The sequence below is a fragment of the Salvia hispanica genome, chromosome 1 (assembly GCF_023119035.1).
Source record: "Salvia hispanica cultivar TCC Black 2014 chromosome 1, UniMelb_Shisp_WGS_1.0, whole genome shotgun sequence".
NCBI classification, from domain to species: domain Eukaryota; kingdom Viridiplantae; phylum Streptophyta; class Magnoliopsida; order Lamiales; family Lamiaceae; genus Salvia; species Salvia hispanica.
In genome coordinates, this window is record NC_062965.1 from 24,687,031 (window position 1) to 24,824,652 (window position 137,622).

General features: G+C 37.3%; 23 protein-coding genes, 1 long non-coding RNA gene and 2 other non-coding genes across 34 annotated transcripts in view; 12 read left to right on the top strand and 14 right to left on the bottom strand.

Annotated features, from left to right (window-relative positions):
• Positions 1-6,521: 6,521 nt before the first annotated feature.
• On the bottom strand, positions 6,522-9,570 carry LOC125206284 (pentatricopeptide repeat-containing protein At2g16880). Its single transcript, XM_048105561.1, has 2 exons — positions 7,133-9,570; positions 6,522-6,921 (listed from the first exon to the last, which is right to left on the bottom strand). Exon 1 carries the CDS (start codon positions 9,537-9,539, stop codon positions 7,182-7,184), a length of 2,358 nt encoding a protein of 785 aa, XP_047961518.1. The 5' UTR covers positions 9,540-9,570; the 3' UTR covers positions 6,522-6,921; positions 7,133-7,181.
• A 941-nt stretch (positions 9,571-10,511) lies between these two features.
• Positions 10,512-13,402, top strand: LOC125206316 (zinc finger HIT domain-containing protein 2). The gene is made up of 5 exons (XM_048105591.1): positions 10,512-10,721; positions 11,589-11,661; positions 11,814-11,967; positions 12,260-12,310; positions 12,389-13,402. Exons 1-5 carry the CDS (start codon positions 10,639-10,641, stop codon positions 13,267-13,269), a joined length of 1,242 nt encoding a protein of 413 aa, XP_047961548.1. The 5' UTR covers positions 10,512-10,638; the 3' UTR covers positions 13,270-13,402.
• An 849-nt stretch (positions 13,403-14,251) lies between these two features.
• LOC125191598 lies at positions 14,252-14,836 on the bottom strand. Its single transcript, XM_048088991.1, has one exon. The coding sequence runs from the start codon at positions 14,834-14,836 to the stop codon at positions 14,252-14,254; it is 585 nt and encodes a 194-aa protein (XP_047944948.1).
• A 1,566-nt stretch (positions 14,837-16,402) lies between these two features.
• LOC125206308 (plant UBX domain-containing protein 10) lies at positions 16,403-20,379 on the top strand. Its single transcript, XM_048105583.1, has 4 exons — positions 16,403-17,355; positions 18,922-19,092; positions 19,217-19,420; positions 19,850-20,379. The coding sequence occupies exons 1-4, from the start codon at positions 16,576-16,578 to the stop codon at positions 20,075-20,077; spliced, it is 1,383 nt and encodes a 460-aa protein (XP_047961540.1). The 5' UTR covers positions 16,403-16,575; the 3' UTR covers positions 20,078-20,379.
• Positions 20,380-20,475: 96 nt separating this feature from the next.
• Positions 20,476-22,224, bottom strand: LOC125206355 (protein LEAD-SENSITIVE 1-like). Of its 2 annotated transcripts, none has more exons than XM_048105624.1 (2): positions 22,195-22,224; positions 20,476-22,115 (listed from the first exon to the last, which is right to left on the bottom strand). In XM_048105624.1, exon 2 carries the CDS (start codon positions 21,142-21,144, stop codon positions 20,698-20,700), a length of 447 nt encoding a protein of 148 aa, XP_047961581.1. In that variant the 5' UTR covers positions 21,145-22,115; positions 22,195-22,224; the 3' UTR covers positions 20,476-20,697. The 2 variants fall into 2 exon arrangements, with proteins under 2 accessions (XP_047961581.1, XP_047961587.1); XM_048105630.1 differs by having other exon boundaries at positions 20,476-22,081; positions 22,195-22,214.
• A 243-nt stretch (positions 22,225-22,467) lies between these two features.
• On the bottom strand, positions 22,468-22,541 carry TRNAV-AAC. Its single transcript has one exon. It is a non-coding gene; the product is annotated as a tRNA-Val (tRNA).
• Positions 22,542-22,610: 69 nt separating this feature from the next.
• On the top strand, positions 22,611-25,773 carry LOC125206341 (peptidyl-prolyl cis-trans isomerase FKBP20-1). Of its 2 annotated transcripts, none has more exons than XM_048105611.1 (6): positions 22,611-22,743; positions 23,701-23,829; positions 24,881-25,014; positions 25,100-25,179; positions 25,319-25,408; positions 25,503-25,773. In XM_048105611.1, the coding sequence occupies exons 2-6, from the start codon at positions 23,721-23,723 to the stop codon at positions 25,645-25,647; spliced, it is 558 nt and encodes a 185-aa protein (XP_047961568.1). In that variant the 5' UTR covers positions 22,611-22,743; positions 23,701-23,720; the 3' UTR covers positions 25,648-25,773. The 2 variants fall into 2 exon arrangements, with proteins under 2 accessions (XP_047961568.1, XP_047961574.1); XM_048105617.1 differs by having other exon boundaries at positions 22,628-22,743; positions 23,698-23,829.
• Positions 25,774-25,812: 39 nt separating this feature from the next.
• On the bottom strand, positions 25,813-28,950 carry LOC125206326 (E3 ubiquitin-protein ligase SDIR1). 2 transcript variants are annotated; one of them, XM_048105603.1, is made up of 9 exons: positions 28,781-28,950; positions 27,975-28,103; positions 27,835-27,889; positions 27,704-27,756; positions 27,378-27,606; positions 27,122-27,233; positions 26,570-26,615; positions 26,241-26,366; positions 25,813-26,147 (listed from the first exon to the last, which is right to left on the bottom strand). In XM_048105603.1, the coding sequence occupies exons 2-9, from the start codon at positions 28,050-28,052 to the stop codon at positions 26,022-26,024; spliced, it is 825 nt and encodes a 274-aa protein (XP_047961560.1). In that variant the 5' UTR covers positions 28,053-28,103; positions 28,781-28,950; the 3' UTR covers positions 25,813-26,021. The 2 variants fall into 2 exon arrangements, with proteins under 2 accessions (XP_047961560.1, XP_047961554.1); XM_048105597.1 differs by having other exon boundaries at positions 27,975-28,106; positions 28,781-28,949.
• A 557-nt stretch (positions 28,951-29,507) lies between these two features.
• Positions 29,508-32,697, bottom strand: LOC125206292 (pentatricopeptide repeat-containing protein At4g19890). Of its 2 annotated transcripts, none has more exons than XM_048105569.1 (4): positions 30,465-32,697; positions 30,289-30,383; positions 29,954-30,187; positions 29,508-29,799 (listed from the first exon to the last, which is right to left on the bottom strand). In XM_048105569.1, the coding sequence occupies exons 1-2, from the start codon at positions 32,568-32,570 to the stop codon at positions 30,372-30,374; spliced, it is 2,118 nt and encodes a 705-aa protein (XP_047961526.1). In that variant the 5' UTR covers positions 32,571-32,697; the 3' UTR covers positions 29,508-29,799; positions 29,954-30,187; positions 30,289-30,371. The 2 variants fall into 2 exon arrangements, with proteins under 2 accessions (XP_047961526.1, XP_047961532.1); XM_048105575.1 differs by having other exon boundaries at positions 29,508-29,802.
• A 2,899-nt stretch (positions 32,698-35,596) lies between these two features.
• On the top strand, positions 35,597-37,204 carry LOC125214439 (aspartic proteinase PCS1-like). The gene has a single exon (XM_048115465.1). The coding sequence runs from the start codon at positions 35,697-35,699 to the stop codon at positions 36,960-36,962; it is 1,266 nt and encodes a 421-aa protein (XP_047971422.1). The 5' UTR covers positions 35,597-35,696; the 3' UTR covers positions 36,963-37,204.
• Positions 37,205-42,415: 5,211 nt separating this feature from the next.
• On the bottom strand, positions 42,416-44,139 carry LOC125201417 (probable E3 ubiquitin-protein ligase RHC2A). The gene has a single exon (XM_048099510.1). It carries the CDS (start codon positions 43,947-43,949, stop codon positions 42,774-42,776), a length of 1,176 nt encoding a protein of 391 aa, XP_047955467.1. The 5' UTR covers positions 43,950-44,139; the 3' UTR covers positions 42,416-42,773.
• A 13,985-nt stretch (positions 44,140-58,124) lies between these two features.
• LOC125191607 (putative glycosyltransferase 7) lies at positions 58,125-59,706 on the bottom strand. Its single transcript, XM_048089003.1, has 2 exons — positions 59,305-59,706; positions 58,125-58,913 (listed from the first exon to the last, which is right to left on the bottom strand). The coding sequence occupies exons 1-2, from the start codon at positions 59,704-59,706 to the stop codon at positions 58,125-58,127; spliced, it is 1,191 nt and encodes a 396-aa protein (XP_047944960.1).
• A 981-nt stretch (positions 59,707-60,687) lies between these two features.
• On the bottom strand, positions 60,688-62,438 carry LOC125191617 (putative glycosyltransferase 7). The gene is made up of 2 exons (XM_048089013.1): positions 61,932-62,438; positions 60,688-61,338 (listed from the first exon to the last, which is right to left on the bottom strand). Exons 1-2 carry the CDS (start codon positions 62,436-62,438, stop codon positions 60,688-60,690), a joined length of 1,158 nt encoding a protein of 385 aa, XP_047944970.1.
• A 1,722-nt stretch (positions 62,439-64,160) lies between these two features.
• On the top strand, positions 64,161-66,311 carry LOC125216627 (glycerol-3-phosphate acyltransferase 5-like). The gene is made up of 2 exons (XM_048118384.1): positions 64,161-64,857; positions 65,146-66,311. Exons 1-2 carry the CDS (start codon positions 64,300-64,302, stop codon positions 66,070-66,072), a joined length of 1,485 nt encoding a protein of 494 aa, XP_047974341.1. The 5' UTR covers positions 64,161-64,299; the 3' UTR covers positions 66,073-66,311.
• A 405-nt stretch (positions 66,312-66,716) lies between these two features.
• TRNAV-UAC lies at positions 66,717-66,789 on the top strand. Its single transcript has one exon. It is a non-coding gene; the product is annotated as a tRNA-Val (tRNA).
• Positions 66,790-68,226: 1,437 nt separating this feature from the next.
• On the top strand, positions 68,227-69,336 carry LOC125201670 (thaumatin-like protein). The gene is made up of 2 exons (XM_048099878.1): positions 68,227-68,396; positions 68,467-69,336. Exons 1-2 carry the CDS (start codon positions 68,336-68,338, stop codon positions 69,144-69,146), a joined length of 741 nt encoding a protein of 246 aa, XP_047955835.1. The 5' UTR covers positions 68,227-68,335; the 3' UTR covers positions 69,147-69,336.
• A 1,479-nt stretch (positions 69,337-70,815) lies between these two features.
• Positions 70,816-72,375, bottom strand: LOC125222047 (protein ELC-like). The gene has a single exon (XM_048124487.1). It carries the CDS (start codon positions 72,225-72,227, stop codon positions 71,097-71,099), a length of 1,131 nt encoding a protein of 376 aa, XP_047980444.1. The 5' UTR covers positions 72,228-72,375; the 3' UTR covers positions 70,816-71,096.
• A 693-nt stretch (positions 72,376-73,068) lies between these two features.
• On the top strand, positions 73,069-76,422 carry LOC125202386. The gene is made up of 5 exons (XM_048100776.1): positions 73,069-73,208; positions 73,573-75,382; positions 75,459-75,660; positions 75,738-75,940; positions 76,017-76,422. The coding sequence occupies exons 2-5, from the start codon at positions 73,576-73,578 to the stop codon at positions 76,094-76,096; spliced, it is 2,292 nt and encodes a 763-aa protein (XP_047956733.1). The 5' UTR covers positions 73,069-73,208; positions 73,573-73,575; the 3' UTR covers positions 76,097-76,422.
• Positions 76,423-76,635: 213 nt separating this feature from the next.
• On the bottom strand, positions 76,636-80,972 carry LOC125221679 (DNA replication licensing factor MCM6). Of its 2 annotated transcripts, XM_048123891.1 has the most exons (14): positions 80,412-80,971; positions 79,698-79,891; positions 79,402-79,591; positions 79,254-79,328; positions 78,851-79,080; positions 78,642-78,756; positions 78,489-78,563; positions 78,226-78,366; positions 77,917-78,120; positions 77,614-77,831; positions 77,394-77,500; positions 77,181-77,312; positions 76,952-77,082; positions 76,636-76,871 (listed from the first exon to the last, which is right to left on the bottom strand). In XM_048123891.1, the coding sequence occupies exons 1-14, from the start codon at positions 80,931-80,933 to the stop codon at positions 76,743-76,745; spliced, it is 2,463 nt and encodes an 820-aa protein (XP_047979848.1). In that variant the 5' UTR covers positions 80,934-80,971; the 3' UTR covers positions 76,636-76,742. The 2 variants fall into 2 exon arrangements, with proteins under 2 accessions (XP_047979848.1, XP_047979842.1); XM_048123885.1 differs by having other exon boundaries at positions 77,181-77,500; positions 80,412-80,972.
• Positions 80,973-82,692: 1,720 nt separating this feature from the next.
• Positions 82,693-85,065, bottom strand: LOC125221692 (L-type lectin-domain containing receptor kinase S.4-like). The gene has a single exon (XM_048123904.1). It carries the CDS (start codon positions 84,853-84,855, stop codon positions 82,783-82,785), a length of 2,073 nt encoding a protein of 690 aa, XP_047979861.1. The 5' UTR covers positions 84,856-85,065; the 3' UTR covers positions 82,693-82,782.
• A 2,156-nt stretch (positions 85,066-87,221) lies between these two features.
• On the top strand, positions 87,222-93,374 carry LOC125202714 (probable phosphoribosylformylglycinamidine synthase, chloroplastic/mitochondrial). Its single transcript, XM_048101160.1, has 6 exons — positions 87,222-87,398; positions 87,919-88,029; positions 88,152-88,209; positions 88,307-92,492; positions 92,581-92,650; positions 93,221-93,374. Exons 3-4 carry the CDS (start codon positions 88,168-88,170, stop codon positions 92,489-92,491), a joined length of 4,227 nt encoding a protein of 1,408 aa, XP_047957117.1. The 5' UTR covers positions 87,222-87,398; positions 87,919-88,029; positions 88,152-88,167; the 3' UTR covers position 92,492; positions 92,581-92,650; positions 93,221-93,374.
• A 1,202-nt stretch (positions 93,375-94,576) lies between these two features.
• Positions 94,577-99,313, top strand: LOC125200992 (probable methyltransferase PMT11). The gene is made up of 9 exons (XM_048098849.1): positions 94,577-95,493; positions 95,812-95,961; positions 96,055-96,325; positions 96,779-96,889; positions 97,097-97,256; positions 97,842-98,099; positions 98,245-98,367; positions 98,514-98,591; positions 98,762-99,313. The coding sequence occupies exons 1-9, from the start codon at positions 94,807-94,809 to the stop codon at positions 98,967-98,969; spliced, it is 2,046 nt and encodes a 681-aa protein (XP_047954806.1). The 5' UTR covers positions 94,577-94,806; the 3' UTR covers positions 98,970-99,313.
• Positions 99,314-109,228: 9,915 nt separating this feature from the next.
• Positions 109,229-111,119, bottom strand: LOC125200850 (protein phosphatase 2C 37). Its single transcript, XM_048098649.1, has 4 exons — positions 110,507-111,119; positions 110,102-110,425; positions 109,915-110,020; positions 109,229-109,823 (listed from the first exon to the last, which is right to left on the bottom strand). The coding sequence occupies exons 1-4, from the start codon at positions 110,969-110,971 to the stop codon at positions 109,489-109,491; spliced, it is 1,230 nt and encodes a 409-aa protein (XP_047954606.1). The 5' UTR covers positions 110,972-111,119; the 3' UTR covers positions 109,229-109,488.
• Positions 111,120-114,150: 3,031 nt separating this feature from the next.
• Positions 114,151-118,203, top strand: LOC125213132. Its single transcript, XM_048113506.1, has 3 exons — positions 114,151-115,122; positions 116,961-117,506; positions 117,873-118,203. Exons 1-3 carry the CDS (start codon positions 114,313-114,315, stop codon positions 117,972-117,974), a joined length of 1,458 nt encoding a protein of 485 aa, XP_047969463.1. The 5' UTR covers positions 114,151-114,312; the 3' UTR covers positions 117,975-118,203.
• Positions 118,204-128,379: 10,176 nt separating this feature from the next.
• Positions 128,380-132,723, top strand: LOC125201609 (ultraviolet-B receptor UVR8). 4 transcript variants are annotated; one of them, XM_048099787.1, is made up of 11 exons: positions 128,380-128,745; positions 129,145-129,218; positions 129,310-129,394; positions 129,723-129,836; positions 129,911-130,135; positions 130,216-130,458; positions 130,599-130,642; positions 131,318-131,500; positions 131,669-131,759; positions 132,141-132,184; positions 132,270-132,723. In XM_048099787.1, exons 1-11 carry the CDS (start codon positions 128,550-128,552, stop codon positions 132,390-132,392), a joined length of 1,422 nt encoding a protein of 473 aa, XP_047955744.1. In that variant the 5' UTR covers positions 128,380-128,549; the 3' UTR covers positions 132,393-132,723. The 4 variants fall into 4 exon arrangements, with proteins under 4 accessions (XP_047955744.1, XP_047955745.1, XP_047955746.1 ...); XM_048099788.1 differs by having other exon boundaries at positions 130,222-130,458; XM_048099789.1 differs by having other exon boundaries at positions 129,926-130,135.
• Positions 132,724-137,305: 4,582 nt separating this feature from the next.
• The window catches only part of LOC125201895, a 958-nt gene continuing 641 nt past the window's right edge, over positions 137,306-137,622 (bottom strand). Inside the window, exon 2 of the long non-coding RNA XR_007172996.1 lies at positions 137,306-137,622. This exon is cut by the window's right edge and continues 126 nt beyond it. This is a non-coding gene — a long non-coding RNA (uncharacterized LOC125201895).

A 137,622-nucleotide genomic window follows, 5' to 3' on the forward strand; every position in this document is an offset into this window, starting at 1 on the left:
TTCGAACTAACTCGCCATATTTCGTTGAAAACTTCGAAGATTAAATTTTTTGAAACATAAATATGATTGAACTGGCGATCGTTGCGCATACTAAAAATGCTATTATCAATGTCGGAAAATAGAAGATATATGTTAATATCACTACCTATTAATGTTGGAAATTGAACACTAACTCTTGAAGCATCATATGATAGGCGATTAGCTTCAAAAATTAAATTTAATATGTGGATTATAATATTCCCATAGGCTCTTTGGATGCTCAAAGGGCAATCACGTTGGAGAATTCAATATTTACTTTTCTATATAATTTTAATTTTGTTTAAGGCGGTTATGAAATACGACATTATAGATTTACGGCCGAATTTAATGTTGTGTTGACCATGAATTTCGATTATTGAATTGATTTTTTCAACTAATAATTATACGAACGATTAAACTGAAAACATGTGTGGATTGTTGGATAAGAAAATGTAGATAATGCAAATCTTATTTGTTCAAATGGATATTATATCTTTGATCAACTAATATTCGCAGCTGATTTATGAAATTTATTCAACTAATGAGGATAACGTGCTTTATTTTCTCTTAGCTAGTTTGAAATGATTTTTTTTTTGACAAACTTAACTGCAAACTTGGAATTGAACAATAAAACCCACTTATATCTAGTGTTAATTGTTGTCCCGTTACTTTATTTTAAATACAATATTTGTTTACGTTTATTAGAAAGAATATAAGCCTAAGCGGCAACAATATAATAAAAGGATACTTTTTTTTATAAATTATGATAATAACAATTACAATCATAATAATAATAATAATATTTTGCTCTACAACTGCTGATTTTTTTATTTTGGGTATTTACATATTTATTCGCAAATTTACCTCTCTAATGAATTAGATTTCATTTTGTACTAATAAGTAATAATATCTTCAACCAATTTCTGTTTATCAGCACATTTTTTTAACAATTTTGCATTAACATCCGTTGATATTCATTATTTTAATAGTGGACGAACAATAAATTTACAAATTATTCGGCCTTATTATGGGTTGCCACAAATCGATTTTCCGCATGTTTTAACAATCCTCTATTTTTCTTGCATTTGTCTTTCCACCATTTGATACAATTTTCTTATTTTATTCATTTAATAACGGATTCGTACATTTTTATTATAGCCAGTTATACTATAGCCAAATAACTTTTTTCATATTTTCAACATTTTTTCTCGATTTCCCTATATTTTACCAAAAATCGGTGATTAACTATAGGTTTGTAGTTCACAAATGTTGAAAACGAAATAAAAATGGCAAAATCGACAAGTAGTTATGTTAATTCATTAATTAGTTATTCGAAAATCGGAGTCATCCATTCAATTCCGATTCAAATCTACGGTTCCGATTTAACAATATAGCTCCTATTCTGTCAAAATTATCTATTGTGTATTAAAATTCATATGCTCGATAAATATGACTATTTTTAATGGACGGCGAAATTATAAAAGTGATTGGACAATGGGTAATATGAGTTTGGGCAAGAAAAACTCCTGAAAATTGGATTGGAATAACGAGTATAGGTGGTAAAAAGGGGCACGATTTCCAATGTAATTAAATTTGTATGTTACGCAAATGACCTTTCTGTCCTGATTCTCTCAGGTTTTGACCTAACGGGACCACTTTGACCTCTGATAAAGTCCCCACTCTGCCAGTGTCATTTTCGGAATCTTACCTTTTCTTTTTTCTTTTCCCATTTCTTTTTAACTCTTTTTCCAGGTTTTGCTAGCTCACCACGATGTGACAACTTAAATATTTGTTCATCATTATTTTATTCAAAATATCTGGATTACAGTCTTTGATAAAGAATGTTACCAACCTTACAATTAACCTAGATTTCACTTTCAAATATTTTTTAGCTAAACTCGTGAGTGGTGGAGATTGGAAAAGGTTAATTGTAAGAGTAGTTTTTTAGCCTTTTCATTCTGTAGTCATTAGTTTTAATTTAATTTCAAACATAGCTTGAATTATTAAAAGTTAACAAGGAAAAATATGCCAAAAATATTCAAGTTTGATCGAATTCTGGTCGATCCCATGATTTATAAAATGGTCAATTATATTATAATTTTGACATTTTTCATAATTATTTCATGGTTGTATATACATTAATTACGTGATTGGTGTTGCTTAAATAGACTAACTTTTTGTCCACATAACATATTCCATTTGCAACATCATATATAATTTCTCCGCAATAATTGGACAGATAATAAAAATGTCAAAGTTATGATATAATCAGTCATTCTTAAAGTTGCGAGTCAGACCAGATATTGAGCACACTTTATGGTTTTCTAATAATATGCGAAAGTTTTTATTATGTCCAACAATATAATTAGTGCATGTTTGGTAGGGTTGATAACTCATCTAGGGATGTAATTTTATGAACAAAAATATTTTTATTAACAAAAATGACATTTTTGTTCATAAAATTTCATCCCTAGATGAGTTATCACCCCTACCAAACATGGCCTTAGTGTTAATCGGTGGCTGGTGTGGGTGTAATTTTATGTAGGATTAATAGTGTTTATCTTAAAATTTTAGGGTATTTGTGAAGATGTCACAATGTTCAATATTTTCATGTCCTCAACTTAAATCGTGTATTCCACAAAATATCTAGTTATATAAAAGTTCCACCTCAAATATTGAAGTGGTGTCGGTTTAGCAAAAAATAATAGGAATGTTTTGTATCCAACTTTCATTTATGATTTATCCCTTAAAGGTGAGAACAATTTCAGTAATAAGTTAAAATCGAAGATATTTTTTGGAATATGCTAAAAGTTAAGGATTTGGTGGGAGTATTAATTTTTTTACTCTAAGATCTAGGAGTGGTAAAAAAAACTACTCCATAGCAACTATAAATATATTTACTATTCGGGCCCAAACAATTGCTCTAGTAAATAAGATGGTACTATCAAATTTTGATTCATCAAAAAGGATGATGAATGTGACAACATTAAAGGTTTATTTTATTGACAAAGTGGTAAATAAATCGTGACACACACATATATATCTCAAAGTTGGTTTGAGCATATATTGGATAATAAATCGACGATTTATTTGCACAAAAAATTCTTGAAGCTATTAGTTGAAGGCTTGATTATTACTTTTATATAAAACAATTAGATATTTTACGAGATAATTGTATTTTAAATCACAAAATTTCGGCTTAGACTTTTAAAACATTATAAGTAAGTATCCAAATATATGGAGTATTTAATATTCACAACACTCTTCTACTAGAACACGCAATTCCATTTATAATCTTGGGAAAATGTACATAGAGAGTGAATTGGCTTATCAAAATATATATTTAAAAATTGATGAAAGTATGACTTAACTATTTGATAAAGTACACTTTGTGATGACCTAGAAATTAAAATAATATATGTAAATAGAAGATAGTATTTGCTAGTGTAGCACACACTAGTTATAGAGGGAGTGATGAACTTATGATATAGGGCTATGAACTTAGCCACTTATAAGGTCTAAATCTATATTATTAAAATCAATATAGTAATGTAAGTTTGAGCAATATTTGAGGAAAACAAAAAATACTCGTTTAGTGTGAATATTAGAACTCTTTTAATATTAATCTATATTTATATTATTAAAAATCAATATAGTAATGCAAGTTTGAGCCATATTTGAGGAAAACAAAAATACCTAGTTTAGTGTGAATAGCACTCTTTTAATGATACGTGGAGTGAACAAAGTAAGTTTGGGCATGTGATATTTTAAGTTAAGTTTAATAGCTCATTATTTATATAATTTTTTTTAAAAAATAGAGACATAGAAGACGATTTAAAGAACATTACACTTGTTATCCATATGAAAATTCGAAAACTAGATAGAGATGCGATTATTGTGAGAAGGAAAGATAGTGAAAAGAAGAAAAAAAAAAGACAAATTTTAGTGGCTTCCTCTTTTTCTTTGGCGCTTGTTCCAACTTCTAGGCTCCAAGTAATCGGCAACTAGCATCCACTGCCTCTTCACAAGCTCTTCCATCCTAATTATTTATCGTAATCCACATCAAAATTCTAGATCTATTATTGTGAATGATGATTGAGGATATACTTATTTTATAATCAGTCAAGTGGTGTAAAAAAATCAATTATGCATGTGAAACATGCAAGGTGGCGTTCACACATGACCAACCACATATTTGTTCAAGTTGTGCATTAATGGTAGGAGACTTCTCAATTAATGAAAACTAGAAATTATCCTTTAAAATTGAAAATAGATAAAAGACACAAAAGTTTCACACATACATACAATGGGTATAGTTTCTTTTTTCTAAATAATTGCCAAGATCAAGAAATGAAATGAAAATTCATAGTACTCCAAATACAATGAACATTTTGCTCTTAATTGCACAATTTATATGCATGCATGCCTTAATGGAGTTTTTCAACCTTCATGGATCGACTGATGGCATAGTTGGTGTTCTGGATCCGCCATTATACATTCGCACATGTTTTTCCTTGAACTTCACCAAAATAGTTGTTTTCATTCTTACTACATTTCAATCTGAAATTATCTCCAATCAAAGTTCCTAGACGTAGAGTAAAAAATAATTTACAAGACATGAAATTTTTGCTGACAAATTATTAAGGTTATGATAGAGGAGGTGATGATGTCAAATTGTCAATCATGTCAACTCTTATCACCGGGGGGCCTAAAACTATAGCACATGTCCAAAATTTGATTGATTTAAATTAAAGTTTGAAATCCATATCAAGAACTAAGATAAGATTTATCATGTTTTTAGAGCTACACTCTTATTGGGAGCTGGACCTACCAACCCAAATTAAAGTTTTATGTTATTAATTCCTAATTTGCAACATTGTTTTACTAGAAAAGGTTGGTCTAACCAATTAGAAATTCACATTTCAAAAGAAAAACAAAAGTGACATATAAAAGGTAGCTACTAATAATTAAGAAATCATATTTTATTCTCAATACTTGGTAAACGACCTCTATTTGGAAAATTAATTGATGACATGATGGTTAGGCATATCAAATTAATTACATGTTCAAAATATGAAAAGTGTCATTAAAATAAGCATATTAATCTCCATGGATAAGGTAGGTAGAACTTTTCTTATTTCTCAAAATATTCCCCTTCTCCCCCAAAAAAATAGTCATTTCTTTTTATTACTTGATTTATCTATCTAAATTCATCACTTTCCATTCATAGCCATAAGCCAAGACTATTCCAGACGATGAGGTGCGTCTCAGTTAGTTGAACGCTTCTTCTCCATCTAGTAGGACGGGGTTCGAGTCAATGTGAGGGTAGTACGGAACTATTATAAATCCTTAAAGAAAAAGGTCGTGATTAAGTCTACGTGACATTTTCTAATATTAAATATAGTACATTGTACCTACCCAATTGAACAACATTCATAAAACTCAATGTGTTCGAATCCATTGAATCGAACTCCGTTGCCACGTTGGCGTTTGGTCAACGGTCACATCGCAAGGTCAAGTGCGTAAGAAACATGATGATAATCCATCACATTCAGTCATGGGATAAGGTAAAACCAAACGGGCCTGCAACGTATGGGCCCGTTTTCACATGCTAACGGGCCCTCGCATCATTTCACCTAATCAGACGAAATGTCGCTTTCTTATATACAACCCACGCTTGAAACTAATTATATTTCAATTGTTTTGACTTAGGAAATCATTTTTTAAGGATTGCTTATTGGAAATGAATTATTGCAATAATTATTTAGTCGCTTTTCGCAATTATTGTGAGGAAAGAAAAGTGGAGTTGTGCATTATTATACTTTTATTTTAGGATAATTTGATGGGCCCGGGTTACATTAAAGCACGAATTGTGGTAATTAAAGGTGGGGCACCATTATATTTGAGTTTAATGAGACAAATATTTGTAATATTAAATTTTAATGGATTAAGAATTCAAGAAGCCCGATATAGATTCAAGGTCTGCCAAGGCCCGAGCTAAAATTCACGTTGAGCCTATATAACTTATCGTACCAAAAATGTATTATTGAGATCGTATTTGGTATTTTTTTTGTTTCTTTTGTACACCTATACTATTTGTTTGTGCCTCCTAATTAAAATTGAATATATGTATATAATCCAATTTCTCAATAAAAAAAATTCAGTTGTATCCAGGTTTTTTTATTAATTTGATTCGGTGTTTGAACATGTATAATAAATACGAGTATAATTTAATTTTGAATAATTCTGCCAAGTTATATAAAAATAAAAAGTCGTTGGTTCCTACAAATGTAATAGTAATACTATAATCTTTAGTACTTATATATAAGCGATCTCATCATTGACTCAAAGAAAATATTACTGCTATTTTTCTTGCACTTAAAATTGATCTAATAATCTATATAAACATATATAACAAACTTTATACTGATCTCAATTCTCAAACATGCATTGAATAGCCAACAAACATTCAAAAGACAATGGATTTTGGGACAGATGAAAAATAAAGCCCAACAAAAAATAATAATAAACACATATGTTAGTATGTTACAACATCTTAAGGAATGTATTATTGTGAGGGAAAATATAATTGGGAAAACCTTTTTCTACCTTTTAAATTCTTCTTCCCCATTTTTCACGTTTCATACTTCCTGCAGCAGCATCACAGTTCCACTTTTTTCCCGGTGACGGTCATGCAACCGAGGCAAAAAATATCCGGTGCGCTAAACCTCTTCTTATCCTTCTTTACCCCGAGAGGCCGGAGTTTCCCCCAACCCCCTGAATCAGCCTTAAGTTGGAGGAAGGTGGGAAGGCGTTGATCCTGATGGGCATTGCTGCTCTAATTATCGCGTGCTGCTAGATTCCACCCCATCGGCTAACTCACTGACACAAGCTTCAGTTTGCCTATCGAAATTTTCCAGTGGCAGAAAAAATCAGATTGAGTAGCTCATGTGTCAAATGAATTGGCTAAAAAGCACTCAAATTATCTAAAGCTACAGACATTTAACAATATCTAAAGCTCTTCAAAATCATAACTTTATGAGTCAATTCCAAAATGCAGCAAAGGAGAAACTGATGAAAGAAAAAGCTATGAGAAGGGAGCTATATGCAGCACCTGATAAGGCATTGCTCGCCACGATTAACCAAGGAAGTGAAGCAACATATTATGAATCTGGCTTCAAGATCCTCTTTCTCCTCTTGATGAGCCCATTCATCAAAGAAATATATGAGAATTTATTCAGAGTGACACCCTTCTCGTTCTGTTCCAAAAATATACTCATTGCATCTTTGTATCTTCCTTCAGCGCATAGCTCGTCAATCTGTTGTGAATAAGCTATGGAACTCGAATCTGCTTCACCTGAAGCTTCTCCACGTACCACCACCTTTTGTTCGTCATCGCCCTGGTTTGATAAAACCACTACTTTATATCTCTCTGACATTTCTCTCAACAGTTCTTGAGCTTCTTCGATTTTTCCAGCATCATTAAGAGCACCAACAATGGCGTTGAGAGTATAGCTATCCGGTCCCAGTTTCTTTTCTTCCATTTGGGGAACAAGATTCAAAGCATCATCAAGTCGCCCGCCCTTGCATAAGGCTGCGATTAATGTATTGTAGGTAACAGCATCGAGGCTTTTCCCTTTCTCAATCCATGTATTGAAGAGCTTGATAGCTTTCTCGAGCATCCCTTCCTTGCATAGACCCCGAAGAAGAATGTTGCAAGTGTACATATCGGGCTTAAATGATTTGTTTTCAACCATGTTATTGTGAAATTGAAACGCTTGCTCCACGTTTCCCTCCCAACAGTAGCCATGTATGATAGTGTTGTACGTCGTTTCATCAGGGACAAGTCCGTTCTCCAATAGCTCGTTGAGTTTCTCTATTGCGAGTTTCGTCTTTCCCACCTTGCAAAGCCCCCCAATCACCGAATTATAGGTGATGGTGCTAGGAAGTATACCCTTTTCCTTCATTTCATCCCAGACCTGAATAGCTCTCTCTGCATTTTCTTCCTTGAAGTATCCGACTATAAGAGTGCCATAGCTCACTTCATCTACAATATAACCTCTCTTGTTTGCAGCACTCAGCAACTCATATGCATCATGAAGCTTCCTCTCCCGGCATAGATTATGTAAAGCTGTGTTAAGGGTCACCGTGTCCATCTTCAAACCTTTCCCACTCATCCTACTCATCATCTTAAAAGCTTCTGCCAGATCACCGGACTTGCAAAATCCGCTAATCAAAGTATTATACGTGACACAGTCCGGTGAAAATCCGGCCTCTTCCATCTGATCAACCATCTCCCTAGCCTCCTTCATCCGACCTTCCTTACAATACCACTTGATCATGATATTATGCGTCACCTCATTCGGCTGCACTCCCTTCTCCTTCATTTCATCCAACAGTTTCAGCGCCATCGGACTGTTCTTCTCTTCAAAACACACATTAATCAGCGTGTTGTAAGTGATCACATCGGGCATAAGTTTCAACCCTTCCATCTCGTCCCTGAGCCTAAACGCCTCGCCTATCTTCTTAGAGCTGCACAGCCCGTTGATCAGAGTGTTGTACGTCCAAACATCGGGGAGAAGATTATCCCGAGACATCAGTTCAACGATTTGGGTTGCATCCTTCAACCACCCCATCTTGCAGTATCCATAAACCAAGATGTTATACGTTCTCCTATTCGGGAAAAGCCCGTTGCCCTTCATTTCCAGCAACAAATCGCGCATATCGTGTAGTCTCCCCTTCTTAGACAATGCATCTAGAACAGTGTTATAGCTAGCATTATCTGGCTTAACCCTAAAATCAGGCTCCATTTTCTTCAACAATTGAATTGCATCGTTAAATTTATACTCGGAACAGTAGCCATTGATCAAAATGTTGAAAGTAACAACACTAGGAAAAACCCCCAATTTCACAGCATCATCAAAAATCTCTTTACAGAAATGGGTAGAGCGAGAGGAGAGATCCTTCTTTACCAGCGAGTCGAGCAATGTGTTGAGCGTGTGCAAATTAGGGCGGAGCTTGAGGCGCTTCATCTTTTTGAAGAGTTGCGCGGCGAGGTGGGGCCAGCCGGAGCGGCAGTAGGCGAAGATGCAGGTGTTGAGGAGGGTGGCGGAGGGCGGGCGGAGGGGGCGGGAGGGGTGGAGGAGGTGGCGGTGGAGGGGGTGGTGGGGGTGCTCGGAGAGAATTTGGGATTGGAGGAGGGTTTTGGCGTCGGCGAATTTGTGGTGGGAAATTAGAGAGGAGAGGAGGGAGAGGAGAGGGGGGAGGGGGAGGGGGGTGAGGGGGGCGGCGGATTGGGCCCAATTGAAGAAGGAGAGGAGGGCGGAGGGGTGGCGGTGGAGGGCGGAGGAGGAGAGGATGGAGTGGAAGATGTCGGGGGTTAGGTGGGGGAGGTAGGGGGTTAGGGCGACGTTGAGGGTGGATGTTGCGGGATTGACGGTTTTGAGGAAGGTGGTGATCGTGGAGATTAGCTCTGTGTGAGTTAGTAGCGGCGGCGGCGGTGGTTCTGCGGTGGTGGACATTGTTTTGGTTGGGTTTAGATTTTTGAAAGTGGAGGAGTTGTTTGGTTAAATAACTTTTTTCATTTTTATCAATAATCTTCCTACCTTCAACTATCAATATTCAATACTCTTTATTCTTTAATGATGTATATAAACACAAATTTTATTATGAAATGAATACAAAAATAGAAGGGATACTGTCATGAATTTTGTCTACATTTGAAAATTTTCAGAAATTTAAAATTAATCTAAAATATTATAAATTTTATTGTTTGTTATTTTTCAACTCAATCAAAATAAGATATTTTTGATAAAAAAAAAAAACTTATTTTATGTTAGACAATTGTTAAATGTTTTCGATATTTTAAATCACGTTTTAAGTTCGTGACAAGTATGATAGAAAGCTCGGAAAGCCACGTAAAGTTAATAGTGCCAAGTAGAATGAAAAATGCACGCAAATTAGTCGGATATGATGATTAATCTGCCATAGATCATAACAAACAAAATGTAAAATTTATGATATTTTAGACTAATTTAAGTTCGTGAGTAATACTAAAATATAACCGAAATTTATAATTTTAGGGGAAAATATCCTAAAATAGAAATAAAAGTTTAAACATAATTAAAATATTATAAGTAAAGATGGATATATTTCTCTAAATAATACCTTATGCATTGCCATATGGGCATTTTATTAAACAATGAATTCACATTTAACTTTCGGCTAATATTTGTAGCTGATTTTAGAGTCGAAAGGATGAAAAATAAGAAAAAGTAACGAGGGTAGTGATTTTTAGACGTAATGTACTAATTTGCAACACTAATCAAACTTTTTGTATGATATTTGTTAACTTAAAACATTTTTTACTCAATTGAAACATTGGTGAAACATTTCGTATGTACCGTGTAATTACCCCGCTTCGTCCACCAAACGCAGCCTTATATAAATAATCAATTACACACTCCATCTAAATTATAGAGCACATTCCCGGGGTTTCTAGTACTTGCGAAAACTCAAAAACTCCAGCGTATTTCTCCGGCCGTCGGCATATCCGCCGCCGTAGCATCGAGCTCGGGAATCTCAGTACGTAGATTTCGCATAAGTTTTCAGGTTTCTGAGATGTCGTCGGACGCTGTGGTAACGTCAGAGGCAACTTCTGGATCTTCGAATTTCAACTCTAACTCCCGCATAATCTGCCGTGTGTGAGTTCATCTGATTGCCTACCTGTTGAATTCAGTTTTTATTTAGATTTATTCTGCCAATTTGTTGGTTTTTCTGTCTACTGTCACCTACGCCTACATTTTTATCTGATTTTTTAGGTTTAATTTGCTCAAGCGTGGTTGATATGCTATCGCTGTAGAACTGTATGGTGTTAGTGTACCTCAATTTGATTGGAAATGAAAACCGGAACAAATTGAGATATTGGAAATGGTGAAAGTTAACTCGTTTGTGTGTAATTGCTACCACTTAAAATTGTATGTCTCTAGTCTCTTGTTATATGCAGTTTCAAGAAAACTGAGTAGATGTGCACTTAGTTTGTATATTTGGCTACTGATATAACTTGGTAAAACTGACATGATAGTTATGACATACGAATCAATCATCTTTCGTGTTCGTCGTTGCATAGCAGTGTTGCAATTTGCAATTAGTGTAGTGTATCATAAAAAAACAGAGCTAAAAGCATGTAGCTGATGGCGGCAAGTCATGTGAGTGTCGTCACCAATGCTTTAACAGGCATTGAGTTCCTGCATAACCATTCTTTGATTGGAACCCATTTTTTCCTTACCTTTAGTTCTTTTTGTTTGTTTTCTTATTGAAACTGATATCACTAGTCCAAGTGGGATATGCCACATTGGCTTTGTATGCTCTATAGATGACTTCATAGAGAAACTATGCAAGTTTACTTCACTTGTTTTATTTTTTACCACTTTTAAAACAACTGTTTTGTGGAGTATATTGTAGTAATAAAGCCCTTAGCCGTATATAGTACTCCATTTGTCTAGCTCTGAATTTCTCATTGTCCTAGTGATGGTTTTTAAAGTTACTTTGGATGACGTGTATTTTTGCAGATGTGAAAAGCAATTTTCTCAGTATACATGTCCACGGTGCAATATTCGTTATTGTTCTCTGCCTTGTTACAAGGTACTACTACTTATTCTATAAGATTCATAATAATATTTGTAGCTGATTTATTGGGATTCTGCAACTTTATGAGTATTAGATTTCTTAATGATTCTTCCATCCCTCACCTTTTCTAGTGAGGTTTAACATGTGTTTGTATGTTGTATCCTCAGTCGCATAGTCTACGCTGTACTGAGTCTTTTATGAGAGAGAATGTAATGGGAGGACTGCAACAAATGAAACCTGACGAGGAAAGCAAAGCTAGAATGTTGGATATACTTAAGCGACTCCATGAGGAAGAAGAGACAGATGGCTTCCATGAAGAAGGTATGTTGATCTTGTGCGGTTTATTATATTTCAGCATAATTCTGCAAATAAATTTTGTCTGAGATTGAAATCATGAGCATCGATGAACGTCTTATGTTTACCACTTAACTGAAGTTATCAATCTAAATACTTTTTTTTATCATTCTGAATCTCTGATTATCTAGTGCTGAAATGTTTCACATTGGTGCTGCATCCTTTATGTTGATAACCTTCTACATTCGATTATTTGAACTTAGTTAATCTACAGACCTGACAATATCTCTAATTGTTTGCACAATTTCATTTGTATCAGAGTTAAATCCATCCTCCTTGTCAGAAGAGACCATTCAGAAGATTATTTCTGGTATGTGTACACAATTCAAGGTTTCTCAGCAAAGATGTCAAACCCAAGTTGAGCCGATACTAATGTTTGTTCGTGCAGGTGGTACGCTAAGTTTAAATGATCTCTCTCTCGACGAAAGGAAACGCTTTGAGAGGGCTATTGCCTCGGGAGAGCTCAGTAAATTGATTGAACCATGGGAGCCATGGTGGTCAAGGCCTTCTGCCCAGTACATATCGCTTAGTTCAAATGGAACACAACTAGTTCAACCGATCATGAAAGAGGAATCGGGGGAGCATGATAACGAGGAAGGCAGCGATGAACTGGAGGATTTCCCACCAGGACCCGAGACTCCTCTCCCATCAGTCAGTAAACTGACTGCATCTGAACCTTCACCCCTGTTAGCTATCCACCTCATCGACATCATATATTCGTATTGCTTCACCCTCCGTCTCTACAACGGAGACTGGAAAGCAGATCCCCTGGAATCAGCAACAGTGGTGCTGAGCGTATCTTCTGTTTTGGATCAAAGCAAGCAACCCGAAACCGTATCTGAAGTGTTATCTCATTGCCTGGAAAAAACATGCTCCACAGCATACAAGCACATGGGGGGCTTACAATTTGGGCTGAGGCTTATAGACGATGTGATTCATCTCCTTCATCTCGGACGCAATGCTTTAATCTGCTTACTATGCGATATGCAGAGGCTAATCCAGGCTGCGGAGAGAGAGCTCAAGTCGGAGAAACTGCTCAAAACGAGGAAGGCCGAACTGAAGGCCAAGCTCAAGTCTGCTGACAGGAAGATCTACTTCATCACGTGTTGGGTGAACGAGCAGCCATCGGAAGCATGGACTTCATTGACAGCCCTACTGAACACGGAGAAGTCGTCTGCCATGGAATACGCGCAGAGCAAGAGAAGTGCTCCAAGAATGGAGGAGATCACAGAAAGAGGAGGTAGGCCTTTCATTAAGGAGGTCCTCTGAGCTGTTTCTCTCTTTAAATGAATATTTACACCACTATATTGTATGGAATTAATTTACTAGTATTAGACTAAGTTAACCCTGATCACATTAATTTAATCTTGATTATAAGAATATATTAGGAATCTTAATTTTACATATATTTGGATTGATGAAGAAATAGTCCCACTTTGAAGAGTAGACCATCTTTGATGAACAATTGTTTCTAGAAAGGAACACTTTTATTGAGCGTACTTTTACACACTTCTATGAAACGGACAAAGTACACTACTCCATTAAATATAGATATTTTGTTATCCTTTTGGGACTAGAGCCCCCCATTATTCTCATTTCCCAAGAGAATCAATCATTTTTTATTTTTTAGTATTTTTTATTTTCTTGCTACTGAAAAAGAAGTCCACCCTAATGATTCCAATTTTAACAGGAATAATCAATCATTTTTGAAGTCCACCCTAGTGATGTCAATTTCAATCGGGATCGTCGATCCGAAATGGTTAACCATTGTTTTGTATCGAACTATAATTGACATTGAAGTTTAGACGATTAAGTTTCATTTCCAAAAATAATGAAACCGTAAATTGCCGGTCCTTGGATGCCTTTACCCCATCCCAAATCCAGGCATTAAGTCCCCTCTACGTCATCATTCCTCTAAATTTAAGTCTCATGCTACAACTTCTCTAATCCTGCAAGTCATAACTCGGATCACAACTATTAAATTGCACTATTCACAACTCTAACATATTTTACTCGTAAAATATAATACGTTGAACAATTATAAAACCGGAAAAATTCATGTTCAGTCGAGAAAAAAGAAAATTACAAATCCTAGAAAAAAGAACTACTTTTTCTTCATTTGTGCGCGAAGGTATTTGATCATCTCACGGTGCAACTCGAGCTCGTACTCCGACATTGTCAAGGTATCCCTCGATGTCAACTCCGTCAGCTGGCCCATCCGCGACGTAATACTCATAACCGACATAGAGTCTTATATCTTATCCAGGGAAGGATTGGGCGGCGGCGGCATAACGGAGTGGCTCGCAGTTGCCTTTCCCTTTGCTTTCCTCTTTGCCGCCTTTGTGCCCATCGAACGGCTTTGAGTACCATGAGATGACAGGAAGAAGTCGTCGTCTGTCACGTTGAGGTCGATTGGTGGAGCTCCTTCGCTCGAAGAGTAGTGTCCGGCGGCGGATACTTTGGTTCTCTTCACCGCCGCTTCTGCCCCACCGGTGTACTTCGGGCTCTTCTCGACAAGCTTCCAAACATCGAAGTACTTGAAGTGCTTCTTCCCGTCAGCGAAGAAATCTGCCTTGTCCTTATCCACAAGGTCCATCTCGCTCTGCCCGCTCGGCCACATCCGGACTACGTTAGTCCACTTCCCATTCCACTTGTTCATCTCCACCTGGACCCGACCCCAATGCTTGCGTAGCTTCACGTAGGTATGCTCGAACGAGCCTTTAGGTCGACCGGCATTGTACTTCTCTGCAATCCGCTGCCAGAACATTTTGCCGCTTTGCTGGTTGCCAACCACAACGTCCTCAGAGACGTCGATGAAGTTCTTGGCCAGCCACATTGTCTCTTGCGGACTATACTTCTTCGGCACATCCTCATCCGCAACCTTGCCCTTGCCCCTCCCTTAAGCGAGCTCCATATCACTGATCTCGTACTCATCAATGCTAACTGGTGATTCCATGTTCATGTTGGTAGGCAACCCCGGACTAGGCGTTGCATTTGGGTCGGGCGTCGGCGGCACTTGCCAGTTGTGGGCGTTGACGAAATCGCCCATCTGTCGTTGGTCGTTGTTAAACCAATCCATAGAAGCTGGAAATGTTGGAATACAAGAGGATTGAAATTGAGTTTGTGTGGAAGTATATTAGAATGGACCACAACAAGTGTATAAATAGGCAAGCAAAATTAAAAAAAAATCGAGGAGACTTGCAGCCCGACCCGAATGCATCTAACGTCGGGCCGGGACTCACACGTTGCGGCACGACCGCCGCTAACCCTAAGTCGGGCCGGACCCCGGGAGCGGCCCAGGGATGCAACTACGTCCTCCGGACAGTCCCAGGCCGTGACGCGCCTCCGCCTAACGCTGCCCTCAGGCCGGGACTCGCACGTTGCGGCCCGGCCCACCTGCGTTGGGGATGCTCTTAGTCAGGGCTTGAGTCCTATTGACTTTATTTTTGAAATTTAATCTTTTCATAAATTTATCCATATTTTTATTAAATTGTCATGGAAATTCATTATTAATTATATAAATTTTAATTTATTTTCAATAAAATGTCATATATTATTCACTTTTATACTTTGCTCGGCAAGGACAAGGTTAGCGTACAAGGGCTTAAAAAGCCCATAAAAATAAATACTTTTCATTTTCATTCGTCATATAAAAGCAGTCAAAATTCATTGACGTCAACTTTTCTCTCATGAGATGGTGTCATTCTTCACTGATAATACTCCAATCACATTTTATTTTATACTTTATAATTACGCCTTAAAAATATTTGTGCAGTCTCCAAAGTGTCTTGACAAATTAGTACTACTCCCTTCGTACCTTCATAATTGAAGCGAAATTTTTCGGCGCGAAGTTTAAAAAAGAGATGTTGAGTGTGTTAAATAAATATATAAAAAAGTAAGAGAGGAAAAAAAAGTAGAGAGACAAAGTAGAAAGTGAATAAAATAGAGAAAATAAAGTAAGAGAGAGTAAAGTAAGAAAAAGAAAAAAAGTTACTCCCTCCGTTCCACAAAGATTGTCTCACTTTGACTGCGCACGAGTTTTAAAAAATGTAATGAAAAATGAGTTGAAAAAGTTAGTGGAATGTGGATCTACTTTTATATAGTATTAATTTTATAATAAAATGTGAGTAAGAAATGAGTTAAGTGAAATATGAAGTCTATTACCAAAAATAATAAAAGTGAAATGAGACAAATTTTGTGGGACGGGAATAAAAAAAAAAGAAAATCAGATGGAGGGAGTACCATACAAAATCGAATTCGAAGAAAATCGAAAAAATCGTCAATTTTGACCGGAACCGAAGACAATTCCCTTCTCTAATCCAACACGGCGATGGCAGTCCGGTAATTTCCACAGTAATCACCGACACAACCGTCATTTAACCATCCCCCTCTCTCCCCGTCGCCCATAATCAAAACCCCTCTTCACTCCCCTCCTTCTACACATTTCATCAAACAGTTTCTTCCAAATTCTTCGATCCCAAATCTCAAAAATCCCCTCTTCCACTTCACCCAATCACTTCACTCTCTCCCACTCCTGGAACCAATCGCACTCACAGACGCCGTCACTTCGCAGAAATGGGAGACGTGGCTGATAAATTGGCGTATTTCCAAGCAATCACGGGTTTAGAAGACGCCGATTTGTGCACCGAGATTCTCTCCGCTCACAATTGGGACCTCGAATCGGCCATCTCCTCAATCACCGCCCCCGACGGCAGCCGCCCCTCCTCCACCGACGCCTCCGCCGCCCCTACCACCGCTAATCCGGATGATCGGGATGGAGGTCTTGTTCTGGCCCCCAACGGCGGTAATCAGCCCCCTGGTTTAGCTTGGAAAGTCGTCACGCTTCCCTTCTCCATCATCTCCGGTAGCCTAGGGTTAATTTCTGGTGCGATTGGGTTCGGTCTGTGGGCGGCGGGAGGGGTTTTGTCCTACTCTCTCGGGATGGTTGGGCTGGGTGGTACGTCGCGCGGTGGAACGACGCCGTTGGTGACAATTTCGCCGGCGGTTTCTGAGGCGATGGATTTTGTGGCTAGCTTTGAGCTGGATTTTGGGAGGGTGAGGCCGCATTTTGTGACTGAGGGTTTCATGGACGCGCTGCAGAGGTCTCGCCATGAGTATAAGCTGTTGTTTGTTTACTTGCACTCGCCGGAGCATCCCGATACGCCGGCGTTTTGTGAAGGCACTCTGTGCAATGAGATGCTGGCGGCGTTTTTGAATGAGAATTTTGTGTCGTGGGGTGGGAGTGTGAAGGCCAGTGAAGGGTTTAAGATGAGTAATAGTCTGAAGGCGTCGAGATACCCTTTCTGTGCTGTGGTTATGGCTGCTACTAACCAGAGGATTGCATTGCTGCAGCAGGTAGATGATTTGAGCTTTTTCCTAGCACTCTCTTATGTTGAATTGTGTTTATAGGTGATTGTCTCTACTTGAAAGTTGATCTTTTCATGATTGTCTCTCTTATAGTAAAGAAATGTGTCTGTGATTTCTGTTTTTCTGAGTACTTGAATGGGAAAACAGACATTAGCTGGATTTGATTGGGCAAAATTTAGGACGTTTGTGTTTAGTGCTCTTTAAAATGCAACATGTCACCTGATGACATGAAGGGAAACCCCATCCCTCTCCTTTTTCATCTTTGGCAAGAGTTGCTAACCTCTGACCTCTTTTGGATCTTGTGTTACATGAAGCTGGTTAAGTTATCCACCAATTGTTACTCATATGTGTTCCCTTGGGTTATACAAGTACATGCTCTATTTTTAAGGTTTTTTTTTCTCTTCATGAAGATGATATGAGATATGCTAATATATTTGAAAGGCCAAGATTTAAACTCAATATTACACATTAGTGATGCTTCTTATGAGGTATCCGATGAAGGGATGATAGAGGTTAGGAAAGGGGAATGGTTAAGAGGGGAGTGTTTCAGCTTTGACCTCTGGCACATGAGATGCTGTCTTGCTTTTTGGTTGATTTGGAAAGGGAAGCTCTCAAGTGTGGTTGTGGATGGGGTTTGTTGTGGAAACTCTACTACTAATTTACAGCCCCTGTACGCTTCCTATCCTTTTTCTTGGCGGACTTTTCGGAGGTGGCATATCTGCACATAGTTTACAGGCTTTCAGCCCAAATTATTTCTTCTAACTGTTTTTACATAAACACTCCCAAGTTATTTTTATTTATACCCCAACATTCATATTGAGAGTCTTTCAACTCGTAGCACTGCTATCGTTTGCTCTTTTTAGGTTGTTACGAAATCACTGATGAGGCAGCACGTGTGATCTTTTGATGCATTTTATGAGGTGAAATGTTTTGTCACCGCAACTTTTTCTCTACTTGGAGATCTAGTATGGCGACATTCATATATGTTCATGTATCTTGCACTTGACCAAACAATCATCTAGACTTCTTCATTGTCTCTATATGTGTGCAATCCTCTGAGGAATTTATAACTGAGTGATACTTAATGATATAAAGTGAGATGCTTGTTTTAGGCTATCATTATATGTAAACACAAATGCAAAATGTTTTTCTATACACACTATTTGGATATGCTCTATATACACATTGGGATGGAAAATGTTCTGTACACCTTGATACAGAATATAATCCATCATTTAAATATGCATGCCTGCTATCCCTGGAGAGTTATCTTCCTAAGTGAAACTTAAGTATATACACTGGGATGTTTGTTCTGAAACATCTTTTTAGTTGTCTGGATATCTGTGTAAAGGTTATGTTGTGGGAAAATGAACAAACTAAATCGTGGGAAAAGGTGCACCAAACACTTCATTCTGTTCTCTAATTTTATTGATTTTCTAACTTGGTAGTCACTGCGCTGGTTATGACTTTATGACCTTCCCATTGACCACATTTTTGTCTCTTCTGGTCATTGCATAAGCTGGGTCTCATGTAATATTTTATTCACCTGTGCAGGTTGAGGGACCAAAATCCCCTGAAGAATTGTTAACAATATTGCAGAGGGTGCTTGAAGAAAGCGCTCCTGTGCTTGTCTCAGCAAGGGTAGAAGCTGAAGAAAGAAGAACCAATATTCGTCTTAGAGAGGAACAGGATGCTGCTTATCAGGCAGCACTTGAGGCCGATCAAGTATGCTTTTTCCTATAATTTTGTTGTTTTGTTTAAAAATAATGTATATTCTTTTTGTCTGTTGTTTATATCGTATGTCTAGTAGGACTATCACTTAATTATTTTTGTTAATGTTCTTTTCTAGGCCCGTGAGCGTCAGAGGAAAGAAGAGGAGGAGCGACTGGAACGTGAAGCTGCTGAAGCTGAGAGGAAAAGGAAGGAAGAGGAGGAGGCTCGTGAAAGAGCAGCACGAGAAGCTGCTGAGAGAGAAGCCGAATTAGCTAAGATGCGCGAGGCAAAAGCTTTAGCACTGGGTCCAGAACCTGAGAAAGGACCTGATGTTACTCAAGTAAGACTCATATTTTGTATTCTTTCCATTAAATTGGTAATTTAGTTGGTCTTCTGTTGTTTGGATTTGATTATGGGCACACCATCTGACGGGATGACACGAAACTTTCCCGTTTTTTACTTGCATCAATATCTGTTCTTAAGTTAATCATCCACTTTGTTCAATGTTTATCTCCAGAAGGGTATTGAAACAAATGTGCAAATAGTTATGGACTTATGATTGGTCTAGTATAGCCTCCAGTATATGACAATAGTATCTGCACCCTTCATACCAATGGAAAAATTGAAAGAAATGATTTTGCGGGAATCATATCTAATGGCGTATAGTTGGCCTTGTTTCGCTGAATATTTTACTATGTTCAGTTTCTATGGTCTAAATGTTATGTATTATACTTCATGACATCGTATTCAATTATCTTCAACGTATCAGGTGTTGGTGCGTTTTCCATCTGGAGATCGCAAGGGGAGGAGGTTTCACTGCACAGCAACAATACAATCTTTATACGACTATGTCGACTCCTTAGGGTGCTTGGATGTCAACGGCTACACCCTGGTCTCCAACTTCCCCCGCACTGTTTATGGCGAAGACAAGCTATCTTCGTCACTGAAAGAAGCAGGATTGCATCCGCAGGCCAGCCTCTTCGTGGAGATCAAATAACTATCCATGGATGATGAACCCACATTGACTGGCATTTGGATGATACATTTTTGTGGCTGTGACTATATTGGCATTCACATGGGAAAAACTGGATCAAATAAGTGTCCAGTCGTCGTATATAGTGTTTTCAAAAAATAGATGCTGCAGTTTCTTTCATAAGTTGTTAGGTCAGTTTATGAGATTCTCAGACATTGAAAATTCATTTTGGCTGATATGTGTATCTTCATGTATTCAAGGATTTGTATCTGCAGCACTTACCTTTACCCTTTTATTGTTCAGTTTTATCGGTGATTTGAAAACTAGTCTGAGCTATTTTGATTTCTTTGAAAGTACTCTCTCCGTTAGCCAAGAAAATTCTGTTCGTTTGCGAATAAAAGTCTCACGTCACTCACTCATCATCAAGCAAAACAATTCCAATTGAAATCTGAAAATAGTTGGAGACTCTCATCTCATACAGCTCTGTGCTTGCAAAATATTGAAAACTAAACAGTTGCTTAATGGAAGACAACATCAAAAAGAAAACAACCATCCTGACATGTTTGTGATTACCCCATCAGCAGTGTATCCTCCTACCTGTTTAGTTTGATCGTCAGCATTGTCAGCGACAAAAGCACGTGCATCTACCTCAACGGGAGTTCACTAGGAACAAGATCCTCTACCCATACCTTGGTAACATCATCCCGAACACCAAGATCAAGAGCATACTGACTATAAATGTATTGCGCTGCAGGCATTGCAACACGAGCAACCGGGTTTGAAACAAGCAGCTTGAGCGGCAAATAGATCATTGCAGCCACAGGAATACCAACAAAGGAATAGACTTCGCCACTGGCACCAGAGCTTTTCTTACCACAAACACGAACTCCAGTTTTACAATACATCGCAAAATCCTCACAGTTATTTAATAACCAATCATACTTCCTGAATCCCTTCCGCAGCAAATGCTTAGCTCTGTGAATCACATCTTCTGGAGGATCAGATTTAGCAATTGAGCATGTCCCAGATCGAACCTTAGCCATTAACACTACCGGGCTAACTCCATACTCAAAAGCGATACAAAGATCCATTTCCCAAGAAGCAATTCAAGCATGACATAACCACTCCACTTTCAAGTTTGTGGGAGGCGCAATCTGAATCCAAACAGAGTGCTGTATAAGTCAGCCGGTGATGAGACACAAAAGGAAGATGAGCCACCAGGACTCAAATTCTCTTGTTGAGTGAAGTGCACCACTTTGTCATCGCCAATATAGATGCCTGACAGTTAGAGGTAACACAACAATGTCAAATAAGCACAGGGTCAAAATGGATTAATAAATTGAAGCTTTTTATTGGTAGCAAATGCTAGAATGAGTGGTGACAAGTAGGAAGTATTGAACAATGTAGATATGAAGCAATGTTAAATAGAAACAGTGACACAACTAAGGTGAAAATGGATGGTATTTTGTTATCAAACACTAGTTGAGACACTAAAATTTGTCACGGCATCATTTCGATGAGAGATAGGAAGACAAAGATATTGGTACACAGACGAAACAAGATCACATGGACAAACGTAGGACAGAAACAGATACCAAAATGCACAAACCAAATTCTTGTTCAAAATTGTGACAATGCTGAGAAATTGAAGAAAGATTTCATAGCAAATTAAACTCCATTAAGGAACAGAAAATGCACAACACCATCAAAAAAACACATACTACAAGCCTCGTATCTATTCAACTCCAATTTGAAAAAAAAAATGCTATTAATCCAATCATCATTGCTTAAACCTTTATTTTGTGAATTAATCCAATCACCATTCATATGAACATTATGGTTTAAAAAAAAATAGAAACAGAAAATAAGAAATCAAACAACATGAAGAGAAATAAGAAAAGTAGTCGAGAAAAGAAAGCGTGATGAGAGTATGCGAAAATAGGAGTCCTCCAGGAGTAGATATGGTCTCCTGCCTTCAAATCGCTTCGTTCAACTCTCTGCGACACAAACCCCATCCTCTCTCCCTCTCTACATTTTTGACAAAATTAGATTGCTCATTTTTCTAAGGGAAAAAAAACAAATCAAAAACTCAAAACATTATCACAATAAAAATCATGTAAATGAAATTTGAACAATTTTACATTGATGCGTTGGCGAAGATGATCACTTGAAAGACTGAAGCGCATAATACACGCTAAACCTAAGATTATACTTATTTAATCTTCTTAATTAATATCATAAGCATCACATTTAATACTACCATAATTACTGCCTTTAATTCAGTACATTTTCCAAAACAAATTGAAATTAATTTTAACGGCTTCCTATAAATAATCCAATGCAAATTAAAAATTTCCACTGATTATATTGAATACTGATTTCGTAAATTCAAAAATAAAGTAATTCAAAACATATGGCTTCGCCCGGGTTCGAACCGGAGACCTTCAGTGTGTTAGACTGACGTGATAACCAACTACACCACGAAACCATTTGTGTTTTTATGTTTCAATATTAATATAGATGTACATAATAAAAGAGTAGAAAGGAATAAAAGGAGCATCAAACCAGAGCTAGTTTGATTCAAAGCGAAAGATAGAGCAGAGAAGAATCTTTATGGCCGAAACCCTCATCTGCATATCTGCTGTCGCCGTCTTCCGCTCTCTCCCTTCAGCTTATTACCCTTCAATCAGGTGCGTATTTGTTTGTATACACTCGATTTTCGTATTGATTGTTTTGATTGGAAGAGTAGTTAGAGTTAGTGATTGGTTGAATAAGGCGGTTATTCAGTTATATACTAATCTCTTTAAATAGCTATTGTACTCTTCTTGCTCAATTTTTCGATTTCTGAATTGGGTAGAACAAGGATTAGGGTTTTTGTTGTTTGATATCTTGACGTTTTCTGTGAAGGTTGAATAGGTAAAGGTTTTATTTTCGTTTTAGTTCCATTGTTATTTGTGCCAATACGATATCTCAGATAATTTGTGTTCTTGTTCACTTTTTTGACTTTTTTGAGATTAAATTCTGGTCATTGTTGAACCCTAGAGATTGGAAATAATAGATGCACTCAGATTAATAATAGTAGTTAGAATCAAGAACTGCAAGAAGGTTTTCTTTTATCTTTGATTAATGGAAAACCAATTCATTTCTTTCTTGTCTGCAGTCTGCTTGTTGGATTACACGTTTTGAAAATTAGAACATTTCACTTAACTATCACTCCCATTAGGTCTTAAACTCCAGGTAGACTATCTGTAAGTTGGGTGTCTTGGCTATCGTCTTTTTTCGTTGGGCTTTGATACCAGGAAATGTCAGAGTATAATAGAGAGATAAACTATATAAGTATCACACAATCTTAAACAGTGCCAAAACCAAAAACATATAGTCTGTTCTGTATCTTTCATGTTGAAAAATAGACTGTAAGTCTGTAACGCATTGTTGTCATTTTTGTGCAAAAGTCGAGGCAAATTGCTTACAAGCATTATATCTTCTTTTGAGCATGTTAAGTGGTCTGATTTCTCTCTGATTTTCGTCATGCTCAACTGAATTATAACCTTGGAAGTTCGGATTGTTTATGATGCTCTTCATGCAGAACAATATTCACTTATATGTCATTTTTAAAGCTTAATCCCATGAATATTGTGTTCCAGCAGCAAGTTGAGTGATCGGAATCATGGGTGACACAATTGATTTGACCGGGGATGGAGGAGTCCTGAAGACAATAGTACGCCAAGCAAAAGCTGATGCGCTCGGTCCATCAGAGAGTATTCCGCTTGTCGATGGTATGTTTTAACAGCCACTCACTTTTTACTTTATCATGTCATGTAAATTTACAATGTAAGAACTAACTGTAAAAATAGGACAGTGAGTAGTTTAATGGGGCGATTAAGGGATTCACAATTTGATGTTCAAGAGTAGCAATTTGTACATTTAAATTCAACAAGTGTCAGTTTCTTTAGTGTATATTATTGAACAGTCTTAATATTGTTTTGGAAAATTTGTGTTGCTTTGACACAGCTGTGTTATTAAAAAAAAAATTCAAGTACATGAAAATAAAAGGCAACAACTGTAACTGATCTTGATGGCTATAAGTGGCGGATTGCTAATTATTTTCTGCAATGAATTACTTGAGCTTTAACATCAGGTTCAACTATGTTTACCAGATAAGCACCCCGGTGTTTCTCGTTGTCAAGTTGTTTCTAATAAACAGTTGTCTTGCTGATGACTTAGTTTTCTTGTCGTTTTGGATGGATCAGATTCTTTGGTGCTTATTTTTTCCATGCTCAGTTGCTGACTTGTTTCAGCCTTTCAGTGAAATAAATTCATAAAATTAGGAAATTCATTCTGAGTCCTAATACGCATCAATCTCTCGTAGAGTCCTAATACGACGTAGACTAATCAGAAATTCAGAATTAGTTTGTACCCGCTACCCAGTATTCAAAAGTTTGATAATTGGATGTCTAGAATGTATTATTTTGTGCACCGCTTTCGCTTAATTCTAAGTTAGGTTTCCCCTCACCATTGCCCTTTTCGTTGGTGGACTCATGTTTCTATTCTAGACATCTAGCAATTTTTATGTTTCTGCACCTTAGAGAATATACTCCCTCCGTCCCATAATAGATGGCACACTTGGGGATTGCCATGAGATTTTAGGTGATGTTTTGTGTGTTATAGGTGGAGAGAGAAAATAGTATATTTATATTGATGTGAGAGGGAACTTTTTCCAAAAAAAGAAATGTGACATCTTTTGTGGGACAAACTAAAAAAGAAAGTGTGACATCTATTATGGGACGGAGGGAGTACTTTATTAACTTTGCCCTTTTTTTGCGACAGTTCATTATGAAGGCACCCTAGCTGAAACTGGTGAAGTTTTTGACACTACGCATGAAGACAATACTATCTTCACGTTTGAAGTGGGCAGTGGAAGTGTGATTAAAGCTTGGGATGTTGTGCTCAAAACCATGAAGGTAAACTATTCTTTTTATACAGCTAATACTTCAGTACTACTACATAATACGTCCTTAATTCTCGTTCCTTTATGTTGCGTTGCAGGTTGGGGAAGTCGCTAGGATTACATGTAAGCCAGAGTATGCCTATGGCAGTGCCGGTTCCCCACCTGAGATCCCCCCAGAGTAAAATCCTGTTCTTTTCTAGCCTGATATTTGTCTGATGAGCACAACTTATGCAGTTAATGTCACTGATCAATATTAAAAAATGATGGGGACTGTTTTGCTTTATGATGAGAGCATCTATTTGGGTTTCCTGCTGCAGTGCGACTCTTATTTTCGAGGTGGAGCTGGTCGCCTGCAAACCTCGCAAGGGTAGTCTAAGCAGCGCCTCCGATGAGAGGGCAAGGCTGGAGTAAGTCTATCGAATCCACACATTTATTAGTGAATATGCTTCAATTCAGCCACTGCCACATAAAGTCTCTGAGATATAATGTGTGTTTGTTTAGTGAGCTGAAGAAGCAACGGGAAGCAGCCGCTGCAGTAAAGGAGGAAGAGAAGAAGAAAAGGGAGGAAGCGAAAGCTGCCGCAGCTGCTAGGGTTCAAGCCAAACTCGACGCCAAGAAAGGCAAAGGGAAAGGCAAAGGCAAGTAAAAGAAGATATTGTGTGGAGATGGTTGTAATAAAGCTCAAGTAGCTGCACTATATAGACTACCCTCTTCATAATTTCTTCCACAATGGTGAAAACAAGTTTATCTCTATAAATACTGCTTCTATGAACATTTTTGCCAAGTTTGTACGTGTCAAAAAAATTACTACTATTAAATAAGGCAATATTTTAATATATAGCAAATTCAATGTTTACAGCACTACATCTAAATTGCTATTTATCAGCCCTAATCAACTTATGCACCATGAAGGAGAGTGACTCAACTTCACAGTAGGTAATACATAATGCATATACTATAAATATACATATACTGGTGGTATGTATAAATCAGTTATAACAAATATGATATGTTTGTAGCTTAGACCATGTCCGAAGCATCGATTTCTCCTTGAGCGATCTCCGACCATTGTGACCCAGCTCTATACTTGCAGACAGGGCACGTCCCTTGCTGCCTCAGCCATGGATCTATGCAGTTGACATGGAACTGCAAGGAAACACATAAGATCGAATAAGAGACAGAATAATACTAGCGTGTAAATGTATCGAACGTATAAAGGCAAAGGCGCGGAACAGAAACCTGATGCAAGCATGGCAAGCTGCGAATGAGCTCTCCGGCAGTGACTTGCTCCAAGCAAACACTACAAGTCAGATCATCATCAGAGGTCTTTAATCCCACTTGTGGATTTGGAAGATCTTGCTTCTTCTGCAAATAGCATTAAACATTAGTGAGGCTAGCAATATATGGTGAAATCATTACATGTAACTGATATGAAGCATTTGTGTCTAAATTCAAGCATAACCACCAAGATAGATCAAATATACACGAACCAATGCAAGGTGCTTCAGAAAATTGGTTATAGTTTCAGTTTTTTGTTTTTCAAGAGACTGTAGAAATTGATAAAGTACCTCAACTGAGGCTGAAGAAGAACCCTGCTGCGCCGATGAGTTCACACTGTAAGCAAAGAATACGAAGATCCATTTAGAGAGAATCTTGACAAGATACGAGATACCAGTCAAAAAGTAATGCAGAAAATCTCCAAAATTGTCTCTTTTTTCTGTTTATAGCCAACGGAACACACATGCCAAAGTGAAACTAAACAAGTTGCCATGTATGCATGAGACTGTAACAGGTCAGAAAGTAACAGCATGCCATGTATGCATGAGAAAGATGCCATCATGTACACAAGAAGTAAAATTATGAACTTTCAGAGACTAGATGTCATAATAGCTGGTTTTTAAATATGAATCCTAAATGCTCCACATCTAAACATAACATAACTCCGACTGTGACAGAATCTTTCCATTTTGATTTGTTGGTGAGTAATTTAATTAAGCATGCCAAATAAGGATAGAGCAGTGAGAGACCATTTTCAAGGACAATATGGAATGAAATACCAGTTGGAGCTACTCTTATTATGCATAATGTACAAATTCAGAGAGCTTTACACCAATACTCACCCCTGTGGGCCGGAAACCTTATACTTGTGGACAGGAAGAGCATTGATCTCTTCGTCAGTCATAGAAGCGGTAGGGACATTGTCAGAATCAAGTGCTCGCAAAGTTTCATAATCTGCAGAGCACCAAATGCCACATGAAATTCCATGCATAGAATCCTCAATTTATGCTTACCCTACTGGGTTGGAATCAATACAGTAAATAACATTTAAAAAAAAAAACAGATATTATGCCAAATTTGAGAATAATGTATGCATACCTAGGTCGTCAAATTCCCTGTCGAGCAGTGCTAGCTGGAGTCTGAGACCTTGCAACCTTCCCCTGGTAGCAAGAGCTATAGATGGTGGCATATGGAGTCTTAATTCTGTGTGGCCAAGAAGACCGCTAGCTGCGACAGCATGCGCTTGTGCCTGGGCTTGAAGTTGCTGACATGTTGCATACATCCTTAAAGTGGTTGCCATCAGAAACACCCCAAGCACCAGCCAGAGCTTTCCAATACATCGAAAATTAGAGGTCAATCATATAAACGAATTTCACAACTGACAGAACTCTATGAAAACTTTTCAACATCCAAATAATACAAACCAGAAAATTGGGAGACATTTGGTGCGAGTTCAGAATCATAAACAACAAAAGCACTGTTAAAAACACATTCCAGTTAGTAAACTGACTATAAGAGAGAAATATAGAACTAAAGGACCATCAAATAATGTTACCTGTGACAAGAAAAGCTAAGGAGTTGGTATTGACTGGTCGAGTACCATGAACACGCTGATCACCAGCAATAAGATCACATATGTTAAGAGAGATGAGAATAATCACAAGAATAGATATTAGCAAAAGGTTAGAGATTCACCACTGCACGCCGTTCAGGAATAAGTCCCGGAAACCCAGTTTCTATATCTCCTCTACTACCTCTGAAAACAAAACTCATGGTTTCGAAAAAGTTCAACACTGAATGAACTATTTACAGATGCACCTGGAACTGCTGCCAATAGATTATATACAGTGAGAAACAATCCCAAATAGGAAAAGATAGTTGGTCTAACAGAACTAAATTCTAAAGATGGTTCTGATTTTAACTTTTGATTCAACATTTAGTTCCCTCCCATTCAATACCAACTGAAAGAAATACATAATCTAAATCTCTCATATCTTTAAGAATGCCTAGATTTTCAAAATCCATGGTGTAATATGAACCACAACTTTTTGAAGATCAGAAGTGATCGATCCATCATATTGGGTAAGTGTGCATTCTCATTATATGATTCCACATCAGATTATCAATTGGTGATACTTATAGTGCAGGGAAAAAAAAGGCAGTTCCGCTGAAAAAGGGAAAATTCCAAATCTTGCCATTTTTGACAAAATTTTGGTGTTGAATGAAGGAAAACTCAATGCAATTCCCTACATTCGTGAAAACCCCAAAATTCGATAGAAAGCACTCCACTTACCTATTCAAAAAAGCATATCTTCAACAAATCGGTTCAGATCAAAATTCGAACAGGAAAACCGAAAGCATTCACACAAAGAGCTAACATAGATTAATATCTGAGACAAATTTTCGAAAATGCAAATCGGAGAATACATGTGAGCAGGCATATCCTTCACCAAAAAAAAAAGCTTTGATTATGAAAAAGGTAAGAGCGAAATCTCACTTACAGTGATTGTTGTGTGGTTGGATCAGAGCGCAAACAATCTATCAAACAAAATTGATTTGGTTGAAGTAATAATTGGTTAATCTCAGCTGAGTCGAGCGAGTTAAACGAAAAGAGAGGAGCGAGTGGACTCGGGCGTTGGAGCTCTTTGAATATCGACGCATAAAATGATAAAATAAAAAAGAAAATAAAAGCCCAACGCTGAACTAAAATCAGAAATTTTTTACTACTATCATTTAATGTTCTTGTCACTTTCAATTTTCGAATATCACTTTTTATCTTTATGAATTTCACTTTTTCTTCTATCTTGTTTTTACTTTTAATCGGTTGGTTTGACTTCTTATATTTTATTTATGTTTGACGATTTTATAGTACTACTATTTTAAGATTATTGCAGTCGTTACATTATCCAGAAAAAACTTGCTAAAAATGATTTTCAAATGGCTTTTGTTTTGGGTGGATATTTTAAGTAGTAGTACTACTCACTCTGTCCAAAGAAAAATGACCCCTTTCTTGGATGGCACGGGATTTTATGCAACTTTATTTTGTGTGGTAAGTGGACAGAGTAAAGTAATTAGAGAGATAGAATAAAGTAGAGATACATGGATTTCTATTTTAAACAATGAGTCATCTTGATTGGAACAAACCAAAAAGGAAAGCATCTTCAATGGGAAGGAGGGAGTAGTATTTTTGAATTTATGTTTGTATTATCTTAAAAAATTGCTTCAATAGGAAGGAGGGAGTAGTATTTTTGAATTTATGTTTGTATTATCTTAAAAAATTGCAACCAAAATAGCTAGACAATCCAAATGGATCGGCTCAAACTCAAGTGGAGTGTCAATAAAATAAAATTACAACATCTATATGAAAATTACAAATCACTATGTCTAAATAGCTAAACAATTAATTTTGTTTCTAAAAGAGGATCACTAATAGTTCCTCGTTTATCCTCGTAGACGCGATAACTCCAACCCTCGAGCTTCCTATAATTGGTTAACTTCTTGCAACTGCTGCCACTTGATCCTGCTAAAATTGGATCACACATCAACAAAAGCACTCCGAAAGAGAAACACAAAAGCTAACAAACACAAACGCAGCAGCACACAAAAGACTAACATACAAATACGAAGATCGTTTCTTGCATCAACAGCCGGAATAAAATCACAACAAAACTTACATAGGCAAGCAGCGCGAGGATTGATGAGCTCAACCTCGTTGGCAACGAGAAGAATTGGCGCAACCTCAACCAGAGATGAGGGCACCGGTACGCCTCATTGGTCATCATCGAGCCCCCCTAAACATAACCTGCAGTCTGCTTCCGCAGTATCTGCCTGTTGATTGTTTGAAATGGCGCATGCTGCCTTGACTTGTTGTGACGAGAATCATATCATCGTACTTGTCAACGAGACACCTAAGAAAAAACGAATAACTAATCTCTTATCAACACCACCTATGATCCATATTAAACAGCCAATTGATACCTCAAAACTCATGATTGCTTAATGATCATACCTTTCTGCTGCGAGCATTTCAAATGCACCGAGATCATGAGGTGCTGCTCTAACTTGTCGTAAGCAAATCACATCCTCATTGTGTTACCCAGCCACCTGAAACGAATTTAATAACTATTAGTATCTTGTTAACATATTCTTGGATTTACAAGATGATGTTAAGTTATGGAAGCTGACCTTTTCTTTTGTCATCTTCGTAGACATATCAGAAACGAGTGCATAGTTATTACTCTTGTAGCATGCAGTCATGAACGCTGCAAGCGTCACACGATCCACACTCTTGGTTGCATCTAACAATTTATCAAAAAACTGGGCCGCAGCGTCTACTTTCTGCTCACTACAAAGCTTCCTGACTAATGTTCTAACAGTGCGAACCCACAGTTTTCGTTCTAATCTGTCTAACAAAGCCATTGCTGTCGAAGATTCACCCTTTTTGCACAGCTCATAAGCTATTGTCACTCGAGTAACTTCACATGGCGAAAAACCTTTGTCAACCATTTCACGAAAAAGTGTTCTAGCCTCATTCAGCATGGATTCTTTGCAAAGGCCACCTATCAGAGCACCATAAGTAAAACTATCGGGCGCACAGCCATGTTCACTCATCTCATTGAAGACTTTCATTGCCATTTCAACGTTTCCATCTCGACAATACCCAGAAACAATACATGTATACGTATGTGTGGTTGGGTTGAGTCCCACTTTCGCAGCATCACTGAGAATTCTTTCACATTCTCCCATTTTCCTTTGCCTTGAAAGTAACGAGATCAACGATGTGTAAGTATGCATATCAACACCGATCCCCTTTTTGAACATCACATTAAAAATCGCGAAAGCTCGTCTAACATCATCATCCTGCTTGCAGCTAGCAGATATCAGAATGGTGTATGTAAATTTATCAGCACAAACCTCATTCCGATAGCAAACTTTTAGCAAGTTATACGCTTCCATAATCCTTCCTTTCTTACAGAGGCAGTTCATAACAGCATTGTACGTGCAAGCATTAGGAGCCAAGCCATCTTTCTCCATCGCGTCCATCAATTCATATGCTCTGTCGAACTCCCCAGCCTTAGCATGGCCGTCAATAAGGGTAGTGTAGGTATTCACATTCGGAGACAGTCCTTGTTCCTTCATCTTCTCCAGCAACATCTCCGCGCGTTGCAGCTTCTCCTCCTTGCAGTATCCATCAATCATGGCAGTATACGTGTACACGTTGGGCTTGTAATTGTCGCTCCTAACAAGTTTCAAGAAAAGCCTAAATGCCTTATCCGTCCAACCTTTCTTGCAAAGGCCATCGATCAATGATGTATGAGTATACACATTCGGCTTCAACCCTCTCCTCGCCATCTCCTCCAGCAGTTCGAACGCTTGTTTAACACTTCCCCTGCTGCTCAACCCGTTAATCAAACAAGAAAAATGGACCACATTCGGCTTCAGCCCGATCTCAACCATCTTGTTGAACACCCACAACGCTCGGTTCACACGACCATTTGCACATAGCATATTGAGAATCAAACTACAAGTAGCCTTATCCACAAGAAAGCCTCTGCTCAACATCTCACTCAACCATCTCTCAGCATCCGAAACCCTCCCAGCTCGACAACAAGCAACAACCATCGACTCGAAACTATAAGAATCCGGAATGACACCTCTCTCACACATTTCATCGAACACATTCTGCGCAATCTCAAAATAGCCCATCCCGTTCACCACGCTCAACGCGCAATTCAGAGTGTGGGAGCTCAAAACCAATCCATGGCTACGCAGCTCGAGAACCATGTCGATTGATTCCTTCAACATTCCCACCTCCGCGAAATTCCACAGCATACAACGCAAAACCTCATGGGTCCGCTCAAAGTTTCCATTTTTAATCAAGCAGCTTGCCGCAACAATGTAAAACCGCATACAATGCTTGAATTTCGCAAACCCGATTGCCCAATAGAAGAAACTCAGCGCCACCATCGATCCGGCCTCATCAGCCAATGAAGCGATTACAGTAATTGCCTGCTCCGCCGTCAAGGAATCAGCATCTATTGGTAAATTTAGTAGAGGGCGCGTTGAATCGAAATGAGTGGATTTTTTCTGCTGATTATAGTATGAATCGCAAACCCAAAAGCAGACTCGTTTAATAACGGTGTGCGGTGAGGCTGCCGGGTTGTGATCAGCTATGGCCTCGTGACAAATGGGTCTCACGGTAGAGAGAGGAACGATGCCATTGAGGAGTGTTGTGGGTGCTGCATTTCGGCGACAGATTTGACTCAGACGAATAAACACAGGGGAAACCATGAAATACGGCCGAATTTAACTCAGCTCAGAAGTTCACGACGGCAGCCACAGCGGTGGCGACGGCGACGGCTTTTTACTGTTTCGCCGGGAAATTTGAGAAAAGGAATTAGAGAGAGAGAGAGAGAGATGTGACATTATTGGGCCAAATTTGATGTTGGCTTTGTGTAATTTAGTGGGCCTTTTAATGGGCTTTTTTGCAATGCTAACTTTGTGTTTAGTGAATTTTTTTTGATAATAAAGACTAAAAATTACTCCAGTTGATTTGATAAATACTCCTTCCGTTCCATAGTAATATAGTTATTTTGCTATTTTAGTACATTCCATAATAATAGAGTCATTTCTCTTTTTAGTAAAAGTCAACACATTTTTCCACATCTACTTTATTCTCTCTTCATCTCTCAACCTTTTTCATTTTCTACTTTATTCTCCATTTACTTAACTCATCTAACACTACTATGGAACGGAGGGAGTAGTACTCATCTGTTTCATAGTAATGGAGTCATTTTGTTATTTTAGTACGTTCCATAGTAATAGAGTCATTTCCCTTTATAGTAAAAGTCAACACATTTTCCACACTTATTTTACTCTCTTTTACTTTTTTTTTTCTTCATCTCTCTACATTTTTCATTTTAATGTTATTCTCTCTTTACTTAACTCACCTAACATATTTTTCCTAATTTTCGTGCTAAAAAGAAACGTCTTCATTACTATGGAACGGAGGGAGTAGTAGTATTCCTTTTGAAAGAAGAAAAAATTAATTAATGCGATAAAAAAAAACCTATTTAACTGTATTATTAGGATTTATTCGGTTTCCACTGTTTAAGATTAATGATTATGTTTATTTTTATTTTTGTTCGATTACCCTCTGTATAATAAACTTATTGTATTTCTGGTTAACTTTACAATGTCGAGATTATATGGTGTTCACCATTATCCATCTCACCCTAGTCCATAGTCCACATGACTAATTAATCTTAAATAAAATCTATTTTAATTTGTCCCATATTATATACTAGTATTATCTCGTCTAAAATCGAATGTCACCTTAATAGACCAATGACAACAACTCCTATATGCAGGCGCTTACTAATATGCGGATCTTCCCCCTCGTCAGCTCCTTTCCCACGCCACTTCTCACTAGCGGTGTTCCCCTCCCTTCCTCTTTCGCCTCCTCCTTCCTCTTCTCACTAGCGGTGTTCCATCTCCCACTTTTGCACCACCGCCATCGCCGCATTGGAATCGGGCGCTCACGGGTGTGTTCCTCTAAATTGATACAACAACTACCACGGTCCACGAATGTGACACTTAAATTTTTTTATAAGAACTGATAGATACAATACAGAAATATTAAAATAGTTATATACGACAGTCAAAAAGTACTGTAACACTATTCGTGCCACATACTCCATTTCTTTTACTCCCAATGAACGCGCTCTCACGGAAGCGCAAATGAGCGGCGCAAATAATTAGATGAACAAAATAATAATTAAGTATTGTGTTCATGTTCAATTTTAATCAAGTTTGGACCATTTATAGCAAATGACCCGTTTATAATACGACTTACATGTGTCTTAATCTCTGCACTCATATTTCATTACTCCATTAATTAACTAGCTAAGAAGTCAAGACATAGATTTCACTGACAGCTAAATATACATCCAATTTACTTAATAAACCAAAACTAATCAAAACTTTACAATTGACCCTAATCCGATTATTATAAACACAATAGTTTATCCTTTCATGATGGCTTGACCTATGAATCTAGGAGTAGACCTAATTAACATAAAATTACAAAAAATAACTTAGAAGGATAAAATTAGAAAGTTCCTAACCTCTCAATTATTACACCAACTTCAATTAAATATAAGAGCAAATGATAATAAGTAGTTAGGCAGAGATTGTTTAATAAAGAAACAAAACATAATTGTCTGATTTGCTGCTTACAAAGACATAAAGTCTCATTTTTCAACACCTAATTTCCTTCTGTTCACATATTTAAATTTACAATGCAGTTTTCGAGAAATTGATGTTTTATAAATATTTTTTGTTTGAATGCAGAACTGTAAACCACTCTGCAAAATGCAAATTCAACCATTGTTGTCTTTTTCTGTTGTTGGGCTGACAACCTTTATCTAATTTGGTTGTTCCTCAACTTGAAAAATACGTGTTGTATTTTTCCTTCTAATTATCCAATGTAGATTTTGCAATTTTTATATTGGATTTGTAGTTTAAATTGAAAAATCAACCCAAAAAAATAAAATTTGGTTAAAATTAAAAAGTCGACCACGATTGTTAAAATAGCTCTGGTTTACAAGTAAACAATTTTATGAAAACTCCAACAGAATATGAAAGTACAAATTAAATGCACATTCATTTGTGCTGAAAATTTTGTATGAAAACTATTACTATCATATTTAAAAGCTTTCAATCAAAAGTTTTTTTCCCTAAACTTTTAGCATATTTAAAATATTTCCAACTATTAATTTTATAAAAAACTCTATCACTCAAAATACATTTTATTGTACCATACAAATTAGCTATTTTTCACTTGATTCCTCTACATGAATGCTTATGTTGCACGGGTGTGACGGCTGTCTTTGGATAAATTACAATATAAGAATAAACATTAAAATTATGATCTACCCAACCTCCTTTTTTCTGAATTTTCTTCAATAAGTATATGATTGGTTTCATTAGGTGACCGAAACTTAAATTACAATACGCACGCCCTTGACTCACATATATTCTCTTTCACCAAACATACAAACTACATTGATATTAAATTTGGTTTTTATAATGGTCACCAATCCTACGTGGCTAATTTCGCTTCAATTCTTCGAGATTAAGGTTCACGTCATCGAATGTCGATGTCAGGTTGTCGATAAATTTTCTATTCGTATCTGACATCGACAAAGCGACAAAGACCATCTTCATTATGTCCGACCCCACGAATTCTATTTATTAGATTTGTCTATATCTATTACTACAAGTAGGACACTTTATAAACTTCAAAGCCCCAACCATAGTCCCACTCCAACATCTTCTCATTCACATACACACGTACACACTTCCTCGAACATTTCAAACCTTAGATTATTCACACAATCTCACACACACACAAAGATGAATCTCCTCACAATATCAACACAAATAATAGTAGCAATCATCTTCTTCATGCATTCAACCCAATCCCTCTCCTCCCAATCCCTCATCCTCCCCCTCAAAGCCAAGCTAATCCCCTCAAACAAGCTCTCCTTCCACCACAACATCTCCCTCACCGTCTCCCTCACCGTTGGCTCGCCGCCTCAGGCGGCGACCATGGTCCTCGACACTGGCAGCGAGCTCTCCTGGCTCCGCTGCCAGAAGACCCCCGCCGCCGCCCCCTCCTTCTCCCCCTCCCTCTCCTCCTCCTACCGCCCCACCCCTTGCTCCTCCTCCACCTGCACCACCCGCACCCGCGACTTCCCCATCCCGGCCTCCTGCGACGCCCGCCACCTCTGCCACGTGGCCGTCTCCTACGCCGACGCCTCCTCCGCCGAGGGCAACTTAGCCGCAGAGGTTTTCCACCTGGACCGGTCAAATTCATTTGATAACATCACATTCGGCTGCATGGACACCGGTTCATCTTCCAACCCGGAGGACTTAAAAACCACCGGTCTGGTCGGATTGAACCGGGGCGGTTTATCCTTCATAAGCCAGACCGGTTTTCGCAAATTTTCTTATTGCATATCCGGCAAAGACTCCAGCGGCGTGTTGCTCTTCGGCGATGCGGATTTCCCCTGGCTGTCGCCGCTGAACTACACGCCGCTAGTGGAAATGCCGGCGGCGACGCGGCTCCCGTACTTCGACCGGACTGCGTACACGGTCCGGTTAGAAGGGGTCCGGGTCGGGAACCGGTTGCTCCCGGTTCAGAAGACCATATACGAACCGGACCACACGGGAGCCGGTCAGACCATGGTCGACTCGGGCACCCAATTCACATTCCTACTCGGGCCGGTTTACGACGCCTTAAAAGCCGAATTCCTTCGACAGACGAAGGGGATTCTCCGACCACTGGACGAGCCAGAATTCGTGTTTCAGGGTGCGATGGACGCGTGCTTCAGGGGGAGGGCGGCGCCGGCGATGCTGCCGGCGGTGGCGCTGATGTTTAGAGGGGTGGAGATGAGCGTGAGAGGGGAGAAGCTGCTTTACCGGGTCGCAGGTATGACCCGGGGAAGTGATGGGGTTTATTGCTTGACGTTTGGGAATTCGGATCTTTTGGGGGTGGAGGCCTACATTGTAGGGCACCATCACCAGCAAAATATGTGGATGGAATTCGACTTGTCCAAGTCCCGGGTCGGGCTCGCGGACTTTAGCTGCGATTTGGCCGCGCAAAAGTTGGGGTTGTAATTTACGGGCGGACGCCGATTTTTTTTTTAGTGTAATTTTTTTTAATCGAAGATGTATAGTGATTTCAGATTTCTCTCGAGATAGTGAAATTTTGCTCGATAAAAGTGCTCGTTAAGTATGAAAGATACTACTAGCACAGTGTTGCTTGGTGAGCTGACGAAAGTGTTTGCCAATATGGATAGGTGAATTGTGAATTGTGTTTTGTGACATGAGTATGAATAATAATAATTGTCGTTTTTTCACGTTGAAAGGTTTAGAAAAAGTTGGGATTGTGTCACCTTTATTAGGTTGAGTTAAATTGGAATTATTGAAAAATTTTAATTTGATTCATGTAAGGTCAAACGGCGGCTTTATTGTAAAGTTGATTCATTTTGGTGAATTCAGCACCATGTTTTCTTAAACTTGGTCCCCTTTATATTTATTGGGTGTTATATTCGGCTTTATATATGCTTACAATAATAATGTTATGTTATTTACAATAGTAGTATATAAAAGTAATTCATACTACAAATTAAACAATAAGAAAATCAGCCTATAAAAAAAGTAAATATAAGTATTTAAAATCACAAAAAAAAAAGCCATGCATTGACACGAAAAAAAAAAAAAGCAATGAAACATCACGCGTCTTGTTGTTATCGTCCATCGTCATCCTCATCCACCACCAAAGAGATACTCCACAAATAACAAGAAACCGAAAAACTTGCAATAATAAACATAAATAAGATCATAGCTAAATTTGTGGCATAGTACCATTTTTGAGAATTTAAAAGTGTCATAATGTATGTTGCATCGTATTTTCTTTAATTTGGTCTACTTCTTCATATTTGTTGGGTGTTGCATTTTGGCTTTAGCTATGCTTAAGGTAGTGATGTTATGCATTCCTTCATTATAATAAGAGTATATAAGAGTAAGGTTAAAGCATAGTATATGTGTCAGTATGAATATAAAATTTAGATCGGGATGTGGGAAGTAAGATTTTCCACTCCATATTTATCTGCCTCAATTTTAAAATATGTAGTATATAGGTAGTTTTGATTTGTACCAATAATATTTAAATCAACACTAGCATTAATTAACTTGACGTTTCGATCAATTCTATGCTAATTGCATTGATTTAGTTAATATAAACACTATGTTTAAGGCCAGAATCTACTCGCAATATATTCAATCATTTCCGTTAAAACTCGTATCTCATTCACTGACATACAAAAGTAAATAATGTCAAATGACTAGCACCTCTACCAAGCTTACTTTCTCTTACAGTAATTTTTAAGTTTATCTAAGTGTTATACGAAGAACAGTGAATAAAATAAATGAGAAGAAATAAATTATTTTTTGTGGAAAAAAAAATGACTTTCACACCTCAGCTACAATTACACTCTATTATTATTACTATATATTATTATTGTTGTTATTATTACGCTATTTGTCTCATTTAAAATGTCAACATTTCTTTATTAGTTTATCTCGTTCAAGATGCTTATTTTTTTATATTTAAAAATAAATCTTTTTTCTATATTAAAATATTTAATTGCTTTTTTTTCTTTATTTATACCACGTTTTCATCTAATAATTTCTAAAATTTTGTATCAGTTAAGACGGTGAACATTTTAATTGAGACGATGTGATTATTACAGGTCGAATTTATCAAAGTTGAAGATGGTGTGAAGGTGAAAGGCAGCGATGGGACAAAAGCATAGGGTTGATGAAGTTGATGAGAACAAAAGAAGATTGGGAAATGTGAATAATGTATATATTGTCCTTTGGTTGTGTTTTATCTATGAAACTGTCAGTCTATATTCCACTAGTTGAATCCAGTTGGTATTTTCTTGATTAATTATTTCAAGATTAGGAGTACTACTACTAAAGTGTAGTTGACAAATCAATTTTTAATTTCAACATGTTTACTTCATCAGACAATTTTATGGTGCCATTGCTGCCGACCATACATAACTTTATTTCTATAAATGTATTTTCCTTGTATATCAACCATCCAATTATTGTGACATAGTGTGGAGTCTCGACAATTTGATTTGGGAAAATGCGTCTTATTAATTAAATTGTATTTCATCGTCATATTTATAATGAAAATGCGTTTTACTAATTAAATTGTATTTCACCGTCATGTTTATAACTACCGTCTTCTTTCTTACTATGCACGAATTGATGATTATTTTATAATATAATCTTTATTTATTTAAATTTCAAAGATACACTTAGAAATTTGTTAAAAATTATACTTCATCCTTATAGTAATATGTGAACCATTTTTCAATCGGTATGTCCGTCGTTATAAATCTCATTTGTTTTTTACATAGCTAGTAAATGTGTTTTATATTCTATTATTTTTTTCACTCAAATTTCAATTATAAAAATTATAAAAATTGCATAGCTAGTAAAAACTCTTATCGAGTCACAATGGAACCTAGCACACTAGTATATTATAAAACAAAGAGAAAGAGTATTTTTCTGTAAATTCGATACTTTTGCTTGTATAGTACATATAGCTCTGCTTAGTTATAGTAATAAGAAAAACATTAATTATACATTTCTCAAAATTCATTCTATTTCTTTAAATCTAATTTTTATACTATTGTGAAATGCAATTAAATTGGTAAAATGTTTTCTGTACATTCTAAAAATAGAACTCATTGGACCTATCAAGACGTAATTCAGCCCATCCAACACGCTTGTATAATTGGCATTACATGCCAAATTTCTCTCTTCAGAGAAAGAGATAAGTAGGAAAAATAATGGATTGCATGACTTTTTAGCATGTAAAATCTAGTCAATATAGGTGTGTAGTTGTGTCCCATGAATCATTGTCGTAAAGTTTAAATTATAATAATGTAATGTAAAGTAAATCCGAATTTATTAATTTTAAATTTCACCGACGTCTAATGTAATATTATTGTATTTTGACTTGAATATGTGACATATTGACCATCCGAAGAATCGAATTCGGTCCCAAATTTTTGGGAAAAGGAAAAGAAAATGATAATCCTAAATAATTGGAAATTAGATTATTTTTTTTAATAAATATTTGGGCCAATTTTTGAATGAGCCTTGTTTTGAATTAATTGGATTCGGATATAATTGAGATTTTATACCCACCATCAATAAATAAGTAAAAGTAATATCCATTTATTAATATATGTAACCGAACAAATTCTTCACTATCAACGAGACCACGTTTCAAAATCATAATTACATTTCTCACAAAAAAATAAATTTCTCTCTGTCTCTATTTAAGAGGGGAGGGAGCCACGTGTACGACCACATTTTTGTAATTTTCAATATGAAAATCTAAAAATTCAAGAACTCGACAGCCACCTTGTGATTCACAACTTTGCTAGAATACAAAGGAAACTTTGGTTTTTCTTGGCTTTTATTATGGCATTGTTCATATCTAACACATTCTCACTTCTTTCCAAGATTTCCTCCACACAACACAAAGGTTCCGATCCTACAACATTTATTGAATTTCAACATTTATTGAATTTATTTTAGTGGACTTGGTCTTTTCAAAAATTTAAATTTGTATATTTGTGAAACTAGGTTGAATGGTATCACATAGATTGGTCTATATGATTATTAATTCCATCCAACAAAGATGTCCCACTTTTTGAATGAGAAGTGATTTTATGGGCTGTTTTTAATATGTTAAATGAAATGAGAAAATGTCATAATATAAGGCTAAAAAGATAATTCAAAATTTATTCCTTTTATATTAAGTAAAGACAGAAAATGTAACTGAATAAATATAAATAGAAAAAATATAACTAAAGTAACAAAAAAGAGGGAGGAAAAATACTTGAATGTATTAATGTTTTGCCTTTAAAAAATGAGTGTGATATCTTCTTTAAGATACACCAAAAAAAAATGGGAGCAAAGATGTACCACTTCTTGGATGACATGACTTTAAGAGATGTATTTAATATCTTAAGTTAAGATAAAAATGTTATTGACTGCATTATTGGATACGAAAAAATAATTAAAATAATAATAAAGGGGGAGAAAAAATAAATAAATGGGAACGTGACATCCTTGTCCCAACTAAGGTTTATGTGATTAACGAGATTTACCTATGAAGGTAGAAATTCTATAATACCCAAGTTAGATGTAATATGCTGAATGTGAATTCTTCATCAAATTCAGCAAAAATGTGCAGTTACAAGTTCTCACTGAATCTTCTCAATGACCCAAATTATTTTTATCTTCATAAATGCTCACAGAATTTCAAAAGGATTCAAACTATCTGAGAGTTGAGAATGCAGAATTGGGTAAAATATATCAAGAGAAGAGAACTCTTCTTCTGAGAGAGAGAGAGGAACAAATCAAACCCATTAAAAAAGAATAACACTATACCCTACTCAACTAACCATGTATCATCAAATTCATCATGCATCACTGGTGACATCAATCAGTTAGGTATGCATATAAAAAATTTGGCAACTGTATATTCATGAACTGAAAGCAATCAACATATAATAGTAGTATAATACAGAGGCATATCAACAGAGTATTTGAGCAAACAGCAGGCTGCAAAGAGACCCAGAGATGTCTTCCTAAAAAGGTTCAAGACTTCTACTTCAACATCAAAAGATTAAACGAAATCGCACCAAGGGATATAAGCAAAGTAAGATGAGCTAGTCATGTGTTGTGACTGAGGCTGATGGACTAACTAACCAGAGAGGTAAGACAGGCCGAAGAGAGAGTCTATAAATCGGATAAGATTCATTCCGACTCTGATTTTCGTCTGAGCTGAAACTATCTTCTAAGAAGTTAGAAGCAAGGATCAGAAACTTAACAGACCTGTAACAAGACATTGATCATTCACATAGGAACTCGAAAAGAGTTCCCACCTTCGACCATAACATCAGAAGACCATTGCAACTGGGAACGGATGAGTCCAATACAAATCCCTTCAAATAAGGCCCGTGATCGACTATCATATTCTAGGTGCAGTAACATAAGCAGTAACCAAACTTGGATGATCAAATAGGTAGTGTTTCTTCTCCTATGTATAAGATGGTTATAGAAACAGACAGATAAAATAAAATGCAAGTCTTTTAAATAGCACACCATAAACTGAAGAAGATGATTTTAGAAACAGATGAATCAAATTTGAATGTATACATACTCACATAGCACTCCAAAAGGCAAAAACTGAAGACCATTATGACAGATGTATCAAGCAGAGGTCAATGAATAACATCATGCCGAATACATTACCTTCAAGAACAGCAGGAAACATTCAAACAGCACACAACAATGGTAAATTCACAACATAGGCAGATCGCAGAAAAACGCAGTATGATCCCAGCATTCATCAACTTCATTGAACTTGAAACATCAGTTACCAATTACCAATACTTAACATGTTTTACATCAAGATATCAAAGAGACCATAGCATAATTCAAGAATGTGCTACTGCAATGACACAAGCACAAAAGAAAAAAGTTCCACTTTCATTGAGGTTTGTAAGCGAACTTAGATATTTTAATTCACAAAATCTCAAATAAAATAGCATTACCAAAGTAACTACATATTGTGCAAATGCTACAAAGTGAGGCAAAATAAAAAAAGGATTCTTGAATTTAGAAAGCAATTTGATACATTGAATGGATACTAATCCTCTCCCCATTTCAAAGAAGCCAATTCAATCACGAGAGGCCTTTGGATCATGGAGGGTTTATTACCTTTCCACAATCCTTCACCACATTCTAGTTCAACATTTGGAAAACTCACCATCTTCAATCCATCCAAAACTCACCATCTTCAATCCATCCAAAACTCACCATCTCCTTTCACATCCATTCATTAGTTTCAGAACCCCATCCTCTACGCAACCTCGACCTCGTAGAACTAAATACTGATGACACCGAGCCACTGCCGCTCCTCCTACTCATCCTAGAGTCGGAGCTGGCAGTAGAAGTCGAAGATCCACCTCTGCCAAAACACGCAAACAAACGATTCAAGACTCTCCTCAATCCACTCCTCTCCCTCGAAATACTACCTCTAGAACCCCACGAAATCCTCCTCGGTGCCCCATTGTTATTGAAGGCCCCATCCATCTCCGTGTAAACCACCGGCAACTCCCTCTCTCCCCCTCCCCTCCCGCCCGAAAACCTTCCCACCGCAAACCCGCCACCGGGCAGTCTCCATATCGTCAAGCCAACCGTCTCATCATCATTCCCAACCTCATTCGCTCGGTTCCCTTCACCCACATCCTGACCAACACCAGCACCAACACTCTCACTGTCAGTCGGCAGCTCATGTCTGCACACGGGGCACGAATTTCTCAGCGACAGCCACGGCATAATACAATCTTGATGATACAAATGCTTGCAGGGCATCTCGCGAGCCTCACCCCCAACCTCAAAAGCCTCTTTACAGACAGCGCAATACGACTCAATATCCACATGATCGTCGGAGATATCAATCGTCGGCATAGACTCGATGGCAGCCTTCGACGCCGGCGGATTGCTGTCGATTCTCCCAATCCCATTAGTCTCAATTTGAGCCAATTGATCCAGCAACCTATCGAAACCAGAACCCAGCAAGAACTCCGACATACTAGCTGGCAGCGGCCGTAGACCCGATCCCGCACCATCGTCGTAGAACAATTCAAATCCTGCTCCGGCAGCTCCGGCGGCAGCTCCGCCGCCGCCCTCATTCGGTCCGCGAAGAACAATAACTGGATTAAACGGCGAGCGATCGCCCCCATTCCTGCGGCTCCGTCTCAGCCTCGGGCTAGACCCTGTGGCGGATCCGGACCCCGAGCCGGGGCCCGAATCAGGCGTCCGCATCATGTACATCGCCGCAGCGGGGAAGCGGCGGCGGCGGGAGTCGGAGAGCGAGGATCTGTTCGGAGCCTCAATTTCTTCGACGAATCCACTGCTGCAATCGGGACAGCTGACGGAGCCCTGGGTCCAAACCCTCACGAAGCGGTTGCATCTGTAGCACCAGTAGGTTGAAGACATCGATTTGCGCAGAAAACGCAAATTAATCAGAAAGAAAGAATCCGGTTTCAGATCTGAAAGATTGGACTCTTTCTCTCTCAAGAAATCAGTAAGCGAGAGAAAACATTGGGAGGGAGGAGAGAGGGAGAGAGAAAGGGGCGAGCTTGAGGTTAAACCAGAAACGAAATGGATTTGGGGGAGACGAATTGGGGATTACTATATGAGGGGGGCAGTCTACGGTAAATAAAGTGGTGAGGGAGGGGTATATGTGGTATTTTATGTCGGGATGCTGGCTTTTGATCAACGCTTTAAATGCGGACACGTGTCGGGTTGTGGAAATTATGCTTAATAATTGGGGTTGTGTTTTGGTGATGCTTTCATGTTTGATGCCTTCAAGATAGAGTGTTTCTATTCTATGCAAAAAATAAGTTCGTCTTTTAATAACTAAATTTGGACTTTCTTTAATAAGGGAAAAACTACTAAGTTTATAACTTAATGAATAAAAAGAATTTGTGTTCGGTGTGAAGAGAGAAAGCTATATTTGAAATATTAGAGAATTCACCCCAAGGGGAGCGCCGATGTGGATGCCCGTGGACGGTCGGTGCTGGGCGCTGTGACTCTGGGAGGGCCGCGGAAGTGAGGATCCGCCCGTTGCGCACTTCCTCATGCGACATTGGAGGCGGGTCTACTGTGAATGCTCATAGAATACGCACAGTTAGATCATAGTATTATGTTTGGGCATGTACTCCTCCCGTCCCATTAGAAATGAAACTTTAGTTTTTTGGCATGAGATTTTATATAAAGCTAATGAGAAGTGAATAAAGTACTAAGAGAGATAAAAAAAAATAGAGATAATATTATTTTTATTTTAGAAATGTTTCAATTTTAATAGGATAACCCAAAAAAGAAAACATTTTATTTTTAATGTGGGACAGAGGGAGTATATCATATTGTGAACTAAAAGTTTAAACAAATAATAACTTCATGCAACTGTTTACTAAGAACAAAAATCTTTCTTCTAATAATCAGGTTTATCACAATAATTCTACTTTTGAATTAGGTTTTTATTCAGAATAATAACATTTATTTATACATAATTTTTTTTAAAATAAGAACAATAACTTTAGGCAAAGTAAATAATATTGATTTTGCATAACACATTTGAAATATCTATCAGGTCCAATTACAAAGAAATATTGTGTTCTTTAATAGAGAAATGCATTATTATTGGTCATAAATATTAGTCATAAATAATGCTCCCTCTAAACTCATGTACCTTTCGTTGTTGCTGGTTCATTACATTCTTACCAGAACTCGACCTAAAACGTTGGGTAATTATTTGGTTAGATGAGTTTGAAGCTATGAATTTATTATGTCGCATTCTTTATCAACCAATTTGGAAACCATGATTCATGAATATTGGAAGTTCAAGTATAATGTATATGGACTTCAGGGACTATTTTAGCATTTTGTTTACTTGGATGGGCAAAGTGTTTTTATTTCATATACCTAATTGCTAGTGGACTTCGTTGTGTTGTTGTAACGTTACGAAATCATATTTTTATAAACTCTTAATGTTATATAGAGTTGCACAACAAGTGATAGACTCATCGTATAATGTGGTTAAGGAACAAACTAAGCAAATGTTGTACTCCCTCCGTCCCACTTTAGCAGTCCCGTTGACTTTTCTGCCCTCTTTTTGTAAAAATGATAGAAAATAGTTAAAGTGGAGAAATGATAAAGTAAGAAAGACAATAATGTAGATAAGACTCTTCTCTATATTATTCTCTCTCTTAATTTACCATTTCTCATCTTTAACTATTTTTCATCATTTTTACAAAAAGATGACAGAAAAGTCAATGGGACTGCTAAAGCGGGCCAGAGGGAGTATAAGCTCTTAATGTTGCATAGAGTACCACAAGTGATAGACTCATTGTACAATGTGGTTAAGGAACGGACCAAGTAGACAGACGATGATGGGCAAGTGAAGCTTTGTAAAGCATTAACTGGAACTGGATTAATATCGAGAATTTTGATTGTTGGTTAAACAATAACCGACCATATTTATTCTAATAATCAATCTTATTCGTCTTGATTATCGATTAACTGAAAACTAGCTAATTGATTTATAACCCATAAAAAAGCAACTCTTATTAAATCTTCTAAGTCACAAACTGAGACACATAAAAAATAAATAGATTATAGAAATATGTAAATATCAGAAAATACATACTAGAGAATAGATATGGAAGATGCTACTTAGGCCAATAAAGTCAATCTTTTAGCTGGAGTTACAAGATGAATCAACTTTTCGTTACCTGATTTTATATGGTGCACATTTCATTGAAAAAACTGAAAACTGAAAAAATTTATGAATTTATAAAAATTTGAAGTGACATCCAACTCAAAAGAATAGAATGAAATATATATATATACAAACATTTAAAGCAACTAACTATAGAAAAAATGATATAGCTAATAAAGTTTGGGAATTTTATTTCAACATTGATAGTCCTTCAAAAGGAAAGTTATAGGTTAGGTCTTTATTTTATAAACAAAGTTGAGTACTGAGTGGTCTCTGAATCAAAGGGCACAAAAGTATGGTTACTAAAACTATGGTCCTAATTTTTCCTAGCAATTTCACATGATTTTGTGGTGTTTGTTTCTACTTTTTGTACCCATCTTTGCTACCCTAAAAATCTAGCCTTTTTATGTGGTTTTAGTAGATATACATACACTATATTGGGGTATGGAAGTTAGATATATCTTGACATTCGAGTCCATATTATAAACTTTTTAAATGAAAACTAGTGGCTTTAAGGATATTTATGGGCGTTAGATGTTTATATTAATTCGAAATTTTGTACTCCTGTTAAGACTAATTTCGATTAAAAATTTCTTGCTAATGCAGCAATAGAGGCTGGAAGAGACGGTTGGCCTATACGACTATATCGTCAGGGGAGGCTAATTTTCCTTTAATATCTGCCAAAAACATCATCATCTTCGCACGAGCATAATTGTTTTTTTGAGAAAATGCCAAATGATATTATTCAATTTAAATTACTCTTTATAAAATATTAATTGTCACAAGAGTTAAACTAATTTCAAATTTCAAAATTTTCGAATAAAACTAATTACGTAATAATGATTTAAAATTTTATAGTTAGCATAGATTTACTAAAATATTCTTAAAAATATTCAGAATTGTAGATATTTCCTTTTGGTAGGTGATTTAGGCTTAACTACCTAGCCAAATAATGTGTAGAAGTTGTTATGAAACGAGAATAAATACAAACAATTAAAAATATTAATTTTTAGGAAGTCAAACCACCATCAAACTGTACAAGAGTATATGATTAAAATTTGATTAACGTGTCATAAGGGATTAAGGATCTTGATTCTGCGAATTATTTATATATAGAACAAATAAGAATTGTGACAGTCTACCTAATTATTAATTAATTTTAGTTGGGAAAATCTGTGGACTGTGGCTGCTTAAAGAGGTCGTTAGTTTGATAACTTTGATTACCGTTCGTAATTAATGATTAGATTACTGATTAGTATGAAAGCATCGACTAACTAGTCACGGATCTCATTTGGCGAATTAATGTAATTTAAATTTGTTATATTATTAGTTTAGGAAATTTCAATTTAGGTTGCTAAAGTAGTAGTAGTACTAGATTCTATCTTTATTTTTATTTACTTGAACTTAATTATATCAAATAAAATCCAAGTCAAATGTCAAAATTAAATAACTTCGAAATGAACATAGTGAGATGTATAGGATTTGAACGTCGTCAGCCTGCGGTGTATTTTCCACTTGCCTTCTATGACGCTTTAAATGCAAATATTCAAAAATCTGGAAATTTAGTCTAACTATGATCTACTATAATGTAATTTTGAAAATCAGTCAAAAAATTATGAAATTTGAATTTATTCACAATCATCTCAAGGTAAAAAAAATCAAGCCACCTAAATATAATGTATTGTCGATATTTCAACTAAAATAGTATCGTTTTTTATCAATAGACAACACAGTTTAACTCATCGATAATGACATACATCTATAATTTTTCAAGCAATTTTTCCTATTGCATATAGTATGTCTAATTAAAAAATGAAACCGTTTTTAACCATTATATTACTTTTGGTACCTCAGTCCACTATATCACTCCATTTGGTTTCTTTATTTATATTATAAGAACCAACTTAAACTAACAAACATAAGATTATCGAAGTTGATTAGATTATATTATCTTAATTACATATTAAAGCATAATATATGTAGCCCACAAGAATGGAACATTTTGGACAGCCTTTACTAAACAGTATAACAAAGTTTTGGGAATTGGTAGAAGCTTTTGAGCTGTAACGTATTTTATGTTAAGAGAAAAGCTAAATTAAAAGAGAATCAATTAATTAATCAACGGAGAAAAGCTAAATTTAAAGAGAATCAATTGATTAATCAACGCTTCAAATTAAATACGTTTTCTCTCATAAACAGACAAATTAAACAGAATGATTTTGAGTTGTAATTTATTCGATTTGCGTTTTATTTTTCAGAATTTGTTTAATCTCATATATCACGTGAATCAATATGAACTTTAAAATATCATGGAAAAGAAATAAAAATCAGTCATTCCAAAAGTTATGATCTGGCACTGTTACATGAAAAATTTTTGTATTATTTATTACTTTAAGATAAATTTTTTTATCAATTGTATGTTCAAAGGCAACAATTAATTAATATAGTATATCAATTATCAAGAATGACGAGAGTCCAAATAATAACAAAATTGGCACAATTAAAAAACACATTAAAATATCAATACAAAAGGTAATTAAAAAACAAATTAAAGAGCAAATTGATAAATAAATCATAAATCAAGGAAAATGGTTAAATTCTGGTTTATTCCACACATTTGAAATAGTACTAAATTGTAAACCCGGAGTTTTAAAATTTTGCAATGATCTCATTCGTCTCTTTTTTCAAGAAATACACAATGACATGGTAGTTGATTTTAAACAATTGGAATCATTGTGGCTATGTTATGAGTGTTAATTTCATTTCTTAATGTGATAGCACATCTTTATAGTGGGTGGCGTGTTTTAAATCGTGTATTTTGTTAAGAAAGAGATGGATAAGACATTGCAGAACTATTTTCACAAATGAAGAACCAACTAATAATAACGTTTGAATAAGTCATCATAAAAATATGATAACTATAAAAGCAATAAACAAAAATCCTGGAACGATAAGATAGTAATTTTATTATGGCAAAAGAATCATTCAAGTTAATTGTAAATTACAAATTTATTTTAATTATTTTTATATAGAAAGCAATAGTGATATCTTATATAAAAGGAATGCTGTAGTGGCAACTTTGGACCATACTTTATTTGATAGAAAATGACTAAAGTGGGAAAACGAAGTAGTAGTGGTTGACTAATTATTTTGTTCTTTTTCATGAATTGAATAATCAGATAGCTTGCTTGGAACATTGACCAACCTTCCTAGACTTGGCATGATGTATAGGAGAATGAATACAAGGAAAATATTGGGCATTGCTTTCTTCACAATATGAATAAGGTTTTTTACTTTTGGGTCCACATATGAAAAATAGATTTTTGCTAAAAGTATATATCTATGAATTGATATATTAATTTATTGCAATTTAATTGTAAACTTCTTTAAAGTCGGATCTAAAATTATCAATTTTAATGTTGCAATGAATAATTACAGCGATTTGGAGATTCGAAGTTCTAGCAATTACTAGCAGGGAAGCGGCAACAATTAAACATGCTTATCTATACATATATAAAAGGGGAGTTTTGAGGGAAATTTAAGTAAATGAGAGATGTTTTTTAGGGTAATTTAGGTAGCTGAGAATTGTTAATGCCATTAATACACGACTCTATCAATATTGTGACAATAATGTTACAAAGACTGAACCTCAAATGACTCTCCACTAATACACGACTCCATCAATAATTAAGAAATTAAGATAGTAATAGTAACGATTAAAATTTAATTAGGATAATTAAACACTATTAATGCATTTAATATCCAGAATTTATGCAAAGTTTATTACGAGATGCGTGGGTTACTTGGAATACAATGTGCCGAATTGCTATCATTTAATTTTCCTATTTAAGAAATTTTTGTCTATGATCTTTCATTATGAAACTAAACATTAGATAAATTTCATTAGTTTTGATGATATTTACAAAGATATCATTTTTATATATTAATTTTAAATGAAATGTGAGTGGAATTAGTTAGTGGAAGGTGAGACTATATTACCATTTATGGTAAAAGTGAACCGAGACTCTTATTCGCGGACGAACTAAAATGGAAAAACGAGACTCTTATTCGCGGACGAAGGGAGTAATTTATAAAAATGATATTGTATTCAAAGAGTCATATTCCGACCGAGAAGAATGCCAAAGAACACTAAATTTCTATAAATTGGACCATTTGGAGCAGTGAAATTCACTCACTCACCATGTTTCACATAGGTTTACCAGGATAGAAACTCTCCATTTCGTAGGAACTATGAATATTGGTATTTGGTATCTAAAAATTCACTCACTCACTACTTTATTTTTCATAGATAGGCGTCTGATGTTCCAGTTGCTCGAGTTCTTGCAAGAGGAAGGGTCGAAGGCGAAGAGTGAGCTTCTCAACCACACGAATTCTCTACCGAAATGAAGATATTCTTAAGGGTGTGTATTATTTTTTGTGTGTTTGTAGAATATATCCGGCAGACAAAATACAAAGAGAGCAACGGTTTTCACCAACAAAGAATAATAAAGAGAAGAGAAGGGCTGCTTATTTAATGTTGAAGGTGGTTCCGAGAGCTAAATTATAGGGATATTTTCCTTTTTGAAATTAAAATTTTATATATGTAATGTATAGGACGGTTTTAGAGCTAGATTATAGATTTATAGGGATATTTTCTTTTAAAATAACAAATTGTATACACATATAATATTGGAAACGGTTTTTTATGACAAGATACTTTTATTTATTTATTTTATATATTTCTTATTCCACATACATTTCTTATTGGAAGTAATACTATGCAGTATTTTAGGGAATAGAAGCATTTTCGGCCAAACCTAGCAATTAATGCATTTATAGTGTCGGCATGATTGTTGGAACAAATTTATTTATTATATATACATTTTTCAATCAAGGCATAACATATGAAGCCGTGTAATCTTATTGGAATTAATTGACTATATTTTTCGTAAGATCATAGAGTTCAATTGACTCTATTATTATTTTATTTTGAATTACGGGTAATTTACATAAGAAAGTTTTTTAAATCCGGAAAATATCCATGCCCTTGAATTTATCATGTCACACTAATAATATTGTCATTTTGTAATTTATTCTTAAAACATATTATTATATACCCAAACTTTGGATGACTCAATCTCAGTAATTAATAACTAATCCGAAATTTTAAAATTTTAAATATGATAATTAAGTTGTTAGAAATTATAATCAGACTTAAATGTTAAATGTCTTGTGTTATATTTAATAGAGATAAATCATTTGCTATCTATCCAACTATGAAATTCAAATATGTATTCTTTAAAATTTAATCACAAATTATAAAATCGTATTAATGAATTCATTTAATAATTAGAAATTATAGTACTAATTTAAAAGGATAAAATACAAAATAAGCATGTGTCTAATAATAAATTAACTTATAATATTAAATTAATCAAGATTTTGAAAAGAACGCGGAGTTAGAAGTTTTAAATGGTGATAATATTTTTAAACATATAATATTATACTACTCTCTCCGTTCTATAGTAGTGGAATTATTTTGTCATTTTGGTACATTCTATAGTAATGGATTCGTTTCCTTTTTTAGTAAAAAGTCAACCCATTTCTAAAATTAACAATTTTCATGTAATGATATTGTTTATAATTTTAGTTAATTAAATTACATTCTTAAATTAATATTTTTTAATTATTTTAGCTCGTGCATAGCACGGGTGTAATACTAGTTGTATAATAAAACATTAAATTTAACATGATTAATGTATAAGATTTTGTCTCTTTATTAGTTTGAAACATATAGTTAAATATCTCAAAATTACCTAATAATACTAAATATATTTGAAGGTATAGGTGTACCCCTTATTTTCAGCTGGATCTACTAAGGTTATTATTAGTATGTTCTCATTCATGACATTTTAGCATTATTTTTAGTATAATTAATAAATTATCGAATATATATAGTACTTATTAGTTTAATTCTTTATTATTGGGTGCATTAACAATTTTAGTGAAAATTTAGTAAAATAGATATACACGGAATCGGTTTCAAATAAAAGAGTCGGCCCAATAATGTGAAGAAATAGAAAAGATTCAGCCCAACAAATTCTATGATTCGGCCCGAAAACTAACAACATACATAATATAAAAATCTTGTGCAAGTCGAATGTAGTGAATAATTTATCTGAGCACAGTAATATACAGTGGCGGAGCCGGACAATGGGGTCCAAACTAATTTTAAAATTTATTGACTGTGTTCAATTCTAACGACACGAAAATAGTTCGAATGTGGGCAATATAAAAAGCCACGCGTAAAAAATAGATAATGAGAAAATAATTGGCGAATTAATTTTTTAGAGAAAATAATTAGAGACCATCTTTGATGGTAAAATAGGTATATTCCCATTCATAGAACAAGTTCCAGCCAAAAGGAAGTCAAAGAATAGGCCAAGAGGGACACTGGAGACCAAGCCTATCCCATCAGTTAACAAGGAAGCAATGAGAGAATGTCTCCTGAATCAGGTATCAATATTTTTCAACTCACATTCCTATCAGACATTTGTAATGTCATCATTTAGCCATTCATTCATTTGTACATACATAATGCACATATTATTCCAGCAATCAAGGCTAAATGGCCAGCCAATGCAAGCAAGGAGATATATATCCAACAAGACAATGCCAAACCTCACCTAAACTCCTCTGACTCACAATTTGAGGCTCTTGCAAGTTCAGATGGATTTAAATTCCATCTAATTAGCCAACCAGCAAACTCCCCAGACACAAATGTATTGGACCTTGGCTTTTTTAGGGCCATACAATCACTATAAGATGATAAAGTAGCCACCAATATAGATCAATTATTGGGTAATGTTTGGAGTTCTTTTGAGGAACTCACACCACAAACTCTGAACAATGTTTTCTTAACATTGCAAAGTTGTTTTAGCAAGATCCTAGAAGTGCATGGGGGCAACAACTACAACATACCCCACTTAAACAAAGAAAGGCTGAGAAGGACAGTGGGGCTTCCTACATCACTTGAAGTTGAAGAAAATCTGGTATGGGAAAGTTTGGAGTATCTACTACTCCCTGAGAATGATGTGGGTGTCTCATATTGTTGCGAAATGAGCTCTACGCGATCGAGAACAAGAAATGAAACGACGCTCTAGGAGTTACGTGGTTCGATCAATCGATCTACGTCCACGGAGAAAATTGGGGAAATCTTATTGATTCACTGTGATGTGCGTGAGGCAGTGTGTGTGTACACTCAAGGATCAAGAACGCTCAATCTAATCTCAAGTCGAGCTAACTCTCTCAATCAATCTGTGAACTAACTAACTAGTTTCTCACTTATGGTAAAGCTTTATATCTCAACTCACTAAGAAGTGGTTACACACTCAACAAACTAACTGAATCAAGAACAAAAAGAAAAATGCAACGGCACCCAACGGCTAGTTGCCCAGCAGCTTTAATTCAAACTTCTCGAAGTAGTTGAACCATCTCAAGTTGCTCGAACGACCTTGCTCTTGACTTCATAGCTCGATTATTGATCACATGGGCATATGTATCAACAATCTCCACCTTGACCACGTGAACCATAATCTCCCCTGTTTCTCATTACCCAGATTCATTCAGCAAGAAACCATCCCCACTAACTCCAAGCAATATTGAAACTTGGATAGTGGCAGTGGCTTTGTAAGCATGTCAGCTGCATTGTGGTCAGTTGAGACCTTGACCACTTGAACTCTCCTGCTTTGTATCTCATCCCGGATAAAATGCATTCTTACATCAATATGTTTTGTCCTCTTGTGGAAAACCTGATTCTTTGCCAAACAAATGGCGCTATTGCTGTCGCACTTGATACTCACAGTCCTTTGTTCCACACCAAAGTCTTGCAGAATCCCCTTCAGCCACATTCCCTCCTTCACAGCTTCAGTTAACGCTATATACTCAGCCTCGGTCGTTGATAATGCTACAACTGGTTGGAGGTTCGATTTCCAGCAAACAGCAGTTCCATACAAGTTAAAAACATAGCCCGTTTGAGACTTTCTATTGTCTCTATTTGATGCATAATCAGAGTCGCAGAAACCTTCCAACACATCTCCATCAGAAAATTCTCTTCCCTTGAACCTTAGCCCAAGTTCAGCTGACCCAACCAAATACCTGAGAATCCACTTGAGAGCACTCCAGTGATCTCTGCCATGATCAGCCATATATCTACTTGCCACACTAATTGCTTGGGCTACATCGGGTCTTGTACATATCATAGTGTACATAATACTCCCAACAATATTCGCATATAGGACCATGCTCATTTCTTTTCTCTCCTGATCATCTTTTGGTCTCTGATCGCAGCTCAATTTGAAGTGTGCTGCTAACGGCACTGACACGGGCTTTGATTTTTGCATCTGAAATCTTGAGAGGACCTTTTTGATGTAGTCTGACTGCATCAGTCTAAGCACTCTATCTCTTCTGTTTCTAACTATGTCCATGCCTAAGATTCTCTTTGCTGCTCCCAAATCTTTCATTTCAAATTTTTGCTTGAGTTCATCTTTCACAGCACCAAACTTCTCTCTTATCAGCTCCTGCAACTAGCATATCATCTACATAGAGTAGAAGATAAGCAACAACAACGCCTTCCCTCCTTTTGATGTACACACAGTGATCATATGTTGATCTCTGAAAACCACAACTGATCATATGCTCATCAAATTTTAAGTACCACTGTCTGCTACTCTGTTTCAAACCGTACAGACTTTTCTTTAGTAAACACACCATCCCTTCACCTCCTTTCTGTACAAATCCTTCGGGTTGTACCATGTAAATGGTCTCTTTTAAATCACCATGTAAGAAGGCCGTTTTAACATCTAGTTGTTCTAACTCCCAATCATGATGAGCAACGAGGGCCAACAAGATTCTGATCGATGTGTGTTTCACAACCGGAGAGAAAATTTCATTATAGTCTACACCCTACTCTTGTGTAAACCCTTTAGCTACTAATCTAGCTTTGAATCTGATTGTTTCCTTTTCTCCCACCTCCACCTTCTTTTTAAAAATCCATTTGCAACTCACAAGTTTCTGGTTCTTGGGATCTTTGACTAGGATCCATGTGCCATTCTTCAACAGTGATTGTATCTCCTCATTCATTGCTGTGAGCCATTTTTTCCATTCACTGCACTTCATTGCCTCCTTATATGTGGATGGCTCTGCACACTCAAGTGCTTCTGCCACACATAGTGCAAAAAATGACATATCATAGTCATTGAACCTAGCTGGAAGTCTTCTTGGCCTGGGCCTGAGAGTCCTGTGATTGCTCTGATGATCAGCTCCACCTTCAACTGAGTGATCTCCTGCAGTACCTTCTTGATCTATTTCGCTCTCTTCATTCTGAGCTTCAGCTTCAGCTTCAGATTGGAGCATGATCTTTGTGTAGTCATTTTGATCAGCTGCTTCTAGTTCAGCTTTGCCAGCCAAGTAAGGCATGTTACTTTCATCAAAATCAACATCTCTGCTAATCAAGACTCTCTGATTCCCTTCATCAGTGCACCAAAGTCTATAACCTTTTACTCCATCCTGATATCCCAACAATATACACTTAGCTGCCCTTGGTTCAAGCTTTCCCAACTTTATATGTGCATAAGACCTGCAGCCAAAAACCTTGTATCTGCTATAGTTATCAAGTTTCCCATACCACCTATAGTTTGGAGTATCGCCAGAAATAGCAGAAGATGGGCAGCTATTGATCAACACAGCTGCTGTTGACACGGCCTCTCCCCAGAACCTCTTTGGCATTCCAGCTGTGAAGAGTAAGCATCTCACCCTTTCCAATAGAGTCCGGTTCATTCTCTCAGCAACCCCATTTTGTTGGGGGTTGCTTGGGACAGTCTCGTGCCTTTTAATCCCTTTCATTTCACAGAAATCCATAAAATCCTTAGATAGGAATTCCATCCCATTGTCAGTTCTTAAGCACTTCAAAGTAGTGCCTTTTTTAGATTCTCTCTCAGTGTGCCATTTCTTGAAGGTTTCACAGGCTTGTGATTTCTCTTTCAAAACTGATACCCAAACTTTTCTAGAGAAATCATCAATAATTGACATGAAGTATTTACCTCCTCCAATAGAAGTAGTCTGTGAAGGTCCCCAGAGGTCGCTGTGAGCATATTCCATGGGTGATCTGGAACTGTGTATGCCTGCTGTGAATGGTTTCTTCCTGCTCTTCCCAAGAATGCACTGCTCACATATTTTCAGTTTCCCACCAGCTCCAATCTTAATAGTTTTCTTGGATTGCAACTCCTTCATAGCATTTTCCCCAGGATGACCAAGCCTTTTATGCCATAACATTCCATCATCACCTTGAACTGAGCAAGATGTTCCAGTGACTGTTTCTGCCATTAAGTAATACAAACTATTTATCCTCTCAGCCTTCATGATGACCCTAGTCTCCTTCAAAACCTCAAGATACCCATTCTTGGAACAAAAGCTGTATCCCTTTGACTCCAAAACACCTAGGGAGATCAAATTTCTCTTGATCTTGGGAATAAATGTTAGGGGTTACGGGTTCACAATCGATCTACGTCCACGGAGAAAATTGGGAAATCTTTTTGATTCAGGATTTAGCGGGGGTGTGACACTAGGGTCAAGAACGCCAATCTAATCTCAAGTCGAGCAATCTCTCAATCAATCTATGAACTAACTAACTAGTTTCTCACTTATGGTAAAGCTTTTTATCTCCTACCAAAAAGTGGTTACACACTAAAAAAACTAACGAATCAAAAACAAAGAAAATAACGGACCCAACCTAGTTGCAGGCCCTTTTAAATTCAAACTTCTCAAAGTAGTTGAACCATCTCAAGTTGCTCGAACGACCTTGCTCTTGACTTCATAGCTCGATTATTGATCACATGGGCATATGTATCAACACATATGACATAGGACATCTATTCAATGTTTTAGATTTGTAACTAGGCCACTGGGATCAAGGGGTTTACAGTATAAGCATCAAAATAGCTTGGTGTTTAGGATGTAAACTTGTTTTTTGGGGTTGTTGGGGGAGTTGGGGTTGGGGTTAGGGGATTTTATGTTTTGGATTTATTTTGTGATTTATTTTTGTGTTGATAATGACATTTGAGTGTAATTTTAGTGAATAATGGGGTAAAATTTTATGTTCAAATATGGCAAATTCTAAATGTGACTATAAATGTGGGACGGACTTTTATGGCAAAAAGTGACTATAAAACTGGGACGGAGGGAGTACTAATTTGAAAAGAAAAAACGAAGTAAGTGATTTGCGAGCATAGCTTTAAAATCAATTTTACTAATATTATAAATCTAATAAAATATGAATCTATAAAACATGAACGAATCTAAAATAGAAGAAACAAATTCCTAAATAACAAAAATATATGCTCCGAGACCCAAGTGGCTATCAAACTCAGTGCCTCGCCAATGTGAGACAGATATTTAGACCAAGTGCATTAGTTGTTTACATGTTTAGATTTGAATACATATAATATATATAGGAATTACGGAAATGGGTGAGGGGCCCAAGGGCCCCCTGGCCCCACCGTAACTCCGCCCCTGGTAATATATAAGTATGGTTGTCGTTTGTTTTACATTAACATTATTTAATTTGTTGCATAAACTTATTTGATTTTGAAATCTTAAATTATTATTTACATTGTTAATTTTACAAATAATATAAACATTTTTGATAAATCAAACTAAATATATTAGACAAAACAAATACCAATACCTGAAATAAACGAATTTAAAGAACACAAGTAAATGTACATATAAGGTATACAACATAACATCTTTAACGCTATATTTTCCACTGTTAATGAACCCTAATATTACATAGAAATATAAAAGCACGCACGGATCCCCTCGAGCCTCGAGATTCAATGGTCCACTTTTCGCTTCAACGCAACGACAGGCGACGCATCCCCTAAACCCGTGTGCACGAATCCGTAATTCCGCAAGACCTGATCATCCGCAAAATTGAGCGCCCTCTTCATCCCCACCGAGCACGAGTCCCCCTCGTACTCAGCATTATGCTTCCCACTGCACGGCTGGCACCCCGTGAAATGTGTCACGAACGGCCTCCGCCACCCGCCCTCCTTCGCTGCCCTCCCCCTCTCCGCCCCGTACCACTCACTCACAACCTCCGCGTGCCGCCTTCGCCCCTCCCCCCACGCCCCGTACTCGGCCCGCATCCCGTCGAATCGCCCCACGATTCCGTGCCAGTACCCACTCAGCGCGTACCGATTCTCCAAGTAGATCTTCTCTCTCCACCTCTTCGGTCCCTCGAGGATCAAATATATCAGCGATGATTGTTCATCGGCCTCAGGAAACATCTTGTCCTTGAACGTCGACCGCAAAACTCCCCCCCACTTCTCGTAACTCGGGCTTTTCGGACTCATCCCGGCCCACACGTCCAAAAACTCCATCGACCACCCGCAATTCCGTATAAAAAACGATCCCGCGTTCACCGCCACCCAGCTCCGGTTAACCAGCAAATCCGGCCATCCGTCAACCACCATGTTATAGCCCTCGTACCTCTCGAACGGGATCACAAAGTCCATATCCGTGATGACCGCGTCCGAGTCAAGCCAAAATAGCCACTCCACCTGCGGGTGGGCCACCATGGCAGCCCGAAGGGCCGCCAGCTTGACCCACACTGACCGCACCTATAATAATAACAATAACAATAACAATAATAATATTTCTTTCATTTCTTAATTAAAAGACTCCACGCATATTTATAATATTTTACTCCCTTCGTTCCATAGTAATAGAGGCGTTTTTCCATTTCCGTCCGTTCCATAGTAATAGAGGCGTTTTTCCATTTCCGTCCGTTCTATAGTAATAGAGTCACTTCCCTTTTTAGTAAAAGTCAACACATTTTTTTACACCTACTTTACTCTCTCTTACTTTTTTCTATCTTCATCTCTCTACCTTTTTCATTTTTCACTTTATTCTCTATTTACTTAATTCACCTAACACAATTTTTCTTAAACTCCGTGCCGAAAAGTTTTGCCTCCATTACTATGGAACGGAGGGAGTATATTATATGAGTACCTTCGGGTGCAGATGGGCGTTGTTGTAGAAGATGTCGTGGGCGTGGATTCGGCAGTAATCGACCTTGTTCTTGAAGAATCTGAGGAGGAGGTGATCTCCTTCGGGGTCGGGGCACGGGGAGGGCTGAGATCCGGTGACGAGGAGGAGGCGATTCTCGGGGGGTGAGAAGGCGGGGTGGAGGTGGAGCCAGCGGCTTCTCTTTTTGTCCCACTGGAGCATGGGGGTGTCTAAGGTGTATATATCTGTGGGATCGTCGTAGAATGTCGGAGTCGTTGGCTCTTGCAGCTGGCAGACTATGTCGGAGTTTGGATTCGGGAACATTGAGAAATGAACGGTGAAGAATAACCATGAAAGAAGAAGAAATAATACAGCAGCTGCTAGCGTTTGGAGATGTCTGCCCATTTCTTTCAGATCACAAGCGATATGGTTTCATATTTTAAATTACTAAGTACAAATTTTGATACGTCTTCCAAACTTGATTTTATTTTAATTAAAATTGTGGCACTCACATTTTCAATTAATTTGAAATTGGTCTGTGAGATTGGCTTTGCCTCTATCAATTTTTATACAAAATGCACAATTAATTGTGACGGTCGGTCTCGAACTAACAATCAAATTGGCTATTCATTAAATTACGAATTGGAAAACTTAAATGGAGTTATTATGTAGATTAATATCGATGTATAAAGTTGAAGTAGACAAACGATCATTAAGTTATGAGTATTTTTTGTTTAGGATGAGTGTGCATTCCTTCATTTTAGTAACCACCAATTGGTTAAAAGGTCCAAAATACATGAACTTTGTTTCACATGATCATAATGTTGCACATGAATTGAAAATTTTGCTATGAATACATGATTATTTTTTTTTATCCCAGCTGTGTCTTCTTCACATATATATAGTCGATTGAAATCGAAATAAATCCAATTATATCTTTTTCTCTTCTATTCTCAGTTATGTTGGATCAATTTAGGAAGCAAAGAGAAAAAAAAAATGGAAGGGGCGTTGAACGATGATTTAGATTATTAAAATTTTTATTTTTTAAATCTTATTTGAAACAACGTCATTTTATTTGTTATATCAAATTTTATTTTGAGTTTTTTATGTTGGATTTATAAAATAATTATGAAAAATTAAAACTTCCTAATTTAACTACTACTATTAATTAAGTTTAAATTAATTAAAATTTCATCATATTTCATAAATTAATAGAAGTAGTAATTATTGTTCAACAATAATAATGCTAATAACAACATTTAACTGAAATTTCCAATAGTATTTATTACCTTAATTACATGATTAAACATTTAACTATAATACCAATATCCAAAAGTCATGTGTGTCACGCACTGTACAATCGCACACATAAAAGTCTATTTGTTCTCAAATAAGGTGTTCGAAACGAGCTCGTTTCAAGTAACGACTCGACAAAGGTACAACAAGTGACGCATTCCCTAAATCCGGGTGCACGAATCCATAATTTCTCAACACTTGATTATCCGCAAAATTAAGCGCCCTCTCCATCCCCACGCTACAAAACCCCGCCACGTCATGACGCTCCCCACTACACCTCCCGCAAGCCGAAAAATCGGTCACAAACGGCCTCCGCCACCCGCCCTCATCCGCACACCTCTCCCTCTCCGCCGCGTACCCCTTCCCCACCACCTCCGCGTGCCTCCGCCTCAGCGCCGCCACCCGCCTCTCCAACTCCACAGCCTTCCCGCCCAATTCATCGAGCCCACGGCCCACGATATCGTTCCTACACCCGCCATTATTCTCCAAGTAGATCATCTCCTTGAAACTGGACTCCAAAATCTCTCCCCATTTTCGGTTGTTGGACATCTTTGGGCCCAGCCCGGCCCACACGTCCAAGAGCTCCATGGACCACTCGCAGTTTCTTATTAGAACAAGGCCCAATGTTAAGTCGGGCCAGCCATGGACAACCACATTGTGGGCCTCATACTTGTTGAAATCGATCTCGAAATCCATGTCGGTGAAGATGGCGTCCGCGTCGACCCAGAGCAGCCACTCCACCTGACGGCCCAAATCATGAAAGATATATGAACTAGATTAGGATATTGTAATTTAATTAAATAAAGTTGAATTTTAATTAGGTAAATAGCCATTTAAATCACAAGTTTGTTCAAAATCTGGTTTATCACAAAGTTTGAAATCTGCTAATTAAATTATGAAAAATATGTGTGTGTAATCCAAAGTCGTAATCATAAAGAGTTTAATCTTAAAATTGGATTGAGATTTCAAGATGAATTTTAATGTAAAGATACAAAGATTCCACCTAAAATTCGATCCACGGGATAAGTTAGAAAAATTGGAACTTTGTGATTTAATTAGCGGGTTTCAAACTTTGTGAGATTGACCAGATTTTGACAAATTAAACTTGTTGATTTGAATTGCTTTTTATCCTTTAATTAATTAATTAATGCAGACAAAAGAATACAAGACGATGGACCATAGCCTATGGCACCGTTAATATATACTCCCACTATCTGTGATTTATAGTCTCATTTTGATTTAACGCATGCTTTAAGAAATTTGGAGAAAAACAAGTGGAAAAAGTTGTGTAATCGTAGGTTATAATTTTATATATTAATTTTATAATGCTCAACCTGGGGATGGGCCATCATCACGGCCCGGACCACCGGCATCATGGCCCAATCGGACCGCATCCTCGGGTGCAACACCGCATTGTTGTAGAAGACGCTGCAGCCATGGATTCTGCAGTAATCAACCTTGTTCTTGAAGAATCTGAGGAGAAAATGGTCTCCCAGCCGGCTCGGGCAAGGCGATGGCTGAGAGCCCGTGACGACGAGGAGGCGATTCTCGGACGACGAGAACGTGGGGTGGAGCTTGAGCCAGAGGGCTCTCTTCTGATCCCAGTCGATCACGGGCTCGTCGATTGTGTATGTGATTGTGTTGTCGTCGTAGAACGATGTCTCGTTTGATTCTCGGCCCGTTTGGATTCGGGCCGGCACACGGGCTTGGGGGTCGCAAACGACGTCGGATTGGGGATTGGATTGGAGTGGCCATGGTTTGGTGAGGGTGAGGTATAGAATAAGGATTAGAGCTGATGAAGCAGCTGTGATCCATAGGTTTTTGAGATTAATTGTTGCCATTTTTTGTTATTTCTTGAGATTTTGAATATGTGATATGATGTTTGTTATGATTCTATTGTAAATTTGGAGGTGTTTTTTGGATTTAATTGGATAATTGGTAATTAGTTATGATGATTATTACTCTTTAACTAAATGTTCAAATCGTCTATTCAATAAATTACAAAGTGTTACGTATTTCATAAGAATAGCATATGATGGTTAACATATGATTTAAAGCAATAACCCCACATAAATAAAAATTTAACAGCCTAATTTGTAGTGAGACCTCCATCAAAGAGTGTTACCATAATGTTCCATATGAAAAGTTGAATTTATGTACTACTATTTATTAAATTAAGTGTGTAACTATAGCTTGTTAAAATGTACTCCGTAGTATACATCTAGTGAATCTGATAAATGAACAAGATTACAAGAAAAAAAAATTCGCAAAAAAAATACATTTAATTTGAAGGGTATTCTGCAATTGCATTTTAATGCACATTTAAACAACAAAAATACAAGTCGGATAAATAACACTCAACGAACAATTAGGAAAGCTTACCAAAGAGATGTTGATATATTTTTTTTGTAGTAATATGTCACTTTTGTGAATTTATATACTAATAATTTGCTAGTATAATTTATAAAAAAGACACCAACCAACCATTAAATTAATCACGTGGAATATTCTTTTATCCAAAATTTTGATTATGAAGAAATCCACAATTTTGATTATCATGAAGAAACTTAGACGAGAAGTGTTTTAACTTTTCTGATTATCAAGAAATGCACAAATTTCCAACCTAATTAAACCTTAAAGTGTAGCAAATTTAGATTTACACATTCAAAAGCAAATATTTCTTCTCAACTAAATTAAGTAAAGAGGTTTTTCTTAGCTACCTTTGACTCCGAAAATTCGTATGAAACTTCTTCAACTTTTAAAGGTATGAATGCATATTATATTTGTAAGTTAACTTGCTATCAATCTTAAATCAGAAAATACTATTGACAGTGATAGTAATCAGATTTATCAGATTTCCAATTTTCAGTTGCATACATGCAGTTTGTTCTAACATTTTGGAGAGGCTGATTTAGCAGTCGATTTTAGATCTAGTTGAAGAAATTTGGGTGTACTTCTATGGTTTCTTGGCGTGTACCATTGTAATTCGCCAGTAAAATTTACGGATGTATTCTAGGCGTGTACCAATGTATTTGTCTATATGTATTCTTTTATGGCTTATTATATACTAAAAGAAAATTCTATTTAAATTAATTAAGCTCTAATTATTAGCTGACCGAAGAGATTATATCAACTAGTCCATAATATCTGCTGAATTTTGTAATAACATACTATAATATTTATTTATTTATATAATAAAATTTTAATAATATAGGAAAGACACACGTGGAACAGCTTAGAATCACTCTTCAATAAAATCTTCTTTATAATTATATTTTCATTTCAAAATTAGCATTCAAAATTACGGCTGCACACATTAGTACGTGACCTACTTTTGACATACCCAAATTTTGTGTGGACACTTGGATTACTATAAATATTAAAGATTTCAATTCAGCCAAAAGTTGTTGAACTTTACGTTATCGAAATTTCTCCCTAGCTTACGTGGCGTGTAGACCCACAAAAAAAACTAAAACCCACAAAAAAATAAAAAAAGTTACAAGTTGAAGTTGTGTATAAATAATACCTCATGCAAAATAGTTTGTTGTAAACTGATAAACAGCCTTCTCTTTCTATTACACCATAGTCATATCCACCTTCATCTAATCATCGTTAAAATCAAAATCTCAATTTTGCACATTTTGTTGAAACATATTTTGAAACAAAAAAAAAATCTAAGTTTTTAGGGTAAAGATCAAAGTAATGGAGTCTATCATTGCTGAGCTTGAAGGGACGCTTTTGAAGGAACATGATGTGTTTTCCTACTTCATGTTGATAGCATTCGAGGCATCCGGGCTTATTCGTTTCGCGTTGTTGTTGGCCTTATGGCCGGTGATCCGCCTTCTTGAGGCGGCCGGGGGAGAGAAAATTGGGCTTAAGCTCACTATCTTTGTGGCCACGGCCGGGGTCCCCATGTCCGAGATTGAGGCGGTGGCGAGGGCCGTGTTGCCGAAGTTCTACTTGGATGACGTGGATATGGAGGCTTGGAGAGTGTATAGCGCGTGCGATAGACGTGTGGTTGTCACTAGAATGCCGAGGGTGATGGTGGAGAGGTTTGCGAAGGAGCATATGCGTGCGGATGAGGTTGTCGGGGTTGAGCTTGGCTCGAATCGGTTCGGATATGCTACTGGATTTGTTGAAGAAGATGTTGGATCTATTGGTGAGAGAGTTGCTTGCTTGTTTGGTGATGATCAAGAGCCTAGGTTGGGGCTTGGAAGGGCTAATTCTATTTGTGGATCACTGTTCCTACCATTGTGTAAGGTGAGTTACCCTAGTTTCGATTTTGATTTTGTTCGTGTCGTTTGTCGTTGTGTTTCGTATTTTAATTCATTAATACATGTGTAATATAGTAATAATATTGTGCATATGAGAGTAGTATAATAGGAATAGTATTAATCAATTGAGTGTGAAAATAGTCGGTTAGTAAATCCAATAGTATTGTTTTGTAGCGAATCGAAAAATAAAGAATTATTTTTCATGATTGAAAAGAATAACAATCATGCTGGTACGAGTACGAAAGTCTAACTAAAATTGTTGGTGAATTAATAGGAACAATGTCACCCACATCAAATCACCCCGAAAACGCTCGATCGCCACATCGTCCGGCCGCTCCCGGTGATCTTCCACGACGGCCGCCTCGCCAAAAAACCGACCCCGGCCACGGCCCTCCTAATCCTCCTCTGGATCCCCATCGGCATCGTACTCGCCACCGTCCGCATCGCCATCGGCGTACTCCTCCCCATGTCGGTGGCGACCCGCATCTCCCCGCTCCTCGGGGCCCGCGTGGTCGTCAGGGGAAACCCTCCCCCGCCGGCCTCGGCCTCCACCTCCGGCGTCCTCTTCGTCTGCACCCACCGCACCCTGATGGACCCGGTCGTCCTCTCGGCCGTCCTCCGGCGCCGCATCCCCGCCGTCACCTACTCCGTCTCCCGATTCTCCGAGATCCTCTCCCCGATCCCCACCGTCCGGCTGACCCGGATCCGCGACGTCGACGCCCAGCGGATCAAGGCCCAATTAGAGAAGGGCGACCTCGCCGTCTGCCCCGAGGGGACGACGTGCCGGGAGCCGTTCCTCCTCCGGTTCAGCGCCCTCTTCGCCGAGCTCACCGACAAGATCGTGCCGGTGGCGATGAATTACAGAGTGGGGATGTTCCACGCCACCACGGCGAGGGGGTGGAAGGCGATGGACCCGATTTTCTTCTTCATGAACCCGAGGCCGGTTTACGAGGTGACGTTTCTCAATCAGCTGCCGGCGGAGGCCACCTGCGCCGCCGGAAAAAGCCCTCACGACGTGGCGAATTATGTGCAGAGGATCTTGGCGGCGACGCTGGGGTTTGAGTGCACCAATTTCACGAGGAGGGATAAGTACAGAGTTCTCGCCGGAAATGATGGGATTGTTGCTGATCGGAAAATTTCTCCGGCCGGTGAAGTTGTTGAAGCTTTGAAGAAGATGGTCGGAAGTTTTATGCTGTATTAATTGATTTATGTTTTTGTATTTTTATTGTTTTGTATAATTAATAATTCTTTTTTTTAGGTGGGGTTGTTTTTTTTATTTTTGTTATCATTTTTTAGTTTGAAGGATTTTTTTTTTGCTATGAAGTGTTGAATAATGACTTGGATTGTGTAACATTTATATCTAGAAATTAGAGATGGGGAACTTTTCATTCCTTATTTGTAAATTGGCTTTGATAGTATTATCAATATTTTATTTTACTATTATCAATTCATTTTTATTATCTTGGAATTGCGTAGTTATTTAATAATAATACACAAAAGGATATTGCTATTTTTCTTCTACAGTATGTCTACGTGACATGAGTATGAAACGAGTTTAGGAATTACTAGTCTTCTTTGATTAAGATCCCAAATCCCTCAAAATTGAATACACAACTTACAACTCTCATTAGATTGAAGTACTCTCCAGAAAATAATTATTCTTAAAATCACACAGAAATGATATTAAATTGTAGTCTCATTCTAACTAAGGATTCTCGTCATGCCGGAGGTTCCGGTGCACACGTTTTCTATCTTTCTATTCACATTTTACCAAAATTGGTGTTTCCTATTATCAAGATTTAGTTTATCATTAAAGTTATATATCATTCGAGATGAAGCCAATAAGTTGCTGTGGTGTAGTGGTTATCACGTTAGTCTTACACACTAAAGGTCCCCAGTTCGATCCTGGGCAGCAACAACTGTTTTTACCACTCTGTTATTATTATGCTTCTAATCTCCATTTTGCAAAATCCAATTTCTTTGTAAGAATTTGTAAGTTTTGTTAACTTGATTATTTTTGCATCGTTTGAAAGGGTTTCTTGTGTAACACAATCTTTTGTCACATTGTCAAATGCATTTTTTCTAGACCAATAATATTTGTCGTTTTTTTCGTCATCTAACTAATCAATATATGTAACAAAATTTTCTATTCTCATCGTCGGTGTAACTAACATTCACGTTTTTCTTCTTCATATACTATATTTACTTGTATGACTTAATTGTCTTGTATGTTTCAAAAAAGATATTTGATTAACATAAATTGCTATAAGATCGATGATATCGACAAATTATCTATTTGTTCCATGCCTAATCTATCAACGAAAAAACTATCAATACCTTATTCTATGAGTGAAATTTGGAAAAGATAGTAAAGAAGACACTATTAAAGCTGAGAAAGTATTGATCAAACAATTCAATTAATTTCGAAAAATTCATATTGAATTGAACTAATATAAGCCCAAAAAGATGTGGAAATACTTTATTTTAAATTAAGAAGTTGAGGACTTTTTCCTTCAAAAGCAATAGTTTGTTTATTTGTTTCTTTTGAAAATGTCCTTCTATACTTGACTAATTGTGAGCTTTTAATCGAAATGGTATTTTACACTTATGTTTCAGTAAAAAAGAATCCTTGGAAATTAAGTCTTACTTCTAATGTTATTATATGTATATATCAAGCATTACTTTATCCAATACCAAAAACTAGTCTTCTCTGTAAAGTATTCTCAAGTGCAATGTTCTTTTCACACGACGAAGAATAAACTTTGGTATGCATAATTAGTACTAATACTTTTTACATTATAGTAATACTACTTTTAAGACCAAAACAAATTACTTCTAAATAACCATTCTTTAATGACACATATATAGCATCAATTATCAACAATCAAAACATATTACATTTTGCATAGCAAAGGGAGATTTATCGGAAAGCACCCCATTTGATGCAACCCATAAATTGGATCGCTCAAAACTTGGTTTTTACGTTTCCTTTTTTTTTACCGTTAATTAAGTAGTAGTAGTAGTATTAAAATTCTTTATTCCACATTCTAATCACACTCTACCTTGAATGAAGCTTGTACAATAAATATTTGTGTAGCATCACATCCTATACATATCTTGCACCACCAATTTAACTTGCCATTTAATTAATTATGTGGTCAATTAATTTAATTTCTTTTAATTATTGATTTATAATACAAGATCAATAAATTAAACATGTATAGACCCCCTCCCCCCTCCCAAAAAAAATAAAATAAAAAGAAGAAGAAGTGGGTCGAATTTGCAACAACCAAAAACGTAGTAAAAAAAAAAATCCTCCACTTTCCCACCTTTTTTCCACGAAAAGAGAATTGTGTGAAAAAAAACCGCAACCAACAACGTGCCTTCTCTCCCTATATCTATATCACCTCTCTCTCCACTTCTCCAAATCCAATTTCTCCACAAGCTCACTGCAACAATTCAACATGTCCACTTCAATCCTCCTCCTCTCCCTCCTCTTTCTCTTCACCTCATTCTTCTCCATCGGTATATTCATCTCCTTTATCAAATTCAATTCTTTTTGCACATTTTGTCATGACTAATTTTGATTTTACAGATGGAACTCAGCTGATCGTAGCCAACAACTGCAAGGAACAAATCTGGCCGGCAATCCTCGGCAACTCGGGCCACGGAACCCTCAGCAACGGCGGCTTCTCCCTCTCCCCGGGGCAGCAAACCGTACTCGAGGCCCCACAGTTTTGGTCGGGCCGGATGTGGGGCCGCCAGGGCTGCTGCTTCGACGCCTCAGGCAGGGGGAGCAGCCCCTGCCAGAGCGGCGACTGCAGCGGCCAGCTCGAGTGCCGGGGCTTGGGGGGGCTGCCGCCCACCACGGTCGTCGAGATGACCCTGGGCACCCCGGGCAACCCCACGCACTACTACGACGTCAGCCTCGTGGACGGGTTCAACCTGCCCGTGTCGGTGGTCCCGGTCGGGGGCTCGGCCGGGTGCGGGGTGGCCGCGTGCAAGGGGGACGTGAACGCGTGCTGCCCCGAGGAGCTGGCCGTGAGGAGGGGAGGGCGCGTGGTGGCGTGCAAGAGCGCGTGCTTGGGGATGGGCGGGGACCGGTTCTGCTGCACCGGGAGGTTCGGGACCGCGGCGACGTGCGGAGCCACGGCGTATTCGAAGGTGTTTAAGGGGGTGTGCCCTAGGGCTTATAGTTATGCCTTTGATGAGGCCAGTGGGCTTAAGAGTTGTAGGGCAAATAGGTATGTGATCACCTTTTGCCCTCCCAATTGATTGCATTTGGGTGATTTTATGATGATCTATTGAGTTATGTAGATTTCAGAGTTTGGTTATTGTTTAATTTGACTTTGGATGATTATTGTTGGGAGTGATTCTTTCCGAAGATGGTTTTAATTAGTGATTCTTCAAGCATATGTATTGAGTGATTTCAAGAGGTGTATGATGATTTGAGAGTTTCATTTTAGTTGGATTTTAAACTTTAAAATGATTAGTGCGGGTGTGCTGGCACTAGTTGGTCTATAATTTGTGTTAACTTTTACAACTAAGTGATCATTAATAAAAAAAATATGTAATGAAATATGAGAGAAAATGTAACTTTTGAAGGGTGCATTGTGCATATATCAATAAGAACATGAAAGAAAAAAAAAACCATACTCTTAATATAATGGATGTATGATTTAAATAATGAGTTGTAGGGACTTAGGATGTTTGCTATGTTTTGAAATTCAATTTTAGATGTTGAAATGGGGGCCGAATGGAATATATGCTTTTGTGTCTATTTTTGATAACTTGCTTCCGCTCGGGGGGATGAAATGAATATAAAAAGACTACTATAAATGATCCAATCACTTTTAAGTCTTAAGCATTTTAAATATTTAGAAAATTTACCAAAGGAATACTACAATTCAATATAAGAACAACAATTCCAGATGAGAATCATGACCATACTACTTCACTAGCTCAAGGCAATGATCATATAAGAAAAGATTAGGAATTAGGATATTATAGCTACATACTCTGTCTCAACGATACAAAAAAGTATCAACGTGTGTGAAGTCACTTGAATTGCAATTAGACATCTAAATTAGTTGTATCAAACTTCCATAGACGGCATAGTTTGAAAAATCAAGATGGTGCTCGCTGCTCGGACGAAGGGCTATGGATGCAAAGGTGCATTTAAGACCAGAGGCCAATCTAACTAAGGTACAAGTAGAGGCCTAAGAAGCTCACCAAGAGTGAACATTCTTCCTCCTTTGTGATTGTATTTCACAGACTGTAGCCATGACCAAGTGGAAAAGCAGTGGGACTACTGCACGAATATTAGAGGGAGAGTGGCTGAGACTGCGAAGGACTCCACGTTTTTACTCTCTCCCTCACATCAACAAGGGAAGAATGCTAATACTATGTGATTTTACAGTAGTGATGGAGTTCTTTACTAAGGTGGACTGGTGGAGTGAAGGCAGGGGACAGTTTTCTCATTGAAAATCAGACAAACGCAAATCTAAACATCAACATAGAAACAGGCAGACAACAGAGATGTTGCAAGCAAGTACTATGATGTTAGCATTAAAGGTCACCTAAACCTAAGATCCAAATGTACCCACTTGGAAAGTCAATACTTCGAATACTCAAACGACTCTTTTTCTAAATAGAAGCACACTTACAACACCTCTCAGCACAGACATAGCCTTATATCCTTGACATTAATGTTAGTAGATTTTCATCTTCATGCAGAGTCCATATAAATAAAAAACACAATGAAATGTAACAGAGAAATAACACAGAAATTCAACACATTGCTTTACATAGATATGAGTGCATATGCATTCTGTTCTTATACAAACAGCCAAAACTAACTCAAACTTCATCTACTTGGTCTGAAGGGTCTAGACTATCGAGTCATAAGCTTATATCATCAAAGCATATTCAACAACAATAAAACTACCGAATAACAATTCAATTTCATCATGTGGCTCAAAATCACAACTTTACACAACAGCGGACACAAGACTAAAAGCAACCTTACAAAAATGCACGAATATATCGTGTTGTATATTCATTTTGTTTGAACTGCACATCAAAACTACAAACCAACGCAAGTTCTGCTTTCTAACAACATCCAATTGAGTAGTCAAATGCAGTAATATGTACACAAGAACTGAGTGTAAAGCATAGTATAATCCATAGAGCCATTTCATCACCACCATACCTGAACTGGCCTCATCAGCAAGCATATTGCAGCGACGTCCTCGAAGCCATACTAGCAACCTGAGCCTGCATTTGAACAGCTCTAACCTTCGAAGCTGTGGCACGATGAAAGAACTGCTCACGCGATAAAAGCCTCACATTCCTCAAGTACTGATCAAATGGCATCACCCCTTCTTGCACAGCCTTATCCAATGCATACACAGTATCCTCCACCGCCATATCCGAAGCTGCGCAATCCAACCTCTGCTTCGACAACGCATCACACAGAACAAACGCCTCATCCAAATCGACACTCTCAACGTTACCACCCTCCAATTTCCCTTCGTTATCCCTCACCCACCCTTCCAGAACATCCGCGTTCATCAAAACCACCTGCAGCTGCTGCTCCAACGCCTCCTTCTCATCCACCATTTCCTTCACCCCTCTCCTCAGCTCCTCCTCGCGCCGCCGCAGCACCGCCTGCACCCCGAGCATGCCTTCCATCTGCCCCTCGCTCCCCTTCCTCATATCCCTAACATCACCATTCAAATCCCTAACCAGCTTGTTAATCGCGTCCTTCTTAAACACCTCCGCCGGATCCTCCATCCTGCCACTCCCGTAGCCGGAATTCAAATTAGGCTTAGGGTTAGGGTTCATGCCGGAATTCAAATTAGGGCTAGGGTTAGGGTTCGGCTTGCGCTGCGAATAAAGCGGCGGATCGCTGGCGAAGAATTGGGCGAGATTGGTGGCCAATTCGAGCAAATTGGAGGAGGGGAAGAGCCAGGAGTGGAGGTAGGGGATGGAGACGACGCCGTTGGGGGAGACGAAGGGGTGGGGGCGCTTAATGATCATGTCGCGCGTGGGGTTGACGAAGACGAGGGGCGCGCGGCTAGGGTAGGATTCCACGAGCCAGATGAGGACGGGGATGTTGTAGGAGGCGCCGTGGAAGGAGATGGGGACGGTGCCGTCGGCCTGGAGGAGGGTGACGGCGCGGCCGTCGTTGTGGGTGAAGACGGCGGTCTTCGGGTGCAGGGAGGGGTAGGATTCCACGAGCTGCATCAGGTGCTGGCGGATGCGCCACTTCGTCTCCTCGGCGTAGGGCAGCGCCGCCGGGCCGCGCTGCGAGAGCGCGGTGTTGAGGAACTGCTGCGTGTATTGCTGCGCCATGCGATTTGATTACTGAATCAGGCAATTAGCAACGCGTGTTCTTCGATTTTGAGGTGGAATTGTAGATCTTCGAATTCTGTGGTGAGGATCGAGGAAATTGCAGGGATTGGGTGAAGAAGATGGAGGCGAGCTGCGGTTAGTTAATTCAGTTTTCAACTTTTCGTATATTAGAATATATAATTCAAATTAATTTTGAAGATTCAAAAGTTCATGACTAAGATATTGAATTGTTTTCACATTATAAAAAAATTACTCCATATCTTTTGGCTACAGTCAGTGCAAATGTAATCTGTGATATTTTATTTCTGCCGAATTTCTTAGTAAGAGAGAAAGATAATAATAATAATAATAATAACAACAACAACAACAATAATAATAATAATAATAATAACAATAATAATAATAATAATAAAAGTATAGCAAAAAACGTCAATATTAAGTGTTTCAAGGATTAGTGGTGTAAATAAAATTTATGAGTAAATGCGATGACTAATTATTGCTAGTAATATTGCATTTTGGGTCCATGTTATTAATTTGATGAAACTTCCGTGTTAGCATAGATAAATTATCAGTTTCAGGTTTTATTCAATTTATGAATTGAATTTTAATTTTTATTTATTAATTATGAACAATATACTAATTAATAATAATATTATACCAAAAGTAAATAACAAATTCTATTTATTTAGAATAGTATTTGTAAAACTTTACCTAATAAAATCCATTAATCAACACTACTAATATTGATATGATATTATTTCAATTGCTGAAGCAATATACGGTGTATTTAGTTTTATATTTGTATAATTCTAATAAGAGGAATAAAAAGAAAAATAAAAAAAGTGGGTATCCGGTATTCCCAGACCGGCTCATTACCCTTTCTATTCATACGAAAAACCTAATCTTCTAACTCGGTTATCTCCTCTATCCAAATCTCGAATCGATTCACCAAAAAGCAGTATTTTTTCTTATCAATTTCAGGTAAGTTATTGAAAACCCATATTCCTCATCTTTTCCAATTCATGATCATTATTGTATTCCTAAACCCGATATGACAACATCTGCATGTTTCTGAACTCAATTCGTTTGTTAAATTCAATAATGTGTGCTAATTGGCGAATTCATATGAAAAAATAACGAAACTTGCTCGGACCCATCCCCCCTCTTTCCCAATTCGTCTGTTGTTTTATGTTTATCACAATGAGGGCACTTTTGCAATTCTGGAATTGGTCTATTGTCTTTATTTTCCTTTTGTTTTATGGGCTATGGCATGATTACCAGAGGATATATCTCACATACTATTCAAAGATTGAATTTTTATACCTTGGTTTGGTGGTTGTTTTAGGATATGGCTTCGAATATGGAGCCGGTAGCGGTGAATTCGCAGAAGCATGACCCGGCATGGAAGCACTGCCAGATGTTTAAGGCTGGGGATAGGGTTCAGCTCAAGTGTATATACTGTGGGAAGATTTTTAAGGGAGGTGGGATTCATAGGATTAAAGAGCACCTCGCTGGCCAAAAAGGGAATGCTGCCACTTGTTTGAGGGTTCAAGCTGATGTGCGGATGCAGATGCTCGAGAGTCTGAATGGGGTTGCTGTGAGGAAGAGGAAAAAACAGAAACTTGCGGAGGAGATGTCTGGTTTTGGCAACCCTGGGAACAGTATTGTTGAAGTAGTGAACAATGGTTGTGGTTTGAATAGTGATCTTGTCTTGCTTCCTGTCCCGGAGATGATTGAGCATGACGGAGAGATGGATGTGGATGGGGACCGAGAGGATGGTATGAGCGGGAAAAGCGGTGTTAGGAAGAAGAAAGGAAGGGTGAGGAAAGCACCGGATGTGCTTAATTCGAGTAATGCATCTATGGTTGTTTATCCTCCTGGGAATTCGAAGAGGGCTAGTTCTGTCGTTAATATGGCAGTAGGTCGTTTTTTCTTCGATGTTGGGTTGCCTGCAGATGCTGCTAATTCTCCGTATTTTCAACCAATGATTGATGCAATAGCTTCTCAAGGTGCAGCAGCTGTTGGCCCTTTCTACCATGACCTTAGGAACTCTATTCTGAAGAATGTGATTCATGAAGTGAAGTATGATGTTGATCAATGCACCGCAGCTTGGGGAAGGACTGGTTGCTCAATTTTAGTAGATGAATGGGATTCGGGAAAAGGTATAACCTTTGTCAACTTTTTTGCATACTGTCCAGAAGGTACGGTATTTTTGAGGTCGGCTGATATATCTCGTGCAATAGATTCTGTGGATATCCTTTATGAATTGTTGAAGGAGATAGTGGAACAGGTTGGCCTGAAAAATGTTCTGCAAGTGGTTACCACCATTGAAGATCGATATGTTATTGCTGGGAAAAGACTCACAGACACTTTCCCTTCTATTTTTTGGACCCCGTGTGCTGGCCATTGTATCGATTTGATGCTTCAGGACATAGGAGAACTGCCCAGAGTGAAGATGGTTCTTGACCAGGCAAGATCAATATCGAGGTATATCTATTCGAACGCTGCTGTCATAAACATGATGAGACGGTACACATTTGGAGTGGATTTAGTTGATATAGGAACCACACGATCGTTTACTAATTTTATGACATTAAAAAGGATGATAGATATCAGACATAGTTTGCAGTCCATGGTCACTTCTGAGGAGTGGATGGAAAGTTCTTACTCGAAGGACCAAGAAGCTTATGCAGTACTCGACACTATTAGCAGTCAATCATTCTGGTCTTCATGTGCCTCGATAACACGTTTAACAGATCCACTTTTGCGACTATCAAGGATAGTCAGAAGTCAAAAGATGCCTGCCATGGGATATGTCTTTGCGGGGATGTATCGAGCCAAAGAAGCTATTAAGAAGGAGCTTGGCTCTAAGGAAGAATACATAACCTATTGGAGTATCATAGATCGCAGGTGGGAACAACTTCAAAGGCATCCCCTTCACGCGGCTGGTTTTTATTTGAACCCTAAGTTCTTTTACAGTCTCGAAGGAGACGGACATTTTCACATTCGGTCACTAGTATATGATTGCATAGAGAGGCTGGTTCCTGACCAAAAGGTCGTGGATAAAATTATGAAGGAAACAGCCGCTTACCACAGTGGTGCCGGAGACTTTGGGCGGAAGATGGCAATCAGAGCTAGAGAAACTTTACTTCCCAGTGAGTCTCCTTATTGTTACTTGGTGTATCACATTCTGCAATCGTCTTATTATTTCCTTGACTTTACTGTTTTTAGCTGAGTGGTGGCTTACATATGGTGGGGGATGTCCCAATTTGGCTCGCTTGGCTATCCGGGTTCTCAGCCAAACTGGCTGCTTAATCCAGCATAAGCTAGATATAATTCCTCTCGAAAACTTGCATAAGAGGACAAATTCGTTGGAGCATAAAAGGCTTGAAGATCTTGTCTATGTTCAGTACAACATGTCCTTGAAGCACATGTAAGCAGAAAATCTTCTCTTTTATAAAATGTTAAAAACCAAAAGTGTGTATAATCATATTCCTACTTAATTCACAGGGCTTCGGGTGACAAACAACACGAAGGTGTTGACACCATTTCTTATGAGCACATCGATTTAGTTGAGGACTGGGTAACGGAGAAGGAATTTTGCTCAGATAACCCTGCAAGAAAAGGATGGATGGATGTTGATCCACCCGGTGTCAATGTCAATGCTGTGCAATTAGGCTCACAGATCGATGATGTTCAGGCCCTTGGTGCAGGTAAGCGAGCTATCTCTATAAATCTCTGTATGATGCGATCTTTTCTTTGGCCTCGTTATAATTTTCAATCCTGCAGGTTTTGATGATTCAGAAATTTTTGAAGCGGCAAAAGATAGTGAAGAAGATATTGATGACAAGAATATAGGGAACGAATGATTATAGTCTTGCCATTCGGAATCAATCTCTGAGGCGAGGATAATTATTGATGGATGGGGTATTTATAGTTTGATCGAGAGCTCTAATAAGATGTGTATATGGCTTTAACTGAGTCTATCTGCAATCTGGAGTTCATACGAACTCGTGCCTTGTTGCAATCGTGTAGAATAAATAGCGTGTGGAGTTAGATTCTTATTTGGCATAAGGCTGCCTGCAGGGGCTCGGATCTGAATCCATCGTGAATCGATCTCCTCTGGGGCCATTGTAATATTAAGTTTTCATTTGTAAAAAGTTTCATATCAGTACATCACTCTTTATCCAGGAAATTCTTCTTGCATTTTTCTCCTTAGTTTTCCAGTTAAAAGTGAAATCATTTCTCTCATTCTTCTATAGACTGGCTGAAGGTGGCTTGAAATCTTCAATCTTCAACCTATTTCAACTTAACATATATGATGCAGATTAAACACTCATCAACTTGAGCTTTGGACTGAAAAAAACTATCATGGAATCAAAATTCAAACTATAATTTGACAGTAACCTAATAAACAAACGTAGTTAATTTGTACTCTACTAAGTAAATTATAAAGCATTGTCACAATAAATCTCAGCATTATAGTACCAAGTTCCACTGTAAAAGGCAACCTAATCAATCTACTACATAATTTGGAGCCACTACTAAAATTCTGTCATCTCTTGAAGGCTTGTTGCTCTCATCTGCTCCTTCTTCTCTTCCATCTCCCACCACTATCAGAAATCCTTCCCTCCGTATCAAGCTCTGTGTACCGAAATAAGTAACGGGTAAGAGAGAGCAAGCGAGAGAGAGGGTTGATATGTATACAGATCAAGGTTATTTACCTCTATAATGGCCTTCACTTTTCTGATTTCAGCTGCAGCCTCATCCATAGTGGTATAATTGTTTTTCTCGTTTTGCTGACTAATATACCACTGTATCAACTCTCTCTGTCTCAGTCCGGCTAGCCCAGTTCCTATACAAGCCACAGGTATATCATTAAAAACAGAACTGGATATTGTTCTTTATGAAATAGATCTCCATTTTGTGGTGAAGATATGGATGACCACCAACCTTCGCGTGTGAGAGTATCTTCATGTTGTCGAAGTCGCATGATAAGTGCTCGAGTAACCCTCTGAAAGTATTCATCAGTTATTACTAGTTTCTTTCCCTTCTGGTTTTCTGCTGCTGCTTCAGCTGCATTTTCTGCATATATAGAAAGATAAGCCCAATATGCATTTAGATAAGCCCAATATGCATCCTTCAAATGAGTAAGTCTCGTCTCACCTTGACCAGGGGCATTATCTTCATTGCCACCACTGCCATCATCGCCATCATGACCATCATTATCCTCTTCCTGAAACTCAGAAAGGTCGAGCTCACTTGACTCCACACTGCAAGACAATCAAAAGCAACATATATGTAGACAACATTAATTACCGAGAAATGAATTTACTAGAGCATTAGGCCATTTTCTGGCAAGAAAAGTTGTTGCTTAATTTCTGACCTGATTATTGATGTCTTGAGTAGTCTCACAGCAAGACGCACATGGCGAGTTTGAACCTGGTTATCTAAGTGAGACCTTGCAATTGCTTCTGAGAGCCTGATCAGAGCCTCCAGTTGTCTCACTGTCATACGATAAGCAACTCTACTACCGGGAGTAGTGTCCCCTCTGCGAAGGGCAACATAAGATTCCACCAACAATTGTCTAGCTTCAGGGGTCAGCTGCAAAAGATTCAAGTCTGTCAAGCAAAGACATAATGATTCATGCAGAACTATAGTCACATTAATGATGAAACAGGAGGGAAACCTTTGGTTTCAGTGTCTTTGCATATGAGATGTAGTGCTTTAACTGTGTGGTAGTAAATGCTGGAGAAAGTGCTTCTTCACGCTTTTGATGGACTCTCACAATATGGTGAGCAATATGGTAATCAGTCTGGTCGTCTGGATCATCAATCATCACATACACGAGATCAAACCTTGAAAGAATGGCCGGAGGAAGTGCCACATTATACTGCAAAAGATATATAGGGACAATAAGTATGCAAACTATAGCAAACTTGGGACCATTCAATACCATGTAGCTATTCCTAGAAGCCCGATACAGTTACATGTTTACCTTCAAGGGTTTAGTCTTATCGTAACGTCCACCCGTGGGATTTGCAGCAGCTAAGATTGATGTTCTTGCATTTAATGTTGCTTGTATTCCAGCTTTAGTTATGCTTATGGTTTGCTGTTCCATAGCTTCATGAATGGCGACCTTAAAGTAAATTCACGATTCAAACATAAGAAGTTGCCGGCACAAATTATTGATGTAGAATTGTAGATAAGCTGCCTCAGCATTGAGGGTGGGTGAGGAGTAAAATCTTTGGTTACAATTACCTGATCTCTTGTATCCATCTTATCAAACTCATCAATACAGCAGATGCCATTATCAGCAAGCATCAGTGCACCAGCCTGTGAGCAAATGATAGGAAGCACATTAAGACAAACTGTCATAGTATAAAAAGTCCCCAGCCCAAAAGAAGAACATACCTCAATGCAGAATTCACCCGTCTCTGGCTCTTTGGCCACAGTAGCAGTAAGCCCTGCTGCAGAAGAAGATTTCCCAGATGTATAAACAGATCTTGGAACTAGGCCTGCTGTGTACCTAAAAGGAAACATTGAGATGATTTGATGAGCAATGAAATCAACCAGCAAACACACAATAAAAACCTAAGCAAAACAATTGAAGAGTTACACACTTGAGGAATTGGGACTTTGCACAGCTGGGATCACCCACAATGCAGACATTGATGTCTCCCCTTAAGTTGATGCCTTCATGTGTAACTTTATGGACACCACACATAAGCATTAGCAGAATTGCCCGCTTTATATCTTGGTGACCAAAAATTGTTGGTGCAATGCTATCAACTAGCTTGTTGAAGAAGTCAGGAGTATTCCTCATTCGTTGTATGTCATCTAACTCTTCTGCCTGAAAGATCAGTCAAACAGTAGAGAAGATAGTTCAGAGTTAGATACAGAATTGAGTAATCAGCAAATTTAAAGGAACCAGCAATAAATGAATGATTATAAATGATGACAACAAGAAGATAGATTAACAGTCAAGTGATATAGATATATAATGTTGTGATTTGAGAAACGTACTGTGAATTGCTGACCAATATCTTCATCAGTATCTTTCTTTTTTCTGATATCAGTATCCCTTCTGCCATCAGAGATCTAGAAAAGACACAAATAACATGCTTATTAAAGATGGAATGATAGCACAAACAGAATTCAATTAACTACTAACCTGTACAGAGTTGGCAATGAAGCCAAGTCGATAGGATAGATCTCTAACACCCAATGCACGAAGCCCCTTGACACCTTCTTGCCCAGCCCTGCCCTGATTCGAAGATTCTCTCCGGCACTCTGCTCTCTCTCCTGGAGATGCTAGTGCTAATATATCGGGTAGTACAACCACCGAGCCAGTGAAAATAACGCTGCAAATGGTATGAAATGGACATGATCCAATTAATGACCGATACTAAAGATTAGCATGAAAGAAATAAATGTAAGTAAATATAAATGTAAGTAAATGATCCATACGTGTCTCCGGCCCTGGCTTGTTCAACAATGTCATGGCGAAGGATGACATCAAGCGATCTGGGAAGTGAACCGGCCGGTATCTCCTTAGAATTCTCCTGCATCCGGACTCTCTGCCAATCAGTAAACTTGCTCTCTTGCCTCAGCAAAGCCCAGTTTGTCCGATTATGACATGTGGCATTCATGCAAATAATTGGCTGCAAGTGAAGATGAGAACATCGAATTAGTCAAAGTTGGTCAAAGTTAGCATTTAGCTCAGTCTGTCATTTGCTGATGGCACAAGCACTCAAGTAGTAGTAACATACACAATGCATTGTTATAAACATGAAATTTATTGAAATTAATCAGTAAAGAGCAATTCAATGTTATCAATGGAGAACACTAGCCCCCAAAATATCATGAAATGTGAGAATAAAAACAGCAAAGAAACCAACATTACAGCTAGTGAGACACATTTATTACTTCACTCATTCCTTCTCTATCATCTGCACTCCTAATCATTCACACAGTCTCCCAAAGTTACAGAAATGAATCATTGTGCTGCAAATGGAGTTAAAGCTGCTAGAGAAATCAAGACAAACCATAGGCACAAAAGCAACAATATAAACAGAGATCAAATACATAATTTTCCGGTTTCAATTCATAAAATTCACAATCAAACAATAAGATATAGGCAAATCCATCCGTTCAATTCGAGTGACTGAGTGCGAAACAAACCTCGGTATACTTGAACTGTTGCTCGACGTTCTTAATAACGCTTCCGCATTCCAAGCACTTGAAAGTTCCCTGGAGGAGCTCAGGCCGGACCTCGCTGGTGCGTGTGACGACGCCGCTGACGGCGACGAGCTTGCCGATCTCGGCGGTGGCCAATTCCCTGAGCTTCTTCACCAAAGGGAGGTTGTAGAAGGCGACGTTGATGTCCTTGTTCGGATTATCGTCGGCGATGAAGGTAGGGCGGAGCTCCATGATGAAACGCTTGCAGGCGCTCTTGAGGTAGGGCTCGAATCGGAGGAATTCGTCGGAGACGGCGCGCTGGAGCACGTCGTTGAAGCGCATCACGTGCGAGAAGTCGATGTACATGGTGTTGGAGTCGTTGGTGCGCATCGTCTCCACCTCCGCCTCGTAGTAGGCCTCGCCGCCGCCGCCGCCGTCAGCATCGCGGAAGGTTTTGAGGAATTCGAAGAATACCTTCTCGACGTGAACAGCTTTCTCGTCGACGCAGTAGCCATTGCCCTCCATTTTTTTTTTCTCAGTGAGGGAGAAACTCTATTGAATCTCGAAATGTAGAAAAGGAATCGATTAAATGGCGGTTTAGGGCTCCTCTGGTTATGGCGGGAAAATCACCATAGAAATCCCGCCAAACGTAGTCAAGCACACGAGGCCCATCTATTTTTTTAGGGTTTTTATTTGATTTTATTTAAATCATATTAGCACTATATTTTATTTCACCTTTATAGTACAGTAGTAGATTTTTTTTTTGGTGGAAATGAAGTGTTTTAAAAATAGATTAGCATTCTAATTGGTGCTCCCTATAACGATCTTATTGGTGGCTCTAAACAAGATATTGTAATTATGTTTAATAGATTTTGATTTGAAAATATATACTCCTACCATATTTGTGAAAAAAAAAACTTGGAATATTATTAGAATTTTAATCAACAACTAATTAATTGTACTAATCAATTACTAATGTGGGCTGCTACCCCCAGAAATTGTGGCATGCATTTGCAAACTAGAATTGGATGGTACAAATTTGATCGAATACTATTAAATTCGGTTTTATTCAATTAAATGAAATTAATTATTTTTTAATCATATTTAATTATTCAAAACAAATGACACAACGCAATTTGTAGATCGAATACTTTTAAACATTATAATCAAACCATCAGAATTCACGAGCACTATAAAGCACACTTCACTTTACAACCTTCATTTTTCAATTTTATACACTATTTATTTTAAATTAAACAATAAAAAAAAATACTTATGAATTTCAGCAAATTCGTTGTCTTTTCGCCTTACAGAGTGCTCTAGCTTATGCACACCCAGTGTAATGCGCATTGCCTGAAACGAATTAATCATAATTATCTAGAACTAACTAGAAAGTAGAATAACGGCTAGAACAATGTATTTAGCTTTTGGAACGAACTCTTGGTTGGCAAAATCAATTATTATAACTATAACTAAAAGTCGGTGTATTGATACTTTAGGAAATTGGCAAATTCCTTTTACTAATTCTATCCGATAACAATACATGTAAATACAAACATTTCGATGGCTCCACAATTTGAGGACCTTGTATATCGCACCCTGGGGCATAAACTTTATTCGCCCCGATTTAGAGGCGAACATAGTAAGGAAAAAAGAGAGGCTTACCTTTGTTCGCCAATATTATTTTTTCTATTCCTAAATTTTCATTTTTAATAAAACTACTAAATCTTTGAAAGTTGAATAACATAAATGGCTAAAATTGCAGAGGAAAATGATAAGTTCGTGGAAGAAAATAATACTATCAACGTCTCTTTTTCGGCCGTCTGTGGACAATGTTTTGCCTCCAACCTATTGTCTAATTGCACAAGTATCGCACTAACTAATTGTGGTGTGCATTGTTAGGGAAATGGTGGCATCACTATAGCCATCAATAGTGTTGGTTGAAAAGGACATAAGATTGCTTAATATTTTGCATTTTTTGTTAGGTGACATGCACTTAGCATTAAAATTCAAAAAAATCCTAACTATCTAACTAGATTAATACTTTAATTTAGTCTTTTTGTGGATCATAGATCAATATATTTTGGGATCAGATTTTGTTAGTTAGTTGATGTTGACCTAAGCATAGTAGTTCACCTCATCAAAATTATTTCAAAGAATATCATATTTTAAAAATCATACATGAATGATATTACCCTACGTCCGCCATGAAATGTCTCATTTTACCAAAACCCGAAGAGATCACGGGCCGATGCACATGAGCCTAGTCTCGTTAAAACAGAGAGAAACCAACATAATCTATATACAAATATAAGCTATGATGTACAGAAGAAGTTGTGGCAAAATGATAAAACTAAAAGCATACACTTCACAGCTATGAAGTAGATAATGGCGAAGACAACGAACCAGCTTCAAGATCCACGTCCCTTTCGCCATCACAAGCCGAGGACCATGTGCTCACTTTCTCAAAGTTGGACGAGGAAGGATACGAATTAGGATAGTCCTCGAATCTGGGGCTGATTCGCCCTCCACTATCGAACTTCTTGCTGCCATCATCAGATAGATCGGGCGCTGCCATCTCTTGAGGCAGTAGGGCTTCGCCTTCCAAGTATCTCAAGACCTGCCTCGTGCTAGGCCTCCTTCCGGGGGCGTTGCTGGAGCACATCAGTCCCAGTTTAATAACAAGGACGGCCTCAATCTCATCGTACTCCCCTTTCAATCTTGAATCGACGATATCAAGAATGCAACCTTCTTTCCACTTGTCCCACACCCAATCCACCAGCACCAGCTCTTCGGGCAAGGCCTTCGCCTCAATTGGTCGTCTCCCACAGACGACTTCCAGCAGCAGTGCACCGAATGCATACACATCCGAGCTTGTGGTGGGCTTTCCTGTCTTGGTTAGCTCAGGGGCTAAGTAGCCCAACGTGCCAACCACCTTCGTGGTGCTTGGGTTTGCACCGTGCTCGTACAGCTTAGCTAGCCCAAAATCCCCAAGCCTGCCATTCATTTCAGAGTCTAGCAGAACATTAGCTGCTTTGATATCCCTGTGAATCACCGTCTGTTCCCATTCTTCGTGCAAGTAAAGAAGTGCAGACGCCACATCCTTGATGATCTTGAACCTCTGATCCCATGTTAACACAGTTGCAGGCTCATCGTAAATGTATTTATCTAAGCTTCCATTCGGCATGAAGTCATAAACAAGCAGCAAATCGCTCCTGTGTCGACACCAGCCCTGCAAAGGCACGAGACTCCTATGCCTAAGGCGACCAATAACCGCGACCTCTGTCACAAACTCCTGCAACCCCTGCTTAGAATCATGGCTAATCCGCTTAACCGCTACTTGCTTATCAGAGCCAGGCAATGTCCCCTTATAAACCCTACCAAAACCACCAAACCCGAGAAGCCCTTTATCCCGAAAGCCCCTAGTTGCTTTCTTGAGCTCGTGATACGTGAACCTATGCGGCCCTATGTCAAGCTCCCAAGATTCAACCACATCCCTACTCTTAACCCTCTTCACTACATACAATGCTATCCCAACACCAAGAATCAAGAAAACAGCAACAGACAAGGAAGCACCTAAGGCCACCCTCACCCGGTTCGACCTTGAACCGGGAAACGAAGGCAGCAATGACAACTCAAGGGGCTTTACCTGCCCATTCAACATGAAACTCCATCCAGAAACATAATGTGAACTAGCAAGCAAGCCTGTTGAAGCAGAGAAGCCCACATACATATCCTGCAAAAAAATTTGGGAAAGATCCACAGGCAATGAAAGAATTGGGGAACTAGGTTTTGATGATGAGAGAGAAAGAGTGACATCCAATCTCCCAACACTGGAATCATAATCAATCCAGCACTGAATCAATCTACCACTCTGCAACCTAATCCCTTCCTTCCTCGAATTATCCCTACTGAAACAGCTAGCATCAACAGAGGCATTTGAGATCATGCTATTGAGATCAATCCCAACATGATTATCACTAATATCCCTAAATGCAAAATCCTTCACAGTGTCGAACTCAACCGCCAACACATGGTTTGAAATTTTCCCAATATTTGTCTCATTCATGAGCCCTAGATACTGACTCGGAAGAGCCCCCTCCAAAGCCTTCGATTTAGCAACTGCAAAGGCGAATCCATGGCCGCCCAATTTCTCATACTCGGGAACTATGGCGAAGGCGAAAGCAGTCGAAAAGGAGGAAACTTTACCATCTGTGGAGTTCTTGAATCGAATTGGGGAATCGTAGAAAGCGTGCCCAACGAATCTCGGGCTTGTGTCGGTGAGCCTGAGCACGCCGCTGCGCTCGATCTCAGCGACGCCGTTTAGAGTGATTTTTGCGCCTGCGTTTTTGAAGCCGTGGAAAGTGAAGTCATCGTCAGCTCGGGAAAGATCGGAGCTTGAGAGGAGAAGGAGAAGGGTGGAGAGAAGTGCAGAAGCTAGCACCATCTGTGCAGAGAAAAGCGGAGTGGGAATTCAAGGTGAGATTTTTAGTGGCATCATTTGTTTTGGTGTTGGAAATGTTGAAGAGGTATGGGTTTGTTGATTCTTTTTACATGTGAAATGTCAGAGGATTGGGAGGAAAGAGGGTGGAAGGAAGAGAGGATTCGATTTCAGAGATGGAGAAATGTGGATGATGAGTTTCATGTGATGAAAAGAGCTGTGAAAATGTGAGAAGAAGAGATGAAATTGCATCTCAGTTCAATTTATTTGTGTGGAAGGCCCCACTTGAGGGATAGTGCCATTTTCAAACTTATAAAATTGTGTGGTTTATGTGCTATCGTTGTCATTGGACCATTACATATCAAAATACATATAAATACAGACTCATAGTTTATGCTTTTTGTGTATTTAAATACGGTGCATGTTACAATAGCTCTTAAAGTAACAATATACCACAATTCTTAGCTAATCATTTGTACATATGGATGAATAATCAGTTGCCATGCGGCAATTATAAAAAAGATGTTCAAAAGTAAATTTTCTCAGCCAGCAATATTCAATACAATATACGACAATTTTTTCCCGCCAACAATATCCAATACGCTAAACAGTGTTACGTTGCAGGTAGTAATATATAAAGGAGTCGTACTGTTATACTGTAGTAGTATATGATTATTCCAATTCTATTAATATATGGTTTTTTTTGCATAGTGTTTCATAAACAAAATGTGAGGAGTCGGTGCGATATAGACAATAAACTAGTTCTATTAATGTTAAGATAAAATATATTGGTAAATCCTTACAGTGGTATCAGAGGCCAAGTGTGCTCATGATATGTATGTGCGGTCTTGGTCTCGGTCTCATAGACTGATAGACTTCATTTGAGAGAAGGTTTATTAAGAATGTGTCCTTGGTTTGAGGGAAATTGCTGGAGTGCAAATTATTCCATATCGAAAATAAGTAAAATTGTAAGTAAACATATACATTTATATAGAGTTTGAACGTGCATCGACTAACCCTCTCAGTTAAATATGAAAATGTAGAAATTTCAACTAGTACTTCATACTCCCTCTTTTTTTAAAATAACAACTATTTCTATTTTGGATCGTTCCTTAAAAATAAAAATTTTAGAATTTTTCTATTTTAGGTCCATGTCTTACAATCCACTAACTCACCTTTGACTGCCTTTTCTCTTTCTATCTCTTATTTAATTCATTTTTATTTTCCTCACTCTTACTTAGCTAATTCTTCTCACTTATTTTACTAATTATGCATTAAAACACGTGCTGTTTCAAATGTTTATATTTTTTTAATACAGAGATAGTATTGAGAGCAGTTGAATAACTATTTTAAGCGCTATTCACTATGGATGATGAGCAATATGAAGGATTGAGGAATTAGTTGAATTGGATAATGTATGATGGTAATATAACTAACGGACTAAGTAAGTATATGCCCAAATAGAAAATTGAGAAACCTAAGAAAAAATATGTGAGCCCATTCAATAAAAATTTGTTACGTGTGCATGACACATTTGCATATTATTGACAATAATTTACTTGAGTTATAAGTTCACGTTGGACCCTTTCTTACCACGAGTTTTAAAAATAAAATATTGTTATTATATATGAAAATTATAGTTCTCTTCACAGGCAGATATTGTCACTATACATTGTAGTTTTTCCACTTTAGAGTACTTTAGTCGATATGATACACAGAAAGAGAAAACTGTACGTCTTGGCTACACTCGTAATAAGTGAATAATACTCCGTATTAAATACCTGGTTAACATATCTTTAATTATTTTTAAAATAATATGTATATTTTAAACCAATAGTAACTTTTAGTAAGACAATAATCGTGTTCGTAATAACCATTTTTATTCTTGAATTTTCTTTAGAAATAAACTGTACATGAAAAAGGTTGCCTATAAAAGATTCAATTTTTGCCCACCCCTCTCCATGACTTGGAGCAGACTTCAAAATCTGCTGAGTACTTCATTTTTAAAAGTTTTTAACTATAGTTAATTTTAGTACTCCCTCCGTTCTCATATGGGCGTTTTTCCATTTTCGTCCATTCCATAGTACTAATAGAGTCATTTTCTTTTTCAGTAAAAATCAACACATTTATCCACACTTACTTTACTCTCTCTTACTTTTTTTTCTCTCTTCATCTCTCTATCTTTTTCATTTTCCACTTTATTATCTCTTTACTTAACTCACCTAACACAATTTTTCTTAATCTTTGTGCCGAAAAGTTTTCTCCACTACTATGGAACGGATGTAGTAGTGTTTAACAAAAATCATCAGCCGCATTTTAATATTAATAAATTTATTGATATGATATAGTCCTAGTACTAATCTGAAAAGAAATAAAAAGTAATGAAAAACAAAAAAACCCTAGAATTTCTCCATTCTTAATTCTCCGTCACACTTACCTTCTCCCTCTCCAGCGTTCACGCCACTCTCTCTTCCCTTCAGCCCTCCTTCTCCATCCTCCATTGAAGAATATTGAAAAGCTTGAAGCTTCACATCCATTCCGAAAAACTGGTAAAATTTCATATACTATATGTCATTCCTCTTGTATGCTTAATTTGAACTGAAAGATTAAAGTAATTTGGGGTATTTCATAGTAATTTGGAGACTTCTCCAAATATTATGAGCTGGAACTGGAGTGGATTACGTGAAGCTTACAATTCACAAAGTCCAAATAGTTATGACCTATAACTAGTGATTGGCTGTTTGCAGAGCTCTTCTTCTCGTCTGCAACTGAATACTAAAAAGATAAAAATTTGGAACACTCTAGCTCAATTTTTGAAAAAAATCTAAATAAGTTAGTTTTTCACTCTTTTGCTAACACATCAAATTTTGTTTCTTCATTCACCAGAAAAAGATTTCCCGCCTGAATGGCAGCTAAATTTTTCCAAAACTTGTGTTTCATTTATTGATAGATTGATGGATTAGTGGAAATAATGTTTTAATAATCAATAGAGAACATTACCTTTTTCTTTTTGTATAAATAATGTGTCTGTTGTGTTGACGCCGCACTCTTGTCTTCTTTTTTCTTTAGCATAGCCGCTGCCCTCTGTTGCTCCCAACGCCGCCGCCGCCTCCCTTTTAGGGGCAGTCTGCCGCCGTCGCTCATATTTCGGTCGTTGCACTGCTGGAAACTGTGAAAAAGGTATGGTCTCAGGAGCTTGTTTACTAATTAATATCGTCTTTGCTTAGTTTAGGGTTGTGTAAGGTGTTTGGTGGATTTAATAGCAATTTTTTTTTTTTTTTTTTTGTTTCTTGTGATTATAGTTCCGGGACAGGAGCAATGGCTGCCGCTTTTGAAATTACAGCAGCCGGATTTGCACAGGTATGTTTGTTCACTTCAATATTACTCATAAGTTTTAGCTAAATTTACTTGTTTTTTTGACTGATTAGTTACAAGTGCATGTGTTTTATCTCGGCAGGGTGCATACAGGCAGAAATTGGTTTTGCCTAAACATTCCTTTAGGCAAGCAAACTGCTTACTCTGGGGAAGGTTTCCGGGAAAGCAGCCTCCTTCTGTTAGAATTTCCCGTGTGTCAAGGCAAGTGAAGGTCAAAGCAGTGATCTCAAGGGATGTAGACAATTCAGTGAGCGCAGAACTGGAAAAGGTTCAGAGGGTTGCTGCGAAGGTTGTGCATTTCTACCGAGTTCCTTTACTACAGGATAATGAGGCTGCTGAGCTTCTGAAATTGATTCAGACGAAAGTTTCGAACCAAATTGTAGGGCTGAAAACAGAGCAGTGTTATAATATTGGTGTAGAAGGAGATCTTCCCAGTGACAAGCATTCAGTTCTGAGATGGCTCTTGGGGGAAACCTATGAGCCTGAGAATTTGGGGACTCAGAGTTTTCTTGATGAAGAGACCAGAACAAATGCAAGTGCTGTTATTGTAGAAGTTGGCCCTCGGTTGTCTTTCACCACTGCATGGTCTTCCAACGCCGTTTCAATTTGCCGAGCTTGCGGTTTGACAGAAATAAGCAGATTGGAGAGATCAAGGAGATACTTGCTGTACCTCGCCCCTGGTGCTTCGTTGGTAGAGAGTCAGATTAATGAAGTTGCTGCATTGGTGCATGACAGAATGACGGAGTGTATTTATGATCAAAAGCTCACATCTTTTGAAAGAGGAGTGGCCCCTGAGGAAATCTGTTATATACCTGTGATGGAGAAGGGGCGGAAGGCATTGGAGGAAATAAATGAAGAAATGGGTTTGGCCTTTGATGAGCAAGATTTGCAGTATTACACCAAGCTCTTCATGGATGACATCAAGCGAAATCCGACGAATGTTGAGTTATTTGATATTGCTCAGTCTAACAGTGAACATAGCAGGCATTGGTTCTTTACTGGAAAGATTGTTATAGATGGGCAACCAGTGGATAGGACTCTTATGCAAATTGTTAAGAGCACTTTGAAAGCGAACCCGAACAATTCAGTTATTGGCTTCAAGGACAACTCCAGTGCAATCAGAGGGTTTCCTGTGAATCAGTTGCGGCCAATCCACCCAGGTTTGACATGCCCGCTGGACATGAGTGCTCGTGACCTTGATATCCTGTTTACTGCTGAGACCCACAACTTCCCATGTGCCGTGGCTCCTTACCCTGGTGCCGAGACAGGTGCTGGAGGCAGGATTAGAGATACGCATGCAACTGGGAGGGGCTCATATGTTGTGGCATCTACAGCTGGTTACTGTGTTGGGAATCTGAATATTGAAGGCTCATATGCTCCATGGGAGGATTCATCATTCACATATCCATCAAACTTGGCTTCCCCGCTGAAGATTCTCATTGATGCCAGTAATGGTGCTTCGGATTATGGTAACAAGTTTGGTGAACCATTGATTCAGGGTTATACCAGGACTTTTGGAATGAGGCTGCCAAATGGGGAAAGACGAGAATGGTTGAAGCCAATAATGTTCAGTGCAGGCATTGGGCAGATTGATCACAGCCACATCACCAAGGGGGAGCCTGAAATCGGTATGCTAGTTGTCAAGATTGGAGGGCCAGCCTACCGTATTGGAATGGGTGGTGGTGCTGCATCCAGCATGGTTAGTGGCCAAAATGATGCTGAGCTGGATTTCAATGCTGTGCAACGTGGAGATGCAGAGATGGCACAAAAGTTATATCGAGTTGTCCGTGCTTGTATTGAAATGGGAGAGGACAATCCTATCATTAGCATTCATGATCAGGGTGCCGGGGGAAATTGTAATGTCGTCAAAGAAATTATATATCCAAAGGGTGCTACCATCGATATCAGGGCAGTGGTAGTAGGTGATTACACTATGTCAGTTTTGGAGATATGGGGTGCTGAGTACCAGGAGCAAGATGCTATTTTGGTGAATCCTGAGAGCCGTGACCTTTTACAGTCTATATGTAAAAGAGAGAGAGTATCAATGGCAGTCCTTGGATCAATTAGTGGTGAAGGGCGGATCACCCTTGTGGATGGTTTAGCTATGGAAAAATGCAACTCAAATGGACTACCTTCTCCACCCCCTGCTGTGGATCTTGAGCTCGAGAAGGTGCTTGGTGACATGCCCCAGAAAACTTTTGAATTTCACCGAGTTGCTAATGCTCTCGAGCCACTTGATATTGCTCCAGGGATAGCTGTTATGGATTCTTTGAAAAGGGTATTAAGGCTTCCTTCTATTGCTTCAAAACGATTCCTGACTACCAAAGTTGATAGGTGTGTGACAGGCCTTGTTGCACAGCAGCAAACTGTGGGTCCACTTCAGATTACACTTTCTGACGTTGCAGTAATTTCTCAGAGCTATACTGGCATTACAGGAGGTGCTTGTTCAATTGGGGAGCAGCCAATCAAAGGTCTTCTTAATCCAGGAGCTATGGCAAGGCTAGCCGTTGGAGAAGCTTTGACAAATCTTGTTTGGGCTAAGGTCACTTCTCTCTCTGATGTGAAGGCGAGTGGCAATTGGATGTATGCAGCTAAGTTGGACGGTGAAGGGGCAGCCATGTATGATGCTGCCATAGCTCTTGAAGAAGCAATGATTGAACTTGGCATTGCTATTGATGGTGGAAAGGATAGTCTTTCTATGGCAGCCCGTTCATCTGAAGAAGTTGTTAAGGCTCCTGGAAATCTAGTTATCAGTACTTATGTCACTTGTCCAGACATAACTAAAACTGTGACACCAGATTTGAAGCTTGGTGATGATGGTCTTCTCCTCCACATTGATTTGGCAAAAGGAAAGCGGCGCCTCGGTGGGTCAGCTCTGGCACAAGTATATGGCCAAGTTGGGGATGAGTGCCCCGATCTTGATGATGTCCCTTACCTCAAAAGTGTGTTCAATGCAGTGCAAAACTTGATTGAGGAAGGCTTGATTTCGGCTGGTCATGATATCAGTGATGGAGGATTGCTAGTAAGTGTTCTTGAGATGGCATTTGCTGGGAACTGTGGCATTTACTTGGATTTGACTACTCCTGAGAGTTGTAGTGTATTTGAAACACTCTTCGCCGAAGAGCTTGGCGTCATAATTGAGGTCAGCAAAACAAGTGTAGGTGTGGTGACGGAAAAACTTGCGGGTGCTGGAGTATCTTCTGTGATCATTGGTGAAGTCACATCCTCACCCATAGTTGAGCTAAAGATTGATGGTATCTCTCAGTTGACTGAAAAAACGTCCGAGCTTCGGGACTTGTGGGAAGAAACCAGCTTCGAGTTAGAAAAATTGCAAAGATTGGCATCTTGTGTGGAACTTGAGAAAGAAGGCCTCAAAAGTCGCCATGAGCCTTCATGGCGTCTGTCCTTCACTCCATCATATACAGATGAGAAATACATGAATGCTACTTCAAAACCAAAGGTAGCTATCATTCGTGAAGAAGGGAGCAATGGTGACAGGGAAATGTCTGCTGCTTTCCATGCCTCAGGTTTTGAACCTTGGGATGTCACTATGTCTGACCTTCTTAATGGAGGCATCTCATTGAATGATTTCCGAGGTATTGCCTTTGTTGGAGGATTTAGCTACGCCGATGTACTAGATTCGGCAAAAGGTTGGGCAGCTTCTATAAGATTCAACAAGCCTCTACTTGCTCAATTTCAAGAATTCTATGAGCGGCCAGACACTTTCAGTTTAGGTGTTTGCAATGGGTGTCAGCTCATGGCACTTTTAGGGTGGGTTCCAGGGCCCAAAGTTGGAGGTGTTCTTGGGGAGAATGGGGATCCATCACAACCGAGGTTCATACACAATGAATCAGGACGGTTTGAATGTCGTTTCTCAAGTGTGAAGATTGAGAATTCACCAGCTTTGATGTTCAAAGGAATGGAGGGCAGTACATTAGGTGTATGGGCTGCTCATGGGGAGGGAAGAGCTTATTTCCCGGATGATGACATTTTTAACAGTGTACTTGAATCAAGCCTGGTCCCCGTGAAATATTGTGACGACAATGGGAAGCCCACGGAAGTGTATCCTTTCAACGTGAATGGTTCTCCTTTAGGCGTGGCAGCAATTTGTTCCCCAGATGGCAGGCATCTTGCAATGATGCCTCATCCAGAACGCTGCTTCTTGATGTGGCAGTATCCTTGGTATCCCAAGAGCTGGAACGTGGACAAGAAAGGCCCAAGCCCGTGGCTACGCATGTTCCAGAATGCCCGGGAGTGGTGTTCATGAGGTTAGTTGACTTCCTGTTCCTCAAATGATGGAATACTCATTTGCTGTATATACGATTTTGATTCAGTTTTTCATTGATTTGTTGACAGGTCTTTCGCTGGAAATGTTGCACCTGTGTTGAGACGATTATTTTGGAGCCGAATTCTGACTTAATGGAAGGTATGCAGTTGGCTAAATCGTCTCGTACTCTGTTTCTAAATGACCAATTACTTGAATGAATCTATGCATGAGATCTTTCTTTCTAGCTGCCTGAGAGATGTTGTAAGTGTGCTTCTTCTGTTTAGAAACATAGTTGTTTGAGTATTCATCTCTCTGTGCTATGAATGAAATGCGAATTCTGTGGTTTCAATATTCTTCCTGGAAGAATCGAGTTTACTCAAACACTTCCCTTGGGAAGGAAATCGAAAGAATTGAGTTTAATTGTCAGTACATTTGAATCTCAGGTAGTTTGTGAGCTTTTAAAGTAAGATGTTTGTACTGTTTAAGGTTATTTTAACAAAGTGTAAGGAGCCTCGAATTGATAGTCATGAAATTTCTCGTGTTCCCTCGTGTGATTCTGTTTTCCGTCTGTTTCTTATATTGCTGTCTGGGTTTGCTTTGGTCAAGAATTCACTCACGCAGTTATCCCCTTAATACTCGCTGTGCACTGATTCCTCCCTCCGATGTAGTTTTCCGTCTTTCAAAGATAGCTGAACTTGTGAATTTATAAGTTCTTATTATTTTCTACAGGAGGAGGAAATTTTGATGTGGAAGAACTTGGATGGAAGTACGTTTGTTTTTCAATATTTGAATGTATACACACTGAGTTTCTCCATTGTTACATGAAGGAGCTTTGAACAGTGAAATGTGTTTTTGTTAATTAATGGTGATCTTTTTTCTTCTATTTTATAGTATGATCTACGATGCTATTCTGCCTTTATTTTATGCTTTTTAGCTCCCAATTAAAATTATTTTCTTGCTTGAAATAAGCAAAATTCAAGGGGAATACTATTACTTTATTTGGGGGAAATACTGTCTTACTATTTATTATATAAATTCTTTGATACTGCTTCTGTTATTAAGCATATCTTTAACAAAATTGGGAGCTGTCTACTTCAGCGAACCTCTTTTTTTAATCTTGTTGAGTTTGTGCCATTTGTTTGGTTATTTGTAATTGATACAGCAGTACAGCTATGAGAATACTAGTTTGAGTAAATATACCAATAATATATGTTTCTTAAGAAAATAAATTTGCGTTTCTCATAGTAAAATGTAGAGAAATGTGTATTGTCAAATTATGCATATAGTTGTTCTTAAACCAAAAGAATCTATCTAAATTAATTGGGGGGACACAATAAAATATTCTCCATTTAAATGCTGGATTAAATTATACTTATATAAATACATTATTCCATTTAAGTGCTCTAATGAAAATTAGAGATCCACATATAAGATTAAATATTAATTTTCCCTATAAAAAAAAATTCAAGAGATTACTATTACAACATTTTGTGAAAACTTATAAGCATACTTAGAGCTAATGAGCTCCTCAAACTTGTTTGTTACTTAATAAAAAGACCAGAAGATTTTATTTTATATGCTCGATGGAATTATTTTTTGTTTTATGATATGGAATATTTTCCCCATCCATAATTTAATGATCCATTTTCAATTTAACACAGGTTTTAAGAATTATTTTACTTTATAAATAAAATCGGGTAAAAAAAAAATAGTGGAAACGTGAATATCAGTTTTATATAAAAATATTTGCGTAACAACTTTCAAATTCACCTATAAATTAGTACTAGTACTAAACTATATGGCTTAATTTTGATTGTAAAATCAGAATAAGTGAATAGTTTGATTATAAAATCACAATAAAATTTCGATAATTTGCAAGATTTTATGAATTTAGCGGTAAATTACTTAGTAGTTTGAGAGTTTGACCATAATTTTGCGGAGTAAAAGGAAAAAAAATAAAGATTAAGAGAATGAGAAAGCATTCAACAATGGCAATAATTTGGCTAAAGCGACCTAATTATATTTATATTAAGACGTAATTATATGAGAATGAATTTATTCATGCATAATATAAAATCTCGAAATTGAATATCGATTTGCCACAGAAATCAAATCAGAAATCGCGAAGCTCCGGCGGCATTGATGCCAGAGCGCCGCTTCTCTCACTTCACTTCCTCCTCACTCTTCCTCTTTCCAATTTCCAATCCACACATAATTAGCCGCATTTCCTTGTTGATATACTAACTCTCACTCTCTCTCACACACTCACACCGACACAATTTCACACAGCTTTGGGATCTAGCGATTTCCTCACAATGAAGGGGATTACTGCCAGCGGCGGCGGCGGAATTTCCGATCTCTGCAAATCCGCCGCGCTGATCCGAATCTCAGGGTTTCTACTCATTTCAGTCGTTTTCTTCTACGTAGGCAAGCATTTCTCCGACGGCTCAGCGCAGCAGCTCCTTTTCTTCACCCCTCAGCAGGATTCAGGCTCCGCCGCGGTTGGACTCTCTCCCAACCTCGGCAAAGCCTTCGATGTCTCTTCAGTTGTGAATGAAACCGCCTCATCATCGCCGCCGACGGAGAATAGCCAGATTGAGCCGCAGCAAGCGGCCGCGGATCCTCCTCCGCCTCCGCCGGCGGTGGAGAAGATGGGGGTGGTGGATGAGAATGGTAAGATGACGGATGATTTTGAGGTGGGGGAGTATGACCCGGAATTGGTGGAGAATTGGTCGAAGAAGAATGAGAGTGAGGGTTTGGAGAGCGATGGGAAAGGGGATGAGGTTAGGGTTAGGGTGAAGAAGTTCCCGCTGTGTGCGGCGAGTATGAGGGAGTATATACCTTGTTTGGACAATGAGGAGGCGATTAAGCAGCTGGATTCGACGGAGAAAGGGGAGAGATTTGAGCGGCATTGCCCTGAAGAGGGGAAGGGCTTGAATTGTATTGTCCCTGCTCCTAAAGGCTACAGAACTCCAATCCCATGGCCCAGAAGCCGTGATGAGGTAACATTTTCCGTTGCTTGAATCAGCTGTTTCGGTTTATAGCATCAGATTTTGATATTTTGGTGTTGGCTTTTGGGTAATGGCATTGTCATCATGTTTTTGAAGTTAAGCTAACCATAGTTATATGATTGGGTTGTAATTCTGTTGTGAAAGCGTGATTCTTGATCAGTTTTATCAAGCTCCTATTTCTTTTGCCTTTTACGATTGGTTGGGCGGAGTTGGCATTGGCGAGTTCATGTTAGAGCATGTCAAAAGTTTACAAGTTTGAAACACAGTCATGAACATTTGGTGGATCATATATTGGTGTATATTATGCAGGTTTGGTTTAGCAATGTTCCACATGCTCGTTTAGCTGAGGATAAAGGAGGCCAGAATTGGATCGCCATTGACAAGGACAAATTCAAGTTTCCTGGAGGTGGGACGCAGTTCATTCACGGAGCTGATCAATATTTGGATCAATTCGAAAAGGTTTCTGTTGTTACCGTCTTTAAATGTAGCTTTTGAATTAAAAGGGAATATGTGGTGCGTTTTGGTATCTTACGTGAGACTAAAACTGTGTAGATGCTCCCTGAAATTGCATTTGGTCGACATACTCGGGTTGCTCTGGATGTTGGTTGTGGTGTTGCGAGCTTTGGTGCTTATTTACTCTCACGGAATGTTCTCACCCTCTCTGTGGCCCCAAAAGATGTTCATGAGAACCAGATACAATTTGCACTTGAACGTGGAGTGCCAGCAATGGTTGCAGCATTTGCAACAAGGCGCTTGCTTTATCCAAGTCAAGCATTTGATCTGATACACTGTTCAAGGTGTAGAATCAACTGGACTCGGGATGGTATGATTTTATATCTAAAAAACTATGCCGTTGCTTTAATTAACTCTTTTCAAGTTCTCATCTTTACATATTTGAATTGCAAAAGGTGTTTATGAGTTTTCAAATTATAAAATCTAATTTTAGGAACTCCACAGGAAAGTTATGTATATTGTCCATGAAATCTGAAAATTTTGTAGTAATTTATTTTGATTTCATGTGAATAATTAACAGTCCTAATGGTGAAAAGTGTTAAGTTTGGGCCTCTGGTGAATTATTTGTGATACTTTCTTTAGCACTACACTACTTAAAAACTTGATGTTGCACTTGTACTACTACATCTACTTATCTATATCAGACATTTGTCTTTCTAAATATTTACTTTTATTTGATTAGTCTGTGAAAATCAGAACTTTCTCTGATAGATGACCCTTGCTAAATCATGGTTACCTTCTCTTGCGTTATGCCGCTCTATAGATGGGATTCTGCTACTTGAGATCAATAGAATGCTCCGAGCAGGTGGTTATTTTGCTTGGGCCGCACAACCCGTTTATAAACATGAAGCAGCCCTTGAAGAACAATGGGAAGGTAATTTCTTTTAAATAAGCTTAGAACACTTGGTTTCCAAATATTTTGCTTAAATAGTGTTTTGTTTCTTGTAACTGTGGTTGATTACTAAGAGTGTTGGAGAGAGGCTCTGCAGTTCATTTTATAATGTTCTGGCCACCTAAATATAAGCAAGACCTCTGGAAACAATTTATTAAGTAATTAAAATTTGTCTTTTGTTACTTTCAGAGATGGTTAATCTTACAACTCGACTTTGTTGGACACTTGTGAAGAAGGAGGGTTACATTGCCATATGGCAGAAACCATTAAATAACAGCTGCTATTTGAGCCGTGAAGAAGGAACACTGCCACCATTGTGTGCTCCCGATGATGATCCCGATAAAGTTTGGTAGGCGTCTTCTTTAGTCGATTTTTTTTATTTTTTTTGTACACATCTGTCCAAGAAATTTTATCATCCGACAACGGTCAATGTAACTGACTGTTATAGGTTCACATGTTATGCTGGTTATATCGATAGCTTAATCATGTGATGCATTTCTGAGTAGTTTGCTGATTTAATGGAGCATGTTGAGATCATGCTGTATTTTTAGTAGTTTCACAGTCTGATTGAGTAGCTGATGTGTGAATATTGATATGAGTTACGAAAATGGGAGTGCACATGGTTTCATCTTGATGTGAAGCCACTAGTGAGAAGCATCATATTTCTGTTATTTGTCTATGTGAAATCAAGTGACTGAAATTTGCAGCAATTAGATGAAGAAAGGCTGATGTTCTTGAGATTCGATTGTTAGTTACACCACAAGGTCCACTTCAGACATTGCAATACGATTACAAATTATGTTTTACTTATTTGAGCATTTACTAGTTAGATGTGGTTGATAGTAATATACTAGTACTAATTTGCTTTTTAGAAGAGCTGTAAGGGGAATTTATCTTTGGATCTCAAGAGTTTTCCTTCTAAATATCATTGTAGGTACGTTGATTTGAAGGCATGCATATCACGTTTACCTGAGGAAGGATATGGGTCAAACATCACAGCCTGGCCGGAACGCTTACAGACTCCTCCGGACAGGCTTCAGAGCGTACAAATTGATGCTTATATATCCAGGAAAGAACTTTTCAGGGCAGAATCAAGATATTGGAAAGAAATAATTCAGGGTTATGTACGCGCTTTGCATTGGGGCAAGTTCAAACTTAGGAATGTACTAGACATGAGGGCCGGCTTTGGAGGGTGAGTTTTATGCACTTGTATTTTCTAGCTATTTGTTTTGTGGTGCTGTTTCTGACTTGATAACTAGAATACTGAAGTAGCAATGTATATATTGTGATGTCCATTATAAAATCCAACACAAAGCTAATTCCTCTCTTTAATGTAGTTTCGCAGCAGCACTGATTGAAAACAAACTGGATTGCTGGGTGCTCAATGTTATTCCTGTTAGTGGACCTAATACATTGCCCGTCATATATGACCGTGGTCTTATTGGAGTTATGCATGACTGGTATGAACTCAACAATGTTATCTTAACACATGATATGCCTATAAATGCAAATTTTCTGAGGAATGGATGGATTGTTGTATCTAGAAGCTTCTTGTATCTTGTGTACACCGGAAAAAACAATGCATGACCAAAACACAACTTTTCAGGTGCGAACCATTTGACACATACCCAAGAACCTACGACTTAATTCACGCTGCTGGACTTTTCTCAGTTGAACGAAAAAGGTACTCCTTCACACTTCTGCTTTAGTTATGATACTAATATTCTTCTGGCTGCTCAAGTGGGTGGTTCTTTCTTGATTTAGAATCGTAGGTTTTCGTAGAGAACGGGACTTTAGCTAGACACTTAATTTCCTTTAGCTTGTCACATGAGTTTTTGTGGTTCTTTTGAGCAGATGCAATGTCTCAACCATCATGCTAGAGATGGACCGAATTCTGAGGCCTGGTGGGCACGTGTACATTCGCGATTCCCTCGGTATTATGGATGAACTTCAAGAGACTGGAAAAGCTCTGGGTTGGCACGTATCGATGAGGGACACCTCCGAAGGACCTCATGCCAGTTATAGGATCTTGACATGTGATAAGCGCCTCCTACGCGCCTGAGGAAGCAGGGCATCATAGGTAGTGGTTGTACATTCCGGGACCGGTCCACGGCCGCAGTAACTAAAGGTATCGTCTGCAAAGAAGTTACTCTGCGAGCATCAAGGAATGGTATAAGCGGTTGCTTTTTTCTTCAGAATCAGTAATATTGCAATATGCATAGCTCAACTCCTTTGTAACATATAGCTAAAAAGTCTGTGGTTTCATTTTTCCTTTTTTTATTTTTTAAATTTAATTTGTTGCTGTTATTTGGTTCTTGTATTCCCTTAACTTTAATTATTATCACTCCAATTAGTGTTTCAAAGTAATTATGGGCGCATTAAATATAAAATTTTTGTTTATCTTTATGTCTATTGTTAGAAATTTCATTTAATAAGGTGTACATTTTGTCTAGATTTGTCGCACCTAATGATATATTTTCGGCCATTTTATTTTGGAAAAAAACCGAAGTTTTCCTAATCCTTTTAATGTACTGAACATGATTAATTCATAGTTCATAATACGATAAAAATGAAAGTTAGTAGTAGTAATCATTTAAATATTATAGTAAGTGTTAGTGGGCCAAGTTGTATTGATTGATCATTATTCGAAGGCCCATATAGCTACGTTGAGGCTATTGGGCCATTCACATTGGCCCATGCAGCTCTTGTATTTTGATTATTGGATTGTAAGTTGTGTTTAGAATTGAATTGTGTTTTAGTTGCAATGTTACGAAAGTGAAATATTGTGTATTTCAGTTTCAATTTTTGTTTCATGAATAAAAAAAATGACTAAGACGTGAAATGATAATTTTTTAATTTATACCATACGTTATCCAACTCAATATTAATTTCTACTTTCTTCGTTTTTGAAAATTATAAACATTAGTTATGTACGAGTTTTAATGCATAATTGATCAAGTAAAAGAGATAAGAGAAATAATAATGTAAATAGTGTTAATGGAGAGTAAGGTTTACATTATCAATAGTGTAGTTGGAGTCCCAAAATTTAAAAGTTTATACTATATTTTAGGGACTGACTAAAATAGAAATAACTCATTCTTTTAAGGGATGGAGGGAGTATTTATTTTGAGTTCGGTGCGCATGAAGTGGTGTATGTATTGTGTTTTGTGTGCGCCTGCGTGTAGTGTGTGCCGTTTGTGTATTATATTTGTGTTGTATGGTGTATAAATATGTTACTAGTACTATAACTTAATAGGTTTGAAAGAGTACTAATTTAAAATTATTTTAAAATTATTTTCAATTCAATATATTTAAATTATAGAGTGCATGAAGTTGGCCGTTAAATTAAGAAATTCAAAGGGAGTTGTGAGGTAGGTTCATCTTACCAATCCAATTACGTGTATTGACGCCACGTGTTGGCGACTTCTTTTTGAATCAGCATCCATTTCATTTGTTCTTGATTAAGTCTTTTTTACACGTGTCAATGTCAAATAATATTCATTTAAAGATTGAAAGCCAACCAAAAATATCTCCTCGACTTGGAAATTCTATTTTAATAGCTAGGTAGAGGATTAATCATTTTTTATGTTCACATAAATTGTGAGTTATTTTAACTACAATCCCTATCAAGATTGCATTATAGGGATATCGATTGATGTCAAAAATTCGGATTGACTTCAATAAATTAAAAACTAGAGGATTCTGATTGAATTGGTGAAGCATCAAATACTCTCGTGCTATAAATATAGAATGATAAAAAATATATATATAATAATTTTTTTTTCTACTTTCTAACTTAGTTGTCTGTATGGATTAACCGACAATCCAAAAATTTATAGTTAGAGATTGATAATTTTAATATGAAAAAAAAAATCAACCTGGATAGCTCGATAGCCAAGCGAATTGGTCCAAATCCGAGTGATTTGAGTCGATTAATCTCACTTTAAAGCATAAGAATAATCACTTCTAACACTCTGATTGTTCCACTTAAAAAAAACGTTTCACTTCATTGTATTTTAGTTTATATTTACAATGACTTAAAACTAATAAAGTGCTTGAAAAAAGTTTTATTGTTGAGTCTTTATACAATAAAAACCTAAAATCAATACACTTGGCTATTGTTTCGAGTCATGAATAAAGAAACTTTATAATTGTATAAATTGTCATACGTATTTAGGTACAACCACATATCTCCTCAAATCCAATCAAGCAATTCTATTATAAGAGAGATGAAATTAAAAATCACGTGATCAAACTCGTATTAAAAAAAGGAAGTTGGACTTCTATTTTTTCTTTTTCTTTTTCCATTATATAATGATTAAAATATCCGAATTAGGAAATATTCAAATCTTCTAATCCAAAATTAGGCGTCGCGATCCGTAACAGCTAAGGAGAGCGACAGGGGCAATCTCGTCACTATGGAACACGGCGACGTGGCGCGATGAGAGAGGTCGCAATCGCGGTGCACCAAATAGCTAAAGATGAGGGCGCACCCACCTAATGACCTATGTTGGTTGTTCTAGTTTTGATGATTATGAGTTGTCGCTGCCAGCTAAAGTTGGAGAAATGGATTTCGTATCAAAATGGGTCCCAAATATATTTTTATACGTCTCTTTGTCAACCCAAGCATCAACCGCATTTCCACGTTAGAGCATCCGCAACGCGCCACGTGGTGCACGATCGCCGCCTAAGTAGACGGCGGAGCACGCCGTGCTTATGTGCACTGGCGTGTAAATTCTCATAGGTGCCCTCAAGTGTTGGCGGAGCACGCCGTGCTTGTGTGCACTGGCGTGTAAATTCTCATAAGTGCCCTCAGGTGTTGACGTACGCCTGAAACATGTGAGTTTCTACAAAAGTAAAAGAGCATCATCAATGCACAGTGGGAGGGCATTTTTTGATGGGACGAGGCTACAAGGAGGATCCGTTGCGAGTGGCGGGAGCATGATGTGACGAGCGGGCGGTGCATGACGTATCGAAAGAGGGCGAACTGGGTCGCCACTTGCCTTCACCTTCTCGTCCAATTTGTGGTTGCCATTCACGTTACATGCGAGTTGCCAAAATATTTTGGCTGTGTTTTTCTTTAATAATATTTTTTTCGTTCATTTGTAGCAGAGACATTTTTTTGAGCTTGAAAATTAAGAAAATTGAATTAATTGGATTAAATATAGAGAAAATAAAATGGAAATAGAGTTCATTTGTAGTAGAGATATTTCTTTTGAGCTTGAAAATTAAAAAAATTGAGTTAATTGGATTAAATAGAGAGAAAATAAAATGGAAATAGAATAAAGTGGAGAGGTTAAGAGATATACTCCCCCCGTCCGCGAATGGAAGTCATGTTTTTCCATTTTAGTCCGTCCGCGAATAGGAGTCCCGGTTCACTTTTATCATAAATGGTAATATGGTCTTACCTTCTTCTAACTCATTTCACTCATATATTTCATTTAAAATTAATATATATACAAGTGAGACCCCCATTCCACGGACTTTTTTCACCCACTTTTCTAACATTTCTTAAATCCCGTGCCGCCAAGAAATGAGACTCCTAATGGCGAACGGATGAAATAATAAAGTAAGAGAAATGAGATGTGTTACTTTTGCCAAAAAAATGACTCAATTGGAGTAAGACAATCCAAAAATGAATTGACTCAGTTACAGTGGGAATATTTTGTAAAATCAAATTTTTTTATTCCATTTATTAAAAATTAAACTAATTTAATTATAAAATTTATTTAAATCGAATTTTATACATAAGGACTTGATTTAATCACGGCGAGATGCAGTGCAAATGCATGTCCCGCATGCGTACGATATAAGGTTTTGATATTTTTATTATTGTGTACCACATGCAATTCTAAAAATTGAAAATAAATATATATTCTCTATTAATAATACTCATTATGTCCAACAGAAATAGGACCAAGGTTATTCTCATGTAGGTTTACAAATGAAAAATAATTTTGGTAGAAACTTATACTTTCTTGTATGTCTTTTCTTTTCTTAATGAAAGCACAGTTTTATTAATTGGTCACATATTATGATGTAAAAGTTCACTAATCGGAAAACATCATACTCCCTCCGTCCCAAGATAAGTGAACTAAAACTTTTCAGCACGGAATTTAAGAAATGAAATTTTATTAGTAAAATAGAAAGTGAATTATAAGTAAGAGCATCCAATAAGAATAGGTCAGCCATAGGCCAGCCACTCTCTCTCCCTGCCATGTCAGCAGCACTAAAATTCCACCTGCCACGTCAGCATTTACTCAAATAGGCCAGCCGCAATAAAAATAATTCAAAAACAACTACATTTACGGAATTAAATTTACGATTAAATTACGGAATGAAATTTACGAGACGTATACAGGAAAAATCATTCATTTCATTAAAATAAAACCCCACGGAGAAGAGGTTTCTCTACTCGATGCTCGAGAACATGCGGGTGGATTTGGATACCTCGAGGGCACTGGTGGGGGGTTCAGACGCGGGCTCAGATACCCCGCGTGGCGGCGGCGAGGATGGCGGCGGCAACGACGAGGAGTAGAGAGTGGCGGGGCTCGTGTGTGGAAGCCTTTTTTTATTTTCGCCGCCGCCACGTGGGGTATCTGAGCCCGCGTCTGAACCCCCCACCAGTGCCCTCGAGGTATCCAAATCCACCCGCATGTTCTCGAGCATCGAGTAGAGAAACCTCTTCTCCGTGGGGTCGGTTGCGGCCTTCCACTCTTGGAAGACCGCGAACATCCGTTCCTCCGTTTTTGCACGCGAGAGTAAGGTGTACGCGCGTGGGGGGCGAGTGCCGAGATGACCTCCTGGGGCGATAGGGGGGATCCTCTCCTCGCTGCCCGTTGCGCCCGCCTTTGGCCAACCGGGCGAGGGCGACGAATAGAGGATGGAGGGGACGGAAACTCCTCGGCATCCGGGGGGAGGTCGTGGGATCCGCCGCTGCTGCCGCCGTAGTCGCCGGAATAGTTCAGCCTCTGCTTCTTCGGCCACCCAGCGTCGCACCCCGCCCGAACTTCTCGGAGTCCTTCAGCAACACATAGCATTCCCGTAAGGTGAACTCCTTATACTTCCCCGGCAAGGGGAACTGACTCTCCGCTATCCTCCGGGCGTCCTCCTCATTCTGCCCACTAGTCAGCATGCGGAGGGCGTTGGCGTACAACCCCGAAAATCGGCCGATCGCGGCCCTGATCGTTCCCACCCCTTCCGGCACTTCTCCCCGCTGTAGTCCTTCCCGTGTGGGCAGTTCCTCCTGTAGGCTGCTCTAATCTTCGCCCACATGTTGACGACCCGCCGGTTGTTCGCAACCACCGGATCGTCGCAAACCGAAAACCATCCCTTGGCCACGCCGGCGTACTCATCCTCCGTCCACTTCCTCCGCGTGGGAGTGTCGTCAACAGCGGGCTGCGACGACTCGCCGACCACCTTGCCCTTCCCCTTGGCCTTCTTCTTCTTCGGCGCAGCCCGACCCATTGGAACGGGAGTGTTCGGCTCCCCGAGATCGATCTCCATCTCATGCAATGACAAAAGGTCATCGCCAGTGAACTGTGTCTCCACTTGGGTCGACGTGTGAGATGAAGCCGTCAAAAAATCAAGAGAGGGACGATAGACCGTGCCCCCCCCGGTGGCCCCTGCATCCCGGGCTGCATCCCTCCCTGCCACAATGGCGGCCGATCGGTGGCCGATCGCTGGTCGATCGGCACGCCACAATGGCGGCCATTGCATCGGCCAGCGCCCTCAAATCGGCTAGCCCACGCCGATTTTCTCGCCGATTCTTAGTTGGCCGGTTGCAATAGTTCGGCTAGCCAACCGGCTAGCGACGCGAATCGGCTAGCCGCTATTGTGGATGCTCTAAGAGAGTTAATAAAGTAGATAGAAAAAGTAAGAGAAAGAATGCCAAATAAGTAAATGACTCATTTATTTTGGGACGCCCCAAAAAAAGAATGTGAATTGCTTATTTTGGGACGAACGGAATAGAAAAATCTAATCATTTGGATATTTATCACTAAAATGTGCATTCTTGTTGACCTAACAAAATTAAATACTAACAGTTGGGTGTTATTTTGGATGGTTGTTAATATAGGGCGATAGATATTTAAAATCACTCTTATACTACTACGTAATTAGCTATTTTTGACCGAGCTACTACTCACATTATTGCACTTCTCTGAAATGATATTTTATACTTAACGGCTAATATCATACTATTATACTATGTTTAAATTGTTGAATACATTTAATAAACATAATTTTAGTTCCGTAAATCAGAAATTACTTTCTAATCAAACATATATATAATCATGAATCATCCATAATAGTAGTGCTTAACTTCTCCGATACTTAAATAAGTTTGACATAATTCGACTACAAAACAGTACTCCCTCTGTTTCCCTCCGTTCACTCGTAGTTGAGTCATTTTTCCATTTTAAGAAGTTCTCTCATAGTAGTTGAGTCATTTTTCCATTTTAAGAAGTTCTCTCATAGTAGTTGAGTCATTTCTATATATAGTAGTAACATTTTCATCTTTCTTATTTTACTCTCTTTCACTTTATTTTCTCTACCTATTCTTTTTTTTACTCTATTCTCTCTACCTTTTTTATCTTTCTTATTTTTTTATCAATTTATTTAACACATTCAATATTTCTTTCTTAAACTACGTATCGAAAAGTTTCATCTCAACTATAAAGGAACAAAGGGAGTAATATGCAGAAGTAATTATCATCGATCATACGTGAAATATTTGTGCTGCCCTACTTAGATCGTCTGGAACCTAAAACTTTGGAGGCAATTATTTAAAAGGCTTCAGATAGAAGATTATAAATTATCAGCTCGCCTGCTCGCCTATGTGTATTTTAATTTTTAATTTAAATTTCTTCATAGTTTTTTTTCATACATAATTAAAAAATCATAATCAATATAATAACAATAGGGACTGTTTGGTGGAGTATAATTTCAAATATCCAACCAATATATCATACCATCCACCATAATCCCAAATCAATCCACAATTCAACAATCCACCACATTTTAGATTAATCGGGGAAGAAATGGTGAGGAAGAGAGAAGGGATGATGCGACTAGGGTTTAGCCGATCGTCACCACCATGTTTCAGATTGATCGAGGAAGAAAGATACTCCAAAAAGTGTGAAATCACGTACAACTGGAGTGAGATAAATTTTACTATTCCAAACTTCCTTTCAAAATAATCACGTCCATCATATTTATAGTCATATTAACACTGTTGGGCTGAGATTAACACACTAATCCGGACCTAATACACCCTAAATGAAATAAACAATGAATCGCTTAGCTGTTTTGTCGCCATCAATTGATTAGGAATGAATATATTTTGGTTGTTGCCTAACTAAAAGTTGGACTATCGTACAACGCTTTTCTATTAAATAATGACAAAGTAATAATATTATTTTTTTCCGACACCTCGACTTTGAGCTTCTACTAAACAATATTACAAAGTTGATTAAACATGGGAAGCTAAGGCTGATTAATAAATTAAGACACAAAATGGTCGGTATTGTTTGATTAACACGTGGCATCACTACTAACCCACCATTAGATGCATCTTTTCTTGCTAATTTATTTAGGATGGGGAGATTTGGCCTCATTGTGCAGCGATTTTGACTAATTAGTTTATTGTCGAAAGTTTGTGATTGTTGGGCTAATGCTATTGGTTGATTTTAATACTCCTAATTTGTCTCTTGCATTATTTATCATTATATTATGGAGTAGTTTTTTCCTTAACTAGTTGAAAAGTTTAGTAAAATGGGTGCTTCTATTTCAGGATTTGGAGTATAATGATAAGAAAAATAACTGTAATAGGAATATAATAATATGCTAACTAATTTTAAAGTGCTACGTGCTGTCACGTGGCATGAAAAATACAATATTGTATACAGAAAAATGCAATACAAATTTGTAGAAGCTATAAATGAATTTCGGCATATTGTATTTTTTTTATATGCAAATTGCATTTTTTATTATTGAGTTTTGCATTTTAGATATTGACTGTTTAATTTGTATTTTATATCTAGACGGATTGCATTTATATATATGAAAATGCAAAACTTAACAATATAAAATGCAATTTATGTGAAAATGCAAAACTTAACAATATAAAATGCAATTTGCCTATAACTAAAATGCAATATGCGGAAATGCATGTACAACTTGACAAATGTGTGTTGCATTTTTTGTTATACAATATTGCATTTTTCGTGCCACATGGCAGTATATGATTAAATATATGTTAACATTTTAATTAAGGATGCGTCCTAGTGCTCACCTATTCTAATATATTAAAAGAATAAAGATGTTTTTATACGGTATCATCCATAAAATAATAATTTCATGAATTTTAATTTGAATTAATTAGAATAAATGATCTTATTGACTTTTTAAACCTCTATATGATTACAACTTTATGTTTATTTCAAATAGATAAGAAAATTATTCAATGAGAGATGATAATTTGACTCAAGTATAATAATTATGAAAATTTGCATAAATTATACTCCCCTCGTTCCCAGTGGCCGATCCAAGAATTTTTATTCATAGGTACGAGTCATATGATAAATCATTATATAACAGAAGCGGGGTGGTGCGGTGCGGTGCGTCAGCGGCTTAGCGGTGCCTGCCGGTGAGAGGATTTATTCCAACAGAAGCTAATTGGGAATGGGCGGCTAAGCGGCTAGGTTTTTGGAATTTTAGTTAGAATTAAATTGATTTTTTAGCTTTTATTAACTCCTTTCATAGCTGAATAGGAGTAGTCGAATATGAGTAGGTAGGGGTGGCGAAACGGGTACCCGCGGGTATCCGCACCGGAATTTGCGGGTACCCACACCCGATTTCAGCCACATACCTTGTCCCGATACCCGAGTCATGTATCTCGCACTTAACGCAGAGAGTACCCGACCCGAAACTGCCATTTTTTGTATGTACTACGAATGTTGTGGTACAACGAATATATGTATAAGTGTGTTTGCTGTGAATCCAAGCGCCCAACTGCTATAGATCAACAAACTACAAACGCATATGTATGTATGTATGTGTCATGTGTGTGCTTCTAAAATCTAAAATGAATCCTAATTTACAAAATTATCGAGTATTGCGGGTGTATCAGGTATACCCGATGCCCGCAATTCTAAGATTATACTACCCGCACCCGCCCTGATACCCGCTTTTATCGGTATCGGGAATTACCTGCTACCCGTTTCGCCACCCTAGAAATAGGGGTACATTTTAATATAAAATTAAAATTATATATATATATATATAAATATATATATATATATATATATATATATACACATAATAGTACTAAATAAAAAAAAATGGGGGGTCATTCGAACCCTCTTGTTACGACCTCCATCCGCCACTGCTCGTTCCACAATAAGAATCTCGTTTTGCCATTTTGGTGCATCATAAAATAAGAGTAAGATTTCACCTTTACTATAAAGGGTAAGTAGGTCACATATTCTATTAACTTATTTTACTCACATTTTATTATAAAACTAGTATATAAGTGGACCTTATATTCCACTAATTTATTCAATCTACTTTCTTGCCATTTTTCAAAACTCAGCCTATAATCAAATATGACTTCAATTGCAGGAGGGAGGGAGTAGTATTTACTAAATCATTAACAAATGAATTGATTTTATTCGAATTAAATTATGACAAATTAAAATATGGTTGAATAACATCAATTGTAATGAGTCTCTATATCTTTTATACAGGTCTTAGTCACTAAAAAAATTATTCCAAACAGGAACTTTGTGAGCAATCGACTAAATGTGAAACTAAAATCATGATTATAAATCTAGAAATTCACATTGAGTGTTCGATTTCCATTTACACCAACACATTTTGTTTATTTGCTTGGTGAAGACAACTTATGTCGGAATTATTGTGATTTGACATAATAATTCATGATTTTATCCACACGCAATATTCACATCCAAGTTGATATCCATTTAACATTTAATCAATGCAATATCGAAATAATAATTCCATGAAGATAGATCTCTACGAAATATACTAGTATTTGTATCAATCCTCTATTAAATAGATTTAAACTTAGTACATGAATGCCTTCGTTTTCAAATAATTATATGCTGTCAAGAATTTAATAGGAAAATGATACGTTTAATTCTAAAAAATATCTTCTGTTTTTCTTCACAAATCCAAATCCGAATAAAAATCCCGAAGAATCATACGACTATAATACTTTATACATTTCCCAGCTGTCATGCTCAATACTAGGAAAACAAGCACATTATTAAAAATTATCTAGTCACAACTTGAATAAGATGCAGTAAAATATTACAGTATCATTTCGAGAAAAGCTGAATTTGATCAGCTGGATCATTACATTCTTGAAACAACTCAAATAAAATAGCTATTTACTAAAAACTAATCCTTGAAAATCATATATTAATATCATAATATTCCATATAATAACGCCCTTTGATTATCATTATACCACGTATACAGCAACGTCACCTACTTATATGCCACTAGCTTCATCCAATGGGAGATGAAATTACGAAAAAGCCCATCGCCATTATTTTTCAACAGCTTTTCCTCAAGTCCACCACCACCACGCTCACGTTATCAGTGCTGTGGCGGGCCAGGGCCAGTTTCGTCAACAGAATTGACGCGTCGGAGCAGCCTTTATCGGAGCTCTCCCCCGCCGCCGTAACGGTCATATCGCTCCCCGGCGACCTCGGCGGCGACGGCGGCTTCCGCGACTGCAGGCACATACGCGCCACCCCGCACGCCGTCTCGTTCGACACCACATCCCACAGCCCGTCGCTCGCCAGAATCAGGCACTCGTCCTCCGCCGTCCTCTCCGTGATCGTCACCTCCGGCTCCGATATCACGAACGGCTTCAGATAATTATCACCTGAACACAAAATCAAAGCGAATTAACGGATTTATTCGAGATTAATTATCCGATTTGAGTAATTAGGGTTTGATGTTGTGTGTTTTAGTACCTATTGCGCGAGACATGGCTAAAACTCCGAGAACTCGAGGTCCATCCCAGAAAATGACGCGGCCGCCGGCTTCCTGGATCCGGTTGAGTTCATCTGGCCGATCCGGCTGAAAGAGAAGTAATTACAGAAATTAGTTACGAATTTGATTAATTGAGTGTATTGAATTTAGATTTGGGGATAATCGAACCTTATGATCGACGGAGAGAGGAATCGCGACGCCGTTGCGGCAGAGCACGGCGCGGGAGTCGCCGCAGTTCGAAACGACGATCTTATCCGGAGTGACGACGGCGACCACGGCGGTGGATCCGACGGCGTCGCACTGCGGAGTCTGGAGCTCGCAGCGGCAGGCGGAGGCGCAGCAGGCGCCGTCTCGTCCGCTGCTGCAGCTACCGACTTCCTTGTCCATTTTTAAGAAGCTTTCGCTCATGGTTCGCTCCCACGACGACGAGCCTGCGGCCTCGAGCTCCTCCTTCACGATCTCGTGCATCCGATCTCGGCACGTTGTGGCCACCTGCAACCAAACGAATCCGATTCAGTAATCAACCAAAATCAACGAATCTAAAGCGTGAGTTGATTGAAAGTTGAAACTCACATGCGAGCAGCCGTGGCCGTCGTAGACGCCGAAGAAATGCATTCCGTCGGGGAAATTAGGGTTTGGACCGCTAAAAGAGGGGTGAATCGCGACAGCGTCTTCCATATCTCGTCTCCGTCCACAAACGGACGTCATCCCGAACTTCGGATAATCCGGAGCCACCTCCGTCTCAATCGCCGCTGCCGTCGGCTTCACCGATACACGCAGCTGCTTCGCCTCCGGCTCCGCCTCGCCGGCGAGCTGATCACTCCGAATCTCACACTCTCTAGGTGGCAAAACCGGAACAACAGCATCGAATTTCTGACGCTTTCTCTTTCCAGCGCCGGCGAGCGGCGGCGCCACCGCGGAATCGAACTTAAATTGATGGATTTCCACCCCCCTCCGCCTCGCAGACCTCGAGGCCGGTTGCACCGGGGCGGTCGTCTCCGTCTCAGCTAAATTCACTTCACAGCACATACCAGCCATCCATCCAAATCACAAATCACAAATTAAATAAAATCAATATTCCTAAAAGCTCAACACTGGAAAATCACAAAATTGATAGAAATCGAGATCGAAGATTATAAAAAAAAATTGGAATTGGAGAAGAGAGCAAAGAGAAGCATAAAAGGAGACGAGAGAGAGAGAGGGAAGCACATTATACAAGTAGTTGATTGGGCGGGCAGCTGCCCGTCACCGTCTAGGGCAGGAGAGGGAAAATGAATGATCCGACACTCACAGTTGGTGTGACGTAGAGACGCTGAATGCGAGAGGAGAGATCTGGGCCGTCGATCAAGGAGACACGTGTAGCGGATTTGAGATGCTGATACACGTGGGCGAATGGGAGGGGAGCACGTAGGGGAGAGGTGGGGGCCCTTTCTTTACTGACACGCATGTGGGTCGAAGCACGGCCCGTGGTTTGTTTATTCACTTTTCTTTTAATTTATATTTTTGGCAAATTTTCTTTATTTGGGGGAAAAGGTGTTTCCTTTCTACGAGGATTGTCAACACGTGGCGAGATCTTGTTACTGCTATTTTAGTATCCTTATTTGTTGTGTGATTTTTAAATTGTGTATGAATTGAATTCAGTGGCTATTGACCAGTTCAAGTTATATTGTTTGATATAGAAAACGTCGAAATTTAGCTTATTAATTAATAGTACTATCCTGGAAAAAAACACTAGATTTGAAAAAATAGAAATGAGTTTAATCGAAGTTATAGTTGATTTCCAAATTAAAATAAAAAAGGACATGAAAAAGGAAGGAATTGATTGGTGAGAGAGTGGGAAGATGTAAGGTAGAGAGAGAGAGTACGTAGGGTGTGGAGATTGAGACACGTAAGGGACCACATGTCAACGTCGTTGGACGGTCTTGAGAATATCACTCGACACGCGTCTCTTCGTGACGTGGATCTTAAGCTGCATCTTCTCTCTTCTCTCTCTCAACTGTACATGCCTACATGCATAACACAATTCTAGCCCGTTTTGATAGTGGGCTTGGGCCAAGATTGTCCCAAGCTGTCTGACCCGAGTCTGGTAAGGGCCAGATTAATTCGGCTCAATCCATTTGACAAAATCTAAGTTTACCAATGGGGTGTATGGTCTGCAAGATTGTATTCCGGGATTATATATATAGTATGTTTAGTTAATAAGATTCATTTCACAATTCAATGATAGATGGATAATCATGAGATAATTAGTCATAACTAATCTCTTATGACTAAAATAATCTCATAACTCAATTCTAGATTATATCTTGAAATTATTTTATCTGGAAAATTGAACGCTACCCTACTATACTAGTTTTGAGTTTCCGAACAATAGTCAATTTTGTATATAGTTTTCGTCCGTGGAATAAAATCTCCTATCACAAGAAGAAGACGTCCTTAGACTTCAAATGTGGAATGGTAGTGAGAAAAAATTGAATAGTACATACTCCCTCCGTTACATAGTAGACGTCACCTTTTTTTTTTAGTTTGTTTCATAAAAGATGTCATATTTCCTCTTTTGAAAAAAAAAATTCCTTCTCAAATCAATTATAAAATTATATTTTTCCCTCACCACTTAACACACAAAATAATATCTCTTAAAATTTCATGTCATCTTTCAAGTGTGACATCTACTATGGGATGGAGGGAGTAATATTTATAATGTAACTAAAATAAAATAATTTATTCCTTCTTTAATCCTTAAGAAGTGGTTGTGTTTTGGGCCTCAGGTCCTTCATATTTTTAACAAAGTGTGATCCAGTATATAATTATATATATTGTTGGCCCAAATCAGTTCTTTTTTGCTCCACGGATGGAAGTAATATTAAAATTGAGTACATTTGAGAGTATATTTCTAATTATTGATTTGAGCCGAATAAACCCTAATTAAATTACAAAATTACGCACACACAGGTTACCACCATCTCACAAATTAAATTGCAATAATTTTTGCATTTTAAAAAAAATCCATATTAAATACACGACGATTCAAAAACTTTCAATAATCCTAAAATTTATTAAGGAATACATTTGCATAATCATACGTAGATTGAAATTTGATGTTGTACCATATCAAGACAAAAATGTACCGTACTCCCTTCGTCCCATAAAAATATAAACATTAGATATGGCACGAGAGATGAGGGGAATGGTAGTTAAAGTAAGAGAGTGGGGGAGAACGATAATGATAAAGTAAGAAAGAAGAGGAGAATGATAGTTAAAGTAGTGTTAGTGGATAGTGAGACCTATATTATTAAATTGATATAACTTTTCAAAAATGAAATGCATATATTTTTATTGGACGGACGGAAATGAAAAACTCACATATTTTTATGGGACAGAAAGAGCATGTATTATGTAAATTTTGTGTTTTTCTATGTACTTATGTTTATATGCTATTTGACGACTCAACTATATTTTTTGTTGACATAGTGACTTAGACAAGATATCTTCCATGACAAAATGACAGCTAAAATCTTGTTTAGTTTACTTGGATGTTTCAAGGACATTAGTACCAATTAAATTTGAGACAGGTAAGTTTTGGTGAGCAGTTACTTCCAAACCCTTTAAACCATTACACGAATCATTCTCACTTGGTCTTTTGCTATTTAATTAAGGAAAAGTAAATTCTTTTTTTATACAATAAATTATTTGAGCCAAAGAATGAGATAAATTAAAAGGGATAATTGTTATTTAGTTTTAAATCATAATGTTTAATTGGCATCAATCCTAACTTTTAAAAGTAGTTAATTAAATCACAATATTTGTATATTTCTCAATTGCTCAATACAATTACAACTTCTAACTCTGTTTTTCGTTTGATTTCTTCGTCCAATCTCTGATTTCACCTCCAGTTCATATTCTACAATGAAAATAATGACTATGAGTCCTAAATTACATAAGAATATGTATACAAGGAGGAAAAATATGAATAAATGCATTATGTACATGTCAATGTACATAATAATGAGAATAATAAGTTAATACACACATATGGAAATTCATATATTGTGAATCCAAGTCCCAAATCTATGACCATGACCCACGAATTCAAATTTGATCCTCTTAATCCATCAAACTTTTTCTTGACACAATATACACAAAATTTAGTCACATAACTTTTTCTTGACACAATATACACAAAATTTAGTCACGTTGTTATGTGAATCATCCCCTACGAATTTGCATCATTTGTTCTTTCAAGATTAACAAATACACATGTCAAATCTCCCCTCTTTAAAAACCATTAATTTCCATTGCAACCATACGTTTTTCTTACCTCTCCATCAATAAATCCTCCTTAACTCTCTCTCTCAAAACCACACTTTCTAACTATAGAAATGTGCCCGGCGTCCGTCAAACCGGGTCAAGATCCATTTAAAGCTCTCAAATTGATACCTAAAGAGAAGACCGGTGATGCTCTAACGACGTCGTTAAAGGCCGCGGTGGCCGTAATCTCAATCCTCTCCATCTCCCTCGCCGCATACTCCGCGATCCACGACCCGACCCAACCCGAATTGTTCGCCCGACCCGACCCGGCCCAATTCGGCTCCGACGACACCCCCACCAACGTCTCCCACCTCGCCTTCGGCATTGGCGGGTCGACCGCCACCTGGGCGAACCGGGCGCGCTACTCGGATCTCTGGTGGAAACCCGGCTCGACCCGCGGCTACGTCTTCCTAGAGAGGGACCCGGCCGGGTCGGCCGGGTCGGGTGTAGAGCGCCGGGTCTCGTCGGAGTGGCGGCGGTTCCGGCGGACGAAGGGGCCGGAGTCGGCGGTGAGGATGGCCCGGGTCGTGGCGGATCTTTACCGGGTCGGGTTGCCCGGGGTGAGGTGGTTCGTGATGGGGGACGACGACACGGTGTTTTTTCCGGAGAATCTGGCGGCGGTGCTAGGGAGGCACGATCACCGGCGGATGGTGTACGTCGGGGGGAACTCGGAGAGCGTGGAGCAGGACGTGGAGCATTCGTACGAAATGGCGTTCGGCGGCGGGGGGTTCGCCGTGAGCTATCCGCTGGCGGCGGAGCTCGCCGCGGCTATGGACGGGTGCCTCGACCGGTACCATTACTTTTACGGGTCGGATCAGCGGGTTTGGGCGTGCGTAGGGGAGCTCGGAGTCGGGCTGACCCGCGAACCCGGTTTTCATCAGGTGCGTTTCTTTATTTTTGTTAAATGAATTTGTTATGCTTAGGTGGATTTAATTAGAATATTTTAAAGGCATGATTTTTGACCAGAAATATTAATTGTTGATCGGTGGGTCAAATTATCAAGACTCACGAGCAGCTTTTAAGATGCCTAGGAAATAAACTTGGTTGCTTTCGATTGGTCGTGTGTTTGGTGTCTCAACTGTAGGAGGACACGTGGCGGGATCAATGGCAGCTGGTGGTGGGTTTTGCTGCCGTCACATGGCTGTAAAATCCAACTCATCTGGGCTACCGCCACGTGTATTCCCATTTCTTTAACCGGCCGGCTTCTTTCGGCTTGATTTTGTTGTTTGTTATTTAAACAAGAAGTTATGAATAGTGTATGAAAAAATATTTTAAAAAGGTATTCTAATTCGAAAGTTTTCAATAATTAGGTAGTGATATGGTAGAGAGCGGTGGGAATTTAAATTGGATTATTAATTCAATACTACTCCCTCCTTCGACCCGCTTAAGATGACACGTTTTCCTTTTTAGTTTGTCCCAACTAAGACGACACATTTCCTTTTTAAACTTTCTCTCTCCAATTAATACACTCAACCACTTTTTCTCACTCCTATTAAAATATTCATCTATCTTCATTTCTCTACTTTAATACCTACACCCACATTCTCTCTCTCCAATTAAACATTTTAACCAATAACTACTAAAATCCCGTGCCGGCTAAGCAATGTGTCATCTTAGCCGGGACAGAGAGAGTATTAATTTCGGAGACGTGTCGAAAATTGATGTATTTGTCTCTGTTAATTAAAAATTCTTAAAACAAGTGTTTTCTTGAAGTTGGTTTGTTCTTATTCCAGACAATAAATTAAACGAATATTTAGCAAATATAATGATGATCTCTCTCTGACTAGAAAACCACTTTTTCATATCCACTAGTGTAGCCTAAATGCGAAACCAAATGATTGTGAATAAAAGGTTCAATTAGTCTACATGGTTGGAATGTCTTGGAGTATATTTTATGCAAGATAGTAGTACTATGTTTTTACCCTTGAATAGAAAAATGAAAACTTGTGTCTCATATATCATGGCCTAAATCCATATCTTTGTCATATTAACTTTGATCAGTGAACAACCCTACTATATCATAGTTAAAAATGCTTGGACTAGTACTGTTATAAAATTTTGGCATGGATTCTATTGGTTTAGCCATGAATCGCCGCATTGTTGGATCCAATTTACACATAAAAACCTTCGGATTGTTTAACCACTATGAACCGGAAAAATCGACCCGGTTCAATCATGAACATGCCGCAGTTGAACATCTTAATTAGTGCTCTCTAAATGTTCTATATCCTACTCTTTCATGTGCATTGTCCTCCTCTTAGTTGCAAGCCCTCGGCATAGAGCAAGAAAATCATATTTTTTGATATCATAATTTCAATTTAATGCTTGATAAAAGTTTTTGTTTATTGTTTCATATTTGAACTTATTTTGTTTACTAAATTTGTTACTCTCTACTCCTTCCGTCCACGGAATATTGTCTAAGTTTGACTTGGCACGGACTTTAAGAAATGTGAAGAAAAGTAAGTGGAAAAAGTTAGTGGAATGTAGGTTCCACATTCATAAATGTGTTTGTTTATTGTTTCATATTTGAACTTATTCGTAAACCTGACTAGTTGCATTTTGATATTAAGATTCAAGACCCATATATATATGTTTTAGTTATATCTTTTCTACACTATTTTAACCCGACAAGTAGTCAGATCGGTTGAACCATAAACTAGTAGCTTGTATGTTTACTTACCGGTCCAGTTTTTAAATCATTGGTTTCTAATTCATTCAGACCGACATAAGAGGGGATCCTTTCGGGTTCCTAGCAGCACATCCCCTGGCGCCTCTCGTCTCCCTCCACCATCTCGACTCCATCCAGCCGTTGCTCCCGAACCACACCCAGTTTGAGTCCGTGACCGCCCTGATGAAAGCCTACGAGGCCGATCCTCCCAGAACTCTCCAGCAATGCTTCTGCTACCACCGCAACCACAATTGGTCCGTCTCCGTCTCATGGGGCTACGCGGTGCAGATATTCCCCGCTTTGTTGACAGCCAAGGAGCTCGAGATGCCTCAGCAGACATTCAAGACATGGAGGACTTTCAGCAGCGGGCCCTTCACGTTCAACACGCGGCCTCTGAGCAGCGATCCCTGCAAACGGCCCGCTGTCTTCTTTCTCAGCTCAGCTGAGGAGGAGGGAAGTGAGGGGACGATCACGGCTTACAGAAAGGCCGGGGATCGGGTGATGAGTAGTGGATGTAACAAGGACTTCAACCGTGCGATGGCAATCGAAAATGTGACAGTCTTGGCGCCCAAAATGGAGCAGCAAGAGTGGGATCAGGTTAGTACTTATATTTTGATAATGGAAAATTGCACCATAACTATGGTCTATTAGTTGATTTGTTAAATTGTTAATTAACTAATCATTTTAAAAATAGTTACACTACAAAAAAGACGCGCTTTACCGGCTCTATGTACTAATTTATCGTGTAAGCTAGCATATCACCCGGATGAAAGGTTAACTTATCATTCTGAGTCGAGCCGGCTATGCTATGTTTACATTTGCTGGGAGTGATTTGAAGCTTGAAAACTTGTGTTTGAAACTCTAATTGTCATAAATTTAGTGAGCATCTTAGTTTGGTTTGTGTGTGTGTTGCACTTTTGCTATTTGATTTAGTTGCTGATGATGCAAATTGTGAATATGCAGAGCCCAAGGAGACATTGTTGTGACATAGATGGAAATTTAAGACATCGAACGATGAGAATTAGGATTCGGAGGTGTGGAAATTCGGAGACTATAACAATTTGAGGTTAGCTTAGCTTCCAAAATATATTACTTTCACACCTAGATCTGTAGATAATTGGAACTTGGAAGACTATATTGGGCCACACACCTTTTGACTGAATGATAGTGTAGCAGAGGGGATTTATTTTGTATTTGAGGATCTAACATACTTATACAATTAACAATCTTATTGTAAATTAAACTACACACCCATATTGGGGTTTATTTTTTATGCTAATACAGTTTGATGAGATTTAATGAAATCATAATTAGTATTTTCCAATATATTTTGGTTTTGGTTAGGTCAGATCTCAGAAGCTCCATTATTTTTGTAATTTTGTAGGCATCGATTCGACAAGAGTTAGATAATGAACATTTTGAAGTAACTTCACAAATATAATATAGAAAAATATTGGTAAAGGCTTAAAAGTGTCCCCTCTCTTAAATGTTTATAACGAGGACATGCTGAATTCAACCTTTTATTTTTTTGATTCTTAAGTGACGATGATCGTTATTGGTTCGTAATTAATTACTTGTATAACAATTTAAAAGAATTTTCTTGATTTTATTAGTAGCATATTTCCGATTACCATAGAGCAAAATAGAAAATAAATAAATAAAATGAAATAAATTTCATAAAATAAGAAATGAACCGGCTGTCTTGGGTTAGAAATTTTGCTTTTTATTGATAAATAACTAGGTTTGTATTAAAGTGACATTATGACACCATCACGTATCCAACAATATTATAAATGCTGCACAACGATAGTATAAACGCAAGACAACAATCTATAGATTATTGTCTAGCGTGTTAGAGATTGCTAGCCGAGAAAAAATTATTGTAAATTGCTGTCTAGCGTATTGGATATTGCTGAGCGAGAAAATTTACTTGCATTTTCTATGATTGTCACATGACAGTTGATTATTCGTCCACATGTACAAATAATTGGCTAAAAATGGTGGTATGATGTTAATTTAAAATGTGTGATCATTTTAACGCACCCCTATATAACTAACTATGAAGCCAATTAAATGGTTCAATATATTGATACAATCCATACAATATGGTCGGTCACTCCATTAAAGATACTTAATGGAGTACTGGTATTCGTAAGTTCGTAACATTTTTGAAAAATATTATTTATAAAAGACAAAATTATTAGAGACTTTTTTTTTAATAATATTTTATGAGTTCAACTCTGGAAAACATAAGCACAGAAGCCAGTATATATGTTAGTTAATTAATACTAAGCACACAAATTTTAAACAATAAAAACATTCCATGAGACCAAAATCGCCACTGCTTTTAATCACAATTGATTAAGTTATACTACTAGCTACTTATAATATTAATAGTTAACAATGAACCAAAAGTTAACATAAATAAAATCAAGTTGTTGTTTGTTTATGAAGTGTATGGGAACCCTAAAAACTAAATAGGCTTAAAGTTGATATTCTGGTGAGTGGATTAGGCTTGGCACGAAGTCAAAACATTCAAAAGTTGAATAAAAAATGCTCTAAAAATGTGATTTAGTGAGAACAAACATTCATACATTATACATACATGACATATACCTTACCAAATTAAACAAATAAATACCCACATGAAAAGCACCAAATTGAGAATCTCTCAAATATCATATACTATAAATCAGTACTAATATAAGTACATAAAGTGCAAATGAATAAGATAAACGAAATTACAATTAATTGAATACCTACACTTAGGGATGTCAATCGGGTTAACCCGTTCGGGTTTGGGCCAACCCACTCGGGTTGCCGGGCTATTTGGGTGCGGGCTATTCGGGTTATGGATTTTTCGGGTTATAAGTTTTCAACCCTAACCCTAAACCGCTGGGTTTTGGGCTAACCCATCGCGCTATTCGGCCTAAAAGCTTCCGAAAATAATTTCTTGTATCGAAATTTTCTTCTATAAAATGATTTAAAATTTTAAATACTTTTTTTCTTTTTAGTTAGAATCATATAAAATCTTCATATTTTCATAATATTCTATAATAATACTTGGAGAGAAGCATTTCGTCTCGATCAACTACTACATAAATTAAAACTTGTGTTCGTGTCATTATTTTGACATTGTTCGTAACTTATTCTTTGTGAAAATTACAAATCATATCTTACATGAATCATTATTAAAATGATAAATATATTAAGATTTTGATGAGTTATTTCTTAATTTTGTCTTGATTGGCTTTGGTGATGGTAAGACACTAGTGGCAAATGATGGGACGGTGGAATAATGAGTTGAGGTGGAACTTGAAAGCTGATATTGTGGAATCGAGTGGAAAAATATAGAATGAAAATTGAATAAAACTAATGATTATGTAGAAATATTGAGGATTCAAAAATATAAAAAAAAAACCCTAAAACTTAATAATTTTTAATTAAAGTTACAACCCATCGGGCTGACCCGCAACCCGTTCGGGCCAACCTGTTAAACCCGCCAACCCATTCGGGCCAACCCGTTTAGCCCGTTTTGTATTCGGACAATAAAATTACAACCCTAACCCGCTCATTTTACCGGGTTGTTCGGGCCGGCCCATAGATCTCGGGTTGAATTGACATCCCTATCTACACTTTATTATTTGGAGAAATTGACTATATACAGACACATATTAATCCACTTCATTCTAAAAAAGTTTGCTCCCATTAATCCACCGTTTGATTGGCGGAAAGGCCATAATCGATTATCTGAAATCTGATTTGTTAACAATACATGTATGTTAGCTTGAGTTCACTTCATAGTGGTCTAACTACTTAAAAAATCAATTAAGAATTTCCACTGTACTAAGCTGAAATTTGCAACTTGTTGTATACATAAATCATAGAGTATAACAATAAAACCAAATCATGCCTTAAGTTGTTTCAATCTTTGAGGAAAAGAGTTCGATTACTTATGGGCAAATTAATTGACTTTAAATTCTTATTTGAAATTACCTAAGACAATCTTTGTTTCAAACAGTACTGCAAAACCAATCCTATAATAGGTTTTTGAAGAAAAAATACATATCTTTAGGTTTGCACTAAAAGTATACCAAAAACACTTTTTATAGTTTGAGTTATTGCATTTAAGTCCAAATCAATTCATATTTATCAAAATAGAAGAAGAGAAGAAAGAGAAATTAAAATACAGAGATTGAAAAACTTACAATGCAGCGGCGTGAAGAAGAAGATGTGAAATAATAACCTAATCTTATCTTATTAATATTTGATTAGTTATTAAATAGTGGGCTGACCCATATTAGTCATAGATTATTCGAAATAATTAATTTATTTTTAATTATTTTACTAACATGAGCCGTTATTTATTTTACTAACCTAATCAAATGTTTTTAGATACTTATTAGATAGATTAAATGACTGATGTTATATATAAATCTATGGAATCAATTATTTTATTAGGTAGTTAAATATTATACGTACATTACTAATTAAATACATGGAATCAATTATTTATTAATTAATTAATATTATTCAAACCAAATATGCTATTAAATATAACAAAAAATAGTTAAATATTAGTAATTAAAATGATACTATGCATTTCATATTTAGTTATATTAATTAATAAATCTTATCTTGTATTATTTAATTTAATTTAAGATATTGACAAAGTGTCATGGGGTTAGTATGTAATTTAGGTAAACTATATAGGCATGATTGAAAAGTATAAAAAGTTAGTGGGTGAGGAATATTCTTTTGGGTTGAGTTTAGTGTAAATGGTTGGAGTAAAATCAATATTTAGTATAACATTTACACTAAAATAGGTTTGAGTTTAGTGAAATGGTTAGAGATGTTCTAAGACCATCTCCAATGGTACACTAAAACCTAAAATGGGATAGGTATTTAGCTCCAATAGTACTCAAAAACCAATCCTATTTTTGGTTTTTGAGAAAAAAATACATATCTTTAGGTTTACACTAAACCAAAACCTAAAAAATTCTCAAATTTTGTGAGTAAAAAAGCATAATATAGAAAATATTCTTTTAGGTTTGAATTTAATATAAATGATTGGAGTAAGATCAATATTTAATGTGAAATTTACACTAAAATGGGTTTGAGTTTAATGAAATGGTTGGAGATGCTCTAATACTCCAATTTTTCCACGTACTCATAAATCATAACTATTCGGCACAATCCTAAAATTAAATAGCTAGTTAGATTCAGTCAACCAAACAATATTCATAACACTAAATCTATTTAATTTATTATCTATCCAACATAACACTTCCTTTAATGACATCCAACAAAATTGAAAGAAAATATAAGCATAACCCACATAAATAGAAAAATAATCTATTTAACTGAACGGCTCTTAACAAATTAGTTAGAATTTAAATTTATTAGTTATAACTATAATCGAAATGTACATACATTTATATTGGACCGTGTCTAGAAAGAATCCCACAAAACATTGTGGAACAAATTTTCTCTATTTAAGATGCTTGTTTTTGTTTGTGTTCAAGCTTCACTTTGACGTTAAAATAGATAAACCAGAGAGTGGGAGAAATTCACCAAATCCTCAGAAAAATTTATTACTGTACATCAATTCGTTAAAAACCTCGACTTCAGAACTCACACCGTACGGTACTCCCTGTCCAATTCTCAGAGATAGAAAGAGAGGAGCAAAGAAGCAAAGGATCTGATCCAAACCCTAGCTTCGTACCAACTGAATCTCTTGAGGTACCTTTTCTCTTACACTGTTTAGTCGATTAAACTGCCAGTTTGAGTTACTATTTTGCTAGTCAAACATTAGGGTTTGTTCTCTGTGTTTATCTGAAAAGGGGTTTCTTTATTTGGGGCTTAGATCTCCATTTCTTGAGGTGGGCCTCTCTGTTTCTTCTCTTTTCTCTCACTTTCGCCATTTTTGGTAATACTTTCTGGGTTTTGTAGTGGATGATTTGAGAAGTTTTTGGGTAGTTTTGAAGTTTTTATTGTTCTTCTTTTAGATCTCAGCATAGAAGAAAAAGGGTTTCAAGCCTTTTTTCTATTTGAAAAAATTAAATTTGAAGAATTTGTTGTTTCGCCCAATGTAGATGTTGGTGTATTCAAGAATTATTCTTATATGTCTTTCACATGAATTGACGGAGAAGAAGAAGAAAATGAGAAACAACACTAGTCTCATGTGTTTCACAACTTTAAAATTTATAAACAAAACTTTCTAGATCAAGAAGCTCAATGGTAGAAAGACCAAAACTCTCACATGATTTCACTTTAATGAAACATATGAGCCTCATGCATTTTTCACTTGAATTGATTGGGAAGAAGAAGCAAATGAGAAACACATGAGTCTCATACGTCTCTCACATCTTTCACATGAATTGATCGTGAAGAAGAAGCAAATGAGAAACACATGAGTCTCATATGTCTTTCACAACACTGAAATTTATAAAAACACTTTCTAGATCAGGAAGCTCAATGGTAAAAAGACAAAAATTAGAATTTTACCACGTTTACATGATCTAAATACTTAAAAACATGTTTAGTGTTCTTGAAATTAATTATTTAACATGTTTAGTGGTTTGGTAGTTATTACAGTTTTGGTGTGTTGTAGGATAACTTTAATTATAATTAAGAAATTCTTATATAGAAATGTTATTTTTGTTCACAAAATATTTTAAACATATTGTGTAATAGTAATTTTTTTTCCCTTTATTGATAGTCTACTTTCTTTCGGTATTACAGGACCAACATTTTTTTCGAATTTAGTAACTTGAAAATATTTCAACACTGAAAGTTTGATTTTATTTTTTTCAGAAACCATTTGCAAAGTTATCACGTCTCCTGACATTTTAGATGGGCCCTCGTGGCCCTTTTATTTCAAAGATAATGGGCCTGTATACGAATAAACCTTTTTATAGTGGCCCACTCAATTATTGATTTCAAGCAGATAAAAGATTTACTTTGTTTGTCCACAAAAAGTGTCTTTTCCAAATAAAATAAAGTGATATGGGAACAAATATACAAAAAAATTGTAAATTTGAAGTGTCAATGGGACAATAAGATAAAAGCTAATGCTCAACAAATTTGATCAATTCATTTTTTAATTGTTTTACAGTGAAAACTTGTGACACTTTATACGTCTGGATTTATTAACATAATATGTAAATGTGTAAAAACTAAAGACCTGGTTAATTTGATGTGTTATGACATCATTTAAATAGTCAAACGTTTTGTACATATAGTATATACGTATGTGATATTACGCATATTTTTTTCTAAATTTAAAATTATGAGACAATATATATAAAATTTAGTATAATTAATAATTTTTTAAATTTAGGAGATTGTCAAAAATGATGTATGAATGGAGGGATTATTTCATTGGAGTATTATAAAGCCTCGAGGACGTCATGCATAATTCCATGCGGGAGGGTCCATCGTATTTAGTGTAACCTCCTCTCCAACATTGAGGTGGGAGCCATTCAATGATCATAACTACTTGTTGTCGATTTAACAACCATACGATTTATTGCATCTGTCAGCCACATAACTTAATGTATAATAAAGTTGATAATACACTAATGCTGATTTTGGTGTAGCTTATAATATGCAACTTAATTTAACTTCATTCTTTTATCTATAGTTCACTTCAATTGTTATATATTTATATGATATGTATCATATGAATTAAGTAATTATATCGCACGCTAGATGAGAAGTCTGTAATGTAATACTATAAACATATATTTTGATCAAAACCTTTCACTTTGGAGAGTCTATTATGCTCGATTCTGACTAAAAAAGACGTGTTTATTAAGTACATAAATAGTCGCGTGTAGGCAAAAATGCTTTATATTAGGTTCGTTGGTAAATTTTGAGTACTTTTGGAGCGCTACACAGTGAGGTTCTAAGAACATAGTGGTACTCGTTAAATAACCAACACCGCATGGATCATGTTCACGTATAACTTTCTGAGTACATATTGTGCTTGAAATTATGTAATTTGCCAAGCACGATATTGTGCTTTTTATAATGATTTATGTTGAATTTAGTCGTGATAGAAATTGGTCGCTGATTAATATCATTTTCCGAAGTTACGACTGTTCTTTATGTACTTTTTAAATAATCGATATTTTCGATTTTCGCTCAGAAAATATTGATGGCTATAGATGCTTAGTGTTTCGTGCTCGATTTCTAGTGTTTGTGACTTGAGCTAGGCCTCATTGACATCCTCACCCTAACTTTATTATATACACACCTAAATTTTCAATGCCTTTATTTACTTCTTGAATTCGTGACACACTATCACTCACGTTAAAAAGTGTAATAGTAGTAGATATTACTCGATTGGGCATAATTTCAACATCAAATTATTTTTTCAATTTTGGAATTGTCGAAATGTGAATATTATGACCACAACACACGCCACTTTCATAATACTATCTTCTCTGTATTTTATTGCACCTGTCAATTAATCTTTACATCTTCTAATATTCGACATATTTCGGTATTATATCACTGCCCGAATATTCTTTCTTTGGCGCAAAAACTAACACAAGTTAAAAGTGCCGAAATATAAGGATTGATCATATTAAATCAAATAAATAACAACGCAACATGTTCAAAAACTCTACTTTTCATAACTTCCCACCTTCGAATCATACATAATGAAATACCACTTCATATCATATTTTTCAAAAGAAAATAATTGCACCCACAATCACAAGTGGGCACAATATAATAATATTTGACCTTATGAGAATTCGATTTCGTCCATAACAAATTGTGATTCATATATCGTTTCTTTTACGGAGAAAAAGAATACCACAAATTTACTAAATAGTAGTAACACTTTTCTCAATGCAAGAACAAGAGCACTTGGTGCCTAACACATTTGACAAAAAACCCAAAATAGTTAACACATTAGTTAATTAGTGGGGGCATAACATTAAATTAAATAACAAGAAGTGTCAATAATATATTGGGGAAGCTTATGATAATAATTGAAAATTAAACATGTGGTTATACGGATCCGTACCCGGAAAGCCACTTGAATATTGAGTGGTTAAGAAACGGGTTTAATGATTGATTCGGGTAAACCCGTCCAAAAATGGGTGACCCACGATAAAATATCATCGGACCCAATCATTTTGTTGGCCCATAACAAATTTCATGTCCTCTAATAGTAAATTTACATAATTTGTTTTGTATTTGTCACATCGTTTTACTATACTCTAACTAATTTTGGTGGAAACTGGCCTGATTTAAGTTCAAAATCGATAAAATAGGAGAGAAACTGGCCCGATTTAAGTTCAAAATCGATAAAATAGGAGAGAAATATAAAAGATTGTTGAATATTTTACTAGTCGAAAATAAATAAATAGAAAAGAGAGACAGAAATGTGAGAAAAATGGTGGGCATGTTATAAAAAATGGAAGATGATTATCTTTTTAATAAATCAAAATGAAAAAATATGACTATTACATTGTTTGTTAAGACTTAAGAGTATATATATACAATTAGACGTGATTATATATTGAAAAAAACACCTAACATTTTAAAAAGTTATTAACATGAAAGCTTTTTTATTTTGGACTATTCAAATGAAAATCTGAATATTTAGATTACTAGTATTAGTATGTTATTTGATCTTAAATTTAGTTTATCACTGGGATTTTGAGTTAGGAGGAAGGCACATACCAAGGTGTGGCGATGTAGGCAGAGAACCAGTCCATAAACCAAGGATTAGACGCAATTGGCAACGGAGAGCCAGATCTTGCTGCATAGTCCATCTGCAAGACTTACAGAGCGATTAGGATGTGCAGTCTCGTCCAATGAGGCAATGCCACATGGCAGTGACGGTTGCCAAATTCAATTTTTTTTCTACTCATTTTGTTAATATTAGAATTTAGACCTTGCTTAATTTTAGGCACGTAAATTGTATGGTTTTCAGGCTGCTAATAATACATGTGAATAATATTCCACACATTATCCTTGCAATTTAATTATGTTGCACAAGTTTAAAAAATCTTAATTGGCTATTTAATTCAATAATATATAATTTTCCGTCCAATAAAAATATGCACTTTTGGTTGGGTACAAATTTTATAACAATTACTAAAATAAGAGAGATATAGAAAGAAAAATAAATAAAGTATTGTTAGTGAAAAATGAATTTTATCTTAATGGAGAAAAAAACTTTTTAAAATTAAAAAATACAGATTATTAGAGGATGATTTAAAAAAAAGAGAGAATGCATTCTCTCTCGTGGGTTAGGTGGAGAACTATATCGATCTTCTATGTCGTGGAAATTCTTAAATAGATTCCTTTCATTAATTGATAAAAATGTTAGTCAACACCAGTGTAAGTTGGTAATGTGAATATTATACTAGATATATAATGTGTCACCACATAATGTTGACAAGTGCCCTAAAATTAATTTGATCTCATTGAATATTGATATCGAAGGATCTTTATAACATGATGTTATTGGTTGTAGTGGTTGTAGTAGCTTGTAGCTAACTGTGTTCATATTTCTAAGATGTGATTGAAGTAGGGGCGCATATGTTTTAAGTAAATAAACTACTCCTTCCATCCTTGATCCTTCAAACAAGAGGCTCACTAGAGCTAGCTCCATTTTTAAGAAATAAATAAAAAAGTGAATAAAAACTAGAAGAAGGCGATCTTATCTATAATATTATTAATTTTATAATAAAATTTAAGAAATAAATAAAAAAGTGAACAAAAAAACTAGAAGAAGGCAATCTTATTCATAATATTATTAATTTTATAATAAAATGAAATTAGTTGACAAGGTTCATTGTAAAAAATAGTAGTACTAAATAAAAAATAAATGAGACAATTATTTACAAACAAACAAGAGTAGTAAATTTGAACGATTAATGATGAACGGGATAACATTGAATAATTAAACAACCCTATTAACACATACTTAAATTAGATTTTAAAATTATTTATTTTTTTTACATTTTTCAGATAAATGAAATGCTTTTATGAAAAAAAAACATTTCTTCCATTTAATTTGTTCATAAAAGATGTCACATTTCCAATTTTTATAAAAAACTACTCCATCTCTTACTCTCTCTCCATTCAACACAAACAACATCTCTTAAATTTATATGTCATTATCCAGTGTGTCAATCTATTAAGTAGTAGGAGATAAAAGAGTAGTATTTAATATGGAATGATAAATTAATCTCATAAAGTGGTCGCTTATAAATTTAATTTTATTAACGTTGTGATAACATTTTTATATTTGAAAGATGAAAACCTTTCCAAGTTCCAACCTTCCAGAAACTTCCTGCAACTCCTGGAGGAGAATGGCTCAGGCATCTCGCGGCTCACAGTCAGCCACGTGGAATGTAGGCCACGTTAGTATCCGACGTGTCACCATTGCCTGCCCGAAATTGATATGCTCCATTTTTCTTTTTTCTTTTCTGTTTTCCCTTTTTTTTTTCTCCATTGCTTTAGGGCACTTTTCCCTCTCAACTTAGCTCTGCTTTGTCATTTCTCTGTAGTCTCAACGATTTTGGTTTTCCCTTCTTCTTTGTTGTTTGCTGAAATTAGGAAGATTAATTTATTCAATTTCAAGTCCCAAGAAGTAAAAGCTGTAAAGGAATGAATGTTGATGGGGAAGGAGGTGAAGAAGGTATGAAAATGGAGGAGAAGTTGGTGTATATGTGGGGGTATTTGCCCGGAGCATTGCCGCAGAGAGCGCCTATTTTGTCGCCGGTGGTGGTCCGGCTTCCCCCCGGCGAGAATGCGTGGAAGGATGTTTGTGGCGGTGGCTGTGGTTTCGCAATGGCTATTTCAGGTGATTTGGAGCTTTTGTTTCTGCAAAAAACTTCAACTTTCTCCTTTTGGAATTCTGGATTTGAAGTTTTCTTCCTAATCTCATGAGTTAATTTTGCATCGAAAGCTTTATGGTCTATTGGTTGACTTTTGCTTGAGAGCTCTGTTATTTTTCACTCTTGTTTTCTTTTTCAAATAGATGAAATTCTCAATTCTTGGTAATTTTGTACTCCTTGGTGAAATTATGCTAATTTTTATCTTTGGAAAAACATTACTGAAGATTTGTTATGCTTCTTGAGCCAAGTTGTCTTATTCATAATGCATTAGTGATTAAAAGAATGTGAAATATGGTGCATTTTGCTATGTTTCGAGTTTAACTTGAGAGAGATTTAAGCACTTATAAGTTCATTGCCTTTTCCAGACTCAGGGAAGCTCATTACATGGGGATCGACTGATGACTTGGGACAGAGCTATGTGACATCTGGGAAGCATGGGGTAATGGAAAGTTACATACTTTTTTCTACTTGCTGTTTGGCTTTTGCAATTACCTTGTCTATAACCTGCTCTTTTCATCGATATTGTTAAGGAAATGCCAGAGCCTTTTCCACTTCCTGAAGAGGCCATAATAGCAAAAGCGGCTGCTGGTTGGGCGCATTGTGTTTCTGCAACAGGTATAGATGAAGCGTTTATGTAAAAAGAGAACTTGATAACTATTTTACACATAAAAGCATGTGCAAAATAGGTATCAAGTAAATTTGAACTAAAAGGAACTTGACTAGCCTACTTAGGGAGATTGAGTGTCCTATATGAGCCTTAGCTTATTGAGCTAGCAAATGCAGTTATATAGTAGTGGATGTTAAATTTTTTTTACTCAGTTGTAAATAGAAACGGATACCTATTCCTAGAGTATGGCATATTCATGATTCAGATGTTTTGTAAGCCGTGTACTTTTACTTTTTTTTTTTATCAATTCATTGATGATTGAATGGTTGACTGCAGTCATTGGGGATGTTTACACTTGGGGATGGAAAGAATGTGTACCTTCTGGCAAGGTCATTGGGGATCCTTCCACTGGTTTAAACACAGAGAAGGATTCACAAATGACTGATCAAGGTATTGCTTTATGGTCTCTGGGCCAGTGATGTACAAATTCCCGAATTCAAGTTACACATACTGACTTATTGCAGAGTACTGTATTACAGTAAGTCCTCGCTCTCATGGACCGAAATCCAGTGATGGTAGAGGGGCTGATGAAACTTCTAAAAGAAGACGTGTTTCACCAGCCAGGCATTCAGCTGAGAGCTCATCTGGTGATGAAACTCTTTCAGCTTTCCCTTGTTTAGTAGCTCTTAACCCAGGTGTAAGGATTGCATCTGTTGCTGCTGGTGGTCGACACACCTTAGCATTGTCAGGTACACACTTTGTTCATTGTTTGATTTCAATATTGTGCTCCTTTATCAGCAGAGCTATTATTTTGTATTGCTTGTCGAAGTTGCAGATGTGGGACAAGTGTGGGGTTGGGGCTATGGAGGGGAGGGGCAGTTGGGTTTGGGATCACGAATTAGAATGGTATCCTCTCCTCATCCTGTACCTTGCATTGATTCATCTTTCAACAAGGGTCGTTCTCTAGGCCTCTCTGGTGGAAACATGGGCTCAGATAGCCAGGGATTTCGAGTTCCTGGAAACTATGTAAAAGCAATCGCTTGTGGAGGTAGACATAGTGCAGTCATCACAGGTATTTCAAATACTAGATACTCCCTATTTCCTCAGTTTTCTGCATTTTCCAATCAATTGTGTGATGTACTTTATAGAGAATATTTAGCTGTAGTATTAACATCAAAATTGGTTATCTGATGTAAATTGTTGTTTCAACAGATGCTGGTGCACTGCTAACTTTTGGTTGGGGATTATATGGGCAGGTGAGACTTGAGAATAAGTAAATTATGCTTGTTCTTGAGTGTTAGATTTCGATGTTAATATATATTAGCCTTTGCTTAACCAAGATTCTTCAAGTAAATGTTAAGGAAGACCATTTAATTGGTGATATATTAATTATCTGCATCCATTCCTTAGAACAAAGCTTACAAGTTAGTATAATTTGTTTACCTCTAAACTTGGGTCTTCCATCATGATTTCCAATAAATGTGTATACTAGTTTGATGCATTTTCTTTTGTCAGCACCAAGCCTTCTACTTTTGCTCCCCCTGGCCAACGTGCTTTTCTTGACCTTGATAAAATGGAACCAGAAGCAGGTTAAACCAAATAAATGCATTTCATCCAAACTGTTCTGCCTCTCTCCAGTCGGTACTGAAAACTATAGACATTCTACTTTCTCGAGTTCCATAGTGAAAATTCCTTGAATTTTATCTTCTCCATCCCTCACAAATAAGTTACTGGCATCCTTGGCTAGTGATGAATCAAATAGTGATGAATTTGGATCCTTGGCTAGGCACTGGCCAGGGTACTAGACTTTTGACTGTAGTGTCTCGTTGGCTCATATGGATGTTTCTCTGTTGTGCTGTAGTTTATATACCACCGTCTACTGTTTCTCTATCTGAGTAAGAACCTCATAATCTTCTCTAATCCTTGACTAGTGTGGCCAAGGAAGTACAGACGATGAGCTTAGTCCTACTTGTGTGTCTTCTTTACTTGGAATCAAGATAGATGGTGTAGCAGCGGGACTTTGGCATACAATCTGCATTTCTGCTGATGGTGATGTTTATGCTTTTGGCGGAAACCAGTTCGGTCAGTTGGGAACTGGTGGTGATCAAGCTGAGGTATGCACATTAATTTTCACTTTTCAATTGCTGGGGTTTTGATATTTTTTCGGAATGAAATAAGAATGATTTGGTGGCTGGAAGTTAAGATCTGCTTGTGCTCTATAGCCTACGTAAATAGAAATTACACCCCTTGATAACATTGTGTTCTTGGGGAATTGCTAACAGACGTTGCCTCGACTCCTTGATGCTACAAGTCTGGAAAACGTCAACGTAAAAGCAGTGTCCTGTGGGGCTCGCCACAGTGCAGTTGTCACAGGTGCGTCAATCTTTGCATCACAACTAAGAGTTCTCTTGGATGAAACATTATTTTCTTCCTTTCTTTTTAGGGCAGAAGTATATTATCAAGCATTTTATGGAACTGAAAGAGTCCTTAGTCATCATCATAGCAGCAACATGGATGAATACAAAAAGTTGTCTTGAGTTAGTGAAAATCTTTGTTTCTCAGTAGTCAATTGCAAAGTAATCTAGTAGGGTACTCAGAAAGGACTTGGCTTGTAGTAATTGGTTTGATATCAAAATAATATAGTAAAGTAGTTGTGCTACTTGATAGTCATTTTCTGCATTGGTATGGTTTTCAACAAAAAAAGTGGTTTGGTTTATGCTAAGCTAATTGGTTTCATTCTCTTTGTTGATGAAGAGGATGGCAAAACATTTTGCTGGGGATGGAACAAATATGGGCAGGTACCTATCGTATACATACTTATTTTGTCCATTATCTTCCAAACTATTGAATTCTTGATACTAATTAAGTTTTTGGTTGGGGCAGCTTGGTTTGGGTGACGTGATTGATCGGAATACTCCCTCTCAAGTAGCGATGGATGGATATGTGGCGAGAAACGTGGCATGCGGGTGGTGGCACACCCTTCTCCTTGCTGAGCCACCAAGCTGAGCATCTCTTTCCCAGCCGGGAACGGGTACAATTTTGTTATAGGTTAGTATGAGATGGGATTATTGGCATGGGTGTGTGATATGTGTGTATGTGTAGCATATTCTTTAGCGGTCGACACACAGTGGCTTGGTGATCTTTTAGCAACTAGGTCTGATTAATAGTACATCTCTTCGGTGTCGATTGTCATTGCCATTGTATATTCTTACCTAATTTCTCTCCACTCTCATGTATTCTTGTCACAACTCTTCATGGTCTCTTTCTACTCTTTCTTGTTGTAGTTGTACTTTTTCAGGTCTAATTTCTGACATATAAATCTTGGATTTTATATTTTTGTGATAGTTGTGTGGAATCAGAGTTCAATAAGCATACTCAAATTTTAGAGTATGTATATTCCAAATGTCAAACAAATTATTAAGTATTGTCTGGCTCCATTTATATCCGAACAAATTAATGCAACAATACACGACTAATAAGATCCTTACATTTTTTGTCATTTGATTATATTGTATTCCAACATATTAAACAGAAATATTTGGGATGATAGAATTGTCAGCAGTGTGATATTTAAGATGAGAAAAGTACATGTATTATGTACTTTCCGGTGCATATGAAAGTAATAATCCAAGAAAGGTTCAATGCAAATTTAAGTAAAAATAGTTGATCTCTAAGTGGGAAGCTGCGTGGTTTAAATGATGGAGTAAGTATTAAGATTTTTATAAAAAGTAATCCCTCCGTCCCAAGATATTAGACTCGTATACCATTTTGGGTGTCCCAACATATTTGAGTCATTTTTATTTATGGAAAAATTTACTTTACTATCAACTCCACTTACAGTACTAAACAACACCCTAAATTCCTATACCTAAATGAAGTGGGTATAATATCTTGGGACGAGGGAGGGAGTAGTAGTATTGTATATTTTGACTCTACCAAGTGATCAATTTAGTCTGAATAAAACATTATTGATCGATATCTAGCATTCCTTAATTTGTTAATTTAAGTCAAAAAAATTTCCGACATCCACTGCTTGGTTTTTACTAAGTATATGATTAATGTCATACTTATTTATGAATGGAGAGTGGAGTGCGAAAGAGTGATCCAATTTGGACTAGACATCAACTACCAAGAGAGAAACTAAATGAGAGAGAAAGAGTTTTATATTTTATTAAGTGTTTGTCTTTATATAGCCCAACTTTGCTCATAAAATTTATGCCGTTTCACATAATTCAATGTGTTGGCTGTCATTTCTTAATCAGAACAATGCGAAATGAAAATAGGGGGAGTTAATACTCATTTAAATCTGTTCTATCTTGACAATTAAATACAACTCAGTTAGTACGTTATTTTTCTTTCATTTAAGAAATTGAGGATTTGAATTACCATGATGTAAATGAGAAATCTTGACCCTAAACAAATAAGTTCTAACTTGGCCTCCTCATCTTAATCTTAACTAACCGTGATTTTAATTGTTGTCGCTGCTATCGACACTTAAAAGCCAATCTCCGACGAATTTGTACATGTCAGGTCTTTTGAAAAAAAGTTAAAACTTTTTTAAGCCTCAAACACTAAAGAATATATATTGGTACATTTCCACACCTTACTAAATCAAATATTGGATATCTAAAGAAAATATATGAGGAAATGTGAGCAAATAAAAGTATTCGCTTCGATTTCGACGGAAGTAAAATTCTCAATAAGGTGCTCTGGATATTGGTAAAATGGGTGGTGGCACTCATTATAATAATGCAATTTATAGAGTCGGGGATGAAATAATAATCATGACAAATTATGTCTTAGTCACGATCAAAGAAATTAATCAAATATATGTAGCCTTGATTTCATCAATCCATGACGAATTAGCCTTCTTAGTCAATCCATGTTGAAAGCATGTTTCAAAGCATATTTCAGATTATGACTAATTACTAAACTAATTACTTCTCGATATATAAAATTGATAGGTGTTGTTATTCAAATGCCGCTAGCTTTGACTCAAAGTACCCACCCCCTCTCACTCTCTCTCACACACACGCACGCAACTAATGCTTAGAGATCCCCATCCGCTCTTAGCTTAAAAGAAGACGGAGTAATTAGTAAGCGAACTTACTTTTACTACTTTTCTTGTCCTTAGCTAAGAGCACGGATGGGTGTTGTGCTCTTAGCTAAGGACAAGCTCAAGGGTCCCACCATTCTATTATTCAATTTAAATAAAAACATTTTCACAATATTAAAATGCATTAAAAATACCCGGAATAATATTATAAGTTATATAATAATTAAAAATTATATAATTAAAATCCTAAAAATTAAAAATTACATAATTAAAATACTAAAAATTAAAAATTACATAATTAAAATCCTAAAAATTAAAAATTACATAATAAAAATCCATAAAATTAAAAGCCTCGGCTCTTGGGGGATTTTTTAAACGACTTCAGGTCGCCCCACCGGGTAGATACCATCGGTGAAAGAACTATGTGGTATGCTTTTTGGTTGGCGGTGAAGTCGATGGGGCCGGTTTTCACCCATTCAAAACATCATCGAAGAGTGGTGAAGAAAAAGCACGTTCAAGTCATTTTGGATCCGGCAACACCGAAATATGCATCCAAATCCATAGGGGGGGAAGCCCACATTTCCGGATAAGCGTTGGGGCCCCCTTTTGGGGCCCGGCTGCTTTTTTCCCCCCAAGGCCGGGCGGGCAATTTTTCCCATTTGCATGCGTTAACCCCTTTAGCATCCGGGAAAAAGGGGAATTTTTTTCGTGAAGATGAAACAATTTTTGGGACCGGTTTGGGTCCAAAGGAATTCCCCCCCGAAAGCGGAAGGGGCCTTAAAAAACTCTTGAGGCATAGGATTTCGGGTTTACTCCACCGACATGCAAATACTCGTCGAAGAGGTCAAGTGACATTGCTACTTCTTGGATATTATATGATAGTTATAGTTGTGTTTATTCAGAGTTCAATTGAATATTCAAATATAGTTGTGTTGAGATCTATATATTGTATAGAGAGGTTGGGATGAGAAAATACATGCATAAAATAGTCCGAGAATTGAGAAATGAGCAATACAAATTTTGGTAAAATAGTTGATTGTATTAAGAGTAGAGAAAAGGGTGTAGTCATTAAAGTATACTCATTAGGCAAAGGGTAATGTATAATCATTAAGCAAAGGGTGATGTATACTCATTAAGCAAAGGGTGTAGTATAATCATTAAAGGGGAGTATAAATATTGTGAAGTTGTACTATTCAGCTAGCTAAAAATATCTTTATATACTGAAAATGAACGAATATAGACAAAATATCTCGCAACTGGTTGAAAAATAGGTTTACGTGGAGAATGTTACCCTTTTTGGCGGACTAATTTATTTTATTTATGACCGAATTTAAAAATCGGATTTATATAGTACTACTATTTGTTTTTACAGTATATGCTAAATGTGACATTTTAACCACCACTGGAGAGCTATACGACAAATTTTCAACAAGAAAACTTCAACTCACAAAATAATCCGAAGAGAGATTTTGAAAGGGGATAAGTAAATGTTTGTTATTTTATTAACATTAAAATATAATGCTATGTGTTTGTCATTATAGAGTCAGATCTCATCTAGTACATCAAATTTATTTGTCATTTTACAAATCCAAATTAGTTGTAATTTGAGCAAATATTAAATCTCGACAAATTGGTCAATCAAAAATTGAAAGAAAAGCGTCTGATACATCCTTTTCGTTTGACTAAAACATGGACTAGTGGACTTTTACAGTGAATTAGAACTATACCACTATTTAGTCATAACATTGATAGAAAAGATTTTAAATTTTGTTTTTCTTGAACTCAAGGACGGATGTTGGATACAAATTTTTTTCTGAATAGGGATCATGCCTTTAAATCCAGTGTCTATATAAGTTATTTATCAACCATAAACCTAAATTTTGGACATGTATTCTCCCCACCACTTCAAATCCAAGGTCTTTATGTTTGTGAATGTGTGTAGAAGTGACGGGATATATATATAAATAAAAAGGGTAGTGATAAAATGCAAACTTGTATATTATATAAACTCAAAATTCCTCAACATAGCTTTAACACGGTTTCAATAAAATATCAACACAGTGTAAAATTTCAAGATTTTAATGTCAACACAGTATCAACACAATATCAACATAACATCAACACAATATCAACATAACATCAATCATTGACTATCGTTGAAATTCTGTTGACATTTTACTGTTGATGTTTTTTTTTATCTGTTGACATTTTTCAATGGTCCAGATCATAGTTTTGAGTTTGTACAATATTTAGAGTTTTCATTTGATCACGTCCCTAGATAGATGAAAATATGAAAAAATGGTAAGCTATATATAAAAATAAAAATATGAAAAAAATGGAAAATAATGGGCCGCCAAAACTGCTGCGCAGCCTGGCTTTCAGCCATTCCGGAGGCTTGTTTTGTGGCCACTCGATGGCTCAAGTCAGCTCTATTTGGAATGCTCTTACAACATCTACGTGTGTTATACTACTTCATTTCAAACTTTCACACGTAACTGCCCATGTGGTATCTTTTGTTAGTGTCTCAAAAATTATAGTCAATGGAAGAATGAACTTTACTACATACATGATCACTGCATATGTTATACTACTTCATTCTAACTTTCCTAAATATTTTGAATGCTCAATCACATTAGGTGTAGCGAAACAGGTAACAACATGCACCGCACCCGATTATTTTCCCCGAATTTTAGATTCCCTGATACCTGGCCCGCTAGCCACTAGTGTGTGGACACAAAAATTAATCTCCAACCATGATATTTGAAAGATTTCAGTAAAGCGGAATCCGACTACACAATGAAACAATGAATCAAGCCACGATTTCAACGAAAAGTAATTAAAAATGCCAATGCAATTTCAAGAGTAACAACAACATATCATAATCGGTTGATCAAGTAATCTTATAATCCTAGTTTAATGGCTGAACAACTTCAGAGTTTCACGAATAAATAAAAATTCATGAAAAACATCATAATTTACTAATCTTCCAACGAATTGATTTTACCTTTATGATAGAACAGTGAATGAAAGACGGACGGAAAGCGTGGTAAAAAAAAAGTAAAAGTAAAAAACTACTGTAATTAATTATAAGCAGGTATTTTCGAGTGTATACGGCTATACCGTATACCTGACGATCTCTCCACACCTGACCCCGTTCCTGATTTTGCCGTGCAACAGGTG

Bases quoted from the DNA above. Each gene is read 5' to 3' on its own strand.
- LOC125206284 (XM_048105561.1), bottom strand. From the start codon at position 9,539: ATGTCCACCACCGCAGAACCACCGCCGCCGCCGCTACTAACTCACACA.
- LOC125206316 (XM_048105591.1), top strand. From the start codon at position 10,639: ATGTCGTCGGACGCTGTGGTAACGTCAGAGGCAACTTCTGGATCTTCG. The intron at 11,662-11,813 runs GTACTACTACTT...TTGTATCCTCAG, and splicing joins GTTCTCTGCCTTGTTACAAG to TCGCATAGTCTACGCTGTAC. The intron at 12,311-12,388 runs GTATGTGTACAC...TTGTTCGTGCAG, and splicing joins CATTCAGAAGATTATTTCTG to GTGGTACGCTAAGTTTAAAT.
- LOC125191598 (XM_048088991.1), bottom strand. From the start codon at position 14,836: ATGTGGCTGGCCAAGAACTTCATCGACGTCTCTGAGGACGTTGTGGTT.
- LOC125206308 (XM_048105583.1), top strand. From the start codon at position 16,576: ATGGGAGACGTGGCTGATAAATTGGCGTATTTCCAAGCAATCACGGGT. The intron at 17,356-18,921 runs GTAGATGATTTG...TCACCTGTGCAG, and splicing joins GGATTGCATTGCTGCAGCAG to GTTGAGGGACCAAAATCCCC. The intron at 19,093-19,216 runs GTATGCTTTTTC...GTTCTTTTCTAG, and splicing joins CAGCACTTGAGGCCGATCAA to GCCCGTGAGCGTCAGAGGAA.
- LOC125206355 (XM_048105624.1), bottom strand. From the start codon at position 21,144: ATGGATCTTTGTATCGCTTTTGAGTATGGAGTTAGCCCGGTAGTGTTA.
- LOC125206341 (XM_048105611.1), top strand. From the start codon at position 23,721: ATGGGTGACACAATTGATTTGACCGGGGATGGAGGAGTCCTGAAGACA. The intron at 25,015-25,099 runs GTAAACTATTCT...GTTGCGTTGCAG, and splicing joins TTGTGCTCAAAACCATGAAG to GTTGGGGAAGTCGCTAGGAT. The intron at 25,409-25,502 runs GTAAGTCTATCG...GTGTTTGTTTAG, and splicing joins GATGAGAGGGCAAGGCTGGA to TGAGCTGAAGAAGCAACGGG.
- LOC125206326 (XM_048105603.1), bottom strand. From the start codon at position 28,052: ATGAGTTTTGTTTTCAGAGGTAGTAGAGGAGATATAGAAACTGGGTTT. The intron at 27,607-27,703 runs GTTTGTATTATT...TGTATTGGAAAG, and splicing joins AAATGTCTCCCAATTTTCTG to CTCTGGCTGGTGCTTGGGGT. The intron at 26,616-27,121 runs GTGAGTATTGGT...CTTTGCTTACAG, and splicing joins AAGGTTTCCGGCCCACAGGG to TGTGAACTCATCGGCGCAGC.
- LOC125206292 (XM_048105569.1), bottom strand. From the start codon at position 32,570: ATGGTTTCCCCTGTGTTTATTCGTCTGAGTCAAATCTGTCGCCGAAAT.
- LOC125214439 (XM_048115465.1), top strand. From the start codon at position 35,697: ATGAATCTCCTCACAATATCAACACAAATAATAGTAGCAATCATCTTC.
- LOC125201417 (XM_048099510.1), bottom strand. From the start codon at position 43,949: ATGTCTTCAACCTACTGGTGCTACAGATGCAACCGCTTCGTGAGGGTT.
- LOC125191607 (XM_048089003.1), bottom strand. From the start codon at position 59,706: ATGGGCAGACATCTCCAAACGCTAGCAGCTGCTGTATTATTTCTTCTT. The intron at 58,914-59,304 runs GTACTCATATAA...TTATTATTATAG, and splicing joins ACGCCCATCTGCACCCGAAG to GTGCGGTCAGTGTGGGTCAA.
- LOC125191617 (XM_048089013.1), bottom strand. From the start codon at position 62,438: ATGGCAACAATTAATCTCAAAAACCTATGGATCACAGCTGCTTCATCA. The intron at 61,339-61,931 runs GTTGAGCATTAT...TTGGGCCGTCAG, and splicing joins TGATGATGGCCCATCCCCAG to GTGGAGTGGCTGCTCTGGGT.
- LOC125216627 (XM_048118384.1), top strand. From the start codon at position 64,300: ATGGAGTCTATCATTGCTGAGCTTGAAGGGACGCTTTTGAAGGAACAT. The intron at 64,858-65,145 runs GTGAGTTACCCT...GTGAATTAATAG, and splicing joins TGTTCCTACCATTGTGTAAG to GAACAATGTCACCCACATCA.
- LOC125201670 (XM_048099878.1), top strand. From the start codon at position 68,336: ATGTCCACTTCAATCCTCCTCCTCTCCCTCCTCTTTCTCTTCACCTCA. The intron at 68,397-68,466 runs GTATATTCATCT...TTGATTTTACAG, and splicing joins CACCTCATTCTTCTCCATCG to ATGGAACTCAGCTGATCGTA.
- LOC125222047 (XM_048124487.1), bottom strand. From the start codon at position 72,227: ATGGCGCAGCAATACACGCAGCAGTTCCTCAACACCGCGCTCTCGCAG.
- LOC125202386 (XM_048100776.1), top strand. From the start codon at position 73,576: ATGGCTTCGAATATGGAGCCGGTAGCGGTGAATTCGCAGAAGCATGAC. The intron at 75,383-75,458 runs GTGAGTCTCCTT...TACTGTTTTTAG, and splicing joins TAGAGAAACTTTACTTCCCA to CTGAGTGGTGGCTTACATAT. The intron at 75,661-75,737 runs GTAAGCAGAAAA...CTTAATTCACAG, and splicing joins AACATGTCCTTGAAGCACAT to GGCTTCGGGTGACAAACAAC.
- LOC125221679 (XM_048123885.1), bottom strand. From the start codon at position 80,933: ATGGAGGGCAATGGCTACTGCGTCGACGAGAAAGCTGTTCACGTCGAG. The intron at 79,329-79,401 runs GTTAGTAGTTAA...TGTCTTTTCTAG, and splicing joins TCATTGCCAACTCTGTACAG to ATCTCTGATGGCAGAAGGGA. The intron at 78,564-78,641 runs GTATGTTCTTCT...ATTTGCTCACAG, and splicing joins CGGGTGAATTCTGCATTGAG to GCTGGTGCACTGATGCTTGC.
- LOC125221692 (XM_048123904.1), bottom strand. From the start codon at position 84,855: ATGGTGCTAGCTTCTGCACTTCTCTCCACCCTTCTCCTTCTCCTCTCA.
- LOC125202714 (XM_048101160.1), top strand. From the start codon at position 88,168: ATGGCTGCCGCTTTTGAAATTACAGCAGCCGGATTTGCACAG. The intron at 88,210-88,306 runs GTATGTTTGTTC...TTATCTCGGCAG, and splicing joins CAGCAGCCGGATTTGCACAG to GGTGCATACAGGCAGAAATT.
- LOC125200992 (XM_048098849.1), top strand. From the start codon at position 94,807: ATGAAGGGGATTACTGCCAGCGGCGGCGGCGGAATTTCCGATCTCTGC. The intron at 98,100-98,244 runs GTGAGTTTTATG...TCTTTAATGTAG, and splicing joins ATGAGGGCCGGCTTTGGAGG to TTTCGCAGCAGCACTGATTG. The intron at 98,592-98,761 runs GTACTCCTTCAC...TCTTTTGAGCAG, and splicing joins TTCTCAGTTGAACGAAAAAG to ATGCAATGTCTCAACCATCA.
- LOC125200850 (XM_048098649.1), bottom strand. From the start codon at position 110,971: ATGGCTGGTATGTGCTGTGAAGTGAATTTAGCTGAGACGGAGACGACC. The intron at 110,426-110,506 runs GTGAGTTTCAAC...GTTTGGTTGCAG, and splicing joins ACGGCCACGGCTGCTCGCAT to GTGGCCACAACGTGCCGAGA. The intron at 110,021-110,101 runs GTTCGATTATCC...CTTCTCTTTCAG, and splicing joins CTCTCTCCGTCGATCATAAG to CCGGATCGGCCAGATGAACT.
- LOC125213132 (XM_048113506.1), top strand. From the start codon at position 114,313: ATGTGCCCGGCGTCCGTCAAACCGGGTCAAGATCCATTTAAAGCTCTC. The intron at 115,123-116,960 runs GTGCGTTTCTTT...TAATTCATTCAG, and splicing joins GCGAACCCGGTTTTCATCAG to ACCGACATAAGAGGGGATCC. The intron at 117,507-117,872 runs GTTAGTACTTAT...GTGAATATGCAG, and splicing joins AGCAGCAAGAGTGGGATCAG to AGCCCAAGGAGACATTGTTG.
- LOC125201609 (XM_048099787.1), top strand. From the start codon at position 128,550: ATGAATGTTGATGGGGAAGGAGGTGAAGAAGGTATGAAAATGGAGGAG. The intron at 130,459-130,598 runs GTATTTCAAATA...TTGTTTCAACAG, and splicing joins ACATAGTGCAGTCATCACAG to ATGCTGGTGCACTGCTAACT. The intron at 132,185-132,269 runs GTACCTATCGTA...TGGTTGGGGCAG, and splicing joins GATGGAACAAATATGGGCAG to CTTGGTTTGGGTGACGTGAT.